Source organism: Pan troglodytes, chromosome Y (genome assembly GCF_028858775.2).
Source record: "Pan troglodytes isolate AG18354 chromosome Y, NHGRI_mPanTro3-v2.0_pri, whole genome shotgun sequence".
Lineage (NCBI taxonomy): Eukaryota > Metazoa > Chordata > Mammalia > Primates > Hominidae > Pan > Pan troglodytes.
Window position 1 is genome coordinate 26581735 of NC_072422.2, and position 144179 is coordinate 26725913.

The window sequence follows — 144179 nt, forward strand, 5'->3', positions numbered from 1 at the left end:
AACACAGGAAGTATGACCTGCACAGGGGAGAAACAGAAAGTGTCCTGCATAGAAGAGGAACAGGAAGTGTGTTCTGCACAAAGGCAGAACAGGAAGTGTGTCCTGCACAAAAAAGAAACAACATATAAGCTGAACATGGCAGAAACAGGAAGCGTGTCCTGCACACAGGAGGTACAAAAATGTGTGCTCCATAGGGAGATACTGGACTGGAAGTTTATGTTGCACAGAGGAGGAACAGATGAAGACTAAAAACATTATCTAAGCGAAAACAGCCAGTCACAGAAGACATTTATTTGAAATGTTCAGAATAGGCATATATTTACAGACAGAAAGTAGATTGGGGTTGCCTAAGCATGGAAGGGGAAAAGAGGTTGAGAGGGCCTGCTGTAATGAGTATGGAGTTTTTTCTCCTGGGGTACAAATGTATTCTAAAATTAGAAACTGATGATGCTTGTACAGCCCTGTAAATTACTGAAAAATAAAATTAAATTAAACTGCAGCCTTTAAATGAATTAATTGTCTGATATGTGAATTATATCTCAATAAAACTCCTTTAAACAATGCCCAGTGGTCAATCTTTTTTCATCTCAGCATTATCACAACTAGTTCCAGTGTCGAAACCATCTTACTAATTAATCTATTCACATCTGTGTCCTCAAAGAATACAAGTTTGTCTGGATGCCATAGTTCCTGCCTGTAATTCCAGCACAATGAGAGGCTCAAGTGCTGGCCTCAAGTGGGAGGCCAGAACTTGGAGACCAGCTTAAGCAACATAGTGAGACCTTGTCTGTACACAATATTAGCTGGGTGTGGTGGTGCACACCTGTAGTCCCAGCTACTCAGGAGGCTGATGCGGGAGGACTTCTTGAGCCCAGGTGTTAGAGGCTGCAGCGAGCTATGAATTCACCACGACACTCTAGCCTGGGCTAAGCCAGAGACCCTATCTCAAAAAAAAAAGTTAGGGAGTCGGGGCAAGTTCCTTGAGGACTGTACCTGTCCTGTTCATGGATGTTTTCCTAGTGCTGACATGATAGCTGGTCTATAGAAGATGATCAGTAAACATAAATTCAACAAATGAACAAATCAACCACCAGCACAAAAATATATATCCCCAGAAGAAGACTGCTTCTTTTAGTAGCAGCAGAAAATACTTGAAATTACCTGAAAATTAAGGAACAACGTACTGTTCTATGCAATGGAAAAATAAATACCTCTAGTATTAAAAATAAAAAGTACTCCCTATCAAGTTTTTCCAGCAATTTAGTACAAAAAAGGAAACAAACCAAACAAACCCTCCAAATAAATAACATAGCACCTTGTAGTACAGGGGTCTCACTATGTCTACTATTGCTGTATGTGACTTAATAAGGCCAAAGCTCAATTCCTTTGTTAAAGACATTTCATGTGGCCAAGCAGGATCAGATAAACTACCCTTTACAAATTACCTAGGTACCCACTGCACTCTCGGCCAAAGAGAACAGTCAGAGCCTGACTTGCATTCTCATGCTGAGTCAAACCAAACAGCTTCAAAGCTATGTGCTGACCACAGCAGCAGAAAGCCCTTCTTAGTCCCTGAATGGGGACACAGGACAACAGGAAGCTGTTGCACCTGGCTGGCTCACCTGGAACAGCTCAACAGGGCCAGGAGGCATTCAACACCAGCCTTCCTATGACAGCAGTCCTCCTTGGCATTCATGTGAACTGGTATGGTGTGACTTCTCCAGTTGCCCCCTACCCTGCCTCTTCTCTCTCCCTACCCATGTAGGGTGGGTCCCATTTACAGCTTATGCTTCCTTCTTTATACTTCAACATTTATGTGAACAGTCTAATCATTCATGTGGTGCTTAAGGGGGTGTGCACTGGTAGCCAGAGTTGGTGGCATGTGTCTGTAGTCCCAGCTATTCAGGAGGCTGTGGCAGGAGGATTTCTTGAGTGACTGTACTGTGTGCTATGATCTTATGATCATCCCTGTGAATTGCCACTGCACTCCAGCCTGGGCAACATAGCAAGACCTCATCTCTTAAAAACATTTTTTAAAGGGGGGTATGCACTGGAGTTGGAATACTTGCCTGAAAATACTTGGTTATCATCTCTCTAAATCTTTGCTTTCTTTGTCTGGAAAATGGGCAGGAAAACATTATCCTTCTTGAGATGGCTCATGTGATGTAGATTAAATGAAATCCTGACTATGGATAGTGCAGTAAGGTACTTCACAATACACCTGGCACATGTCACCTGCTCAGTACAAGGAACTTGGATACTAACAAGGTTGATCAATTCTGAATTCTTATTTCCCAACTACTTCCAGATCTTCATCCAGTTATTCTGCAGCACTGAACATGTAACTCACTATCCTGAGTCAGTGAGGACCTTATAATGTCCACTGTCCTCTTCCTTTGGCACTGAACCAGACCTTTCAATCTGCCCTTTACCCTGTTACCCTATTTTCCTCTTTGCTTTAAACTGCCTCCTTCTATATGGATCCTATTGCTGTCCCTATCTCATGTGTTCTGATGCTGGCCTCACAGTGTCCCCAAAAGACATAGCATCTTCCCTCACCAGGCAAGTTCTCAAGTCAGATGATTTGCCAGAGCAATTTCCTAATCCATGAGACTCCTACCCTGTTAAGTAAGCCTGAAAAGAGGGAAGGCAGACACAAATGGGGACATCTAGGCAGGATGTGTGTGTTCTCTGGTGCTCAAAGATCTTCAGAGACACAGGCTGGTGGGGACATCTTCTACTTTCTCCACTGTCTGCCACCCCGAGTTGCTGCGTGGCATAGGGCTGAGGAGCTGTCAAGATTCACAACTGCACCATGAAGATCAAAGGAGAACTGTGGGAGACAAGTGAAGCACTGAAGTCCATCACTGAAAATTTCTCTCAGGTTCATCCAAGCACAGAGACCAACTAAGTGCACCTCTGCCTACGAGATGTTTATGGAAATCAGCACTCAAAATTCTTGTCTGTCTTGGGTACAGAAGGGAAACCATGTCAGCATCTAAAGACAGTACAGGGTCTAACCAATATATCCCTGTTATCAGGTTATCAGCCTCAGAACAGCCTGCTCTAGCACAGGAAGCCACAAATCAGGCAGCGAGAAGATATTTTGTTCTTTTTTTTCAGACAGAATCTCGCTTTGTTGCCCTGGTTGGAGGGCAGTGGCGTGAACTAAGCTCACTGCAACCTTTGCCTCCAGGGTCCAAACAATTCTCCTGCCTCAGCCTCCCGAGCTACTGGGTCTACAGGCATGCACCACCATGGCTGGCTGATTTTTCTATTTTTAATGGAGGTGGGAGATCACCATGTTGGCCAAGCTGGATTCGAACTCTTGACCTCAAGTGATCTGCCTGCCTAGTCCTTGCAAAGTGCTTGGATTATAGGCATGAACCACCCACTGCACTGGACCAGACACAGTTTTTTTTCAAATGACAACAAAATCTCTTAATTTGGAAATCAAAAACAGCACTAACTGTTAGGGCAGTTACTAACATAGTAACTAACATGGGCCAGTGTGTTTGTCACCTTTTTTCTTTAAACATTGGGTTAGCAGCACAGGCTTCAGGTGATTTTCAAGTTCACTCAGGCTATGCCTTTGAGTGCTGAAGAGGTACTATAATGCCTCCTGATAACAGGGTGGGATGAAACAACAGATGGCATCACATGAGTGCTGCTGTTAGGGCAATCTTGCCAACAGCTCCAGCAGACAGAGATCCCCTGTAACAGGCAGACACCCTCTTCCTGGCCCTCTCATACCTGTGTCAACCATCTGGGGTGGAGGGCAATGTGAAAGAAGTGCACCCGGCTAGGCGCAGTGGCTCACGCCTGTAATCCCAGCACTTTGGGAGGCCGAGGCGGGCCCATCACGAGGTCAGGAATCGAGAACATCCTGGCTAACGCGGTGAAACCCCGTCTCTACTAAAAATAAAAAAAAATTACCCGGGTGTGGTGGCGGGCCCCTGCAGTCCCAGCTACCAGGGAGGCTGAGGCAGGAGAATGGCGTGAACCCGGGAGGCGGAGCTTGCAGTGAGCCGAGATTGCCCCACAGCACTCCAGCCTGTGTGACAGAGCGAGACTCTGTCTCAAACAAAAATAAAAAAATAAAGAAAAGAAAGAAGTGCAACCACACGACTGCAGCATCTAAGGTAGTGTCATCTAGCTATTCCCCGGCTTCTCAAACACAGAGTTTACACTCCAGATTTTGTGTATATGTCTTTTTAATAATTTTCTAGAACTGAAATTAAAATAAAAAATTTAAAAATTTCTTTCCTGGACTGGCACGATGGCTCACATCTGTAATCCCAGCACTTAGGGAGGCCGAGGCAGGCAGATCACGAGGTCAGGAGATCAAGACCATCCTGGTTAACATGGTGAAACCCCGTCTCTACTAAAAATACAAAAAAAAAATTAGCTGGGCGTGGTGGCGGGCGCCTGTAGTCTCAGCTACTCGGGACGCTGAGGCAGGAAAATGGCGTGAACCCAGGAGGAGGAGCTTGCAGTGAGCTGAGATCGCGCCACTGCACTCTAGCCTGAGTGACAGAGCGAGAACCCATCTAAAAAAAAAAAAAAGAAATCATTTCTGTTACTCTATTGGGCAGGTTGCACTTTCGGTTCATCTTCTGCTCAGGACACACTTCCTCTTCCTCCCCTGTCCAGCACACACTTTCTGTTCCTCCTCTGTACAGGACACACTTCCTGTTTCTCCCCTGTTAAAGACACACTTCCTGTGTATCCCCTGGTCATAACACTCTGTTTCTCTCCTGAGCAGCACACACTTTTTGTTCCTCCTGTGTGCTAGATACACTTCCTGTGTCTCCACTGTGTAGTACACACTTCCTCCATCTCCCCAGTGCAAGACACACTTCCTTTTTCTCCCCTGTGAGAGATATACTTCCTCTTTCACCTCCGTGCAGCACACACTTTCTATTCTTCCACTTTACAGGATACACTTCCGGTGTTTCCTGTTCCCGACACTCCTCCTGTTTCTCCATGGTGAAGCACACACTTTCTGTTCCATGCCTGTGCAGGACACACTTTCTCCTGTTACTCCTCTGGGCAGGATGAACTTTCTGTTCCTCTTCTGTGCAGGAAATGCTTCCTGTTCCTCCCCTGTGTAGCACACACTTTCTATTCCTCCTCTGTGCAAAACACACTTCCTGTTTCTCTCATGTTAAAGACACACTTCCTTTTTCTCCCTTAGGCAGGACACACTTTCTGTGTTGTCCTATGAGTAATACACTTCCTATTTCTCCCCTGTGCAGCACACACATTCTGTACCTCCCCTGAGCTGGACACACTTCCTTTGTCCTTGTGTAGAACACAATTCCTTTGTCTCTCCTGTAATGAACACATTTCCTCTTTCTCCCCTGGTGCAGCACACACTTTGTTCCTCCTCTGTGCAGGACACACTTCCTATTATTCTCCTGAGACAGACATGCTTCCTGCTTCTCCACTAGGCCCTACACATTTCCTGTTTCTCTCCTGTGCCCCACATGCTTCCTGAATGTCTCCTGTTCTTGACACTTCCTGTTTCTCTTCTGTGCAGTGCACACTTTCTGTTTCCCTCTCTGTGGAGGACACACTTTGTTACTCTCCTGAAACCAACACACTTCCTATGCTTCCTCAGGCCCTGACACACTTCCTGTTTCTTCCATGTACTTGGCACGCTTCCTGTTTCTTTGTTGAACAGGTCACACTTTCTCTTCTTCCCCTGTTAAGGATACACTTTCTGTCTCTCCCATATGCCTGACACATTTCCTTTTTCTCCCCTATGCAGGACACACTTTCTGTGTCACCCTGTAACACACTTCAGTTTCTTCACTGTGCAGCACACACTTTCTGTTCTTCCTCTGTGCAGGACACACTTCCTGTTACTCTCTTCAGACAGACACACTTCCTGTTTCTCCCCTGTGCCCCACACACTTCCTAGTGTCCAATGTTCTTGATACTCTTCCTGTTTCTTCTCTGTGCAGCACACACTTTCTGTTCCTCCTCTGGCCAGGTCACACTTCCTGTCACTCTCCTGAGACAGACACACTTCCTGTTCCTCCTCTGCAGGACATACTTTTTGTTCTTCCTCTGTGCAGAACACGCTTCATGTTTTACCCCTGTTAAGGACACATTTCCTGTTTATTTTTACTTTAACTTTTTTTTTAACTTTATTTAACTTTATTTAAATTATTTAATTTTTTAAACTTTATTTAACTTTATTTTACTTCCTGGACATTTTAACTTTTTAAGATTTTATATTTTCTTCATTTTAATTTTGTATATTTCACTATCTTTGGGGCTAGCTTAAAATGTTTCTCATCTGTAAAAGACCATCACCATTTATAAAATACTAGCACCATTTATAAATAAACATGCTTTTCCTGTAGAACTAACATATGATATTTGTCACACTCCAAGTTTCTATAAATATTTAGCATGATTTGTGGACTTTATTCTATTCCATAACACCATCTTATTTGTGGCAATACTGAAGTACAGGAATTATCATAGATTTTTTTGTAGGTTTTTACTACTCCTTTTCAGATTTTTTGACTTTGTTCCAGTGGTGTTTTGTTTTGTTTGTTGTTGTTTGTTTTTTTGCCATGTAAATTTAAACTATTTCTGCCTTATAGGGCAGAAATCAGAAACTGCATTAGAAACTTATACATAGCTCACTATAATTTAAAAAAATTATTTTTTAAAATCAATATCTGAATTTGGGGTAGGTTGATATTTTATAAAAGCAAGACTTAACTAACTTTGACCATTAATGATAGTAGAGTTATCATAGAACCAATGACCATAGAATTTTCCTCTGCTAATTAAGTCCTATTTATGTGCATCTATAAAGTTCAATATTATTTCCAGTTACCTGGATGGTCAATGAAGTAGAACATTCATATCTATCTTCTGAGAATCACCTGACACATTTCTTATCAGTACAATTGTATTCAACAGACATTTATTAAAGATCTGTAATTTTCTTAACACCGTGCTAGGTAGCACTTGAATAAATGTTTCTCATAAAAATATGATGTCATACAATGCTGTATAATATAGAAATAAACTTTGAATGGAGAATTTTGTAAACAGGTTTTGAAAGAGGAAGATATAAGATGGGCCAAGATACATGGGTAAAGCTGCAGTAAAATGTGTGTCATTTTTTGTTCAATATTTGTTTATTTGGGGACATTAACATTAGTCTTTCTTTACATTTCTAAGTATACAATCATATACATATTTGTTACTATTTATACCTGTTTGACACTCCTGTTCCTATGAAATTAGCATGACCCATGGGCCACATCCAGCCATCTAAAGCCTCTTTTTGTAAATAAAGTTTAATTGGTACACAGCTATGCCCATTCATTTATACATGGCTTATTGCCGTTTTCACGGAAGGAAAGAGTTGAGCACTTGTGTCAGAGACTAAACCATTAAAACCTAAATTCTTCAGTATCTGTTCTTTTTTTTTTAATGAAAACTAGTGGTGTAAATCTCTGCATTAGATTAACAAGTTTGGGAGCTAGAAACTGCAGTGACTTCTTGGAGTGTAGGTTGTAGCCAGAGGTCACGATTGATTTCAATGAATTCAGTAACATAACCTCATGTTCTCTTGCTTTTGATTACTTACAGTGTCTGATTTACATCTAGTTGAATCTTTACCTCTATAGCTCAGAAAAAATCTTAAGTCATTACCAAATACATACCTTCATATATTTGCAAATTGGAAAAGAACAAAACAAAATGTCAATCCTTTTTGGAGTTTGAGTCATAGCTGTATTTTTCCAAGAAAAACTCCTTGTATTTATATTAAATCATGCACCATAATTTTTTTGAGTACAGAATCTATCTTAATTTAGCCTTTAATTGCCTGCTAACCAAAATGTTCCTTTTTTCCCAGCTCTTTTCCCTGCATACAGTACCATAAAAGACATGTCTCGGTTTGTAATTCAGCTCCAGTTATGTAATTCATAATCACTCTATGATGATAGACAAATTGAATAGTCTTAAAAAGATACATTGTTTTTATGTAAAGAATGGGTACAGAAATATCCCCCACCTCACAGGGTTGTTTCAAGAATTAAGAGCCCAAACGGTTATGAACTTGGAATCCAGAACATAGAGAAAAGTTGAAAGGACTGTCTGTCTCACTTTCTCAGCAAACTTTCCCAACAGCTGAGAAGGGAGGAACCTTAACCTTATTCAATAAACAACAGGTAAGTGGTTTCTCTAAGTACACTTATGTGTGGTCATTCACTTGTAAATTAAGGACTATTCTTTTGTCTTCCTTTTACCAAATTTGTTTTCAAGGAGTTAAATGGCTATTTCTATTTCAATATCTGAAATCCATTTGTAAGGTATATTACTGAATCCACTAGAGAAAGCTACATAGGATGACTGAGTTAAATAAACAAGGGTTTGAAAACTAATCATGTTTCTGCTGAAGGACAGCAGAAGGGTAATAACCTTTCAAGCAGAAGGTCTGTAACAGATTGTTGTGCAACCAATTAGTCATCATTTCGCTGGCCTCAGAGGTGAAAGCAATGTTTTCCCCACTTATTTAAGCATTGGTTGGTAACGGATAGAAACCAGAATCCAATTAAAATGACTCAGAGATGAAGTACATCAAAGCTATTCTGCCTTCTTGACTAATTCTTCACTTTTATCTTGTCCTTGGGTGAGTTCCATAAGGTATAAATTTTCCTTGGCTTCATAAGCAAACTCCAGAATCAAACGAATTTAGAGCAATAGCACTACATGATGTATGAAACAAACTAAATCACTTTGGTTAAAGTATAATGTCTCCATAACAACATTAACTAGTTCACTCAGAAACTCACCACAAAATACTGAACAATAAAGTGCAAAAGTAATCATTGCTTCTGTATTTTACTATAGACAAGCCAGTGATTCCATAAGATAAATTGATTGCAGGATAGGTAAAATAAATTTAAAGATAGAAAATATTCTTATCTTTCTTAGTGCATGGAAAATATTATGTAAAATGCATCTAAACAGGATGACCCTTAAAATCTGGTAAGTACAATGTTTATTTTGTTCTTCTTAGGGAAAAAAAACACATCAAAAAAATCTGTATTATTGACCACTTAGAATAAACTGAAAGCAGATATTTAATTGATTTTTAAAAATAAATTTTGCGGTTTCAATTCTTTAAATATTTTTAAATGACTGTAATGCATAATGTAATTGAAGAACAAAATGTGTAAAATCTTAGGCCCTGTGATATAAACTTACTGAGTCAGGGATTTATCTCGTTCATTTTTGTGTTTCCTACAACATATGCAACCAGCCCACTACCCTATGAAGCATTTACCTTACTAATGAAGTTAAAAAAATTCAAACAGAGAGAGCAAATTAATTTTTAAACGCGAAGAGTAAATTATTTTTAAAAATGCACAGTTTAACCGTGTAATATTTTAAATGATGCAAAAACCATTTTGATTTATACTAATTTAAAGACAGGGTTTTTCAACATTCAGTCTGCTATACTGGTCTGGAAGTGAACATATATATTTATATGCATGTTTGTATTTATATCCAAATTTAAACTTTATATATAATATTTCATGAGCATCCATACACAATCATGTACAAGTATCTTCCTATAACAGTAGTAAATGATGATCCATGAAGATTTATCCCAAAATTATGACAATATGTAACAAAGAAGGGAGACTGCTTAGCTCTATTTATACCCAAATTTAAACTTAATATATAATATATACATAAGCATCCATACTCAATCATGTACAAGTTATTTCCTATAACAGTAGTAAATGATGATCCATGAAGTTTTATCCAAAAATTAACAACAACAATATTTAACAAAGAAGGGAGACTTTGCTTAGCTGTTCAGATTGCAGGAAAAGGGTGGAACAAGACATTTAGGAAAGAGAAAATCTTATTTGTTTGTAGAGAGCCATAGTAAATTCATGTCACTCCACACTATGCATCTTACCAATGAAACCAAGCTCTCCTAGACCATTCCTCTCTACTGGAGGGTTCCCTCCTCTCAGTGCCAGTGATGGTAATAATTTCTATATTCATTTACTTCATATTATACCACATCATTTTTGAAGTGCTTTCATTTGCACTAAAAAATACAATTTCTAAAACAATAAGGGATGTCAAGTGACCTCTTTCCAAACATTAATTGTTGGACAAGAGAATCATATGCAATACATGAATACTTCATAGTCCCACTGGATTAGATTTATAATCTTGCTCCACTTGCATTACTAGAAGTGGTGATCTTCTTTTACTGTCACTAAGTCTGAAAAAATCTATTTTATTTTTTAAAATACAATTTCAATTTTTATTTTGGGTTCAGCTGATACATATACAGTTTTGTTACATGTGTATATTGCATGATGTTGAAGTTGGGGTATGAACTATCCTTTTACCCAGGTACTGAGCATAGTACCCAACAGGTAGATTTTTAACCCTTGCTTCCCTTCCCCCTTCTGCCAAGTAGTCCCCAGTGTCTGTTGTTCCCATCTTTGTGTTCACGGGTACTCAATATTTAGTTCCCAATTATAAGTGAGAATGTGTGATATTTGGTTTTCCATTATGGTATAGTTTGCTTTGAATAATGGATTCCAACTCCATCCTTCTTCCTGTAAAGGGCATGATCTTTTTTATGGCTGTGTAGTATTTCATGGTATCTATGTATCACATTTTTAAAAATCCAATTGATTGTTGATGGGCATCTAGGTTGATTTCATGTCTTTGTCATTGTGAATAATGCTGCGATAAACAGACAAGCGCTGCTGTCTTTTGGTAGAATTACTTATTTTCATTTGGGTATATGCCCAGCAATAGAATTGCTCAGTCAAATGGTAAGTGTTTTAAGCTCTTTGAGAAATCTTCAAACTGCTTTCCACAGTGGCTGAGCTAATTTCCTATCAACAAAGTAGGAATATTCCTCTTCCTCCACAAACTCACCAACACCTGTTATTATTTTACTTTTTTAAACAAATATTTTCTTAAATTGATTTCTTTTTTAGAGATACAGCACAGTGAACCATCTAGCAAACTGGGAAGAAAATTTTCAATGAAAAACAGAAGAAGCAGTGTGGAGGCGAGGCATGGTCTCCATCCATGTAATCTCAACACTTTAGGAGACTGAGGCAGGAGGATGGCTTAAGCCCAGGAGTTTTAGACCAGCCTGGACAATGTAATGACATCCTATCTCTACAAAGAATACAAAAGAAATAGTTGGGCATGGTTGTTCATGCCTACGATTCCAGCTGTGTGGGAGGCTTTGGCAGTAGGATCACTTGAGCCCAGGAGTTCAGACCTGAGTGAGCTATGATAACACCACTGCACTCTAGCCTGGGTGACAGAGCTAGGAAAATGGGGGCATGGGGGAAGAAGCCTGAAAAAAAAAAGCATCTTTGACTTTCTGTAAAATGGCACCACTGTTTGATTGAACCAGGACAGAAACAAGTACTGGGTAGACTTTGTTCTGTATTAGTCACTGATGTCCGAAGGGGGTTAAGAGGAAGACACTCTAGTTTGTTATCTTCCTTGTAACCAGTTGATTTAATCGCTGCTCCTCTTTCTTTGAAGGAAACATCCATGGTGAGAAAAACTCCTACAGGAATAATTGATTGCATTGTATCACTGCCTTTGGCAAGTGAGTTGAAAGAAAATTTGGATTTAAATATTTAGAATGAGATATCATTATGTACAAATAAGTAAAATTACAAACCAATGCACAGAAACAACTAGAAGAAGACAGAATAAGAATTTATTAAATATTTGGAAGAAGATAGCACCCCAAATTGTTAAGTTGTAGAAGTCACAAAAACTAAAATCTAAACAAAGAAAGTTTAAAAAACATAACCAACATCGAAAGTCAGTGTACATTACAAAGCAGAACTTTTAGTCAGATTCAAAATTTGTCTATTAAACTGGTAAGCATTACAAAGTGGTGGAATTTTTTTGAAGATAACTGAAAGTAAACCATTACATACATGCACATTCGAATTTTAAGTGATTACCAGTTTTGTGGAAGGGAATTTACACATATGCATCTAAAATTTTTACACATATTCATATCTTTGCTCCAAATATTTGACTGCATAGAAACACTACAGCAGTATGAAAAACAAAACAACAAAAACCACTTGCAAAACCTCTGTTACATTTTATTTTTAATGGAATTTTTAAAAAATCTTAAATCTCAGGCTTCCAGCTATTGTCCAATTTATTGTATACCCACAGAATATTCCACAATTTACATAATTGATATGACATAGGACTTTCCCACTGATTTATAGAATCCCCAATATTTCTTTCTCGATTTAGCAACTGTATGATCCGTGTTTGTGACTGTAACAGCTTCCTAAATTATTAAAGCACACATTCAGAAGTAGATCAATTTTCTGGTGTGAGTTGAATCAAGAGGGTATCTGCAAGTGATCTCTTAAATTGCAGGAACAGACACAGAAAGGGTGGTAATAGAAGTCTCACATCACAAATCAGCTCTGAACACCTCAAAGAGTGGCTGCCTGGAGCCTGGGGTTGCAAAGATATCCCAGGCTACATCAGGACTTTGCTAAGGAAAAAGACACCAACAATAATTGATGTCAAGAACAGGAATAGTAAGAAGCAGGGATAGTTAAGCCATCCCTTGCCCAGGGAGGATCAATCAATTTCTATAAGACTGTCTTTAAAATCCAGATCAATTGTGCTTCCTTTATCTGCTCTGCTCTCCTCCTTTGGTACTTCTTTTTCCTTTTGGTTTTTAACTTTTATTTTAGGTTCAGGGGTACATATTTAGGTTTGTCATAAAAGTAAATTGTGTGTCATGTGGGTTTGATGTAAAGATTATTTTGTCACCCAGGTAATAGTACCTCCTCCCACCCTCCACTCTCATATATGTCCGGGTATCTGTTGTTCCTTTCTTTGTGTTTACATCTTCTCAATATTTAGCTCCCACTTGTAAATTAGAACATGTGGTATTTGGTTTTCTGTTTCTGTGTTAATTCTCTTAGGATAATGGCCTTAAGCTCCATCCATGTTGCCGCAAGGGACATTATCTTGTTCTTTTTTATGACTGTATAGTATTCCATGATATACAAGTACCACATTTCCTTTGTCCAGTCTACCATTTATGGCCATGTAGGTTTATTCCCTGTTTTTACGATTGTGAATAGTGCTGCAATGAGCATACATGTGCATGTGTCGTTATGTTAGAATCAACTATATTCCTTTGGGAATATACCCAATAATGGGATTTCTGGGTCAAATGATACTTCTGTTTTAATTTATTTGAGGAATCACCACACTGCTTTCCACAGTGGCTGAACTAATTTGCATTCTCACAAGCTGTGTATAAATGTTCCCTTTTCTCCACAGCCTTGCCAGCATCTGTTGCATTTTGACTTTTTAATAACAGTCATTTTGATCGGTGGAGATGGTATTTCACTGTAGTTTTGATTTGCACTTCTCTAATGATTAGTGATATTGAGCATTTTTTATAATGCTTGTTGGTCATGTGTATGTCATCTTTAGAAAGGTGTCATAGCAGTTTATTTCTTCCACCTTTAAATGATGAATCTTTTTTGGAACACCATAGTACAGTTTTCTCTTTGCTCAGCAATCCACAGGGAAGTATGATGACAGAGGAGAGACAGGCATTATTCTGCCATATTATCTTAAAGTAAGCTAATACATGCAAGTCCTAATATGATGGATTGTGTGCTATATGCCAGATGCTGTCGTGTTTGGATCACATTGTGCCATACAAACTTCATTTTGGAGACTAACAAGCTGAGTGGTTTAGAAAAATTAAACAACACACCCAAGTTCACTCAACAATTACAGGTAAGAAAAATATAAATTTGCTTAACCACATGGTAGGATCTCTTTTTTGGAGATCATTGTACCACTGCCACACATAAAGGGTTCAAACAGTGAAAAACCTGACTATCATGGAGATACATGAAGAATTTATGTCAGATATTTACCCAACACATTAACAAGGCATATTAGTCAGGGTTTTCCAGAGAAACAGAACCAATAGGATCTACATCTACATGAAAGAGAGTTTATTAGTAAGAATTGGCTCACATGATCACAAGGTGTGGTTCCGCAATAGGCTGTCTGCAAGCTGGGGAAGAGAGAAGCCGGTAATGGCTCAGTCCATGTCCAAAAGCCTCAAAAGTCAGGAAGCTGAACATGGAGTCAGATGTTTGAGGAAAGGAAGCATCTAGGATGGGAGAAAGATGAAAGACAAAAGACCCAGAAAATCAGCTTCTCCTACCTTCTTTTGCCTGCTTTCTCAAGCCACACTTGCAGCCAGTTGGAGAGTGTACACCCACATTGAGGGTAGGTCTTCCTCTCCCAGTCCACTGACTCAAATGTTAATCTCCTCTGGCAACATCCTCACAGACACACTCAGGAATAATACTTTCCATCCTTCAATCCAATCAAATCGACATTTAATATTGACCATCACACAAGGCACATACCAAAATGACCCAGTTGACTTAAATGAGCCTTTGAGATACAGATATTTACATAAAATGAGGGAAAACATGCAGAAATCATTTGGGTAAATTACATCCAAAGCTAGTTAAAGTTTTAAGGAGCAATACAACTATAATCTTTAAGGTCATTTTATTTTCCTACCTGTCGCTAACCATTTGCAACTTATTAGACTTCTACAAGTTAACGCGAGACTTCTCATAGTGTAATAATTAGTGTAATAATCAAATGGTCAAAGACAATTACCTTCATTTTTAATAATTAAAAACAAAATTGGTTGCCCCATTAAGTTAATGTTCCTACACAGCACTGAAGAGATGCAGTCATTCTTTGGACCTGTTTCCATGTTAGGATTTTTTTTTTTCTGTGTACCTATATCTTTATGATATTGATTCACGAGAGGGTGAAAGTAAATTTTGGTGTACTTTAAAAGTCAGGATCCTTACAGATTTATCTTTACTGTCAGAATATTGAGAATCTCATAGTTTTTTGATACACTTTGTTGGAAGACAACAGACCAGCCACATAGGAATACCTAATTTAGGGGTTTTGGGGTGGATATTTGGAATATTCTTGACTGAGTGGTTGGAATGAAATTATACTCAAATGAACAATGTGAATTTAACACTCCAAAAATCCAAATATACTGTAAAGTACAACTTAAGTATCCACTTACCCTATTTTGGGAAGATGTCCTTTTTTGAAATCTATGACCTACTGGAAGCTAAACCTGTTAGACTGATATCACTTCATTACACACCCTTTTAACATTAAGTTCAAGGTAAGTTTCATACATTCATAAGTTGAATCATGACAGTCATCATTTTGTTTGTGATTCCTGGTAGCATCTGGAGATGACATATGTACTCTAACTACATGTCCCAACATGCAGAAAATGACCATTAGATATAATTATTTTGTTTCATATGGCCTCAAAAAAACCTGTTAAAACAAAACACATCAAGCATTAAAGCTTACCAAAAATACTATTTCTTTTTTTTTAATTTTTTTTATTTTTTTTTATTTTTATTTTTTATTATACTTTAAGTTTTAGGGTACATGTGCACATTGTGCAGGTTAGTTACATATGTATACATGTGCCATGCTGGTGCGCTGCACCCACTAACTCGTCATCTAGCATTAGGTATATCTCCCAATGCTATCCATCCCCCCTCCCCCCTCCCCACCACAGTCCCCAGAGTATGGTACTCCCCTTCCTGTGTCCATGTGATCTCATTGTTCAATTCCCACCTATGAGTGAGAATATGCGGTGTTTGGTTTTTTGTTCTTGCGATAGTTTACTGAGAATGATGCTTTCCAATTTCATCCATGTCCCTACAAAGGATATGAACTCATCATTTTTTATGGCTGCATAGTATTCCATGGTGTATATGTGCCACATTTTCTTAATCCAGTCTATCATTGTTGGACATTTGGGTTGGTTCCAAGTCTTTGCTATTGTGAATAATGCCGCAATAAACATACGTGTGCATGTGTCTTTATAGCAGCATGATTTATAGTCATTTGGGTATATACCCAGTAATGGGATGGCTGGGTCAAATGGTATTTCTAGTTCTAGATCCCTGAGGAATCGCCACACTGACTTCCACAATGGTTGAACTAGTTTACAGTCCCACCAACAGTGTAAAAGTGTTCCTATTTCTCCACATCCTCTCCAGCACCTGTTGTTTCCTGACTTTTGAATGATTGCCATTCTAACTGGTGTGAGATGATATCTCATAGTGGTTTTGATTTGCATTTCTCTGATGGCCAGTGATGATGAGCATTTTTTCATGTGTTTTTTGGCTGCATAAATGTCTTCTTTTGAGAAGTGCCTGTTCATGTCCTTCGCCCACTTTTTGATGGGGTTGTTTGTTTTTTTCTTGTAAATTTGTTTGAGTTCACTGTAGATTCTGGATATTAGCCCTTTGTCAGATGAGTAGGTTGCGAAAATTTTCTCCCATGTTGTAGGTTGCCTATTCACTCTGATGGTAGTTTCTTTTGCTGTGCAGAAGCTCTTTAGTTTAAATAGATCCCATTTGTCAATTTTGGCTTTTGTTGCCATTGCTTTTGGTGTTTTGGACATGAAGTCCTTGCCCACGCCTATGTCCTGAATGGTAATGCCTAGGTTTTCTTCTAGGGTTTTTATGGTTTTAGGTCTAACGTTTAAATCTTTAATCCATCTTGAATTTATTTTTGTATAAGGTGTAAGGAAGGGATCCAGTTTCAGCTTTCTACATATGGCTAGCCAGTTTTCCCAACACCATTTATTAAATAGGGAATCCTTTCCCCATTGCTTGTTTTTCTCAGGTTTGTCAAAGATCAGATAGTTGTAGGTAAGCGGCGTTATTTCTGAGGGCTCTGTTCTGTTCCATTGATCTATATTTGTGTTTTGGTACCAGTACCATGCTGTTTTGGTTACTGTAGCCTTGTAGTATAGTTTGAAGTCAGGTAGTGTGATGCCTCCAGCTTTGTTCTTTTGGCGATGCGGGCTCTCTTTTGGTTCCATATGAACTTTAAAGTAGTTTTTTCCAATTCTGTGAAGAAAGTCATTGGTAGCTTGATGGGGATGGCATTGAATCTGTAAATTACCTTGGGCAGTATGGCCATTTTCACGATATTGATTTTTCCTACCCATGAGCAAGGAATGTTCTTCCATTTGTTTGTATCCTCTTTTATTTCCTTGAGCAGTGGTTTGTAGTTCTCCTTGAAGAGGTGCTTCACATCCCTTGTAAGTTGGATTCCTAGGTATTTTATTCTCTTTGAAGCAATTGTGAATGGGAGTTCACTCATGATTTGGCTCTCTGTTTGTCTGTTGTTGGTGTATAAGAATGCTTGTGATTTTTGTACATTGATTTTGTATCCTGAGACTTTGCTGAAGTTGCTTATCAGCTTAAGGAGATTTTGGGCTGAGACAATGGGGTTTTCTAGATAAACAATCATGTCGTCTGCAAACAGGGACAATTTGACTTCCTCTTTTCCTAATTGAATACCCTTTATTTCCTTCTCCTGCCTGATTGCCCTGGCCAGAACTTCCAACACTATGTTGAATAGGAGCGGTGAGAGAGGGCATCCCTGTCTTGTGCCAGTTTTCAAAGGGAATGCTCCCAGTTTTTGCCCATTCAGTATGATATTGGCTGTGGGTTTGTCATAGATAGCTCTTATTATTTTGAAATATGTCCCATCAATACCTAATTTATTGAGAGTTTTTAGCATGAAGGTTGTTGAATTTTGTCAAAGGCTTTTTCTGCATCTATTGAGATAATCATGTGGTTTTTGTCTTTGGCTCTGTTTATATGCTGGATTACATTTATTGATTTGCGTATGTTGAACCAGCCTTGCATCCCAGGGATGGAGCCCACTTGATCATGGTGGATAAGCTTTTTGATGTGCTGCTGGATTCGGTTTGCCAGTATTTTATTGAGGATTTTTGCATCAATGTTCATCAAGGATATTGGTCTAAAATTCTCTTTTTTTGTTGTGTCTCTGCCAGGCTTTGGTATCAGAATGATGCTGGCCTCATAAAATGAGTTAGGGAGGATTCCCTCTTTTTCTATTGATTGGAATAGTTTCAGAAGGAATGGTACCAGTTCCTCCTTGTACCTCTGGTAGAATTCGGCTGTGAATCCATCTGGTCCTGGACTCTTTTTGGTTGGTAAACTATTGATTATTGCCACAATTTCAGCTCCTGTTATTGGTCTATTCAGAGATTCAACTTCTTCCTGGTTTAGTCTTGGGAGAGTGTATGTGTCGAGGAATGTATCCATTTCTTCTAGATTTTCTAGTTTATTTGCGTAGAGGTGTTTGTAGTATTCTCTGATGGTAGTTTGTATTTCTGTGGGATCGGTGGTGATATCCCCTTTATCATTTTTTATTGCGTCTATTTGATTCTTCTCTCTTTTTTTCTTTTTTAGTCTTGCTAGCGGTCTATCAATTTTGTTGATCCTTTCAAAAAACCAGCTCCTGGATTCATTAATTTTTTGAAAGGTTTTTTGTGTCTCTATTTCCTTCAGTTCTGCTCTGATTTTAGTTATTTCTTGCCTTCTGCTAGCTTTTGAATGTGTTTGCTCTTGCTTTTCTAGCTCTTTTAATTGTGATGTTAGGGTGTCAATTTTGGATCTTTCCTGCTTTCTCTTGTGGGCATTTAGTGCTATAAATTTCCCTCTGCACACTGCTTTGAATGCGTCCCAGAGATTCTGGTATGTTGTGTCTTTGTTCTCGTTGGTTTCAAAGAACATCTTTATTTCTGCCTTCATTTCGTTATGTACCCAGCAGTCATTCAGGAGCAGGTTGTTCAGTTTCCATGTAGTTGAGCGGCTTTGAGTGAGATTCTTAATCCTGAGTTCTAGTTTGATTGCACTGTGGTCTGAGAGATAGTTTGCTATAATTTCTGTTCTTTCACATTTGCTGAGGAGAGCTTTACTTCCAACTATGTGGTCAATTTTGGAATAGGTGTGGTGTGGTGCTGAAAAAAATGTATATTCTGTTGATTTGGGGTGGAGAGTTCTGTAGATGTCTATTAGGTCCGCTTGGTGCAGAGCTGAGTTCAATTCCTGGGTATCCTTGTTGACTTTCTGTCTCGTTGATCTGTCTAATGTTGACAGTGGGGTGTTAAAGTCTCCCATTATTAATGTGTGGGAGTCTAAGTCTCTTTGTAGGTCACTCAGGACTTGCTTTATGAATCTGGGTGCTCCTGTATTGGGTGCATAAATATTTAGGATAGTTAGCTCCTCTTGTTGAATTGATCCCTTTACCATTATGTAATGGCCTTCTTTGTCTCTTTTGATCTTTGTTGGTTTAAAGTCTGTTTTATCAGAGACTAGGATTGCAACCCCTGCCTTTTTTTGTTTTCCATTTGCTTGGTAGATCTTCCTCCATCCTTTTATTTTGAGCCTATGTGTGTCTCTGCACGTGAGATGGGTTTCCTGAATACAGCACACTGATGGGTCTTGACTCTTTATCCAACTTGCCAGTCTGTGTCTTTTAATTGGAGAATTTAGTCCATTTACATTTAAAGTTAATATTGTTATGTGTGAATTTGATCCTGTCATTATGATGTTAGCTGTTGATTTTGCTCGTTAGTTGATGCAGTTTCTTCCTAGTCTTGATGGTCTTTACATTTTGGCATGATTTTGCAGCGGCTGGTACCGGTTGTTCCTTTCCATGTTTAGCGCTTCCTTCAGGAGCTCTTTTAGGGCAGGCCTGGTGGTGACAAAATCGGTCAGCATTTGCTTGTCTGTAAAGTATTTTATTTCTCCTTCACTTATGAAGCTTAGTTTGGCTGGATATGAAATTCTGGGTTGAAAATTCTTTTCTTTAAGAATGTTGAATATTGGCCCCCACTCTCTTCTGGCTTGTAGGGTTTCTGCCGAGAGATCCGCTGTTAGTCTGATGGGCTTCCCTTTGAGGGTAACCCGACCTTTCTGTCTGGCTGCCCTTAACATTTTTTCCTTCATTTCAACTTTGGTGAATCTGACAATTATGTGTCTTGGAGTTGCTCTTCTCGAGGAGTATCTTTGTGGCGTTCTCTGTATTTCCTGAATCTGAACGTTGGCCTGCCTTGCTAGATTGGGGAAGTTCTCCTGGATAATATCCTGCAGAGTGTTTTCCAACTTGGTTTCATTCTCCGCATCACTTTCAGGTACACCAATCAGACGTAGATTTGGTCTTTTCACATAGTCCCATATTTCTTGGAGGCTTTGCTCATTTCTTTTTATTCTTTTTTCTCTAGACTTCCCTTCTCGCTTCGTTTCATTCATTTCATCTTCCATTGCTGATACCCTTTCTTCCAGTTGATCGCATCGGCTCCTGAGGCTTCTGCATTCTTCACGTAGTTCTCGAGCCTTGGTTTTCAGCTCCATCAGCTCCTTTAAGCACTTCTCTGTATTGGTTATTCTAGTTATACATTCTTCTAAATTTTTTTCAAAGTTTTCAACTTCTTTGCCTTTGGTTTGAATGTCCTCCCGTAGCTCAGAGTAATTTGATCGTCTGAAGCCTTCTTCTCTCAGCTCGTCAAAATCATTCTCCATCCAGCTTTGTTCCGTTGCTGGTGAGGAACTGCGTTCCTTTGGAGGAGGAGAGGCGCTCTGCATTTTAGAGTTTCCTGTTTTTCTGTTCTGTTTTTTCCCCATCTTTGTGGTTTTATCTACTTTTGGTCTTTGATGATGGTGATGTACAGATGGGTTTTCGGTGTGGATGTCCTTTCTGTTTGTTAGTTTTCCTTCTAACAGACAGGACCCTCAGCTGCAGGTCTGTTGGAATACCCTGCCGTGTGAGGTGTCAGTGTGCCCCTGCTGGGGGGTGCCTCCCAGTTAGGCTGCTCGGGGGTCAGGGATCAGGGACCCACTTGAGGAGGCAGTCTGCCCGTTCTCAGATCTCCAGCTGCGTGCTGGGAGAACCACTGCTCCCTTCAAAGCTGTCAGACAGGGACATTTAAGTCTGCAGAGGTTACTGCTGTCTTTTTGTTTGTCTGTGCCCTGCCCCCAGAGGTGGAGCCTACAGAGGCAGGCAGGCCTCCTTGAGCTGTGGTGGGCTCCACCCAGTTCCAGCTTCCCGGCTGCTTTGTTTACCTAATCAAGCCTGGGCAATGGCGGGCGCCCCTCCCCCAGCCTCGCTGCCGCCTTGCAGTTTGATCTCAGACTGCTGTGCTAGCAATCAGCGAGATTCCGAGGGCATAGGACCCTCCGAGCCAGGTGTGGGATATAGTCTCGTGGTGCGCCGTTTTTTAAGCCGGTCTGAAACGCGCAATATTCGGGTGGGAGTGACCTGAGTTTTCCAGGTGCGTCCGTCACCCCTTTCTTTGACTCGGAAAGGGAACTCCCTGACCCCTTGCGCTTCCCAGGTGAGGCAATGCCTCGCCCTGCTTCGGCTCGCGCACGGTGCGCGCACCCACTGGCCTGCGCCCACTGTCTGGCACTCCCTAGTGAGATGAACCCGGTACCTCAGATGGAAATGCAGAAATCACCGTCTTCTGCGTCGCTCACGCTGGGAGCTGTAGACCGGAGCTGTTCCTATTCGGCCATCTTGGCTCCTCCCCTCAATAATATTTCTTAAAATAACTGTTTGGAAGATGGAGCAATAGTGCAGATAATAGAAACAGCTGATTAAAAACGAGGTCAATCACGAAATAGTTTTATCATTATTCATCGAATTCTTATTCACTATTGAAAAGAGAGACATCAGCCTGAGCAACATAGTGAGACCCCTTCTTTATACACACAAAAATTATCCAGGTGTGAGACCCCTTCTTTACATAAACAAAAATTAGCCAGGTGTGGTGCCAAGCACCTGTAGCCCTAGCTACTCATGAGGCTGAGGCTGGAGGATCACTTGAGCCCAGGAATTTGAGGCTACAGTGAGCTGTGATTGCACTGCTGCACTCCAGCCTGGGCAACAGAGCAAGATGCTGTCTCTTTCGAGAAAAAAAAAAAAGGGACACCAATTTGTTGTAGTTTGTAATACAAATTGTTAATTTAATTCTTCATTAAAATTTTAATATAACATATAAAATTTGTAATAAGTATTAAAATTATCCATGTATCACATAAAACAGAAGGACTTACATTACTTTGGAACTGTGGGGGCCTCAGAATTCTATCAAAGTTCTATTGATGTTTAACAGCCCTATGAAACTAAGAGACCATCTTTATGCTTTTGTAGTTTATCAATTACAGCCATGAAAATTACATACTAATTTCTTCCCTCTACCCCTCAATATCTGGTTGTAGGACTGGGATTACATTGGTTAATATCTATAGTAGGCCACGGTGTTGAGCAACTTTCCAGAATCATTCTGCTGAATCCTCATCTTATAAATCAATTGGTGTACTCTCCCCATTTTACAGATGGAAGAGTGAGGCATAAAATATTAAGTAATGTCTCAGAACTACATGGACTGTTCATAGTGGGAGAGACACATGCAGGCAGTCTGACTCGAAAAAATGACAAATAACTAAACAAAACGAGACTCAAGGAGCTTTGAAGCTGATAGGGCAGACAGGGATTTGAAATGGAGCAAGAGGTTGAAATTAAAAGGAAATTAGTGGGAGGTATCTGAAATGCAAGTTGCTGTGGATGAGGAAAAGAGAGTGAGCAAACAGAGTGAATTGCTCTAGTTTGGCTAAGCAGGCATCAAAAGGATGAATGGGAGCCACCAGGCATAGCAAAGGCCTAGGAGATGTGCAAGGAATGTCAGAGAACCCAAAAGAAAGCAGGTGAAAAAGGAAAGTAGCTGCAGAGAAACAAAGATCCCTGTAGTCATCATTGGGCTTCTCATGTTCTATTCAAGCTAGGGCTGTCTTTCTTAGAATAAGTTTAAGATGGAAGCAGTTGGTGGCAATTTGCATTTGAATAAGTGCCATGGGGTCCCAGAGTGGAGTTTGCATTACAGATAGCAACAGACATGCAAAGATTGTTTCAGAAAACAATGCCTGGATGCAAGAGACACACCATGAAGTGAACCCTAGGAATGAGTCAATGTACATTGTTTTCAAGGATTAAATACTGTCCATTTTTAACCTCAGGCATTGAGACTGTATTTCTCCTGGACTTAAACTCTAAAAGTAGGTGCAGGGAAACAAAAATGTGGCAAGATATTTTTTAAATGATAGACCTTCCTTGCAGAAACATGTGTTTACCAAGTGGTAGTAAATATCCTGCTTCGTCATGTCAAAGGGTGAGTCCTCTGTGGAGTGTCTATTGCTCATAAAGCTGTTTGTGCCTCAGCACTGGCCAGAGGCAGACTCAAGTTTCTGTGATAGGTGTCTATGGGGTGGACATTGATGTTGGCACGATAGCATTAGAGGAGATGAAACTTTGAATGGAACTGAACACCCACGTGTGAGCACATACTTTCATCACCTGAAAGACATGAAACTCCAGTAAACAAAGAAAGGTTGTAAGGCTATACAAAAAATTCCCAAACACCTTTATATTGACTTTCGAGGTAAGCAAGACAAAACAAAACAAAGCACCATCTTTCATATTTGATACTCTTCTAGATATAAGAACTGAAGCTGCAACTGCAAGGTTTCAGACACAAAACAGACTGAGACTTTCCCTGAGGCTGTTCTTTTTTTTCCTTTTTAAGCATATAATATCTATGCCAAATATTTTTATTCTCATAGTTTTTGTGTCTTATTCTGCGTATGCATCTGATCTTCCGTCTTGGTAGTAACTGGTTGGGGAAACCATTTATTTTTAGTTTATTCTCAACCACTTTTTGAAGTCGATCTACTCTAGATATAACACCTTCTGTAAGTCCTTACCAATAGAGACATTAGTTTGAGTTTTAGTTCCTTTTATCTTTGGAAATTGTCCCAGATTTCAACTTTCTTTTGGCCTCCCATCTAGACCTGCTTATGATCAAGAAACAGACTCCTCTGCACCTCTAGGGATGTGGAGGCTGACACTGGAGGTAAAGAGACTTTTTCTTCCTCTTCTTCCATCTCAAATTGTCCTGCCCGCTTGTTACCTCAGCCCTCACCTTCTAACAAGAAGAATGCCATTCAATCAGCTCTCTCTGAGGACCCCCTGAAAACTTAGGCTCAGAGAGACATCTTTGCTCTGCAGTATGTTTTGGCAGGTCCTGATTTTGTGCTCTCTAGACAGTACGTATAGAGAAAGAACAAAGCTGACAGATAAGCCTCAATCCAGCATCAACCCAGAAGCTGTTTTATTCAGTAAACCCAATTGTCACTTGCCTTCCCAGGAAATGCCATGCCTTTCAAACATCACCTACTTTATGTCAGTAAATGATACTCCAATTCAACTGTCTTCAATTAAAACACTTCTGTGTTTTATTTTCTTTTCTTCTATTTTTTTTAGGTATGTGGTCATGGAACATTCATGAATTCATGAACATTTTAAACCTTTACTAATTCAAATTTTCCATAAAGGCTTAACCTATTTCATGTAGATGAAGTGTTGTACAGGCAGAAAAATCTAGTCAGTATTGTATATCTAGGGGAAAATCTTAGGTGAACTCCCTCAAGGAACCTGGAAATACCCATTTCATATGGTAACACATAAGGCTGCTTTTGAAAGGAAGTCAGTATGCCCAAATGGCATAAACCCTTGAGTGTAACTGAAAATCTCTACCACACTTCGGAAGAAAAAGTATCAATTTATTATAAAGTAAAAGTAACTACATGACAGTCTTCCCCATAAATTATCAACAAAAATTATATCACTGATTTTGTTCTGACTTGTTCTTATTTAATTATTTATGTATTGATATATTTTTTAATTTTAGGTTCAGAGGTACCTGTGCAGGTGTGTTACAATTATGATGATGAGGTTTAGTCTTCTGTTGATCCTGTCACCCAAATAGTGAACATGGTACCCCATAGAAAATGTTTCAGTCCTTGCCCTGCTTCCAGCAGGAAATTTTTCAGTCCCTAGTGTTTGTTGTTCTTATATTTGTGTTCCCATGTACCCACTGTTCATCTCCCTCATAAATGAGAACATGCAGTATTTGGTTTTCTTTTTCTGGGTTCATTACCTGCATGTTTTCTTGATTTCTTTTCTCTTGAAAATATTTTATCACCTAAAATTCAATGGTACCCATTTACAGACTTTGCATGAAGTTGCTGAAGCTGAAAATGCAAACAAATGAATTAGTATTTTTCTTTTCTGAGAAAAGGAAGCAGCCAGAGGTTATTAACCTAGCAGTTGTCATAAAAAGTAAACTTTACTCTTCTGTCATTTGTTGTTATGGTAAAGTTGAGTTTCTAAGTCTTTTGCTAAAAGAAATCAAAGAGCTTCCCATAATATTTAGGGGTTTGTTTAAATCATTATCATTCAAGGCATATTTACCTATAAATTGTTTTAATACATGTTTATATTAGAAAGCTACATTTGCTAAAATGTTCACTCTGAAAAATTTTCACTATTCATCTAAATATTGACACAATATGTTTCTTTAAGTTGGAGATTGCTCACTTGCCTTGTGGTAATTTACTATTGACTATGATGTCACAGATCTGAAAATAATTGGTCAAAGAAGAATAAAATTCTTTGTAAATTTTCTAGGAATTAGGAAAATAAATACAATTTCAAGTAAAACAAATCATTGATTCTGAGAGATTACAGCACGCCGCACAGTCTTTTTTTATATGACTGAAAACTAATCAACCACCATTATTTTAAAATTGGAGAAACTCATTCACAATAGTAGAGACATGTAATTTATCTAGCTGCCCGTCAACAGTGGACTGGGTAAAGAAAATGTGGTACATATACACCATGAGATACTATGCAGCCATAAAAAAAGAAAAAAATCATGACTTTGCAGCAACACAAATGGAGCTGGAGGCCATTATCTAAGCAAATTAATGCAGAAACAGAAAGTTAAATACTGCATGTTCTCACTTAAAAGTGGGAGCTAAACATTAAGTAATCGTTAACATAAAGATGGAGACAATAGAAACTGCAGGGTGGGGGCCAAGGGCTGAAAAACTACTGGCCACTATGCTTAGTGCCTGAGTATGGGAATCAATTGTTCCCAAAACCTCAGCATCATGTGATACATCCATGTAACAAACCCGGGGGCAATACATATACCCCCTGAATCTAAAACAACAGTTGAACAAAATTGGAAAAACTAATGCCAAGAGTTTTAATATTAACCTGTTCTATAAACGAGTTACTTATGCAACCACCTATCAAAATCCTATTATGTCTTCTCTTCAGTCATATGTCATCACCTCCTGTATATTTGTGTATTAATTACATAACTAAAAACTGACCAAATATGTTGTTTTAAATTATGTACCTTTTGTTCTCTGTATACATCTTCAACATAAAAATATAACAGGGTTTGTTCTCTGAGCACATTTATAACATAATGTTTTGCCAAGATAAAAGCCAATCAGATTTAAATCTCTTTGATCTTTTCCATGAAAATCAATTTTAGTGGCCCATATGATTCCATTGCCAATAATATTAGGAAGTAAGCTACACGTCTCCACCTTCCTGAGGTTTCTCCAAAAGTCCCAGATGGTTGGATTCACAGGTTTCAAGTTCTGTCAGGAATCCTGGACTCCAGTTACTGCGGGGGATGCTTCAGACACATTTTAGATGAAGTTTTCACTCAATGTGGAAGGATATATGTTGAAGGTCAAAACAACTTAGCATTTTTCTGAATCAGAGGGAAGAAGATTTCTAAACTCTGATGAAAGCTTTCTCCATTCCTGCCTTGAGTCTCTCTTCTCAGATACTTATAGTAAGTTTCCTAACTCCACTCAGCTTTCCACCCCTTCCCTCCCTCCCTTCCTTCTTTTTGAGACAGAGTTTTGCTTTTGTTGCCCAGACTGGAGTGCAGTGGTGTGATCTCGGCTCCTGGCAAACACTGTTTCCTGGGTTCAAGCCATTCTGCTGCCTCAGTCTCCAAAGTAGCTGTAATGACAGGCATGCAGCACCATGCTCAGCTAATTTTGTATTTTTAGTAGAGACAGGGTTTCTACCTGTTGGTCAGGCTGGTCTTGAACTCCCGGACTCAGGTGATCCACTGGCTTTGGCCTCCAAAAGTGCTGGGATTATAGATGTGAGTCACTGTGCCTGGCCTCCATTCAGGTTTCTTAGTTAATTAAAACCCAAATTCCATCCTGGCATTCTTCTGAACGTTGGCATGCTCATTTAAGTTCAGGCTCAGAAATAATGACTGGAATAATCTCATCTGGGAGAAGGGAAATGGGAATTCTAGAATATCAGCTAGTGTTGAATTGAATTGATAAACCAGTGGTGTCTCCTTATAGTATCTAATTATACATTTTTATGATGAAATAGTTTTACTTGTGAAAACACAAATTCCCTAATGAGGAAGCGATAACGCTTCTCCTTTGAAACAGTAACTATGCTTGTTGGGTTGGTTATAAATGCCCTTTTTCCAAGCACCATCAAAGTAGAAATTACACTGAACCCACTATATTTTCAGTTATATAACTGAGGCATAATCAACTGCATGGGTGTTTAAAATCTGTACTTTGATAACATTTTGACAGATCTGTACATTGAACCTTCAGCACTATTAAGAAAATAAGCATATCTGTTAATTCCCCATATTCTTTCATGTTCCCTTAAAATTTTTCCCTCCACTACAGATTTTACTTTCTAGAATTTTACATAAATGCTATGGTGTCTTATACATTCTTTTTTATTTTATAGTGTTACTCAATAAAATTATTTTGAAGTTAATCAGTGTTGTTTTATGTATTGGTAGTTTTTATTCTTTTTAATTTCTGGATTGTATTTCACTGTATGTATACAGTAGAGTTTGTTTATCCATTCAACTCTTGATGGGGTTTCAGGTTGTCCCCAGGTTTTTGCTAATAAAAATAAAGCTGTTATTTATACTTGTATACATGACTTTGATTGGGTAAGTGCTTGTATATATTTTGGATAAATAACCATGATCAGAATGTCTGAGTTATAAAACACGTACATTATGAACTTTTAAAGCAGCAATCCCCAACCTTTTTGGCACCAGGGACCGGTTTTGTGGAAGACAATTTTTCCATGGACCAGGATGGGGAAAGGAGGGTGATGGCTTCAGAATGATTCAGTCACATTACATTGATCGTGCACTGTATTTCTATTATTATTACATAGTAATAGACAATGAAATAACTATACAACTCACTATAATGTAAAATCAGTGGGGTTGGGGAACAGCTTGGTTTTATACATTTTAGGGAGACATGAGACATCAATCAATGTATGTAAGAAGTACATTGGTCCTGTCTAGAAAGACAGAGAGAACTCAAAGCAGAGAGGGGGCTTCTGGGTCACCGGTAAGTGAGACAAAACTGGTTGCATTGTTTTGACACTTCCTGGGCCTCTCCTGTGCATGACACACTTCCTGCTTCTTGTCTGTGAAGGACACACTTCCTGACTCTCCCCTGTGCAGGACACACTTTCTTTCCCTGGGTGTGCAGTATACACTTCCTGTTTCTCTTCTGTGCATGACACACTTTCTGTTTCTCCCCTATGCAAGACACACTTCCTGTGCTTCCCCTGGGAATGACACCCTTCCTGTCTCTCCTCTGTGTAGCACACACTTTCTGTTCCTTTACTGTACCTGACAAACTTCTTGTTTCCCCAGTGTGCAGGACAAACTTCCTGTGTCTCCCCTGTGGGGAACATACTTCCTCTCTCTTTCCTGTGTAGCATACATTTTTTTGTCCCTCCTCTGTGAGTGACACATTTTCTGTTACTTCCATGTGCATGACACACTTCCTGTTTCCCTATGGAGTGCACTTTGACACACTTCCTGTGTCTCCCCTGTGCATGACACACTTCCTGTTTCTTCCCTGTGGAGGACAGACCCCCTGCTTCACCCCTGTGCAGGACATACATTCCATTCCTTTTCTGTGTAAGACACGCTACCTGTTTCTCCTCTGTGTATGATACACTTCCTGTTTCTTTCCTGTGCAATACACACTTCCTGTGCCACTGTTGTGAATTACACCCTTCCTGTTTCTCCTCTGTTTAGCACACACTATTTATCCTCTGTGCATGACATATTTCCTGTTTCTCTTCTGTGCATAACAAACTTCCTGTTACTTTTTTGTTTAAGACACACTTCCTGTGCCTACCCTGTGAATGACACCCTTCCTGTTTCTCCTCCATGTAGCATACACTTTCTATTCCTTCTCTGTGCATGACACACTTCCTGTTTCTTCACTCTGCAGGATACACTTGTGTCTTCCCTGTGAGGAATCCCCTTCCACTTTATTTCCTGTGTAGAACATACTTTTCATTCCTCCTCTGTGCATGACACATTTTCAGTTATTCCCATGTGCATGACACACTTCCTGTTTCTTTCCTATGGAAGACTCACTTCTTGTTTCTCCCCTGTGCAGGACACATTTTCTTTTGCTCCCCTATGTAGAACACACTTCATGTTTTTCCCCTGTGCAGGACACACTTTCTGTTTCTCCTTTGTGCCTGATGCACTTTTTGTTTCTCTGCTGTGCAATACACACTTTTTGTGTTTCTCCTGTGAATGACATGCTTCTAGTTTCTTCCCTGTGTAGCAGACACTTTCCATTCCTCCTGTTTATGATCCATTTTCTGTTACTCCCAGATGCATGACATACTTCCTATTTTTCCTCTGTGCATGATACACTTCCTGTGCAAGACACATTTTCTGTTCCCCCTGTGCAAGACAGACTTCCTGTGCCTTCCCTGTGAATGACATTGTTCTTGTTTCTCCTCTGTGTAGCACATACTTTCTTTCCTTCTATATGCATGACATACTTTCTGTTTCTCCACTGTGCAGGACACATTTCCTGTGTCTCCCTTGAGGGGGACCCATTTTTCCTTTCTTCCCTGTGTAGCACTCACTTTCCATTCCCTGTCTGTACATGACCCATTTTGTGTTACTCCCATGTGCATGACACATTTCCAGTTTTTTTTCCCTGTGGAAGACACACTTCCTGTTTTTCCCCTGTGCAGGGCATGCTTTCTGTTTTAAATCTACATATAACACACTTCCTATATCTCCCGTGTGGGGGACACATTTTTCTTTCCTGTGTAGCACACACCTTCTGTTCCTTCTCTGTACATGACACATTTTCTGTTACTTCCTGACATGCCCATGACGACACGCTTCCTGTGTCTTACTTATGCAAAATACACCTCATGTTTTTCTTCTGTGCAGGACTTACTTTCTATTTCTTCCCTGTGAAAGACACACTTCCTTCCTATGCCTCTCCTTTGAATGACAATCTTCCTGTCTCTCCTCTGTGTTGCAAACACTTTCCATCCCTCTCCTGTGCATGACATACTTCCTGTTTCTCCACAGTGCAGGACACAGTTCCTGTTTCTCTCCTGTGCATGACACACTTCCAGTGTCTCCCCTGTTGGGGATTCACTTTTTCTTTCCATTGCAGCACACATTTTCCATTTCTCCTCTGTACCTGATATATTTTCTGTTACTCACATATGTAAGACACACTTCCTGTGTCTTCCATGTGCAGGACACACTTCCTGTGTTTTCTTTATGCAGGACACACTTCCTGTGTCTTCTTAGTGCAGGACACACTTCCTGTGCCTCCCCTGTGAATAACAGCTTTCCTGTGTCTCCTCAATGTAGCACATACTTCATTCCTCCTCTGTGCAGGATACACTTCCTCTGTTTCTCCTCTGCAGGACACATTTTCTGTTTCTCCCGTATGCAAGACACACTTCCTGTCCCTCCCCTGTGAATAACACCTTTCCTATTTATCCTGAGTGTAGTACACACTTTGCATTCCTCTGTGATGACACATTTTCTGTTACTCCCATGTGCATGACACACTTTCGGTTTCTTCTCTATGCAGCACCCACTTTCTGTTCATTTTCTGTGCATTACCCCCTTCTTATTTCTCCAATGTACAGGACACAGTTCCTTTTCCTTTGATGTGTAGGACACACTTCTTGTTTCATCCTTGCACGGGACACACTTCCTGTTTTTCCTTTTGCAGGACCCACTTCCTTTGTCTCTCCTGTGCAGCACACTTTTCCTTCCTCCTCTGTGCATGACACACTACCTGTTTCTCCAATGTGCAGAACACACTTCCTGTGTCTTCTTTGTGCAGGACATACTTTTTGTTTCTCTGAGACACTTCATATTTCTCTGCTGTGAAGGACACACTTCCTGTGTCTCTCTTGTGCAGGACACACTTCCTCTTTCCTGCGTAGCAAAGACTTTCTGTTCCTCCTCTATTCATGACACATTTTCTGTTATTCCTGTGTGCATGACACATTTTCTGTTTTTTCCTTGTGGAAGAAACAGAGTTTCTTCTGTGTAATATATGCTTTCCATGCTTCTGCTGTGTAGGACACACTTCCTGTTTCTCCCCTGTGCACCACACCCTTCTTGGTTTTTCCCTGTGCAGGACACACTTTCTACTCCTCCTCTGTGCATGGCACACTTTCTGTTTCTCCACTGTGCAGGACACACTTCCTTTGTCTCTCCCGTGCATAGCACCCGTCCTGTTTCTCTGTGTGTAGCACATACTTTCCATTCTTCCTCTGTGCATGACACATTTTCTGTTAGTCCCATCTGCATGACTCACTTCCTCTTTCTCCCTTGTGAATGACATTATTTCTGTTTTTCTCTCAGTGTAGCACATACTTTTTGTTTCTCCTCTGTACATGACACACTTCCTGTTTCTCCCTGTAGAGGGTACACTCCATGCTTCTCCCCTGTGTAGCACACACTTTCCATTCCTCCTCTGTGCATGACACGTTTTCTATTACTCTCATTGTGTCCGGAATTGGTGGGTTATTGGTCTCACTGACTTCAAGAACGAAGCCGCGGATCCTCGCGGTGAGTGTTACAGCTCTTAAGGTGGCGCATCTGGAGTCTGTCCCTTCTGATGTTCAGATGTGTTCGGAGTTTCTTCCTTCTGGTGGGTTCGTGGTCTCGCTGACTCAGGAGTGAAGCTGCAGACCTTCGCGGTGAGTGTTACAGCCCTTAAGGCAGAGCGTCTGGAGTTGTTCGTTCCTCCGGGTGGGCTCGTTGTCTCGGTGGGCTCAGAAGTGAAGCTGCAAATCTTCACAGTGAGTGTTACAGCTCATAACAGCAGCGGGGACCCAAAGAGTGAGCAGTAGCAAGACTAATTGCAAAGAGGGAAAGAACAAAGCTTCCACAGTGTGGAAGGGGACCCCAGGGGTTGCCACTGCTGGCTCCGGCAGCCTGCTTTTATTCTCTTATCTGGCCCTACCCACATCCTGCTGATTGGTAGAGCCGAGTGGCCTGTTTTGACAGGGCGCTGATTGGCGCGTTTACAATACCTGAGCTAGATACAAAGGTTCTCCACGTCCCCATCAGATTAGTTAGATACAGTTTTGACACACAGGTTCTCCAAGGCCCCACCAGAGCAGCTAGATACAGAGTGTCAATTGGTGCACTCACAAACCTTGAGCTATGCACAGGGTGCTGATTGGTGTGTTTAAAATCCCTGAGCTAGACATAAAGGTCCTCCAAGGCCCCACCAGACTCAGGAGCCCAGCTGGCTTCACCTAGTGGATCCCGCACCAGGGCTGCAGGTGGAGCTGCCTGCTAGTCCCGCGCCGTGCGCTCGCATTCTCAGCCCTTGGGTGGTCGATGGGACTGGGCGCCGTGGAGCAGGGGGTGGTGCTCGTTGGGGAGGCTCCGGCTGCACAGGAACCCACGGAGTGGGTGGGAGGCTCAGGAATGGCGGGCTGCAAGTCCCGAGCCCTGCCGGGCGGGAAGGCAGCTAAGGCTCTGTGAGAAATCTAGCGCAGCGCTGGTGGGCTGGCACCCACCTGCCACTGGGACCCAGTACACCCTCCGCAGCTGCTGGCCCGGGTGCTAAGTCCCTTATTGCCCGGGGCCAGCAGGGCTGGCCGACTGCTCCGAGTGCGGGCCCGCCAAGCCCACGCCCACCCGGAACTCCAGCTGGCCCGCAAGCGCTGCAGGCAGCCCCGGTTCCCGCTCGCGCCTCTCCCTCCACACCTTCCTGCAAGCTGAGGGAGTGGGCTCCAGCCTTGGCCAGCCCAGAAAGGGGCTCCCACAGTGCAGTGGTGGGTTGAAAGGCTCCTCAAGTGCCGCCAAAGTGGGAGCCCAGGCAGAGGAGGTGCCCAGAGCAAGCGAGGGTTCTGAGGACTGCCAGCACGCTGTCACCTCTCATCATGTGCATGACACACTTTCTGTGTCTTTTCTCTGAAAGACACACTTCTTGTTTCTTCTGTCTGCATGATATACTTTCTATTTCTCTCCTGTGCAGGACACACTTCCTGTGTCTCCCCTGTGCAGGACACACTTTATTTCTTCTTTGTGCAGGAAACACTTCTTGTTACCCTCCTGAGACAGATACACTTCCTGTTTGTCTTCTGTGCAGCATACACTTCCTGTGTCTCCTTTGTGTAGGACACACTTTCTGTTCCTCTCCTGTGCAGGCCACACTTTCTGTTCTTCTGTTGTTCAGGCCATACTGCAGGCCACGCTTTCTGTTCCTCCTCTTTGCAGGACACACTTCCTGTGTGGCCCCTGTGCTTGACACATTTCCTGTGTCTCCCATGTGCAGGACACACATATTTCTATACCTCCCCTTTGCATGACATACTTCCTGTTTCTCCCCTGTGCAGCGCATAGCTTCTGTTCCTCTCTTGTGTGTGACACACCTCCTGTATGCCCTGTACAGGACACAGTTCCTGTTTCTCCTTTGTGCTGAACCTAATTTGTAGGTTTTTTTAATCCCTCACCCGCTCCCACTATTTCCCCCAAGTCCCCAAAGTCCATTCTATCATTCTAATGCCTTTGCCTCCTCAAAGCTTAGCTCCTGCTTATATGTGAGAATATATGATGTTTGGTCTTCCTTTCCTGAGCTACTTAGAATAGTCTCCCGTTCTATCCAGGTTGCTGCAAATGCCATTAATTTAGTGCTTTTTATGGCTGAGTAGTATTTCACTGTATTTATTTCACTGTATGTATGTGTGTGAATATATAAGTGTGTGTGTATATATATACACACCCACTTATACACCACAGAGTGTGTATACACACAGAGACACACACAGACACACACCAGAGTCCACTCATTGATTGGTGGGCATTTGGGTTGGTTCCATATTTTTGCAATAAAAACTGCAATTACTTTTGTACAAAACACAGTACTATTCTATAGGCTGAGTACTCTTCTAAGCATTTGAGATACAATATCACACAAAACAAATAAAACTCATCTTTTATGAAACTGATATTCTAGTAGGATAAGAATAGTAATGAACAAATGGATATATCTTTCGTCAGGTAACGGTAATAACTGGAAAGAAGAACCGTAATATTGAGAATAGCAACTCGCGGAGATTGTTTTTGTAGAAACTGGTTTAGGAATACCTCTCTGAAAATATTATATTTTGAAGGAAGTGAGAAAGCATATAAAGTTGATAGCTGCTGGGAAAAGCAAACAAGAATGAAGGAAAAAAATGGCAAGAAAAACCTAATATAGCACTGGGATAGTGATGTTTGAGGATATGGGTGCAGAAGAGTGGTTGGAACACAGAAAATGGAGGTGACAAAAAGAAATTGGAGAGAATGGGAGGAGAGGTGGGTGAGGATTTCATAGGCCTTCTAAGGACTTGCTTTTACTCCATTGAGATGGGAATCTTTGGAGAGTTTTGAGAAAATTAGAGATGTTCTTTTACTCAGTTTTTAAAAAATCAACTACAGACTGAAGGAGGACACGGGATAACAGAAAGAAGACCGATATGAGGTTATCAAAACTGGCAGTGAAAAAGAGAATGAGGTATGAAAAAGGACAACATTGTGGCACGGGAAAGTATTTGTTCTGGATGTATTTTGTAAGGCTAGTACATAGAGGAAGTTGGTAGGTTTAAGTGTGGGCTGATCACAAAAGGGCAACAGAAATATTTTAAGATTCTTAGCCCCATCCTGGCCAGCATGGTGAAATGCTGTCTGTACTAAAAATACAAAAATTAGCTAGATGTGGTGATGCATGTTGTAGTCTCTGCTACTCGGGAGGCTGAGGCAGGAGAATCACTGGAACCTGGGGGGTGGAGGCTACAGTGAGCTGAGATTGCGCCATTGCACTGCAGCCTGGGTGACAGATCGTGACTTCATCTAAAAAAAAAATTAGGCTATGCAACTGTAAGAGAACTGTTAGAGTAATGGTATAACTTTTTTGTGTAAGTGGGAAATATTTCGGGGACAAACTCAGGTGGGAGGTGGTGCTCAAGACAGTATTTTTAACAAGTTAATCCAGAGATGTTCAATCAGGGATCAATGCCATGAAGCTATGCCTCCTATTCCAGCAAAACAGCTCAGCTGATTCCCACTATGCACCTGCTGATATTAACACAGTCAGGAACAAATAACAAAATCAATTTTATAAGCGGATGCTTCCAATGTCTTAAAAACATCAAGGACCTAGGAACTAATAGAATGACAGATGTGAAGTATCTTATCCAGAAAACTATATTGTTTAGAGAAATTTTAAAAGACCTTGATAAAATGAGCACAAAAATACAGTTAAGAGCCAGGTGAGGTGATTTATGTGTCAACCCAGCACTTTAGGAGGCTAAAATGGGACAATTGTTGAGTCCAAGGGTTTGAGATCAGAGTAGGCAACACAGGAAGACTCTGTCTCTATAAAAATTTTTTAAAATGTTTGGCCAGGATGGTTGTGGATGTCTATCATCCCAGCTACTTGGAAGGATGAATGAGGGGTAGGATCGCTTGAGCCCAGGAGGCTGAGGCTGCAATGAACTATAATTGTGGCACTGCAATCTAGCCTGGGTGACAGGGTAAATCGCCTTCTCAAATAAAATAAAATAAAAATGCAATATGCTAGAAAAAAATAAGTTCTATTGTTCTGTAGCACAGTAGGGGGATGAAAGTTATCAAGAATTTACAGTATATTTCAAAATAGCTAGATTTAAAATATACTAAGCAAAACAAAATAATAAGTGTTTGAGGTGATGGTTACCTCGATTACCCTGTTTGGATCATTGCACATTGTATATCTGTATCAAAATATTATATGCACTCCCAAAATATACACAACTATTATGTATCAATAATAAATAAATAAATAATTGCCACAATAAATGGAAAGAAAGATATTTAAAACATCTGGAGATGTCAATAATGCATCTTGTTGTGATTGCAAATTCGTGGTGGGATATAAAATTTTGGAGTTTTCTTCCAAAATTCTGGGAGAAGAAAAAAAGTCATTGGTCCAGATGTAAATGTAGGCATTATCAAGAAATGAAAGCTATTTAACCCTGTAGAACAGGATGATATCAAATACAGAGTTAATGTACAAAATATAAGCTCACTCTAAAACTGAGCTCTGGAACTCTCAAAATTTTAGAGTTTAAGGGAAATACAGAAAAATATCAAAAATACAGAGAAAGAAGTTGCCATTGATCTAAAAGGAAGTCCAAGAAATGGCATCATGTCAGAGAAAAAGTAAGGAAATTATCACCTACTTCAAATGAAGCTGGTAGAACTAGTATGTTGAAATTATACAAATGACTGCTGGAAATGTCACCAAAGAGGCACTAGTGGCCTAGGCTATAGTAGTGTCTGCACAACAATAAGGAAAATCTTATTGGAGTAGCTTCTCAAAGAATATCAGGAAATGAATTAAAGATGGTGAGTATAACTGGAGACACTTGGCATTACTGAAGTAAGGATCTGAGTTTTGCCAAGTCTAGATGGTTTGTGTGTGTGTTTGTTTTAAGGTAGCTTATATTTCAGTGTGTTTTGAATTGATGGAATGATCAACTTAAAGATTTATGAAGGAATGGCCAGGCACAATGGCTCATGCCTGTATTCCTAACACTTTGGGAAGCAGAGGTAGGAAGATTGGCTAAGGCCATGATTTCAAAACCAGACCGGACAACTTGGTGAGATTCCATCTCTACAAAAATAAAAATAAACAAATTAGCTGGGCATAGTGGTGCTCACCTATAGTATCAGCTTCTTGGAAGGCTTAGGAATGAGGATGGTTGGAGCCTAAGAGTTTGAGGCTGCAGTGAACTGTGATTGCCCCACTGCACTCCAGCCCAGGTGACACAGTGAGACCCTGTCTCTGAAACAAAACAAGTATTGATGATAGAAAAGGTTATCCATGGAGAAAAGAGAAAGGATATAATAGATGAATCATCCTTGTGTAGATGAGAGGATATAAGCACGAGTGTCCAAGTGGAGTGGATATTTCAGAAAGGAACAACAGGAAAAATACATTCCTAGACAAAGGCTGGGAAAATCACATAATTTTCTGAAACTTCCTTCTCCTTTTCTGTGATGGTCACACTCTCCAGCATAAACCTTAAAGATGCATGCAAGATTTCTACCCAGGGAATCTAACTCAAGTCCCAGGGTTCAGAATTATAAAAGAAGGCTACTCAAATAGGTATATATTCTTAGATGACTAGCCATGGTGCTGAGCCCAAAAACCACAAAAGGCTCACATCATGAATCATCATATTTACAGCAAATAAGGTTGACAGACCAGTTCATCTTGACCCACTGCTTGGGTATACAGAACAACATATTTTCCTAGTGGCATAGACAATTTTTTTTGTCAGTTTTTCTGAGCTAAGGGATGCCCAAATAGTGAGAAACACATTATTTCTGTATATGTTAGTGATGGTGTTTCCAGAGGAGATTAACATTTGAGTCAGTAGACTGAATAAAGAAGATTGCTCTCACCAATGTACGTTGGCATTATCCAATCCATTGAAGGCCTGAACTGAATAAAAGAATTAAAATTAAAGGTTAAGTAAGAGCAAATTTACTCTCTCTTCTGTATGTGGGACATCTGTCTTCTGAGCTCAGTCATTTCATTTAGACTGTAACTACACCACAAGCATTCTTGGGCTTGCAAATTGCAGAAGGCAGATTGTGGGATGTCTCAGCCTCTATAGTAATGTAAGTCAATTCCCCATAATAAATATCTTTCTATATATCACTGTATATATCTTATATGTTTTTGTTTCTCTAGAGACCCCTGACTAATACACAAAATACATATCTGAATGTTTCACTAGTGTTGTTCTCACAGTTTGATCAAGGGTCATTGTCAAGGCTGCAGAGATAAGCTAGAATTAAGTAAAATAGACCTACCACATTAACTATTTCCTCAAGAAGAATACCTATAGATGTGATACCACAGGTGATATGGTTTGTTTCTGTGTCCCCACCCCAATCTCATGTTCAATTGTAGTTCCCAACTTTGGAGGTGGGGCCTGGTGGGAGGAGATTGGATATAAGGGTAATTTTTAGTGGTTTAGGACAATCCTCCTAGTGGTGTCTCATAAGTAAGTTCTCACAAGACCTGGTTGTTTGAAAGGGTCAAACTTTTCTCTGTCTCTCCTGCCAACCATGTGAAGACATGCTTACTTCCCCTTTGCCTTCCACCATGACTGTAAGTTTCCTGAGGCCTCCCCCAGAAGCAAAAGCCTGTACAGTCCACAGAACCACAAGCTGATTAAACCTATTTTCTTTATAAATTACCCAGTCTCAGCTATAGTGTGAGAATGGACAAATACAATGAGCAAATTCCCTCTAATATGCTTTTTTTTTTTTCTTAGAGAAACCCAAAACAAGGTCATTAGCCAAGTTTGAAGAGCACAAACAGGCTTTAGAAGTTTAAGCAGAAAGGACAAAATGCAAAGTTGGCTTGCATGGAATTGGGAGACTAAATTAAGAAAGATAATATAGTAGGACTTCTGGGCAGTACCACAGTCTACCTTAGGGGTCATTGTCATAACTTAAGGTTACCACCATTTGCCATGCTGCTTTTCTCCAGCACCTCCAGGGGCAAGTTAGGAAAAGCTAGTTCTACCAACTTTAGGACTTTCTGTTTGGTAGCCTAAAAAGTTGAGGAGCAAACAGTCCAGGGATAATGGACAAGGAAATCCAAATACATTAGGAGAAAAGAGAAGACATGCTCCACTCATACATTTTGGAGTCAATTCAAGAGTCTTACATATCATAGCACTTTATAATTTATAAAGCCATCACATACGCAATCAGTCATTTTATATTCATAATAACTGAAAGAGCTATGTATGACATATTTTTTATTTTCACCTTTCAGATGAGAGATCTTGGACATCTTGGTTTGCCCATGGTGACAAACAGGGTAAGAGCTAACCCTGGGATTCTAATGTGGTCTTGATTACAACATCATGCTCGTGAATTAAATTATATTTTCTGACTGAAAAATGAAGAAAGAGATTAGTAAGAATCAATTTTGGAATCCATGTGGACAATCCATTGGCATAACCTTTAAATCCTGACATTTAACTCCTGTGAGAACATGTAAATATATTCACAGTAAATCCTACAAGCATTAAGCATTATATTTAGAGTTTCTATTCAGGAATCAATATCCAACATGTTGTTTGAGGTTCAACCACACTTAATGGATGGAAGTTGTATGTGAAAAGAATTTTAACTCTATACAGGGATTCACTATTTCTGTTCAACTGGAAGGTCAATAAATCAGCAGATGGAACACTGTATTTTCCTGTATTCAGCACATTCCATCAACCGGTAACTTTTGTTTCCATGTTTTTGAAATGGTTAGATGTGCATGATCAGATGGAATTACTTGTAAATCTGGGTAGCTGATTTTGTTCTGTGACTTCTTAGAACGGTACTGCAGGCAGAATGGATTAATCGTAACAGCCAATGTCTTTGGAGGGTATTTCTCTTTACAGGCTTTCTGCCACCCTCTCTGCTTATATTACCTAATTGTGCCTCATAATGGATGCACTGTGATCCTGTTAACAGGTAAGGAAAGGGAGGCATTGGGGTTGTGAACTTACTGTGATCATGTAGCCAGTAAAAAGAATCCACACATCAGTAAAGTCATGGAAATTTTTATTCTGGTGTAAGCAGGGTAGGAACAGTTCAAAATCTTGTTCAAAATGCTGGGAAAAGAAGTTTGATGACCTGCTGTTTCCTAATCAATATACATTAACCCCTATACTCCTCCCTGCCTCAGTTATTTGCCAAAGTTTCATGAAACAGAATATTTTGGGTACTAGGTACGGATGTCTGAAATATTCATTCAATCCAGAGTTACAGAATATCCCTGACTGTGACCTTAAAGTCTGAATTTGCATTTCCAAACAATTTCCTGAGACAAGAGTACAAGGAGAAGAATTGTATAAATAGTGATATTTAATGTGACTGATGATGTTTTAACTTACTGCAGTTGATTTTTGGAGCACCTCTCCCTCAGATGCAGTGGTAGATGAATATTTATTATTGCTGATCTTTGACTGTAGTCATTAAAAGGTAAACACAATTAAAACCAAAATGCTTCTGAAGCTGGAAGCTAAATCAGACAGAGTCAAGTTCCAGTATTAAGTAGATGCTCCCTGATGTCCATTCTACTCCTTGGAGGGAAGAGATCAACACAATAAAGCACTCATAATCCTGAAATATTATTTATTGGAAAGGATAACATCAGTTCACTAAGATCAGGAGACAAAGTGAGGAGGATGCTGGTCATTTAAATGAATTTTTTTTTCAACTGGTTTATTCAAGGCTTGTGTGCCATGGCTGGTCTAATATTTGCAGCATCAAGGTCTCAAGAAACAAAACAAGTAATCAGTTTTTATTGTACTTTTTCAGCTGGTTGGCAACAGATTAAACAAATTAATTGTAGAGGTCTTTGTTTTAAAGCTAGTTAGCAGATAGGATTGATATTCCACCAAAATAAACTTGCTTTGGGTTATTGCATCTCAGGTTATTGTGCCTTATAGAGGTTAAAAGGTAGAACCACAAGCTCAGATGGCTTTCTTGGTCAGGAAGACAACTCAAATATGTGAACCTGTTTAGGATGAAACAACCAGGAGCTTTGGGAACCAAAATGGAGCTCATTCTGAAGATACTAAAAATTAAAGTGTCTATCACAAATGAATGCACAAAGAAGAAACATGACACTGGTCTTCAAATCACACCTCTAATCCAGGTGTGGCATTCTGTTCTGGGCTTAATTGTTCTGCTATAGGAGTAGAACTCATGGTGTAACTTATAGGCAAATCGTTATTCACATCTCATCGTTCTTAATGGTAGTGAAGTTTGAACAAATTAGATTACAACTCTGACCTTCAATTGCTGATCAAGAAAATGGGCTTTGGGAGGCCGAGGCAGGTGGATCACGAGGTCAGGAGATTGAGACCATCCTGGCTAACATGGGGAAACCCCGTCTCTACTAAAAATACAAAAAAATTAGCCGGGCCAGGTAGCGGGCGCCTGTAGTCCCAGCTACTTGGGAGGCTGAGGCAGGAGAATGGCGTGAACCTGGGAGGCGGAGCTTGCAGTGAGCTGAGATGGCGCCTCTGCACTCCAGCCTGGGCGAGAGCCAGACTCCGCCTCAAAAAAAAAAAAAAAAGAAAGAAAAGAAAATGTGCTCAGTCTTACTGAACAAATAACAGATGTTGGCATGGATGTGGTGAAAAGTGGACACTTTTATACTACTGGCAGGAATGTAAACTAGTACAACCACTGTGGAAAACAGTACAGAGATTCCTTAAAGAACTAGAAGAACTACTGTATTAGTCAGGGTTCCCTAGAGGGATAGGAGTAATAGGATAGATATAAATATTAAAGGGAGTTTATTAAGGAGTATTGAATCACATAATCACAAGGTGAAATCCCACAATAAGCCATCTGAAAGCGGAGGAGCAAAGAAGCCATTCTGAATCCCAAACATCTCAAAAGTAGGGAAGCCAACAGTGCAGCCTTCGGTCTGTGGCCAAGGCCCTGAGAGCCCCTGGCAAACCACTGGTGTAAGTTAAAAAGTCCAAAAGCTTGTAGCCTGATGTTTGAGGCCATGAAGCATCCAGCATGGGAGAAAGATGGAGGCCAGAAAACTCAGCCAGTCTAGTTCTTCCACCTTCATCTGCCTGCTTTTATCCTAGCTGCACTGGCAGCTGACTAGATGGTGGCTACCAAGAATAATGGTGATCTGCCTCTGCCAGTCCACCAATTCAAATGTTAATCTCCTTTCTCAATATCCTCACAGACACACTCGGGAACAATACCTTGCATTCTTCAATCCAATCAAGTTGAACTCAATATTAACCATCACAACTACCATTTGATTCACCAATCCCACTAGTGGATATCTACCCAAAGAAAAGTTAAGTCAGTGTCTATATAAAAAAGACACTTGCACAAGCATGTTTACAACAGTAAAATTTTCAATTGCTAAAATAAGTATCTAGACTAAATGCCCATCAACCAACAAGTGAATAAAGAAAATGTAATATATATATATACACTAACATACTATTGAGCCATAAAAAGGAAAAAAATAATGGCATTCACAGCAACCTGGTTGGGGTTGGAGACCATTATTCTAAGCAAAGTAACTCAGAAATAAAAAAGCTAATATTACATGTTCTCTCTTATAAGTGGGAGCTAAGCTATGAGGACACAAAGGCATAAGGATGGTATAAGGGACTGTGGGGACTTGGGGGGAAGGGGGGAAGTGGGGGTGAGAGTAAAAGACCACACATTGGGTAAAGTGTACACTACTTGGTGGATGGGTGCAGCAAAAATCTTGGAAATCACCACTGAAGAACTTTTCTATGCAGCAAATATCACCTTTTCCTTCAAAACTTTTGAAATTTTTTTTTTTAAATCAAAGGATTAGCAGAGGAGTCAATTCACTGTGTTACCTAATAATATATTGTTATTGCCTGTTACCTGTAATCTGGAATAAAGTAAGATAGTTGAAAAAATAAATAATATGATCTGTAAACCCCCCAAAATCCCCCACAATTACTAGTATTCATCAATAAATGATTGTCATCCCTTCCAGCCTTGAAGAGACTGCATCTCAGGCTCCTGGCTATTCAGTGAGATGATACACCTATTTCTCACTAATGAAATACACACAAACAATTCTATGTGGAGTTATCCAGTTTTCCTTCCTTTCCTGTATACACTAAGGAGGCCACCTGTTCCAGATTGTTGAGCTACAAATTAGGAACAGAGCCATCTTCATGGGAAATAACTTCTCTGAACAGTTGTCAAGAGTTAGAAACAAACCCTTGCTATCTTAAGGGACTCTGAATTAGTATATGATTTTCTTACTGCAGTCATCACCTTGTCTATTCTATATAACAAAATACCAATCTGTCATCATATTTTTTTTCATGTTTTCAAGTGAGGTTCCTTTCCAGAGAGTAAAGGGAGTTATAGGTGAAGGCAAACAAGGAATATCATGGTGGCACACATCATTGAAGGTAAATAAGAGTAGCCATAAGAACAGGAACGGGGCAACAAATAGCAATGCAATGGTAAAAATCTAACCAAAAACAGTAAGTTTCAGTCCTAGCAGAACTGAAGACTGTCAGCATGAGGAACAGAAATGAAAAAGTGATAAATGGTAATTAGAGGATGTAAATCTTTAAAACTGATGTCAGAGTTATGAGTAATGAGAATGTGGAGAGTATGGGCATGCATTCCAGAGTCGGGAAAAATAAAAAATATACAAGAGAAGACATAAAGAAATGGAAATATGAATGCACTGGAAAGATTGTCTATGCTTTTTGGTTGTGAGTAATGAGAAGGTTGAGAATATAGGAATGCATGTCAGAGTTAGCAACAAGGAAAACCATGCAAGAGATCAAGAAACTGAAATAACCAAGGTATTGAAAAGACCATTTATGTGTGTGGTTTTCAATCCTGGCTATGCATTATGCTCAGTTGGGGAACTTCTGAAAGCAGAGTCCAAGTCACAGAATCTGAAACTCTGAGGACAGAGGCTTTATTATTTTGTAGGCTTTATAATTTTCAAATCTCCTCCAAGATGTCAATATGTACCTGAGGTTGAAACTCCATTAATTTTAAAATATTCACTTACTAAAACAAAAGTAGTGTCTGTGAATCCCATGGTAAAATTTTCAGCAAACAATGGATTCCTCCATGGCTGTCCCTTAGGAGGGAGGGGGAAAGTGACATAGCCAACATGACCAATAATATGAGCTCCAAAGCTGGCCTTTTTAAAAGAGGAGATTCTGCAGGAAGCTGTCATCAGGCAAAAGGAGATCGTGCCGCCTCTAGCCCTGGGGATGAGAAAACTGAAAAAGAGAACTGTCTCTATTGAAAGGTGCTGCCAATGAATTGCTACTTCCCAAGGAAGGGCCAAGCTTTCAATAAGAAAAATAAAGCAAAGGAAATGTTCCAAAAGTGTTTAGCGTAAAAATAATTTTGCTAAAATGGGTGCAGCACACCAACATGGCACATGTATACATATGTAACAAACCTGCACATTGTGAACATGTACCCTAAAACTTAAAGTATAATAAAAAATTATGAATACCAGAGGCAAGTGGAGGCTTCCAGAAATTAGAACTTAGGGAGATAAGGGAATGTGTGTTAGGTAAGGGAATCCCATGAGGTCTGAGATAATTTTAATTTTTTTAATTAATAAAATGTATGACAACATAATTTATCATTGGCTCTAGAGAAGGCACCCCAGATGGAAGTTGAGGAGAAAGCCATCTGCAATTGCAAATAAAACAGCAACCCAGGCCATGTGTGGTGGCTCAAGCCTGTAATCCCAGCACATTGGGAGGCCAAGGCAGGTGGATTACGGGGTCAAGAGATCAAGACTATCCTTGCTAATGTGGTGAAAACCCCTCTCTAAAAAATACAAAAAATTAGCCAGGCATAGTGGTGGATGCCCATAGTCCCAACTACTCGGGAGGCTGAGAAGGGAGAATGGTGTGAATCCAGGAGGCAGAGCTTTCAGTGAGCCGAGATCATGCCACTGCACTCCAGCCTGGGTGACAGAGTGAGACTCTGTCTCAAAAAAAAAAAAAAAAAAAATCCCGCAACCCAGATAGTCCTTCCTTCATGCACTGGACAGACCTTCCCTGACAGAAGGGTCTACTCAAACTAAAACAATAAACATAATATGTAGCAGCTACTAACAAATTACATTGGGAAACACTCCAGAATGTATCTTCAAATTCTTGGGACTCAGGAAGCTGACGTTTGTGACTCTTACAGAAAAAAATCAATGAAAGAAAATGATTGAATCAATATAGTGCAAGACTTGGATTCTACAGACATTCGCTGACCCATTAATAAGAAGAAAAAAAATCAAAGCTCTCTAAGGATTTGTGCTTGTTTTTGGTAATGCTATGTAAGACATTGGAACATGTAAGTGGGACCAAGAGCGAGAGAGGGAATCCCAGGGGCAGGTCATAATTTTGGATCTGAACATAGAGGTACCAGTAGATTGCCAAGGTGGATGTAGAAAAGAGATATAATGAAAAGAGGAGTAGGACTCTATAGCAAAGTCATGTAATTATCCTTTTTTTCTTTTTGCTCTGATATTTTCTTTCATACTTTTCCTCATTGTAATATGTTTTGAGCAGAATGGAATTAATGTGATTAATTCACTCCTGGTCATCTTTAGAGATGTCTTTATCAACTCTTCAAATTCTACACTTTAACTAACTTAAAGAGTACTTTTATAGACTTGGAAGGCTTAAAGCTAACTAAGTTAAGGGAGAGAGAGGGAATGTTGGGATAATGCCTGTGTATATTAATATCAATAAAAATCTTTAGGTTTCTTCACTGGGAAGCCAACAATTAAAGTAATAGGCTTTCTACCCATTTATTTCCTTTGGTGTGGGAGTTAGCACAAGAGATTCAGGCTCATTTTATTCTAATTATTCTCCTTGCAGACCTTATAGTGAACCAACCAAATGGTTTTTGCTAGCAAGATAATCCTTATCTATGGTCTGTTTCAGCATGATGTACCTAGTTGTTTAGGAACCTTTTATGGCAAAGAAACATGGCATCTATGGATTTATGTGAAATAGCTCCCTGGACACATTTAACTAAGCTGTGCAATTGAGTAAAGAAAAATATATATTTTCTGACCCCAAATTTTTATTTTTTGATGGTAAAGGGGTCATTGGTCTTTGTTAGAAACCTCATCCATCAACCTGGCTAGAAACATACAATGTGCAAAGAGGAAACTTGAGTAGTGGTGATGGAGGAAAAGAAACTCCCTTCTTTACTGTGTTGCAAAATGACTCATTCCTGTGACATTCTCATTAAAGCCTGGCCCGGTTGACTCCAGAGGGTATGATTTGACAACTCAATGCTTTGCATCATGTAGTTTACTAAATTGGTGGTATATTTAAATCAGGTACTGAATCTGTTTTTTCAAATCAATGTGTGAAGCATGGTGTAAGTGAGTATGCGTTCTACAAAGGACATCGAGGAAACTGTTGAGGTGTTTATTATCAGAGCCCTGTAATGTTGACTGTTGCCCACTGGGGGCAGCCAAGACTAGGCACAAATGGCTGAACAATGGGTGATGCAAGGACCAAGATATTGGGGGATTCAGGCCAATGACAGTGGCTAAGTTTCCCTCCAACCGTCAATTCCCAAGTCAGGTATACACTTGACCAGCAATGTGGGTGACAGTATGCAAGTGTTGCCACAGAGGAGTTAATGAAAAAGAAAGGATAACTACATCTTAACCTGACAATATAATAACAGGGTCTGGGATTTGATTTCCAAAACTGACTTTTTTCTTGGGATCTAGGTTTCCCATAGGTAGGTAGATAGGTAGTGGGTTTATATAGGTAGGTGGATAGGTAGGTAAGTAGGTTAGTAGGTTGAAAGGTATATAGATAGGTTTTTAGGTCATATTTAATAGTTAGCAAACACAGTACTTAGACAGGTAGACATGTACGTAGGTGGATTGTTTGGTAAGTAGGTAGATAAATAGGTAGTTTAGTAGGTAGCTTGGTAGGTAGGTAGGTTAGTAGGTAGAAAGATAAATAAATAGGTGCTTAGGTCATATTTAGTAGGTAGTAAACAGGTATACTGGTAGGTGGGGTAGATAAGTGGATAGTTAGGTAAGTATATTCATAACTAGTAGATACTTAAGTAGATAAGTATACATTGATAGGTAGCTAATTAGCTAGGTAGATAGGTAGTTTAGTAGGTATAAAGGTATATAGATAAGTACTTAGGTCATATTTCATAGGCAGATAGGTAGGTAGGGTAGATAGGTATATAGATAAGTAGATAAGTATGTAGGTATAAGTTGGTATGTAGCTAGCTAACCAGCTATATAGATAGGTAGCTTAGTAGATAGAAAGGCTATATAGTTAGGTACTTAGGTCATATTTAGTATGTAGTAGACAGGCAGGTAGGTAGGTACGTATGTGGGAATATAGGTAGCTTGGTTAGTAAGTAGGTGAGAAGGTAGGTAGCTAAGTAAGTATGTAGATATGTAGATAGGTAGACAGCTAGGTATGCTATTAGGTAAGAAGATATATAATATCTGTAATAAAGAGGTATTTAGGTCATATTTAGTAAGTGGTAGACAGGTAAATAGAGAGGTACAAAGGTAGGTAGATGGGTAGGTAGCTAAATAGATGGGCAGATATGTAGGTAGGTAGGTAAATAGAAAGAAATATAGATAGGTACATAGGTACTTAGGCCATATTTAGTAGGTAGTAGACAAACAGATAGGTGGATAGGTAGGTAGTTAAGTAGATAAGTTTGTAAGTATATAGGTAGGTAGCCAGCTAGGAAACTAGCTACATAGGTAGGTAGAGATTGTGCTACATGCATAATTTACAATCTGCCAAATAAGAGATGAGTCTCATCTTACATGAGGCAATATAAAAAGTGATAGAAGAAAAAAGATTTTTATTGTAACTTTATTCTCCTGTACAAGACAAGGTACAGCATTTGGACCTCACCTCAATTCTGTTTACCTCTGACAAAGGATAGAGTCAGTCAAACCCTGTGGTGGCTATGACAATCATGCCAGTTTGCTTATGACAGAGTGAGTTCCTGGATGCAGGACTTTCAGAGGTAGAACAAGAAAGTTCCTGACCAAACTTGGATGAGTTGGTCATCATAGAAATATCTGAACAAACATAGGCCCTGCAGAAAGCATCATTCACACAGAGAGAAGAGGAAAACAAAAGAATGAGCTGGGACCCCACAGCCAAGCTCCATGGGACCAGCAAGGAAAATGCCTCAAACAAGAAGTGTTCTCATTTCTTTTAATCTGTTCCCTGTGCAAAAAAAGATGGCGGATGTTGAATGTCCAGAAAGGCCCCTATGCTTTATATAACTGGAGCTGGTTTAATAATGGCATGTAATTGAACATGGGCTCAATATGTGCATCTTAGTGGAAGTACTGAATTTTACGCCGCTTTCTAGCTTCACTGTAATTTAACAAATAAGCTAATTCTTCAAGAAACGAATTTTCCCAGGAATTCTGTCATTATCCTGTTTTGTCCTTTAGAACAACACTTTTAGTTTTTGGGAAAAAATATTTGAAACTTTTGATTCAGGGTGAGTTAGAAAATAGGCATTCTCTGTTTATTCTGTGGTGCTTATCTGGTGGTGTTTGAATCTTATATAGGATCTGACCAAGGTATTCCAACAACCTCATGTTACACGATTCATTTAACTTTTACATGGATATATTGAAATGAGAATTGTTGACACCAATGCTTTGATGAATAAGAAAAATGAAGTTTGGATGAGAAAATTCCCCAGTATCAGACAGTGATCAAGACGAGGTATAGAATCCAGTCTTGGAATCTAAGTTACTCCACCTATTCATAGGACTCTGACCCACACAAGTTATTCCAATGTCAGTCAAGTTACAATAAGGTTATCCCTCATTAGGGTTGGTTCTAAAGCCAATGATGCTGTCCTTCTAAGAAGAAAGGAAACATGGGGATAGAGGCAAACGATAAAGAAAAAGTCCATGTGAAGATGCAGCCAGCAATAGGAGTTATTCAGCTGCAAATCCAGGAACACCAGGAACTAGTGGCAATCAGTGAAAGCTAGAAAAGAAAAAAAAAAAAAGGAAGGAAGGGGAAAGGAAGCAGGAAAAAAGGAAGGAAGGTAAAAGAAAAAAGAAAAAATGTCATGAACAACATCTAAGACATAATTATTTAATCATGCTCTTACATACAAGTTTTTAAAAATTTTTTCCATAAGTTACTGGGGTACAGGTGGTTTTTGGTTACATGAGTAAGTTCTTTAGTAGTGATCTGTGAGATTTTGATGCTCACATCTCACAAGCGATATACACTACACGATATTTGCAGTCTATTATCCCTTGCCCCCTCCCACTCTTCCCCACAAATCCCCAAAGCCCACTGGATCATTCTTATACCTTTGTGTCCTCATAGTTTAGCTCCCACATACCAGTGAGAACATACGATGTTTGGTTTTCCATTTCTGAGTCACGTTACTTAAAAATAATAGTCTCCAATCTCATCCAGGTCACTGCAAATGGTGTTAATTCATTCCTTTTTATGCTACATAGTATTCCACTATATATATGTAGTGTGTATATATATAGTGTGTGTATATATACATTCCACTATATATATAGTGTGTATATATATAGTGTGTGTATATATATATTCCAGTATATTTATAGTATATATATATTCCACTATATATAGTATATATATATATTCCACTATATATAGTATGTATATATATATTCCACTATATATATATAGAGAGAGAGAGAGAGAGGGATGAATTAACACCATTTGCAGTGACCTGGATGAGATTGGAGACTATTATTTATTTATATTTATATATATATATATATATATGGATAAAGAAACTGGAATATATATATTCCACTATATATATATATATATATATATATATTCCACTATATATATATATTCCACTATATATATATTCCACTATATATATATTCCACTATATATATATTCCACTATATATATATATTCCACTATATATATATTCCACTATATATATATATTCCACTATATATATATTCCACTATATATATATATTCCACTGTATATATATATATATATTCCACAGTGGAATATATATATATAGTGGAATATATATAGAGAGAGATATATATATAGTGGAATATATATATTCCAGTTTTTTAATCCACTTGTTGATTGATGGGCATTTGGGTTGGATACACAACTTTGCTATTGTTAATTATGCAACTATAATAGTGTGTGTGCAAGTATCTTTTTTGAATAATGACTTGTTTTCCTCTAGGAAGATACCCAATAGCGGGACTGCTGTATCAAAGGGTGGCCCACTCTCACCACTTCTCTTCAACATAGTACTGGAAGTCCCAGCCAGCACAATTAGACAAGAGAAAGAAATAAAGGGCATCCAAATCTGTAAAGAGTAAGTCAAGCTGTCACTGTTTGCTAAGGATATGATCATTTACCTTGAAAACCCTGAGGACCCCTTTAGAAAGCTTCTGTAACTGATAAAATAATTCAACAAAGTTTCCGGATACAAGATTAATGTACACAAATCAGTAGCTCTTCTATATACCAACAGTGACAAAGCAAATAATCAAATCAAGAACTCAACCCTGTTTACAGTAGCTGCAAAAAAATAAAATAAAATACTTAGGAATATACCTAACCAAGCAGTCGAAAGACCTCTATAAGGAAAACTACAAAATACTGCTGAAAGAAATCATAGATGACACAAACAAATGGAAACACATCCCAGGCTCATGGATGGGTAAAATCAATGTTGTGAAAATGACCTTACTGCCAAAAGCAATCTACAAATTTATTGCAGTCCCCACATACAATTTAAAGAATATAAATCTCAAACAAGAAGTCATGAAAGTTCCTTATAGGGTTCAGCTTGTGTCCATTTTCAGTCTCCAAAAGAAAAAACAAATTGCCTTAAATCAGGAAAAGAATAAAGGATGAAAATGGTGAAAAATTTAAATCAGAGGTAAAACAAGAATTTATTCCTTTTATACAAATTGCCTTCCAACTTTACCAAAGTTGTTGTTTTGGCTTGGAACATTCATGTGGTTTACAACAGAAAGAGACTAAGTCTTAAAGGATTTCATCTCTCTTTGGTGTTTAGTTCCTTATGGGAATTTCCTACTATTTTTATTCTGCATATTGTCCTGTTTAATGATTGTGTTCATTCGCTTCTGGCTTTGAATAAAGCTCTATTCATTTCTATTTCCTTCATTTCCCTGATTCCAGAAATACTAGTCTTCATATAAAGAAGAAGACAATTAAATGACTCCTAGCGTAGGGGACATGACAAAGGATTTGCATAATTGTGTGCACGTGGTTCTCAATTGTTGATCTTGCTCTTACCCACTATGTTATAACTCAAACCGACATACTGTGTGGAAAGCTGTAAAATTTCCTATTATGAGAAAATGAAGGCTTAAATCAACATACACTTTTTCCATGATGAATCTATTATTTAAATCAAAATGTATTGAACATTATTCTTAAAGTATCTCATTCAACTCATTTTAAACAAATTTTATTATCAGGTTATTCCATGCAAAGAAATGAACTTCGAGGATATTACAGTTGAGTGATTTCTACAAAAAGAGATTTTCTCCATGTATTTTTGTTTGTTTTTGGGTTTTCTTGAAATTCTATTAAAACTGGTAAGTTCTAAAGTGATTTTTTTTTGCTCACAATTTATTTTCCAAATTAGGTTTGCATAGATGTCATTAAGAAATTTTGAGGGAAATTTGAGGTAGAAGTTTATGATTTTTTTAAAGATTTTTCCAGTCTTACTCAAATTTCAAGAGAATGTTAACAACATTATATTTATAGATATTTTTCTCTCACATGATAGAAATAAAACAGCCAGAGAAGTCTGAGTTATATGAGGTATGCAAAACTTATCAGGCCCAGGGAGACAAGAGTGTGTGAGATTTCAGCCACACTCACTGCCTGGCAAACCCATGACTGGGGGCAATTGTTTGAATGCATTTTATTTCTAATTAGCAGCCTCACCTATTAGCTTCATGTCTCTGGAATTTGTAATATAAAGAACAATTTATAGCCAATCAATATTTTATGTTATTTTCATGTAAATTATTGGTAAACAATTTAGGAACTGCCTCCTTTGTTCCTTTAAAAACTCACTTGTTCCTGCTGTTAATCCGAGCATATGTTCTGGGCACATTGAATCTATGGTTCTGGTTATAATCTTCAAACTTGGACCAAAAAAACTCTCCACTTATAATGCATGTGTCTTATGTTTCCCCTCCCCCTCCTTAGGCCAGCATATCTGCACAGCTAACATCTGTCTAGGGGATGAGGAACACTAATAAAGTCCATTATTGGGACACACACACAGACGCATACACACACACAACAAAAGTCACACATTTAAAAAGGATTAAATAGTATATTCAAAATAATCGTAACTGCTCATACTTGTAATAGCCACACAATTCGCTGGGTTTCTCTAGGATGCAGGATTAGCCATTAACAGGATTTCCGGTGCTGTTTTCATAGCATTTGAAAGCTTTCCTCATTCCCTTGCCGACCTCATCAAAAGAATCCAGGCTGGACGTTGTGGCTCACACCTATAATCCCAACACTATGGGAGGCAAAGGTGGCTGGACTACTTGAGGCCAGAAGTTCAGGACCAGCCTGGCCAACATAGCAAAACCCTGTCTTTACCAAAAATAAAAAATTATCTGGGCTTTGTGGCACATGCCTGAAGCCACAGCTGCTTAGGAGGCTAAGCCATGAGAATTGCTTGAACCTGGGAAGCAGAGGTTGTGGTGAGCTAAGATCACACTGCTATACTCCAGCCTGGGTTGAGAAAGACCCTGTTTCAAAACAAAAACAAAAATTCCAAAGGTGGGGTACACATCAGTGCAAAATAACTTTGATGCTGAAGGAAGCCACAGCTCTTGAAAGATTCACACATATTACTTTCACAATTCTGACTCCAATGGTGGACTGTAAATCTTGTTAAATGAGGTGGGCCGGGCACATTGGCTCACATGTGTAATCCCAGGATTTGGGGAGGCCAAGGAGGGCAGATCAAGAGGTCAAGAGTTCGAGACCAGCCTGGCAAAAATGGTAAAACCCCATCTCTACTAAAGATTTAAAAAATTAGCTGGGTGTGGTAGCACACACCTGTAGTAATCCCAGCAACTTGGGAGGCTGAGGCAGGAGAATCCCTTGAACCTGGGAAGTGGAAGTTGGAGTGAGCCGAGAGAGAGATCGCACCATTGCACTCCAGCCTGGGTGACAAGACGAGACTTTGTGTCAACAACAACAACAACAACAACAACAACAAAACAACTAAATGAAGTGGTCATGCTTTCATACTTTGAGTCTCTGCATAACAGAGAGCTAATGTAATATGCAGAAAAAAACCCATTAAGGTTTCACCAGATTACAAACAGTTGAGCTTCAGTTAATCATAGCTATCCAATGAATCAGATTCTTCTTAAATAAGGTGAATGCCATATCACATTACGCTCAAATAAAGGAGATGGCCAGCTTTGGCCAATCAGATGATTTTTCTACTTTGCTTCTGTGCTTGGTCTAAAAAACCTCTCTTGTTACACAGCTTGGCACTGCTTTCTGAACCTCCTCTGCTTCCAAGTGCTGCCCACTCTTGAATCACTCTGCTCAGATAAACTCTGCTAAATTTTTCTAAAGTTTTTATTATTATTATTATTTTAATAGTGTAACCAAAGTTCACATAATCAAAATGTTGATTTTTTTCATCATGGCTAATAAAGCCTTGTTTATGTAGAGGAGACACAATACAGTGTCTGTTTAGATGTGATGCATTTCAGAAGCTACCTTGAGAAAGATTGCTTTCTCAACATATATGCTGCCCATATATGTTCCTGTGAGTTACAACAAAACATTCCATCTAGGAAGAAAAACAACACACTTGGCTTCTTAACTGGGGTGCCTCATGATTTTGTTTTTTTAAAAAAAGTAATTTCTAAAGGAAAACAAAATTTCCAGGTGGAAAAGTAATGTTTTGGGTCATTAAAAAAAGTATCTTTGCTGTTTTGCATTGTTTCAGGCAATATAAGAGAGAACACGTTGTGCTAGCAAAGAGGCAGAGGTGGGTATGTCTTAAAGGTTCTTTTATTTATAAGATGCAGGACCACACTGCAGAATTCCACTTTTATTTTCCTGGTTGACTCAAATCTGGGTTATTAATGTTAAATTATCCACATGTTCATATATTATTAATTTAATTGATAAACTTAATTTTATGTAGAAGAAATATATTGTAGAAGTTACCAATTATTAATTAATGATCTGTCATTTTTAATACTTATATTTTTGTGTCCTGTGGCTTTCTAAGGCCACTCCAAGTCCATTGAGAGCAATGCCTTCACCTGCACTAAATAAATGAGCAGAACAATGGTTAATGGAGTTCTTTTGACAGGGCTTTTCTTTAATCACTAATGTCTTCTCATTTTGGAAGGATAAAATAGCCTCTCTTTGTTATTAAGTTTAGAGTCCCTATTTTTGCCCTAAACTGTATTCGTCTTCGAGATTTCAATATGGATCATGATTATATGTATTCGTTGATATTCAATATACTTCACATATTCAATTTTCTTCACATTTCCAATGCAATTTCATAATAAGACCTTCTACGGGGATTCATTTTTCAACCCCTCTATGTAAATATTCAAAAACACACTCTTGGTCCTAATCCCTAGAATCATAAAATCATGCCCTGTAGATTCATACTTCATTGTAGTGAAGATAGTGAGTGATCTGAAATAAATTACACCTGGGACTACAGGCATGCACCACCACATCTGCATTTAGGCCAAGGTAGGAAGATCAATTGAGGCCAGTAGTTCAAATCCAGACTGGGAAACATAGTCAGACTCCATTTCTTAAAAATAAAAATAGATTAAAGTAAATAGATTTTTAAAATTATATTTACTATTTGACAAAAAATATATATTGTGTTCATCAAGATATTTTGATATTTGTATACATTGTGGGGTGGCTAAATCAAGCTAATTAAGTTATTTACTACCTCTTAGCTGTGTGTTTTTGTGTAGCTTGAATAACAGATTTTGAGCAATTAACAGGACAACTGGGCATTTTTTTTTTTAATCTGTGCTGGCTGCTGGTCACTCATGTTATATTTCCAAAGCACTAATAATGCTGTATCAGGGCCCTCAAGCTCCACAATGGGAGGTTGGGATTTTTAAGATGGTGAGTAAAGTGATCTTCAGTCACTTCTTTCAACCTTGTGTCCAGCTCATACACAGATGACAGCAATCATAAACCAAGGACTCAATCCCTGAATTTACAAGAGAAAAACAACAATGTCTATGGAAAAAGTGATTCAATTGCTTTTATGCCCCAAATAAGTGTGGGGGATGGGGTTGTTTATGTTGGATGCATGCACAGCAAAGGGAAATGTATTGGTTCATTCTCACAGTACTATAAAGGACTACCTGAGACTGGGTAATTTTTTCTTTTTTTTCTTTTTTTTTGGGGACAGAGTCTCGCTGTGTCGCCTAGGCTGGAGGGCAGTGGCATGATCTCAGGTCACTGCAACTTCTGCCTCCTGAGTTCAAGCCATTATCCTGTCTCAGCCTCCAGAGACTGGGCAATTTATAAAGAAAAGAGCTTTAGTTGACTCACAGTTCCTTGGGCTTAACAGGAAGCATGACTAGGAGGCCTCAGGAAACTTACAATAATGGTGGAAGGCTAATGGGAAGCAAGCATGTTCTTCACATGGAGGCAGGAGACAGAGAGCCAAGGGGGAAATGCCACACACTTTTAAACCATCAGGTCTCATAAGAAATCACTCATTATCATGAGAACAGCAAGAGGAAAGTCCGCCCCCATGACTATCACCTCCCACCGGGTACCTCCCTTAACACTGGGAATTACAATTTGACATGAGATTGGATGGGGACACAGAGCCAAATCATATCAGCAATGAATTGAGGATCAAGTGAACATACTTTTGGCAAAGACACCTGCAGAGCAGTAAGACAATTCTCCAAGCAAGCCACCAGTCTTTGATTATACCGTCTTTGAACTCAAATGTTTTTGTCACTGACTATCATAGTAGCTGAAAGATTGTGCCAGAAAACAGATTGGTGATTGTCAGGGCTGGAGGGAGAGTGTGTGGGAAGTGACTACTTAATGGGTACTGAGTTTTTCTGTGATGATAAAAATATTCCGAAGTTAGATAGTGGTGATGGCTGCACAACTGAACATAGAAAAAGACATTAAACTCTATGCTTTGAAAAGGTGAATGTTATGGTCTATGAGTTGTATTTTTAAGAAAGCCTCTAAACTTTAAATATTTAAATCTGTTATTTCTAACATATTAAATTGTTAAAATGCTTGATGCTGAAAATTATGTAGTTAAATTCTAGAAACCAAGAATCTCATCATTTTTAAATTAAAATTTAATTAATTAGTGAACTTTTTATTCTTTAAAAATTTTGATATCAAAGGAAGTTTTTTTCAGAGTGGAAGTATCTGATCAAGGAATCACATATGGAAGTTTGGAACAGTCTCCAGAAATGGTAATTTTGACACTAAATCTTCCCCTAAAAGGAAATCCAAATAGAAATTTGAAGTTGGCAAATCATGAGCCTGCATCTAAGATTAAGAATATTTTCCCTTAATAAAACAATTTATACATGCATTTTAAAAAACAGCTTCAGCTCACCTCACATTGCCGGAAGATATTGCAGAAGCAAGTACTATAAATTTCCCTGTAGGATAAGTTCCTTAAGACGAAAAGAAATAAAATCATATGTGTTCTGTTGTATAGAATGATTGTATTTAGAATCATGCATAATACTCATGAAAATTCTAAACTTCAGTTCACTTTTTAAATTCCTACTTCATAGTATAGGGTGAATGAAAACTAAGGTGATTCATCCATTAATGTTCCAAAACACCACTATGAGTAAGGTGTTGTGAATTGGCCTTTTCCCCAAATTGATGTTCAGTGCCCGTTATATTTAATTTCACTTAGTTCTTTATGCCACCTTGTCAACTAATATCTTAACATTTTAAAGACAATAGTAGTAGAGAAATAGTTCTCCCTCCCTCCCTCCTCTCTTTCTCTCTTTCTCTCTCTCTCTGTGTCTTTCCTTCTGACTCTTCTTCTCTCTCTTCTCATATGGTATCCTCCTTAGCAAACAAACTAGGAATTTGCAACCATACATACTTATTCCCATACTAGGCGGTGAAGGGGGAAAACAGAAAAAGGTTACAGACCTTCAAAATCTCCCATTATTTTAAAAGTGTAGGCCCAGTGGGCTGTCTCATGCCTTTAATGCCAGTACTTTGGGAAGCCAAGGAAGGAGGACCACTTGAGCCCAGGAGCTCAAGACCAGCCTGGGCAACATAGTAGAGTCCTTCTTTGCAAAAAAAAATAATAATAATAAAATAAAAAAAATAAATAAATAGCTGGATGTGGTGGTGCCCACCTGTACTTCCAGCAGCTTGGGAGACTCCAAGGAGAGGATCGCTTGAGCTAGGGTTAGAGGCTGCAGTGAGCTTTGAATGCACCACTGCCTTCCAGCCTGGGTGACAGAGTGAGATCATATGTCCAATAAATAAATAAATAAATAATAAGCAAAGAGGTTTTTAAACTGATACTATCATCTAGTCCCCATTTTTACAAATAAGAACATTGAAATCTAGGGCAATTAAATGCTGCACTGTTGGTGGTTCTCTTCAAAATTTTATTCCAGCCACAGGCTTTTCTTTTAACAGTGGAAAATAAGTGTAATCAAATTAAATTATTAAAGAGCATATACCACATCTTCCTCTTTCATTGACCTTTTCCCTGTCTATGTGACACATTTTTTTTCCTGCACCGTGAGGGCTTGGCAAATGTTGACTGATGGAATGTCAGGAGCTGGGAGCTCAAGTACTCAGTGGCAGACAGTGATCAACTATGTTCACAACAGGAACATAGCTCAGATTCTCTGGGCTGTCTATTACAGGGCATTGTTCAGGGGAACTGCATAAGCACAGTGGAAATAAGATGACTTGCCAGTTTTCCAGGACCCATGCCACAGGGAAGAGGCTCTCCACCTCTGTATCTGTAATGTGGGCAGTGCCATGGTCAGCCGATACATACTGATGAAGGCCATGTGGATGCTAGGGATCTACTCCTTGCAATGGAACCTGGACTTTGACAATGTTGACATACATAGTGCTTTTGCTAACATAAGGCTCCACATTGCAGACCCCTAATGAATAAGAAATTATCTCTGTGAAACCATCATTAACAAAATGTAAACAGATGTATCCAAAGTCTAGGAGGCTCACTTGCAGAGATCTAAGAGGTCACCTGCCTACAGCTGTTGTTGTTTTCTTGTTTTTTTTTTAATGAAAACTTTTATTTTAGGTTGGTGTACAGATTATTTCATCACCCAGGAGCACAGTACCTGATAGGTAGTTTTTTAATCTTCACCCTCATCCCACCCTCCAACCTCAAGTAGGCCCTGGTGTCTATGGTTCCCCTCTTTCTGTTCATGTGTTCTCAATGTTTAGCTCCTACTTCTCAGTGAGAACATGTGCATTCGGCTTTCTGGTCCTGTGTTAGTTCACAGAGGATAATGGCCTCCACCTCCATCCACATTGCTGCAAAGATACGATCTTATTCATTTTATGGCTGCACAGTATTCCATAGTGTCTATGTACTACATTTTCTTTATTCAGCCTACCACTAATGTGCATGTAGGTTGATTCCATGTCTTGGCTATTGTGAATAGTGCTGAGATAAAGATATGCATGTATGTGCCTTTATGGCACAATGATTTCTATTCCTGGCCTGGTGCAGGGGCTCATGCCTGTAATCCCAGCAGTTTGGTAGGCAGAGGCGGGTGGATCACTTGAGGTCAGGTGCTCAAGACCAGCCTGACCAACACAGTGAAACCCCATCTCTATTAAAAATACAAATATTAGCTAGGCATGCTGGCAAGAGCCTGTAATCCCAGGTACTTGGGAAGCTGAGGCAGGAGAATCACTTGAACATGGGAGGTGGAGGTTGCAGTGAGCCAAGATCAGACCATTGCATTCCAGCCTGGAGAAGAGAGACTCTGCCTCCGAAAAAAAAAAAAAAAAAAAAAAAAGCAAGGATTTCCATTCCTTTGGCTATGTACCCAATAATGGGATTGCTGGGTCAAATGGTAGTTCTATTTTAAGTTCTTTGAGAAATCACTTTGCACTACACAAAGTACTGCCCTGTGGCAGAGATCAACCCTAAGGAACAGAACATATATTTTTAAACAGATTCCATGTCCTCTTTTCATTTGTCCACAGGATGCTCCCAAGTACTGATAATATACCACACCTAAAAGAAAATCTTTTTTTTTTTTCTTGAGACAGAGTCTCGCTCTGTCACCCAGGCTGGAGTGCAGTGGAATGATCTCAGCTCACTGCAACCTCAACCTCCTGGGTTCAAGCTAATCTCCTGCCTCAGCCTCCTGAGCAGCTGATACTACAGGTACATGCCACCACACCCAGCTAATTTTTGTATTTTTGGTAGAGATGAGACTTCACCATATTGGCTAGGCTTGTCTCAAAATCTTGACCTTATGATCCACCCGCCTCAGCCCACTGAAGTGCTGGGATTATAGGCATAAGCCGCCATGCCTTAATAAAATCTTAATAAATTTATAAAGGAAACCTTAATAAATTTATAAAAGCTAATATGATCCAGGCAGCATTTTATCACTAATTTATAGTTGATTGATCAATTCACAATGACATCAAAATAAAAAGAAATGTTTGAGACAATCAACTACCACTAATAAGAAACTCTGTCTGGTGGAAATATTGGATGTAAGAGGAAATCAAAATTGCAATAAACATTAATTAGAAAATAGTTCATTACTAAACTACTAGAAAACATGGCATTACTAAAGTTATGGGATGTTTCCAATGCCTTACTCAGAGGGCAAATGTGTAATCTTAAATGTTAATGTTTCCACTATTAATAATAGAGAATAAACATAATTGGATCAAGCAAATAACTGTCTTTGCCTTGCTTACTGGTAACATTTCACCCAGTGTTACACCCCTGCACTCACTACTTGAAAACCCTATCAGTCTTTCCAAAAAAAAAAAAATGAAGTACTTACACACACTAATATGTAGATAAACTTTGAAGAAGTTACGCTGAGTGAAAGAAGAATACACGGTGTATGGTTCTATTTACAAGAAATGTCCAGAAGAGGCAAATTCATGGAGTCAAAAAGTAGACTCATGGTTTTCAGGGACTTGAGTGGGTGAGAGAAAGAGGAGGGAATTTTTTTTTTTTTTTTTTTTTTTGAGGCAGAGACTTGCTCTATCACGCAGGCTGGAGTGCAGTGGTGTGATTAGTCCTCACTGCAGCCTCCACCTCCCTGGGCTCAGATGATCTTCCCACCTCAGCCTCCTGAGTAGCTGGGACTACAGGTGCATACTGCCATGCCCAGCTAATTTGTGTGTGTGTGTGTGTGTGTGTGTGTGTGTGTGTGTATATATATATATATATTTTTTTTTTTTTTGTAGAAACAGGGTCACACTATGTTACCCAGGCTAGTCTCAAACTTCTGGACTCAAGCCATTCACCCACCTTGGCCTCTCAAAGTGCCAGGATTATAGGCATGAGTCATTGCACCCAGCCCAGCAACTTTTAATGGATATGAGCCTTCTTTGTGCAATTATAAAAATATTCTGCAGTTGGATAGTGCTGAGATTGCACAATTATGAATGTACTAAAAGCCACTAAATTGTGCACTTTAAAAGGGTGACTATTATGGTATATAATTTTATTTCACACACAGAGAAATAGTTTCACATCAGGTGTGGTTGCCATTAGAATTTTCTGCCATATGTAGGAACATGGATAGAGCTAGAAGACATTATCTTAAGTGAAACAGCTCAGAAACAAAAAGTCAAATACTGCATATTCTCACTCATAAGTGGGAGGTAAATAATGTGTACACATGGATGTAGAGAATGGAAAAACAGACACTAGAGGCTCAGAAAACTGAAAGGGTGTGTTAGGGTTAAGGGATGAGAAATTATTTCTTGTGTACAATGTACATTATTAACATGATGGGTAAACTAAAAGACAAGATTTTACCACCAAGCAATATATCAACGTAACACAAGTGCACTTGGACCCCTTAAATTTATACAAATACGTAAAAAAAGAGTTTACATATCCAACTTAAAAATAAGAAGTATATGCTGCCATAATTAATATACCCAATAGAAGGGGAAATAAGTTCTATTTAGCAATATATGAGGGATTTTCTCTGAAAATCATCTTTGGTATAGAGACAGCATTGCAGACATCTATTAAAAACTTCCTATGAACCTGGATATTCCTTCATACTGGGCTATAAATATATATTTTTTTAAATCTACTAAAAAAAAGTTGAGCTAAATGGCTGAGATTCTATCCTGAGAAAGTCATACTTACAAGGTTGGCCCAAGACTGCTATTTAAGAATTTGGACTTAGGGAACTTCCCGCTACCCTAATTGGTAAGCATGTTTCATGATGTCTAAACTACACCCCAAAAATGTAATCTGGGGAAAGAAAATGCTTTCCTTGCAGATGGCTGAAATTTTGGTAAATGTCTTTGTGAAGATCCCCCCATTAAAAACCCTGGGTACCGAGTCTCCCAGAAGCTTCCTTGGTAGAGAGCATTTCTTTTCTTCACATTTTTTTTTTTTTTTTTTTTTTTTGTGAGACAGAGTCTCACTCTGTTGCCCAGTCTGGAGTGCAGTGTTGCAATTTTGGCTCACTGCAACCTCCACTTCCCTGGTTCAAGCAATTCCCCTGCCTCAGCCTCCTGAGTAGCTGGGATTACAGGTGCACACCAACATGCCCAGCTAAATTTTTTTTGTATTTGTAGTAGAGACAGAATTTCACCATGTTGACCAGACTGGCCTTGACTCCTGAGCTCAGGCAATTGGCCCATCTCGGCCTCCCAAAGTACTGGGATTACAAGCATGAGCCACAGCACCCGGCCTGTAGAGAGCATTGCAAATGTGTTGTCAAAACTAATCACTGGAGGAATGAATCACATCCTCTGTGACTCCAATGAGAGACGATTTCCTTGGAAGCTTGCAACTGGTTTCCTGTGGAGTTCACCTCATGTGCTTCTGCCTTTTGCCAATTTCTCTTGCTATAGTTTCGCTTATATAAATCATAGCTTAAAGTATGATTATCTGCTAAGTCCTTCGAGTTATCCTGGTAGATCATCAAATCTGGAGGTGGTCTTGGAGATACGTGAGCACACCAACCTTCTCATAAGTTGGGCTCATAAAACCATCTTAAAAGGCGTAATGAAGTTTGTGAACACAGGAGGGAGGCACTATCACAAAATGATACTAGTTCTTATCTTACCTGTAGACTTTGCCTTCTCTCTTCTTGGAGGTTATGCACTGTCATTGCTAAAAATATTTTGCACAAAGAGCATTTTAGTAGAAAAAATAGAAATGTTGGCTGGGTGCTGTGGCTCATTCCTCTAATCTCAGGACTTTGGGAGGCTGAGGTGGGAGGATTGCTTGAGCCCAGGAGTTTGATACCAGCCTAGGCAATATAGTAAGACCCTGTCTCTACAAATAATTTTTTAAAATAGCTGGGCACAGTGGTATGTGCCTGTGATTCCAACAACTCGGGAGGCTGAGGTGGAAGAATCACTTGAGCCCAGGAGTTTTAGACCATCCTGGACAACATAGCAAGACCCTATCTCTACAAATAATAATAATAAAATAGCTGGGTGTGGTGATGTGTGCCTGTGGTTCTGACTACTCAGGACGCTGAGATGGGAAGATCACCTGAGCCCAGGAAGTTGAGGTGGGAGAGAGTTATGATCACATTTTACTCTAGCCTGGGTGACAGAGCAAGATCTTGTCTCAAAAAGAAAAAAAAAAGGGAAACGAACAGAAATATTAAAAGACAGTGTGACATTCATCTCATATAAACAAAACGATGAGGGAAAAGTGTTTTTGTTTTTAATTTTATGGACTTTCCTTGTTACTTCTTTAGTAGTAAAAGCCACACTCCATGACCTGTCAACCAGTATATGTGCCTTATTTTATCATAAAATATCTGATATATCTGCTATTTTCAAAATAAATTTTCATATTCTGTGTGTGAAAACATTCCATGAAATCTCACCAGGGCTGCATATATTGGAGGATACAAGAAAGTTGGGGTTAGGCTCAGCTTTTTCTGGCTTCTTTCCAAGAAAGGTAAATGACAAGTCAGCCACAAAATATATGAAGAGTCAGGCTGATTTGTAAGAGGACATGGACTCCCCACACAGTGTCATAGTGGCAGTGATCCCAGCTGTGATAAGCCTGTGTGGTATTTTGTAATACACTTCTGAAAGGATGATTTTTTTCTTCAAATAAAAATTAGCCTTTACTAATGAAAGGTGACAACGTGCTAGCAGCCCTCACTTGCTCTTTTGCCTCCTCGGCCTTGGTGTCCACTCTGGCCACTCTAGAGGAGCCCTTCAGCCTGCCGATGCACTATGAGGGCCCCTCTCTGGGGCTGGCTGAGGCCGAAGTCAGCTCCCTGTGCTAGCGAGGAAGTGTGAAGAGAGAGGCACCGGCTTGGCCAGGGCTGCAAGCAGTGATCGCAGGCCAGCAGGTTCCAGGTGAGCGCTGGCTCAGCAAGACGGCGCTAGGGGCAGCCAGTCGGCGCTTGCTGGGCTTGATTGGAGGCTGAATCTGGAGGGTGGACTGCCTTTTCCTCTTGGCGAGATCCTTGGCCATGAGAGCAGATCTCCCATCTCTTTCTCACTTTCCCTCTTTTGCTTTTAAGGAGCTCCCTCTGCGCTGCCAGAATGCCAGGGGGAAGTGCCACAAAGCAGCCAGTGCCAGCAGTGAGAGGTGAATCCCCTGGGCTTCTGGGTTGGGTGGGGACTTGGAGAAATTTTCTGTCTAGCTAAAGGATTGTAAATGCACCAATCAGCAATCTGTGTCTAGTTAAAGGTTTGTAAATGCACCAATCAGCACTCTGTGTCTAGCTAATCTGGTGGGGACTTGGAGAACTTTTCTGTCTAGCCGGAGGATTGTAAACACACCAATCAGCACTCTGTGTCTAGCTAAAGGTTTCTAAACACACCAATCAGCACTCTGTCAAAACGGACGGATCAGCTCTCTGTAAAATGGACCAATCAGCTCTCGGTAAAATAGATCAATCAGCTCTCTGTAAAATGGACCAATCAGCACGATGTGGGTGGGGCCAGATAAGGGAATAAAAGCAGGTCATCTGAGCCAGCCGCACAACTTCTTGGGTCCTGTTCCACGTTGTGGCAGCTTTGTTCTTTTGCCCTGTTCTTTAGGTCTTCACAATAAATCTTGTGGCTGCTCACTCTTTGGGTCTCCATGGCCTTTATGAGCTGTAAGGCTAGCCATGAAGGTCTGCAGCTTCACTCCTGAAGCCAGCGAGACCACAAACTGGCCGGGAGGGAAGAACAACTCTGGAATGGGGAGGAATGAACAACTCTGGACACGACGCTGTTAAGAGCTGTAACACTCATCATGAAGGTCTGCAGCTTCACTCCTGAAGTCAGAGAGACCACGAACCCACCAGAAGGAAGAAACTCTGGGCACATCTGAAGGAACAGACTCTGAACACACCATCTTTAAGAACTGTAACACTCACTGCAAGGGTCCGGGGCTTCATTCTTGAAGTCAGGGAGACCAAGAACTCACCAATTCTGGACACACTAACTTCAAAGTCGCAATTACGTGGTACCCAGTCTCTTCTGATTGATTTCAATAGATTAATGATATGCCCTTAGAAATTCTGCATTCAATAATCAAAGTGAACTTCCGGTATGTATTCAAAGGAAAATAAATCGTCATATCAAAAAGAAAACTACACTTGCATGTTTGTTGCAGAACTAGTCACAATAGCAAAGAAATGAAATCAACCTAAGTGCCCATCAATAGAGGGCTGGATAAAGATACTGTGGTACATGTGCACTGTGGAAAAATAATCAGCCATACAAAAGAAGGAAATCATCTCTTTTGCAACATAGATGAAACTAGAAGCCATTATTCTAGGTAAAATAACTCAGAAACAGAAAGTCAAATACTACATATTTTCACTTATATGTGGAGATAAACAATGAGTACACATGGACGTAAACAGTGGAATAATAGACAATTGAGGAATACTAAAATGGGAAAAGTGGAAGGGGAGTGATGATTTTACATTATCTATTGGTTAAAACTGCCGAGACTTCACCGCTCTGCAATATATGCATGTTAAGAAATCTGTAATTGTACCTGCTAAATATATAAAATAGTAAGAATAATAATGAAAAATGGATGAGAGAAAACTGCTGAATCATTACCAATCTCTTCATTCTGATTTGTTTGGTATATATTCATGGAGGACCTATCATAAGCCAAGAATTGCATCCTGCACTAGGAAGAAAGAAAACAAAGCTGAGTGAGACCATGGAATATTGTACAGCCATAAAAAAGAATGAGATTATGTTGTTTTCGGTAATATAGATGGAGCTGGAGGCCATTGTCTTTCTCAAACTAATGTAGAAACAGAAAACAAAACAAACCAAATACCACATGTCCTCACTTAAAAGTAGAAACTAGGCTAGGTGTGGTGGCTCATGCCTGTAGTCATAGCACTTTGGAGGCCAAGGGGGACAGATCATGAGGTCAGGAGACCAGCCTGACCTACGTGGTGAAGCCTCGTCTCTACTAAAAATACAAAAATTAGCCAGTGTGGTGACACGTGCCTGTAATCCATGCTACTCAGAAGGCTGAGGCAGGACAATTGCATTAACCCGGGAGGTGGAGGTTGAGGTGAACCGATGTCATGCCACTGCACTCCAGCCTGGGTGACAAAGTGAGACTCCATCTCAAAAAAAAAAAAAAAAAAAGAAAAAATTTTTAAAAATGTGAAAACTAAATGACGAGAACACATGGACCCAAAGAAGGGAACAACAGACACTGGGACCCACAAGAGGGTGGAGAATGGGAGGAGGGAGAAGAGCAGAAAATACATCAATTGAGTACTACAATTAATGCTTAGGTGATAAAATAATCTGTGCAACAAATCCTCATCACACAATTTTACCTATGTAATAAATGTTCTATATTAGTCTGCCTTCACACTGCTATAAAGATACAACCTGAGACTGCATAATTTATGAAGAAAAGTTTAATTGACTCACAGTTCTGCATGGCTGGGGAGGCCTCAGAAAAGTTATGATCATGGCATGAGGGGAAGAGGCATGCCTTACCTGGTGGCAGGTGAAAGAGTGTGAAGAGTGAGGGGTGAAAAGCCTCTTATGAAACCATCATATCTCGTGGGAACTCACTCACTATCATGAGAACAGCATGGGGGAAAACACCAGCATGATCAAATCACCTCTACCTCGTCTCTCCCTTGACACGTGGGAATTGTGGGAATTATGGGAATTATAATTCAAGATGAGATATTGGTGGGGACACAGAGCCTAACCATACCACCCCCATTTGTACCCCTGAACTTAATATAAAAGTTAAAAGTTGATTTCACAGAAGTAAAAACTAGACCAGAGGATACTACAGCCTGGGAAGGGTGGTTGGAAGAGGGAGATAGGGAGAGATTAAAGTTCACGAAATTACTGCCAGATAGGAGGAATACATTCTGGTTGTCTATACTACTGTAGGATGTCCACAGTTAACAATAATGTTTCCAAGCACAGGCTTCTTAGGAGTAACAGTAACAAAAACAATCTTGCACAAAGAGTGTTTCTACCCATCAGGGACTCCACAACCAAAGATTTTATTAGGGGCTGGTCACATAGGCACCCTCTGCTTACCACCTTCCGAAATGCTGGACTCCCAGAAGAAAAGCAGATTTGCACCATAAATTGCATTGTTTGCACCATCTAGTCACAGCACAAATAAAAACAAATAAACAAAATATATATCAGTTAGGGAATGTACTGGATTGAATAGTGTTCCTCTGAAACTCATGTTCATCTAAAATCTCAGAATATGACCTTTTTCCAAAATAATGTCTTCAGAGATGTAATTAGCGGACAAGTCCATATGAAAATGGAGGTAGAGATTGGAGTGATGCTCCCATAAGCTAAAGAATGCCCAGGACAGTCAGCAACCACCAACAACTGAAAGAAATAAGCATGGACCATCCCCTAAAGACTTCAGTGGCAGCGGAGCCCTACTGCCAATTTGATTTCAGACTTTTGTGTCAAAAATGGTGAGATAATAAATATGTTGTTTCAAGCCAGCCTGTTTGAAGCGATGTGCATGACAACCCTAAGAAGCTCATCTAGGAAACTACCAACTAGTGTAGGAATGTTTTACAAGCTGTGTTCCCAGTCACCAGCCAAGGGCTGACCTTGCAAGCATGATCTTTTAAAGATAATTGTTTCAGGCTTGCGGTGCGCACACTTTTCTGCACACCCCTCAGCTAATGGAAGCTGAAGATAGCTCAATGAAAGAGGTGATGTGAGCTAAGTCATCAGATAAGGAAATAGGTTTGGAAAGATAATTAAGTCATTCCCAAAAAACAAACCAGTGTCTTAGCTTATTTGTGCTGCTGTAACAGAATACCACAAACTGAGTAATTTACAAGCAGAAATTTACTGGCTCACAGTTCTGGAGGCTGGGAAGTTCAAGACTGAGGATCCAGTAGGTTTGTGATTCTGATTCCAAGATGGCACCTTGAATGCTGCATTATCTGTTGGGGAGAAATGCTTTCTCCTCATGTAGCAGAAAGTTAAAGGGTAAAGAGAGACTTTCACCTTCAAACTTGAGCCCTTATATAAAAGGCTTCCTCCCTCGCATTCGTGAGAACTTTATGCTCATTATTTTATTAACTGTTATAGGCGCAAACTTTTAATACTAGCCTATTAAGGATTAGGTTTTCACAAATGAATTTTGGAGGGGATGCAAAATCTCAAACCATGGCAACCAGTATGCACAAAAGAGATAGAAGACACTGGATGAGTTAAAGCTGAAAGGCGATCTCTCATGGGTTTGTCACATCCTCTATTTTATTTATTCGTTCAAATACTTTGGAGTTTACCATAGGCTAATCATGGTCTCAGAAACTGTAAATACTATAGAGAAGCAGCCCCAAATGTTTTTGGAAGCAGGGATGGGTATGTTGGAAGACACTTTTTCCAGGAACCGTGGTGGGATGGAGGTGGGGGGAGGGGGGTGGGGGTGGTTTGGAATGATTCAATGGCTTTACATTTAATGTGCACTTTATTTCTATTATTATTTCACTGTAATAGGCAATGAAATAATTATATAACTCACTGTGATGCAGAATCTGTGGGAGCCATAAGCTTGTTTTCCTGCAACTAGACAGTCCTACCTCGGGTGATGGGAGACATCATTAGATTCTCATAAGGAACGTGCAGCCTAGATTCCTCACTTGTGCAGTTCACAATTAGGGTTCACCCTCCCATGAGAATCCAATACTGATGCTGATGTGCAGGATGTGGAGCTCAGGCAGTAATGCACTGTGAGTGATGGTGAGCAGCTCCAAATACAGATAAAATTTCACTTGCTCCCCTGCTGCTCACCTGCTGTGCAGCTTTGTTCCTAACAGGCCATGGGCTGATACTGGTCTATGGCCTGCGGACTGGGGAACCCTGCTGTAGAGAAACAAAAGAAATAGGGTGCCTGCCTTCATGGGGCTCGATGTGGGGGAACCATCAAACAAACATCAATAAATATTTCATTACAATCATCATGGTTAGAGTAAAAAGGCAGAAAAAGAAGGTGCTGAGAGAGCAGGGGGTAAGATGTTCAATTTAGGTAGCCTGGCATTGGAGTTTAGAGAAGGTCTCTGCCAAGGGACAGACATAGCCAGCCTGAGATGTGTAGACTGAAGAGAGTTTTTGACACAGCAGATCATGACAAGTAATCTGTCTGCTGGACAGAAAACAAGTTACAAAAGAGCCGGTAGGCAAGTGGGGTGTCCATTGTGCTCCAACCAACTTAACTGGTCACCATCTGTTGAGGACTGAATCCTGCTTCCTACAGCAAGGTTTTCGCCTCCTCTTAACAAGCTATATTCTGCTTGGACGTCACCTGTGAACTTCTTTCCCCAGGTGAACTGCAAGAACTCATAGGTCCTCTTAACCTTCCCATCTCTCCAGAAGAACATCTGTGACCCCAGTCTGAGTTAGGAGTGTCACTGTGAATTCAATTGCATTGGTGCTCACTGTATCATAGACAGGTGCATTGTGCAAGAAGAACTGCAGAGCATCTCACCATTATTACACTGGATTGCCTCTTTACAAACCAAAACAGTTGGAGAGGAAAGACTTTATTCTCACTCATTCCTTAGTGGGCAGTTAGATGCCTGACCCAGAGAGCAGTCTCTAAACTGTAGTTTGTACAATGACACTGAACGAGAAGGAGAGGACCTTTGAGTCAAGCAGAAACAGGGCTGTTTGCATCTATGGGGAAACCTGTCACGCACAAAGGCACCCACATGTATGGTTAACAGATGTTAAAGTTCCCTGGTTTCCATCTCATGCACAATTTGGTTTTCTGTGGGAAGGCAAGTGTACATTTGATCTTCTGAGTGTTGCAATTTAAGTCTCCTTTGACTTAACCTGGAGGTGATTCCCTTCTCCAGTTTTCTGGGTAAAGAAAAATACTTAATTAACAGGCTCTTAAAATAGCATAAAACCAATGAGAAGGAAATGATACACCAATTTAAGTAAGGGAAAAATATAACAGGGATGAAGATGTGGGACAAACTGAGAAAGAGGAGAGATATTTCATCATTGAGGTGGGGTCAACTTTATGATAGAAAATGCTGAGATTGTGGAGGATGATCAAAGTCATGACCACATGAAAGGGCTGGCCATCCTTCTAGGGAAACTCTAGAAGGTATTTGAGACATGACCGAAGCCCTCTGTGAATGTTGTTGAAATGGAAGCAGCTCAGAGATATGGGAATACCAGAGGCCCTGCTGGATGGATGTTCTCACCTGCAAAAGATTAGTTATTGCTAGAATTGTTTTCATTTCTGTAAATCAGTATACTCAAAGTATTGTGTATTGAGTTATGAGGCCAGCTTGCATCTAAGGTGATCATTGTTGAGAATTAAGTATATCAAGCAGCATTTAAAAATGTATAGAAAGAATTTAATTTAAAAAAAACCCTCTTGTTGTTCATTCTCTGTCAATGAAGCAATCTTTTTTGTACAAATTTATGAGCTACATGTGGCATTTGTTACATGCATAGATTGCATAGTGGTCAAAACAGGACTTTTAGGATATGTATCATCTAATCAACCTACATTGTAAATATTAACTAATGTCTCATCATTCACTCCTCCCTCCCACCCACTCACCCATTTGCATCTCTATTGTTTATTATTCTACTCTCTGTGTCCATGTGTACACATTATTTAGCACCCACTTCTGAGTGAGAATATGTGGTATTTGACTTTCTGTGCCTGGTTTCTTTCACTAAAGACAGTTACCTTCAGTTTCATCCATGTGCTGCAAAAGACATAATTTCATGTTTTTCATGGCTAATAGTATTCTGTGGTGTATATGTACTGCATTTTCTTTTTCCAGCCTACTATTGATGGACATTTACATTGATTCCTTATCTTTGCTATTGTGAATAAAACTGCCATAAATATGTGATTGTATCTTTTTGCTATAATGGTTTATTTTCCCTGAGTACTTAACGAGTAGTGAAATTGCTGGATTGAATGGAAGTTCTAATTTTAGCTATTAGAGAAATCTTCACATTTGTTTCCCTAAAGGTTGTACTAACTAACAGTAACTCAACAAACAGTATCTAAGCATTCCTTTTTCTCTGTATCCTCATCAACATCTTTTTTTGGGGGGTGTGGGTCTTTTTAATAGTAGCCATTCTGGGTGGGATAAGATAAAACTTCATTGTGGTTTTAATTTGTATTTCCCTGATGATTACTAAGATTGGGCAGAAATAATCTTGTTATTAAAAGTAGAACCTCCATTTTGGTTTTTGAAATTAGCATTTTTATAGGGTCAGTGTAGCACATCCAATGTGTGTGATGTAGCCAAAATTAGAAATGAAAAAGAGAGATAATAACAAGTGTTGGAAAGGATACAGAAACAAAAATGGAACCTCCTACACTGCTGATGGGAACCTTCCTACACTACTGATGGGAACCTTCCTACACTACTGATGGAAGCCTTCCCACACTACCGATGGGAACCTTCCCACACTGCTGATAGAATCTTCCTACACTATTATGGGAACCTTCCTACACTACTGATAGAATCTTTCCACCCTACTGATGGAACTTCCTATACTACTGATGGAACCTTCCCAAACTGGGATGAAACCTTCACACTACTGCAGGAAGCTTCCTATACTACTGTTGGGAAACTTCCTACACTACGATGGAACTTTCCCATACTACTACAGAAGCCTTCCTACACTACTGATGCAACCTTCCCACACTTCCGATGGAATCTTCTTACACTACTACAGAAACCTTCCTACACTAATGATGGAACCTCCCTACACTATTGATGGAATTTTCCCACACTACTACCAAAAGACACAGCCATTTTGGGAAAAAGTCTGGCAGTTTTTCAAAATGTTAAATATAGAGTGATCCTTTGAAGTCCCCATGTATTCTACTCATATGTATATACCCAAAATAAATAAACATATAGAACCACACAATAACTGGCATACAAATGTGCATAGTAGCACAACATGGAAACCACACACATACCCATCAATGAATGCATACATAAACATTGATATGTTCATCTATCCAAAGAAGTGGTCAATCCATACAAAGGAGTAATATTTGGCCGTAAAAAGAAATAAAATGCGAACACAGACTACAACACTGTTATATGTTGAAAATACAATGCTCAGTGAAAGAAACCAGACAGGGAGAGCCACGTGTAATATGATGCCATTTATATAACATGGCAAGACTAAGCAAATCTATAGACAGAATATAGATTAGTGGTTGTCACGGATTGGGGAGAGAGGTAATGGGGAGTGGGTGTTTAACAAATATGAGGTTTCCCTTCTGGGGTGATAAAAATGTTCTGGCATTAGAGGTGATGGTTGGACAACTCTGAATATTCAAAGAAACACTGAATTGGACACATTACAAGAGGAAGCTTTAGGGCATGTGAGCAATATCTCACTATAACTCAGTAAATCAATTATAAGGCAGAGTGCTCTTATAAAAAAAAAACTAGGTCTAAAACAGCTACAAACATGGTAACTACTTAAGCCATTAATTTCCTCATGTAATAATGTAAAACTACAAATGTTTGTTTTTAGAAATCTGAACCATAATCTGTAATGTAGCAATTCTGTTTCTTTTCCTTACTGTTCTGCTACACAGAGACCATGATAAAGCTGAAGGGAATGATCAATTAATCAAACTGATATGGATTGAGAAGAAAAATTTGTGTTTATATTAGCATTTCCCTTACTGACCAGCTAATGTGATTTCGACACCACCCCATTTACCCTTCAAGGCTCCTCATAATTATAAAAGCCTATAAAAGCAAATTGACTGATAAATAAATTTCAGTAAATTAATGAAAAAAGAAATTACAGAGTCGATACACAGGTGGCATTGGTTTTAATTACATTTGTAGCCAGTAAGTATTCATATAATCAGAGGACAATACAGAGACCTTGAAAAATCAGATGATGACATTAAGAAACATCCTTAGAAGTGTTTGCAGATCACAAGTCTCATACTTGACCTCCTTCCTCATACATTATGAAGAATTCACAAATGTCCACCAGTTCTCTTTGAAATAAGACACTTTATTCACTTAACAGTTGCCATTTCTAAAGAGATAATAGAAATTTGAAAGTCAACAGCCAAATTAAACAATGGCACAAGAAAATTATCAGACACATAGAAGGGGATATAATATTGTAGGAAAAGGGACCTGGATGTTTCAGTGGGGTGCAGGGGTGGAGAGATAGATGGGCAGATGAATAAAACTGGATGGCTAGAAAAATAGACAGAATGACATAATGACAGAACAGTAGAATGATAGATGGCTAGAAAGAGATGTAGTTTAGGTATTGTCTCATGGATTTATGGAGGCTGAGAAGTCCCACGTTGTTTTGTCTACAAGCTGGAGACCCAGGAAAGCTAATGGTATCATTGAAGAAGTTCTGAAATCTGGAGAGCCAATGGTGTAGATTCCAGCCCAAGTCTGAAGACCTGAGAAACAGGAGCACCAAGGCAGAAGATTGATGTCCCATCTCAGCAGTGAGGAAGAAAGGGGGAGAGTCAACCTTCCTCCACTTTTTTTTTTAAATCTCTTCTGGCTTTCAGGGGATTGAATGATTCCTGCCTACATTGTGGAGGGTTCATCTGCTTTAATATGTGGATTCAAATGCTAATCTCTTCCAGAAACACCATTACAGACATACTAAAAAATAATGCATAATCAGGGATCTTGGCATTCCATGGCCCAGTCAAATTGACACGTAAAGTTCTTCATTAAAGGAGCATTCCTGATATCTCAACATGTAGATGCAGGCATGTCTTTGAAACAAAATTATTTTTACTTTAGATTTAGGGGTTACATGTTCAGGTTTGTTACATAGATATATGGCATAATGCTGGGGTTTGGGCTTCTAGTGAACCCATCACCCAAACAATGAACATTGCACCCAATAGATAATTTTTTAGTGGTTAATCCTCCTCCATCCCCCTTTTTTGGAGTCCCCAGTGGTTTTGTTTTTGTTTTTTTTTCTATGTTTCTTCTTTTTGTTTTAAGAGACAAAGTTTCACTCTATTGCTGTGCGGGTCCTCCTGGGTTGACCTTTGTTCTCAACCACAATACCCCTTAAACATTCCTTTCCCTTAGGTTAGTCTGGGGGAATATGGAATCATCTTGTTACTAGATTTTCCAAGCAGAAATGTTCTGAGACTGCTCAAATATAACAGCCAACAATTTTGACCACTTTGAATCTACTTATTGTTTTTTTGATGCCATAAATCCATTTGGAAGTTTGGTCATGCCAACACCATTAGGAAAATTTGGACCATAGGAGGGCATAGAAAGATCACCATGGATTTGTATTTTATTTTATTTTTTTTAGGATGCACAGCCTCAACTCATTAATATCAGCTCTGATCTTTTCCAAAAGATGGTGGTGATGAATGAGTTAAAATGCAGACCCTTTTTATTTGAAAGAATGGAAATAAAATATGTAGCTTACTGTCTGTAAAAGAACATGAGCGATTGAAGTAATGCAAAAAATCTAGAAGACAAAGCTTACGAATTCTTAAATAAAATCTGAACATATTTGTATATTGAGAGCTTAGTTAAGTAGCTATGAAATAGTTCATGAATCTATGAGTTAATGAAAGAAAATTCATTTTTTCTAAATGGTGGAAGTGCTTGGTTGGAGAACTAAGTAGTTGAGTGAACACGATACACAAACTTACTGGGATATCTGCACTACTGCTATTTGCTGCTTGCTGCAGGTGCCCCAGGGGATGCAGAACATGGTTACAAGAGAAAAGGAGTTGGAGACTGTGAATTGCCTTCAGAGTAAGATAAAAAGGAAAGAAAAAAGTGCAGACAAGTAGGAGGGAGGTTGGTCTAGGGCTTTCCTCAGGCTGAGTGATTTGAACTCTCTGAATGTAAATGAAGATAACAGCATAAATTATCATCTATGTATTGAAAACCAATGGAAATAACAACAATTATGTAGATACTAGCAATATATAGATGATAATACAGATACCTGGATACCACCATGCCCTATCTGTACTCCTTGGTCCAACACAAACAAAGCTTACCCAACCCCTTTTTCCTTAGAAAAGACAGCACCCATGGAAAATAGAGTCCCCAACTTGTGTCTGCATTTCACCAATACAAACACATTCTGTTCTTTATAAACCGAGTGTATTAGCCCTTTCTTGAATTACTATGAAGAAATGCCAGGCTGGGCATGGTGTCTCACACCTGTAATCCCACCACTTTGGGAGGCTGAGGTGGGAAGGTCATGAGGTCAGGAATTTGAGACCAGCCTGACCAACATTGTGAAACACTTTCTCTAATAAAAATACAAAAATTAGCCAGTATATTGGTGTGCTTCTGTAATCTCAGCTAATTAGGAGGCTGAGGCAGGAGAATCACTTGAACCTGGAAGGTGGAGTTCACTGTCAGCTGAGATTATGTCACTGCACTCCAGCCTGGATGATAGAGTAAGACTCTGGAAGGAAGGAAGGAAGGAAGGAAGGAAGGAAGGAAGGAAGGAAGGAAGGAAGGAAGGAAGGAAGGAAGGAAGGAAGGAAAGGAGGGAGGGAGGGAAGGAGGAAGGAAGGAAAGAAAGAAAGAAGAAAGAAAGAAAGAGAGAGGGAGGGAGGGAGGGAGAGAGGGAGGGAGACAGAGGGAAGGAGATAGAGGGAAGGAGGGAGGAAAATAAAGAGAAGACTTTAGACTGAATAAGTTGTAAAGAAAAGGGGTTTAATTAGCTCACAGTTCTGCAGGCCATACAGGAAGGATGGTGTCAACCTCTGCTCCTGGGGAGGACTCAAGAATCTTGTAATTATGGTGCAAGGGGAAAGGGGAGTAGGCCCTTCGCATGGCAGAAGTTAGAGCAAGTGTGTGTGTGTGTGTGTGTGTGTTGGGGTCGTGCCACACACTTTTAAACAATCAAATCTTTTAAGAACTCACTATCATGAGGACAGCACCAAGAAGATGGTGCTAATCCTAATGAGAAATCCGCCCTTATGATCCAATCTTCTACCACCAGGCCCAACCACCAATGTTGGAGATTACAAATTATCATTTGGGCAGGGACACAGTCCAAATTATATCACTCATGTTCTTCTGCATGAGAGCAAGACTCACTGTAGATTGTATAAAGTGCGGCAATGTATTCCTGTTTAAGTTCACAAAAGCATCTGGGAGAGAAGGCTCATTTCACCAGAGCACACTCAGAAAGACTGCCTCAAGCAAATCTCTCAAGAGGCTCAATGTAAATGGTCAGCTTCATTCCAAGAGATTCTTTCCCAGTGAAGGATGAGTTTGTTGGGGTATTAAATTTAAAAGGTGGACCCAGGGATAAAAGCGGAAAGAGGTATCATGTGAGATTGTGTCTTGGCTAGGGGTATAAACACAGCTTTTAGCCATGGAGAAACATGAAGTTTTGTGGGTAGAAATAATCAGACCTTTATACTAAATCTGAAAATTATTCGATTTCCCCTGCCTCATCAGCCTCAACAGCATGAGAACAAACATCTTTAGATACAATCCTGATGATCACATATGTCTATTGCCCACCCACCATCCACTTACCAAATGTACCCCCCATCTCTTCCCATGTTCCACTGTATCAGAATCTAATGAATATTAATGTTGTATTGTTACAATAGAGTAAGCTAGAGAAAAAATGTTATTAAGAAAATCCTAAGGAAGAGAAAATATATTCACTATTCCTTAATTGGAATTGGTTCATTATAAAGTTCTTTATCCTCATCATCTTCAGGATGAGTAAGCTGAGGAACAGGAGAAAGAGGATAGGTTGAACTGTCTTGCTGTCTCAGGACTGGCAGAGGCAAAATAAAATTCACAAAATCACACTTTTATTGCTTAAAGGTCAACCACATCTGCCTACCAATACACTTGGTAGAAAAAGTTAATCTTTCTCTTGGCTTTTCTCACTTATGATCTAGAGATGGGAAGAACTTTATTTTTCTCTTATAGGTTCCCATTTAGTTTGTCCAGTGGTAGGGCAGAAACATCCTTCTTTTTTCTAGGTTATCAGGAAAACCCTTTTGAAGGGTTTTCTTCCAAAACTTTTTTTAAACAGCTATTTTTCAATATTGTTTTATTTCTAATATATTTAGGGGCTACAAGTGCAGGCTTTTTACATGCATATAATGTGCAGTGGTGAAGTCTGGGCTTTCAGTGAACGCATCATCCAAATAGTGAACATTGTACCCAATAGGTCATTTTTCAACCCTTTCTCCCTCTCACCCTCTCCTCTTTTGGAGTCCCCAATGTCCATTTTTTCCTTCTATATGTCCATATGTCCTTCTATATGTCCATTAGCTCCCACTGTAAGTGAGAGCATGTGGTATTTGATTTTTTGCTTCTGAGTTAATTCACTTAGAATAATAGTCTTCAGGTCTACCCATGTTGCTGCAGAAGGCATAATTTCATCCTTTTCTACAGCTGAGTAATATTCCATAGTGTATGTGCACCACAGTTTCTTTATCCAATGTCCTGTTGATGGACACATAGGTTGATTCCACATCTTTGCAATTGTGGATAGTGCTGTGATAAACATATTAAGTGCAGCTGTCTTCTTGATAGAATGATTTCTTTCCCTTTGGATACATGTATCTAGTAGTGGGATTGCTGGATCTAACACAGGTTCTACTTTTTGTTCTTTGAGAAATAGTCATACTGTTTCCTAGAAAGGTTCTAACCCTTTGATATGGTTTGGCTGTGTCCCCACCCAAATCTCAAATTGTAGCTCCCGGAATTCCCATGTGTCATGGGAGGGACCACAAGAGAGGTAATCGAATCACTAGCATGGGTCTTTCCAATGCTGTTCTTGCAATAGTGAGTATGTCTAATGGGTTCTGATGATTTTATAAAGGGTAGTTCCCCTGCATACACTCTCTTGCCTGCTGCAATGTAAGATGTGATTTTGTTTCTCCTTCACCTTCTGCCATGACTGTGAGGCTTCCCTAGCCATGTGGAACTGTGAGTCCATTGAGTCTCTTTCTTTTATTTATTTTCATTTTATTTTAATTGTTTATTCCATTGAGACGAAGTCTTATTCTCTTGCCCAGGCTGGAGTAGGGTGGCACAATCTTGGCTCCCTGCAACGTTTGCCTCCCTGGTTCAAGCAATTCTCCTGCCTCAGCCTCCTGAGTAGCTGAGATTACAGGCAAGTGCCACCACACCTAGCTAATTTTTCTATTTTTAGTAGAGATGGGGTTTCACCATATTGGTCAGGCGGGTCTTGAACTCCTGACCTCGTGATCCACCCACCTCGGCCTCCCAAAGTGCTGGGATTACAGATGTGAACCACTTCACTCGGCCTAAACTTCTTTCCTTTATATATTATGCAGTCTTGGGTATGACTTTATTAGTGTAAGAACAGACTAATACACCCATGATTGAATATCTGAACAATTCTCTCTAGCTGGCTGGATTCAGTATTCTCCTCTCTCTTCCTTGTGTGCAGATCCCCAGTCCTACTTTTGTCCGCATTCATCAGTTGCTTTACACACCCAGGAAGATGAATAGTTAAGAAAATCTGACATTGTGAAGACTGGGATTCAAGAAAAAAAGTCCACTTACCATTGCCCTTCAGCCTGACTGTTACTGTCTGCTTGCCCTCATCTCTCATATTCCTCTCTACAACCATCCATTCAAACTCCACAGAAATGTCTTACTAGCCTCTCCCTGGAACAGCTCCCATTTTAGGACTAATCACACTGCAACCTGTTATTCCAATCACATCAGGCATCTTTTTACAATGTAGAATCCATTTCACAATTCCAGCTTAAGCTAGAGGTTCATCATGTCTAGAAAACTCTCCTATGGTGACATGATGTATGTCTGTTTTCCTTGAACTTCTCCCCTCTGCCTTCCTCAAGTGTTTCTTCTCCATTTATCTAACCCTACTTGCTGTTGTTTTGTTATTGGGTCTGTTGATTTTTCTCCCTTTATCTATCTTAACTTGCTGGTGTTTTTTATGTTATAAGGTCCATTGGTTTCCTCACTTTACATTGTTCCCTGAGCTGTCACAGCATGCACACTTTTTTTCACTTACCAGCTCTGCACCTCTTTTGTATCTATATCATAGATGCACCTCCACTAGTTTCATTCTCACACTTCCAACCTCATACTGATGGTGCCTTCCTGGATGTGCACAGACACTTGAAGTCGGCAAGGCTACAAAACACTCAGCATGTCTCTGCCTAAGTGGCTGGTACAACTGCATGCATTTCCTCTTTCCATGTGATGTACCAACCACTCATGCTAGAATAAAAAAATCATCAACCTTATCTTATTTTGCTGTTAAGACTGGAGTTCTCAAACTCTGAGCAATGGGCAGGTACTAGTCTGTGGCTTGTTAGAAACCAGGTTACACAGCAGGAAGTGAGTGACAGGCAAATGAGTGAAACTTCATCTGTATTTACAACCTCTCCCAATCACTTGTGTCACCACCAGAGCTCTGCCTCCTGTCAGATCACCAGTGGCATTAGATTATCATAGGAATTTTAACCCTATTGTGAACTGGACATGCAAAGGTTCTAAGTTGTGTGCTTCTTATGAGAATCTAATGCCTGATGATCTGTCGCTATCTTCCATCACTCCATATAGGACCATCTAGTTCTAGGAAAACAAGCCCTGGGATCCCACTGATTCTACATGATGCTGAGTTTGAGTTGTAAAATTATTTCATTATATATTACAGTGTAATAATAATAGCAAAAAAAGTGCACAATTAAATGTCATGCATTTGAATCATTTCAAAACCATCCTCCCCACTGCTGGCCTGTGGAAAAATTGTCTTCCACTAAACCAGTCCCTGGTGCTAAAAAGGTTGGAAACTGCTGCCTTAAGCTTTACCTCCCACATTCATCACCTCCCCAGATAAATGGCCACATTCTGATTATTGAAACTTCCAAACATTTCCTGAAAATCTCACAACTCTCCTATAGATTACTTGTTTGGTTCACACCTTTGTCTTCTCCTAGTTTGCCTGTTCCAAAGTTGTCTACATGGGTCTTTCCCCTAAGGTTAATGATGTCAAACCTACCCTCCATTCAGAAGATACTCCTGAAAACATGCAAGTTAGCTCCTTCTAACTCTTCAATGGCTGCCTGTCACCTGCAGGATATCATCAAAACTAATTAACACACTAGTCCAAGCTGTGCGAGCCTCATTTCTCCATACTCTCTACCTCTTAACTTTGTGCTCTGACCGCATTCCACTCCAAGGGTGGTCCATGAATGGATAGCATTAGTCTAAGCTGGGAGATTGTTAGAAATGCAGAATCAAAGACACGACCCTAGAAATAAAGAATTGAAACCTGCACTAAGCAGAATCCCAGGGGATTGAAATACTTGAAGCATGGTAGAAAAGTGCTGCTCTAACACAGAATTTCCAAACCTAAATTCTATGACACACTCTTCCAGTAAATACTCATCAATTCATTAAGCAATCAGTACACTTACATTTATTTATTTATTTTTTACAAAAAGAGTCCGTTTCTAACGTAGTTTGAGACAGGGTCTCTCTCTGTCACCCAGAATGCAGAGTGCAATCATGGCTCACTGTAGCATTGACCTCCTGAGTAGCTGGGATTATGGGCACCCACCACCACATCTGGCTAATTTTTTTTTTCTTTTATAGTTAGTAGAGATGGAGTTTCACCATGTTGGCCACGCTGATCTCGAACTCCTGACCTCAGGTGACCCATCTGCCTTGGGCTCCCAAACAGTTGGGATTACAGGCATGAGCCTCCATGCCCAGCCTGTTCTCACACTCTTAATTGTGTTAAATTTAGTTTTTCTATTTGCTTCCTTTTTGTTTTTTATAAATTTTTCCATTGATTCTTTTCTTCTTTCTCTCAGAGAGATTAGCTATTTATATAACTTTGATTTTGTATCCAACAGAACCAACCCCTCAACTAAGCAGGAAGTTATTATATTTAAGAATTATTTTTTCTTATCTATTTAATAATATTTTGTTTTCTTTTAAACAAGTTGAGTATAATTGATTCATGTTAATTTGTTTATTATTAAAGGTGTTTACCTTTGGGGATGTCTCTTCAGCTTTATTCATACTATAGTTTTAGACATGCAATATTTTATATGTTTTATCCAGATGGTTTAGGATAAAAGTGTTGATTTCTCAGCTTAAAATTCATTTGCTGGTTTAAAAATAAACAAATTCATGTGGTCCACAATTTTTCTATATTGATAGTTCTTTTATATTTTGTCACAGAAATCAGTTTAAATAATTGTTGTTTGAAATATGGACTGTCTTTATGTACAGTCCATATTACATATGGCTCATTTTTATAAAGAATTTTGGTATGTATGTCATGAAAGATATGGCCTGATGGGATGGGAAGGGATAATGTTGTAGTAAGATTTAGGTATTAGGATTATATTAATGACATTAAAAAAGTTACATACATTTTCCTTATTCTGTAATTCTGTAACATTGAGTTTGTATAGATTTAGCATTCTTTCCATCATAAATATTTGGTGGAATTTACTAGGAAAACAATCAGTATCTGAAGTTTCATTTATGGGAAATGTTGAAACCCATCTTCAATTTTTGAGACCCAAATTAGTATTGAAACCCATAATTAATATTTTTTTTTCTTTCTTTACTAGATATAGTGCCCAAATTTTCTGTGGCTTCTTGTGTTGGTTTCACAATGTTATACTTTTCTAAGAATGTTTCTATTTCCTCTAAGTCATCAGATGTATAGTCATACATAGTCATAAATTTGGTTGGTTATAATACTGTCTTATTTTCCTTTCAGTGTCCATGATCTGTAGTTCTCCTTTTGATTTTTTACTTTGGTAATCTGCGCTTTCTGTCAGTCTCAGTCATTTTTTAACAATTATAAACATCTCTTTAAATTTCTTTCCAATTTTTGTTTTCAATTTTATTGAATGGCGTTTTAATCATTACCTGCCCCAGTATAAAACTAAAAATAATAAACATGGACACGATATCCCGCTGTTTTATGACAAGTCCGAAGTACATGTTTGCAGAAAATTCTTCAAGATTCATGACATCAAGCCTTGACCCCAAGTATATTAGTCATCGGCATTGATGGGTCCAAACCTCCTAGAAAATGGTATGTGTAAATGATGCATTTTGGCAATTTTAGATCACGAGGATGGGGATGCAGACAAATTATTTCAGATGATGGGGATTTATGTAAGATATGCGCAGGGAAGTTAAAAATGGCCAAACTTAAGTAGAACTCTCAGCAGTTGCCACAGTGCAAGGACACCTAGAATTTCAGGACAGCAGGGTTTCTGGGAGGCAGTACTATTCATTATTGACTCTGCTTTGTTGTAGGGAGTTAGCCAGGTGGATGCAGACTCATGACATGATTTGGCGACCCCAGCGGGGGCTGGATTTTCCCGATGGAGTGTGAAGAATGCAAGCAGCCAAGCAAGGCAGAAATTGCTGGGCTCCCTTAGAAGTGAGGGGGATCCCTGCAGTGGCTGAACTGCTCAGCAGCAGGTGAAGAAAAAATTATGGGTGACCCCTTCATTCAATAGACAACTAGGGCTGGTTAATAGAATACTTAAAATAGTGCTTTCAACAGGAGAAAAAAGTTTATACTATTTTGAGGGATGTGTGTATTTAAAATGAGTTTTTGGACTTACCACTCTGTCATTTATGTTTTGGGGATAACAAGAAAAGTCTTCAAAAAGTTTTAAAAATGCCTAAAAACACACATATGAATTTATATTAATAAATATTGAAATAAACAATATATTTTTAAATAAATAATGGTAAATAAGTAAAGAAATATGCAAATATTGATTAAATTAATATTTTATTGTGATTTATACTTAAATACATAAATTTCTATGTGAATTTACACATACGTACGTACAAATATAAATAGATATAGATGAATATAGATCGACAGATAAGATATAATGTTGCAAACACATAAAGTCTTAATTTTATCCCATCTAAAGAGATTTTTTTTTTTTGCCGAAATAAAATCAGTTACCTAAAATAGTGCTTCCTGCATGACTATTAAAAATGTAAAAAAAAAACAGATGTTGATGAGGTTGTTGAGAAAACAGAATGCTTGTGTATCTGGAGTTGGTTCCTGCTGGTGGGTTCGTGGTCTTGCTGAATCCAAGAATGAAGCCATGAACTTCTGAGGTGAATGTTACGGCTCTTAAAGATGGCAAGGATGCAAAGAGTGAGTGGTAGAAAAGTTTACTGTAAAAAGTGAAAGAACAAAGCTACCACACCATGGAATGGGAACTGAGTGGGTTGAGGCTGCTGGCTTGTGTGGCCAGCTTTTATTCCCTTATTTGACCCCACCCATGTTCTGTTTCTGTCCTATCAGAATGCCTTTTTTTCAATCCTTCCTGTGATTGGCTACTTTTATGATTCTGCTGATTGGTGTGTTTTACAGAGCACTGATAGGTCCATTTTACTGAGGGCTGATTGGTGCATTTTACAATCCTTTTGCTAGCTACAGACTGCTGATTGGTGTGTTTTTACAGAGTGCTGATTGGTGAATTTTACAGTTGCTTTGCTAGCTACAGAGAGCTGATTGCTGCATTTTTACAGAGTGTGAATTGGTGCATTTTGCAACCTTCTTGTAAGACAGAAAAGTTCTCCAAGTCCCCACTCGACCCAGAAAGTCCAGCTGGCTTCTCCTCTCACTTGTACACTGCTGATGTGGGTGTAAATTAGTTCAGCTGCCATGGAAAGCAGCTTTGCAATTTCTCAAAGAACTTATAATGGCCATTTGACCCAGCTATCCCATAATTGGATATATATACAAAGGAAGATAAGTCCTTCTATCAAACTACACATGCACTCACATGTTCATCACAGTACTATTCACAATAGCAAAGACATAGAATCAACCTAAATACCCATCACCGGTAGACTGAATAAAGAAAACATAGTGCCTATACTCAATGGACAGTCCTAAGAAGAATGAGATCCTGTTTTTGCAGGAACACGAATGCATATGGAGGCTATCATCCTTAGCAAACTAATGCAAGAACAGAAATCCAAAACCTGCATGTTCTCACCACGGCATTCCAGCCTGACTACAGAGTGCAAGACTCAAACTCAAAGAACAACAACAGCAACAACCACAGCAATTTAAAAAAAAAAAAAAAAAAAAAAAAACTACTATTCGATATGATGCTTATCACCCGGGTGACAAAATAATCTGTACACCAAACTCCCATGACACACAATTTATGTAGCAAACCTGAATACTGCGTCCCAACAAGCAATGTGAGAATGACTTGTAAAACCTTTCTAAATTTCCCCTAGTGAGGAAAATTACGCCCAGTTCAGATCCACTGGTCAGAAAATGACTTTATTTGTGGTATTATGTTATGATGAAAAATGTGTCTACAACATGGAAAAATGAACCATGTGCTCCACCCTGTGAGATTACATCTGACTTTAATAATGCCACCAAAATGAAAATTTAAAGATCCCTCTCTGCAAAGACCTCAGAAAGCACAGACCAGTACCTTGCAGCATTATTTTAACGGATATAACAACTCTTACTGAGCAATAAATACAAGCCAGATTTCCTTCCTTGTGGTTTTTACTGTGGGGATAGAAATTCAAAATAAATCTTAATGTAAGTTTACATGTCAACATTTCAGTAAGTCATCAAATTCTTCAAACCTAGTATTTTAAAGTCTCACCGCTGCTCAAATCCAGTTGAATCTGGGCATCCTTCTGGCATGAAGCATCCTTCTGTCATTGAACAATGTAGTCCAATTAGAGAAACTCCAAATTTGTATTTTTCCATCTTTGAAGCAGTTGTGACCAGGAACAAAGGTGTTACTTAGACACCTAAAACACCATTTTACTTTTTTCCCAGGGTAAAAATAGACACGGAAAGTAAAGTAAAAAGAAATACAACTTTAAATAACTAATAAGAAATATACTTTTTATAATCTAAATTTAACTATTGGCAGCTGCTTATACACATAAAGGACAATATTCTCAAATAATTTCTACCAGTCAATTTTTTAATGTACCAAGATAAGCTGCTTTTTAAGATTTATTTTTATTTTTTTATATTTTTTATTATTATATTTTAAGTTTTAGGGTACATGTGCACATGTGCAGGTTAGTTACATATGTATATATGTGCCATGCTGGTGTGCTGCACCCACTAACTCGTCATCTAGCATTAGGTATATCTCCCAATGCTGTCCCTCCCCGTTCCCCTCACCCCACAACAGGCCCCAGAGGGTGATGTTCCCCTTCCTGTGTCCATGTGTTCTCATTGTTCAATTCCCACCTATGAGTGAGAATATGCGGTGTTTAGTTTTTTGTTCTTGCCATAGTTTACTGAGAATGATGATTTCCAATTTCATCCACGTCCCTACAAAGGACATGAACCCATCATTTTTTATGGCTGCATAGTATTCCATGGTGTATATATGCCACATTTTCTTAATCCAATCTATCATTGTTGGACATTTGGGTTGGTTCTAAGTCTTTGCTATTGTGAATAATGTCACAATAAACATATGTGTGCATGTGTCTTTATAGCAGCATGATTTATAGTCCTTTGGGTATATACCTAGTAATGGGATGGCTGAGTCAAATGGTATTTCTAGTTCTAGATCCCTGAGGAATCGCCACACTGACTTCCACAATGGTTGAACTAGTTTACAGTCCCACCAACAGTGTAAAAGTGTTCCTACTTCTCCACATCCTCTCCAGCACCTGTTGTTTCCTGACTTTTTAATGATTGCCATTCTAACTGGTGTGAGACGGTATTTCATTGTGGTTTTGATTTGCATTTCTCTGATGGCCAGTGATGGTAAGCATTTTTTCATGTGTCTTTGGCTGCATAAATGTCATCTTTTGAGAATTGTCTGTTCATTTCCTTTGCCCACTTTTTGATGGGGTTGTTTGTTTTTTCCTTGTAAATTTGTTTGAGTTCGTTGTAGATTCTGGATATTAGCCCTTTGTCTGATGAGTAGGTTGTGAAAATTTTCTCCCATTCTGTAGGTTGCCTGTTCACTCTGATGGTAGTTTGTTTTGCTGTGCAGAAGCTCTTTAGTTTAATTAGATCCCATTTGTCAATTTTGGCTTTTGTTGCCATTGCTTTTGGTATTTTAGACATGAAGTCCTTCCCCATGCCTATGTTCTGAATGGTAAAGCCTAGGTTTTCTTCTAGGGTTTTTATGGTTTTAGGTCTAACATTTAAATCTTTAATCCATCTTGAATTGATTTTTGTATAAGGTGTAAGGAAGGGATCCAGTTTCAGCTTTCTACATATGGCTAGGAAGTTTTCCTAGCACCATTTATTAAATAGGGAATCCTTTCCCCATTGCTTGTTTTTCTCAGGTTTGTCAAAGATCAGATAGTTGTAGATATGCGGTGTTATTTCTGAGGGCTCTATTCTGTTCCATTGATCTATATCTCTGTTTTGGTACCAGTACCATGCTGTTTTGGTTCCTGTAGCCTTGTAGTATAGTTTGAAGTCAGGTAGTGTGATGCCTCCAGCTTTGTTCTTTTGGCTTAGGATTGACTTGGCAATGTGGGCTCTTTTTTGGTTCCACGTGAACTTTAAAATAGTTTTTTTCCAATTCTGTGAAGAAAGTCATTGGTAGCTTGATGGGGATGGCATTGAATCTGTAAATTACCTTGGGCAGTATGGCCATTTTCACGACATTGATTCTTCCTACCCATGAGCATGGAATGTTCTTCCATTTATTTGTATCCTCTTTTATTTCCTTGAACAGTGGTTTGTAGTTCTCCTTGAAGAGGCCATTCATATCCCTTGTAAGTTGGATTCCTAGTTGTTTTATTCTCTTTGTAGCAACTGTGAATGGGAGTTCACTCATGATTTGGCTCTCTGTTTGTCTATTGTTGGTGTATAAGAATGCTTGTGATTTTTGTACATTGATTTTGTATCCTGAGATGTTGCTGAAGTTGCTTATCAGTTTAAGGAGATTTTGGGCTGAGACAATGGGGTTTTCTAGATATACAATCATGTCATCTGCAAACAGGGACAATTTGACTTCCTCTTTTCCTAATTGAATACCCTTTATTTCCTTCTCCTGCCTAATTGCCCTGGCCAGAACTTCCAACACTATGTTGAATAGGAGTGGTGAGAGAGGGCATCCCTCTCTTATGCCAGCTTTCAAAGAGAATGCTTCCAGTTTTTGCCCATTCAGTATGATATTGACTGTGGGTTTGTCATAGATAGCTATTATTTTGAAATTCATTCCATCAATACCTAATTTATTGAGAGTGTTTAGCATGAAGGGTTGTTGAATTTTGTCAAAGGCCTTTTCTGCATCTATTGAGATAATCATGTGGTTTTTGTCTTTGGTTCTATTTATATGCTGGATTACATTTATTGATTTGCATATATTGAACCAGCCTTGCATCCCAGGGATGAAGCCCGCTTGATCATGGTGGATTTAAGCTTTTTGATTTGCTGCTGGATTCAGTTTGCCTGTATTTTATTGAGGATTTTTGCATCAATGTGCATCAAGGATATTGGTCTAAAATTCTCTTTTTTGGTTGTGTCTCTGCCCGGCTTTGGTATCAGGATGATGCTGGCCTCATAAAATGAGTTAGGGAGGATTCTCTCTTTTTCTATTGATTGGAATAGTTTCAGAAGGAATGGTACCAATTCCTCCTTGTACCTCTGGTAGAATTTGGCTGTGAAACCATCTGGTCCTGGACTCTTTTTGGTTGGTTAGCTATCGATTATTGCCACAATTTCAGATCCTGTTATTGGTCATTTCAGAGATTCAACTTCTTCCTGGTTTAGTCTTGGGAGAGTTTATGTGTCGATGAATTTACCATTTCTTCTAGATTTTCTCGTTTATTTGTGTAGAGGTGTTTGCAATATTCTCTGATGGTAGTTTGTATTTCTGTGGGATTGGTGGTGATATCCTCTTTATCATTTTTTATTGTGTCTATTTGATTCTTCTCTCTTTTTTTCTTTATTAGTCTTGCTAGCGGTCTATCAATTTTGTTGATCCTTTCAGAAAACCAGCTCCTGGATTCAATCATTTTTTGAAGGGATTTTTGTGTCTCTATTTCCTTCAGTTCTGCTCTGATTTTAGTTATTTCTTGCCTTCTGCTAGCTTTTGAATGTGTTTGCTCTTGCTTTTCTAGTTCTTTTAATTGTGATGTTAGGGTGTCAATTTTGGATCTTTCCTGCTTTCTCTTGTGGGCATTTTAGTGCTATAAATTTCCCTCTACACACTGCTTTGAATGCATCCCAGAGATTCTGCTATGTTGTGTCATAGTTCTCACTGGTTCCAAAGAACATCTTTATTTCTGCCTTCATTTTGTTATGAACCCAGTAGTCATTCAGGAGGAGGTTGTTCAGTTTCCATGTAGTTGAGTGGTTTTGAGTGAGATTCGTAATCCTGAGTTCTAGTTTGATTGCACTGTAGTCTGAGAGATAGTTTGTTATAATTTCTGTTCTTTTACATTTGCTGAGGAGAGCTTTACTTCCAAGTATGTGGTCAATTTTGGAATAGGTGTGATGCGGTGCTGAAAAAAAAAAGGTATATTCTGTTGATTTGGGGTGGAGAGTTCTGTAGATGTCTATTAGGTCTGCTTGGTACAGAGCTGAGTTCAATTCCTGGGTATCCTTGTTAACTTTCTGTCTCATTGATCTGTCTAATGTTGACAGTGGGGTGTTAAAGTCTCCCATTATTAATGTGTGGGAGTGTAAGTCTCTTTGTAGGTCACTCAGGACTTGCTTTATGAATCTGGGTGCTCCTCTATTGGGTGCATATATATTTAAGATAGTTAGCTCTTCTTGTTGAATTGATACCTTTACCATTATGTAATGACCTTCTTTGTCTCTTTTGATCTTTGTTGGTTTAAAGTCTGTTTTATCAGAGACTAGGATTGCCACCCGTGCCTTTTTTTTGTTTTGTTTTCCATTTGCTTGGTAGATCTTCCTCCATCCTTTTATTTTGAGCCTACGTGTGTCTCTGCACGTGAGATGGGTTTCCTGAATACAGCACACTGATGGGTCTTGACTCTTTATCCAATTTGCCAGTCTGTGTCTTTTATTTGGAGGATTTAGTCCCTTTACATTTAAAGTTAATATTGTTATGTGTGAATTTGGTCCTGTCATCATGAGGTTAGCTGGTTATTTTGCTCGTTAGTTGATGCAGTTTCTTCCTAGTCTTGATGGTCTTACATTTTGGCATGATTTTGCAGAGGCTGGTGCTGGTTGTTCCTTTCCATGTTTAGCGCTTCCTTCAGAAGCTCTTTTAGGTCAGGCCTGGTGGTGACAAAATCTCTCAGCATTTGCTTGTCTGTAAAGTATTTTATGTCTCCTTCACTTATGAAGCTTAGTTTGGCTGGATATGATATTCAGGTTTGAAAATTCTTTTCTTTAAGAATGTTGAATTTTGGACCCCACTCTCTTCTGGCTTGTAGAGTTTCTGCCAAGAGATCCGCTGTTAGTCTGATGGGCTTCCCTTTGAGGGTAACCCGACCTTTCTCTCTGGCTGCCCTTAACATTTTTTCCTTCATTTCAGCTTTGGTGAATCTGACAATTATGTGTCTTGAAGTTGCTCTTCTCGAGGAGTATCTTTGTGCTGTTCTGTGTATTTCCTGAGTCTGAATGTTGGCCTGCCTTGCTAGATTGGGGAAGTTCTCCTGGATAATATCCTGCAGAGTGTTTTCCAATTTGGTTCCATTCTGCCTGTCACTTTCAGGTACACCAATCAGACGTAGATTTGGTCTTTTCACATAGTCCCAAATTTCTTGGAGGCTTTACTTGTTTCTTTTTATTCTTTTTTCTCTAAACTTCCCTTCTCACTTATTTCAGTCATTTCATCTTCCATCGCTGATACCCTTTCTTCCAGTTGATCACATCGGCTCCTGAGGCTTCTGCATTCCTCACGCAGTCCTCGAGCCTTGGTTTTCAGCTCCATCAGCTCCTTTAAGCACTTCTCTGTATTGATTATTCTAGTTATACATTCTTCTAAATTTTTTTCAAAGTTTTCCACTTCCTTGCCTTCGGTTTGAATGTCCTCCCGAAGCTCGGAGTAATTTCATCATCTGAAGCCTTCTTCTCTCAGCTCGTCAAAGTCATTCTCCGTCCAGCTTTGTTCCGTTGCTGGTGAGGAACTGCATTCCTTTGGAGGAGGAGGGGCGCTCTGCTTTTTAGAGTTTCTAGTTTTTCTGTTTTGTTTTTTCCCCATCTTTGTGGTTTTATCTACTTTTGGTCTTTGATGATGGTGATGTACAGATGGGTTTTTGGTGTGGATGTGCTTTCTGTTTGTTAGTTTTCCTTCTAACAGACAGGACCCTCAGCTGCAGGTCTGTTGGAGTACCCAGCCCTGTGAGGTGTCAGTCTGCCCCTGCTGGGGGGTGCCTCCCAGTTAGGCTGTTTGGGGGTCCGGGGTCAGGGACCCACTTGAGGAGGCAGTCTGCTGGTTCTCAAATCTCCAGCTGCGTGCTGGGAGAACCACTGCCTTCCTCAAAGCTGTCAGACACGGACATTTAAGTCCGCAGAGGTTACTGCTGTCTTTTTGTTTGTCTGTGCCCTGCCCCCAGATGTGGAACCTACAGAGGCAGGGAGGCCTCCTTGAGCTGTGGTGGGTTCCACCCAGTTTGAGCTTCCTGACTGCTTTGTTTACCTAAGCAAGCCTGGGCAATGGCAGGCGCCCCTCCCCCAGCCTCACTGCTGCCTTGCAGTTCGATCTCACCACTGTGCTAGCAATCAGCAAGACTCGGTGGGCGTAGGACCGTCCCAGCCAGGTGTGAGATATAATCTCCTTGTGGGCTATTTTTTAAGCCCATTGGAAAAGTGCAGTATTCAGGTGGGTGTGACCCGATTTTCCAGGTGCTGTCCATCACCTCTTTCTTTGACTAGGAAAGGGAACTCCCTGACTCCTTGCACTTCCTGAGTGAGGCAATGCCTCACCCTGCTTTGGCTCGCTCATGGTGTGCGCACCCACTGACCTGCGCCCACTGTCTGGCACTCCCTAGTGAGATGAACCCGGTACCTCAGATGGAAATGCAGAAATCACCCGTTTTCTGCTTCGCTCACGCTGGGAGCTGTAGACCTGAGCTGTTCCTATTAGGCCATCTTGGCTCCTCCGCCCGACAGTAAGATTTCAAGCTGCTTTTTTCTAATGCCACCTAGGGCTCCATCAAATAACACATTTTTTTTCCAGTTGAATTGCGAAAATGTTAGCTTTTTAGGGGGACAAAAATAACTGCCAAAATCCTGTTGTGCTGTGTGTGTATCTGTTTGTGTGTGTGTGTGCATGTTTTCACACTGATGTCTTCCAATGGGTTATTGTTTCTCTTGAGTTTTTTTAGATTTTTGTGGGTAAATGGTAGGTGTACATATTTATGTGGTACATGTGATGTTTTGAGCCTTATTTCACAAATTCCTGAAGCTTGCTAGATGAGCTGGTTATATGATGTAGATATAGGTTATGGTTATAAGCAAATAACTGAAGTTTAATCAGTCTCCTCCCACCAAGTGACATATGCAACTGACATTCCTCATGACACATCTGAACACTAGTGGATTTGCTTTATAGTAGGAACAAGGTACATTCACGGGATAAATGTGGCCAAGTTTTATCTGCTGCCAGGGCTTTCAAATAGGTTGACCTGACAATGGGTCACCTCTGGGACTGACAATTAGGAAGAGTTGGTACCTAAAATGCAAGACGCACTTAAATTTCAGATTCACAATTTTTTTAATATCTGGGATATACTCATACCTTTAAAAATGTGCTCATTGTTTATCTGAAATTCACATTTTAACAGGGAACTGTTGTTTTGTTATTGTTTATTGTTTTGTTTCTAAATAATCAGACAAAGTGCTTAGAATGGAGTTTATCACCTGTGACTGGCTTCAATGTCCCTGGAGGTCTGAAGTTTGCGGATCATCGGAAGTGACAGCCAAGTGATTCCTTTGAATGAAGGGAAGATATATTAATCGTTATCTACAAAACTGGAAGGCAAGTGGCTGCTTATCCTTTTAGGGCTGGCCATCCTTAAACATCATCCTTAAACAGAGGACCAACATAGAACTACATAAAGCATCATTTACTTACCTCTGTTTTAGGAGTAACATCTTAATGATTCTATTCACTGAACCAGGCTTCATAAAATTTTACCACATCTGTTACAATAATCTGTCAAATTCTGAAAGTGGCTCCAAAACTAAAAGATCAGCAACAGTAGCATTTTTGTCTCCCAAAATGACTTAGGTTTAAGTCTCTGTTGAGTCAAGGTGTCCCCATCACTGACTTGACCTAAGGCCAATATGAATATGTTGATATATTAACACTAACTTGTACTAAAAGCAAACCTGGAGATTCCTGAATAGTGGATTCTACTGCATTTGTGCTTTTCTAGAATATGAGGAAGAAAATATATAGGATGCTTTAGCAGTGTGGTTTCAGTCCCTTCAAGTTTTGTGTTTTATGACACTTGCCGTGTAATGTTCTACTTTTACAATAAAGCCCCCATTTAGGTTAGAAGCAAAATATAACAGCTCATATTCATTGTGCAACAGATTTGTCAGATTATCTACCAAAACAAATCTCATTATTCCTCCATAGTATGTTAAGTTACACATGACTTGTATGAGAAATATGTATGTACTAATTTCCAGAGCAAGAAGTTTGTATTAGGTTGGCACAAAAGTAATTGTGGTTTTTGCCACTACTTTCAATGGCATTACTTTTAATTGCAAAAACCACAAAAGTAATTGTGCAAAAGTAATTGTGGTTTTTGCCACTACTTTCAATGTCATTACTTTTAATGGCAAAAACCGCAGTAACTTTTGCACCTGCCTAATATTTGAATATTTTTCAAACAATTTTAATTCCAGATTACTCTTCCAAAGTTGCATTTTTACATACTTATAGCAAATTATTTTAATTTAGAAGGAATACTACCTTGGGAAATATCTTTAGAAATCTGACTTATTTTATGACTTTCAACATACATCATAATTTGAACTAATATAAGACAAAAATCTCATCATTTCATTTTGGAGCTTCTAAAGATTAATGGAGAAGCTAGGGAATTTGTTTTATAATAATTACTAAAACTACATTTTCCCTTACTTTACAAAAGCACATCATGATAATATTGATGATTCAACCTGTCGGAACCAGATCTTCTTATGGATGCATTCATAGTAGGAAATATCAATTTTTCTGATTTCAGAGAAGAAAAATAAGTGGCAAAACCTATTTTTACAGTGTAGCATTTTGTTTTTAGCACATGTTCATATTTTTTCCAATGTATCTTCCTGAAGAACTGTTTTGTTTTCTTTCATTATTACAAAACTCAATACAGTAGATAAAGCAAATCTGATAAATATATACCATGGAATACTGTACAGCCATGAGAAAGAATAAAATCATGTCCTTTGCAGCAACCTAGATGCAGGTGGAGGCCAGTATTCTAAGAAAATTAACACAGGAGCCGAAAAACAAATACTCTGTGTTCACCCTTTTAAGTAGGAGTTAATCATCACATATTCATGGACAAAAAGATGGCATGAATAGACACTGGGAACTACTAGAAAGCAGAAGGAGAACGGGTGGCAAGTGTTACAAACAAACTATTGGATATTATACTTACTAACTCGGTGGGATCAATTGAACCCCAAACCTCAGCATCATGCAGTATACCCATGTAACAAACTTGCACACATTCCCCCCAAATCCAAATAAAAGTCAAAATTATTAAATCAGTAAATAAGACTGTATTTTATAAATGTCTCTTCTCTAAATCCCAATATCTTAACCATGTGGAGTTTTCTTCCATACAAACCACACACACACAGCAATACCCAATGTTCATCTTCCTTTGATTCTTCTCTTATCCAGTTCCTTTTCTACTGTCTCCTTTTATCCCTTCCTCCCAGAAGTAGAAAAAACCTTTGCCTCATGTTCACTGAGGGAACTTCACTCTTCTTCAAAACTTGGTATCAAATGTCACCTTGATTGTTGCTTACTTACTTACAAGTGTTTATTAAGCCAAATAACTTTCAAACAATGCCCGTCTTTTCTCCATGCAAGAATCCAGTTACCAGACGCATTCCAGGACAGAGGTGTCCTCTGCCCCTAGTTAGTGGCTCAAGTGTGTACCCAATGCTGGAAACAGAGTGGGCAGGTGTCCAATGAATGTTGACTGTGTGCTGTGTTGACTATGTGCTCATTGGGCAGGTGTCCAATGAGTGTTGACTATGTGCTGTGGACCACATAATAAAAGTGGAAAAAAGCAATTTTTTTCTTTTCTAAATAAAAATGAAGATAGTTTTGCCCCAGTCAACACTGAGAAGTACAGATTGATGACTTAGTGCTGTTATTCTCCCCTTTGTTTCTTTTTCTCCTCCTTTCACATATTTACTTATAACAATCTTTAAAAATATTAAAATATGAATACACTAATACAAGAAGAGTTATTAGAATTTTTAAGCAAAATTAAGTTTGTCAAAGCCTGAAAAATAATACAGTAAAGGAAAAATTAGCCTTCAGAAAGCAACTGATCATATAGAATTATCAAATTATTGAAATTTATCAATATGTGGTTAATAGATGTGATTTGGTAAGCACAGGGGAGGAATTGCTCCATTCTTGCTTTTCATTCATTTCTATCCTAAATTTATGAGGCAGAATTTTTAAAAATTGCTTATATCTATTGATTAAAAGTTAAAAATACAAACACATAGATCCTTTCTCTTTCTGATTTTTCTGATCATCCAAACCCAGTTGCTTATTTGTATGTTATATTAGATGGTTAAAGTAATGCATATGTTAATGGAATTGCTAAGCGTCAAGGTAAATTAGTTTGCTTGTAATTCCATCCAAACTAGACCCCAAAAATAGTGTGTCCTAAAGGAAAGCATATCGATGTGGGTTGGATGTGGAAATCAGAGGAGGCAGATGTTGAGGAAGCATTTTTGAATGACAGAAAGAATTTAAATAAAGGTGAGGAAGGGGCAAAGTCATTACAGCTAGTGGGTAGTCATTACAGCTAGCCATTATTTGCTAGAGAGAGTAGAGTGGTTTCACATCAGAGATGAATAAGCCTGATGAAACAATGTGTTACAAAGGAGAGATAAAATGCTGGGACTAGAGCATAGCATGAACTAGTACAGATATATATAGGAGAGCCCAGATACAGGAAACTTACAGTACATTTCCCTTCACTTCAAGACTGCTTCCCAATTACTCATCACTCACAGTGTTGCTTATCTTTTTATGTATGTGACATCTTGTTTACTTCTTTTCTTTGTTTTACCCCTCAAGATGGAGTCTCTGACTGTCATCAGGCTGGAATACAGTGGTGCGATCTTGGCTCACTGCAACCTCAGCCTCCTGGGTTCAAGTGATTCTCCTGCCTCAGCCTCCCAAATAGCTGGGACTACAGGCATGCACCATCACACCTAGCTAATTTTCTTTATTTTTAGTAGAGACAGGGTTTCACCATGTTGGCCAACATGGTCTCAATCTCTTGTCCTTGTGATCCATGCACCTTGGCCTCCCAAAGTGATGGAATTGCAGGCATAAGCCACAGAGCCCAGCAGACATTTTGCTTTCTTAAAAAGATTTTAGACTTGTGCATGGGGTGTTTAAAGTTGCTAAAAATCTTAGCGCAGAATACTTCCTAAAAGCTTGTTAAAATTTTAAATAAATAAACATAGATAAAAGCATCATCTCATTTTTATCATTATCATTACCAACATTGTCACCATCACCATCATCATTATCATCCCATTGCCATTGTTATTATCATCATCATAATTATCATTACCATTACCATCACCATCACCACCATCATCACCATCCCCATCATTACTATCATCATGACCAGCACCACCATCACGATCATCAACATTATCATTATCGTTATTACCATCATCACTGCCATTATTATCATTACCATAACCATAATTGATATCACCACCACCATCATCACCATCACCATTAACATCATAGTCACTACCATGAGCATGACCATCATTACCATCATCACCATCACTATCGTCATTATAACCGTCATCATCACCATCATCACCATCACTGTCACCATCACCATCACCATCATCACCATCTTCACTATCACAGATACAGACAATTTATTTTGTAGAAGGAAAACAGGAGAAAAGCTAAGAATCATGTGATTCACCAGGAGAAAAGTATAAGCTTCTGCTTAAGATAGAGACCCTCTATTTTAGTCTCCATTGAGCAATTAGCATTTATTGAGTTCTTTCTATGTTCAGAGTTTCAGGGAATGGAGATAGACACATTTTTCTTTTCTGAGACAGAGTCTCACTCTATCACCCAGGCTGGAGTGCAGTGGTGTGATCTTGACTCATTGAAACCTCTACCTCCTTGGTTCAAGCAATTCACCTGCCTTGGCCTCCTGAGTAGATAGGACTACAGGTGTGTGCCACCACACCCAGCTAATTTTTGTATTTTTAGTAAAGACAGGGTTTCACCATGTTGGTCAGGCTGGACTTGAAGTCCTGACTTCATGATCTACCCACCTCGGCCTCCCAAAGTGCTGGGATTACAGGCATGAGCCACTGCACCTGGCCAGTAGACCCAATTTAAAAAAAAAAACACACACACAGATACGTGTACTTAGTTTGTATATCCATTGCAACTTTTATGCATCTACTTTATGCATTAGTCTCTGAGTAAAAACTACTTGACATTTACATCAGCTGTAAAACTTGCCAGAAATGTGAAATGATACCTTTTAATTTTGTGAGTCTGCTGGCTGTTGTGTTAGGAGTTATTACCCATTGCCAGTGCAGTCTGTGAATGCACCTTTTAATTTTGTGAGTCTGTTGGCTGTTGTGTTAGGAGTTATTACTCATTGCCAGTGCAGTCTGGTCTCACTGCTCAAAATGGCTCTTCACACCACGTAATTAGATTAGGACCAGCAGGCTGGAAGATAAAGGCCACTCTCTTCCTCAGGCAAAAGAGTACACTTTATTTTTACCAAATGAAGATTTCCCAGCAGAAATAATCTGGTGGAAAAACTACTACAGACAAGAAATTTATCAAGCCCGTAACATATAATTAGAATTTTCAGCCATTTCCCACAAGAAGATTTCTAAAGGGTCATTGAGAAATTTGCCATACACCATCCTCCTCAAGACGTGGGTTAATTTAGCAAATATCAGCGTTTAACACCATCTGAGTTTGGTGGATGAGGGAAGGTGAAAAATATTCAATTAACAATAAATGGGGAGAATGTGGGCACTTGATTGTTTTGAATTTGTGATACTACCTAAAAATATACAGGTTGAATAATGTTGAGTACTCTCCTAATGCAGAATGCCTTGTCTTCCCGCAAGAACTGAGATCCTGAGATATTTGTAAAAGTAGAGAGAAAGAAACAAGTATAGCAAGCTGCATGTGATGTTTACACAGCAGGTGGGCTTTCCAGACAAAATATTGCAAGGGACATACATATGCTAAATAATTACTCATGTTTTCCTGATATTCAAAATTAACTGGCTCTGTTTATTTGCCAAACCTGGCAACTGAATCCCCACTGGGTCATTTCTACTCTCTACTTCTATGAGTTTGACTTTTTCAGATTCCACATATAAGTGAGATCATGTGGTATTGGTCTCTCTGTGCCTGGCTTGTTTCACCTGGCATGATGTCTTCCAGCTTTATCAATGCCTTTACATATGACAAAATTTTCTTCTATTTGAAGGCTGAATAAAATCCTATTGTGTATATATGCATCATTGTTCTACTCTCCTTTTACCACCTAGAGGACATCCTAACTTGGATGCCTTCCTTCCTGACTTTTAATTTTAATCTTGAGACATTTTTCCTTGGCAAGGTTCAGAGTGAGGGGTGCTATTTGCTTCCAGTGTGTAGAGGGCAGGAAGGGAGATAAACATCCCACAGTGCATGAGACAGTATAATGCCACGACAAAGAATGATCCAGGACAAATGAATGGGACAGTATAATGTCAAAACAAAGAATGATTCACCAAATTATCAAGATTGCTGCTGTTTGAACCCAGATCTCCAGACTTTATCATCCCATAACAGTATTTGAAATAAAGAATTGAAGCATCTTTTTCCCATTTTAGGTAATACAACCAAACAGCTTCATGCCAACATAATTTTCCCCCAAGCACTCCAAATATCTTTCTAGAAAAGCAATAATTAGCAGTACAACTGTATACAGTACCCAGTTTTTGGAAAATCAGCCTACTCATATAAAGTTAATAAAGCAATATGAGGAAAATGCCCTTGTCTTAAAATATTCAAAGATTGTTTGGAAAAAATATGCAAACAACACACATTTTCCTAAGAACATGGAGTTCAATGAAGACAGGCTAAATGAAAGACATAGTTGTCCAATAGTTAGGGCCAATTAAATAATGCAGAAATGTCTTACACTGAAGAAATATTGCTCATACAAATTATGACCACATATTGACCTTGTCTAATCTTACTACTTGGAGGTCAATTGTTCTACAGGGATGTTTGTTTTGCTTTTTGTTTTTGAGACAAGGTCTCTGTTACCCACGCTGGAGTGCAGTGGTGTGATCTTGACTCATTGCAGCCTCCGCCTCCTGGGCTTAAGCCATCCTCTCACCTCAGCCTCCCAAGTAGCTGGAATTACAGGCACACACCAGCACACCCAGCTAATTTTTTGGAATTTTGTAGAGATGAGGTTTTGCCATGTTGCCCAGGATGGTCTCAAACTCATGAGCTCAAGTGATCTGCCTGCCTTGGCCTCCCAAAGTTCTGGGATTACAGGCATGAGACACCACACCCAGCCCAGAATGTCAAGATTCTGTTTCAAGTTCATTTTCATGATAGGAAATAACAGGTAATATTTTCCAGTTATCTTCCTCAAGTACAAGTACTTTCACAAGAAATTGGCAAATCCAGGTCTCTTCACTCAAGATGATGAAAACCGCTAGAGAAAACATTTAAAAAATTACATGAAGGCATGAATTTGGGTGATGGTATAAAACAAAACTAAACTATAAAACAAAACTAAACTATAAAACAAAACTAGCAGAATGTTTTTAAAAGTTTTTGTGCTGTATGAGGAATATTAGAAAGTGCAAAGTTCAATATTTTCCCTAACCTTCAGATGTGGGAGCTTGGATCAATGTTGAAAAATAATTTTCACCACAATGAAAATGTTGGTTCAAATAAATGTCTATACACTTGCCATTTGAATGTTTGTGGCTTTCTAATTAAATAAATTGGTTGTTTAAAGATTTAAAAAATTACATGAAGGAAGGAAAAGTGTATATTATTCTGAAACCTCAAGTTACCTTTTCAGAGCTTCTTTTTGTTTTGAGACAGAGTCTGGTTCTGTCACCCAGGCTGGAGAGCAGTGGCACTATCTCGGCACACTGCAACCTCCACTTCCCAGATTCAAGTAATTCTCCTGCCTCAGTCTCCCAAGTAGCGGGGATTACAGGTGCCTGTCACCATGCCCAGCTTATTTTTTTTTTTTTTTTTTAGTAGAGGTGAGTTTTTGCCCTGTTGGCCAGGCTAGTCTCAAACACCTGAACTCAGGTGATCCACCTGCCTTGGCATCTCAAAATGCTGGGATTACAGGCATGAGCCACTGCACCTGGCCTAGAGCTTTTAAAAGTATTATTTTATTTTGTTTTTAATTGGCAATAATTGTATATATTTATAGGTTGCAATGGGAGGCCTTAATATCCATATATATTTATATATCATGATTAAATTAAGCTAATTAACATCTTCACCTCTTCAAAAACCTATCATTTGGTGAGAACATTTAAGATCTACTGTTTTAGTAATTTTGACATATACATTATGCTATAATTAACTATAGTCACCATGCTGTGCAATAGATCTATCAAACTTATTCTTGTCATCTAATTTGTAATTTGTATGCTTTGACCAATATCTCCCCAAGGCTTCCACCCCAGTACTTGGTAACTACCATTCTATTCTCTACTTCTATGAGTTTGATTTTTTCAAATTTCACATTATAAGTTAGATTTTGTGGTATTTGTCTCTCTATGGATGGCTTATTTCACTTAATGTTCTCCAGTTTCATTCATGCTGTTGCAGATGACACTGGTTCTTTCTATTTTAAAGCCGAATGAAATCCCACTGTATATCTACACAACAGGTAAAAAAATAAAAATAAAAAAACAACACCTCATTTTCTACCACCTAAAGGACATCCTAACTTGGATGTCTTCTTCCTCTTTAACTGACCTGACGAAGTGCATCATCTAACCCTCTTTGCCATTATGCCACAGGTGATTATTGCCACCCTGGTGTACATTGTCTCAATTCATGTCTTTGCTATCCCTTTCCTAGTCAAAAGCTCACAAGATTTTTTTCTGGACCCTGCTGTCTTCCCTCATCTGAGACCCTATGCGTCAGCAGATCCTGTCAATTCCACTTGGTAAATACCATGTGAACACATCTGTTTCTTATCATGCCTACCCATGACACTCATACACTCTAACCACTACTATATCTACATTACTACAATAAGAAGGTTGCAAAGATCAGAGGAAGCCTGATTGATGCTAAAAAGAGCATCCACTTTCTTCTCATTGGTGCCATCTTCCTTCCCATCCAAACCAGTCAACATTATGTACCCGGAGTTGTCCTTCTAAGACAGAGCATGAATCACACTACTCCCAGGCTAAAAATGTCCACATTGCTTTCCATGTGAATTATTTTCATGTGAATCAGGTCTTCTGGAATACTACAAAGCCTTCTGCCTACTGCTCCCATGACATAATTCTTCCTCGTACTTTTTCCCATCCCTCTAGCATGCTAAATATCAGCCATATAGGACATTATTTTGCTCGTAAAACATGTTGAGATTGCCCTCATAGAGGAACATGTCTTAATGTTTATTAACAGCTTGACTATTTCCTTGGTACTCAACTTCTACTCAAGGCTACACCCAACCTTTTCTGCATGCTGTTCAGCCATCTTTCATTTCTGCAAACCTTATTTGACTCACCAGACTTGATCAGGTATGATCTCTCATCAGCACACTTAATATAGTGTAAGGATTGAATCTCTCATTCTTCCTCGGATCTGCATAATTTGTGAGAGCTGAGATGGTTCCTCTCTTAATAACACGTATCGCCTGCTTACCTTCAAGTATATGTGAAGACTAAATGAATGCATCTCTCAGCATTTGGTAAGAGTTGAGTTGTTAATGTTACAAGTGTTTCAAATCTTGTAAATAACACAGAATAAATAAATCCAAAACTAATTTTGCCTGTGTTGTCCCATGGGGAAGGCAGAACTATATCATCATAATGGCAGACTTTTCCCATTTCCAACACAGCTCTGAGATTGTTCCATTGGAAATATTTGCTGTATTTTCCCTTTTGGTATATTCTTCACTTTGTCAGAAAGAATGTAGAATCAATAAAAGCAAAATGCAAAACAAAACAAAACAAAACAAAAATGTTATACTATTCTTCTGACTCAAGTGAGTGAGAATATGGCATATGGAAGAAATATCCTTGGATTTGTTGCTAACATGAGATAAGACTATGAAGGAGGAATGAACTATATCAGACAAAGTTCACTGGATTTTACTCTGAATATGAAGGCAATGAATGAGATTCTTCTAGCATATAGCCGACATACATCTTCAAAAACCTCACATAAAATTTTTACAAAAAAATTAACTCTTCAATTATGCAATTAATCAATCTATCACCAAGTATATGCCCATCAAACTACCATTGACTTTCCTCACAGATTTAGAAAAAACTACTCTAAATTTTATGTGGAACCAAATAAGGGACTATGTGAAAAGACCAAATCTATGTCTGATTGGTGTACCTGAAAGTGATGGGGAGAATGGAACCAAGTTGGAAAACACTCTGCAGGATATTACCCAGGAGAATTTCCCCAATCTAGCAAGTCAGGCCAACATTCAGATTCAGGAAATACAGAGATTGTGACAGAGATACTCCTCGAGAAGAGCAACTCCAAGACACGTAATTTTCAGATTCACCAAAGTTGAAATGAAGGAAAAAATGTTAAGGGCAACCAGAGAGAAAGGTTGGGTTGCCCATAAAGGGAAGCCCATCAGACTAACAGCTCATCTCTTGGCAAAAACTCTACAAGCCAGAAGAGTGGGGTCCAATATTCAACATTCTTAAAGAAAAGAATTTTCAACCCAGAATTTCATATCCAGCCAAACTAAGCTTCCTAAGTGAAGGAGAAATAAAATACTTTACAGAAAAGCAAATACTGAGAGATTTTTGTCACCACCAGGCCTGCTCTAAAAGAGCTCCCGAAGGAAGCAGTAAACATGGAAAGGAACAACAGTACCAGCCGTTGCAAAATCATGCCAAAATGTAAACACCATTGAGACTAGGAAGAAACAGCATCAAATAATGAGCAAAATAACCAGCTAACATCATAATGACAGGATCAAATTCACACATGACAATATTAACTTTAAATGTAAGTAGACTAAATGCTCCAATTAAAAGACACAGACTAGCAAATTGGATAAAGAGTCAAGACCCATCAGTGTGCTGTATTCGGGAAACCCATCTCACATGCAGAGACACACATAGGCTCAAAATGAAGGGATGGAGGAAGATCTACCAAGCAAATGGAAAACAAAAAAAAGGCAGGGGTTGCAGTCCTAGTCTGTGATAAAACAGACTTTAAACCAACAAAGATCAAAAGAGAAAAAGAAGGCCACCATATAATGGTAAAGGTATCAATTAAACAAGAAGAGCTAACTACACTGAATATATATGCACCCAATACAGGAGCACCCAGATTCATAAAACAAGTCCTGAGTGACCTACAAAGAGACTTAGACTCCCACACAATAATAATGGGAGACTTTAACACCCCACTGTCAACATTAGACAGATCAATGAGACAGAAAGTTAACAAGGATACCCAGGAATTGAACTCAACTCTGCACCAAGCAGACCTAATAGATATCTACAGAACTCTCCACCCCAAGTCAACAGAATATACATTTTTTTTTCAGCACCACACCACACCTATTCCAAAATTGACCACATACTTGGAAGTAAAGCACTCCTCAGCAAATGTAAAAGAACAGAAATTATAACAAACTATCTCTCAGACCACAGTGCAATCAAATTATAACTCAGGATTAAGAAACTCACTCAAAACCACTCAGCTACATGGAAACCAAACAACCTGCTCCTGAATGACTACTGGGTACATAACAAAATGAAGGCAGAAATACAGTTGTTCCTTGGAACCAATGAGAACAAAGACACAACATACCAGAATCTCTGAGACACATTCAAAGCAGTTTGTAGAGGGAAATTTGTAACACTAAATGCCCACAAGAGAAAGCAGGAAAGATCCAAAATTGACACCCTAATATCGCAATTAAAAGAACTAGAGAAGCAAGAGCAAACACATTCAAAAGTTAGCAGAAGGCAAGAAATAACTAAAATCTGAGCAGAACTAAAGGAAATAGAGACACAAAAATCCCTTCAAAAAATTAGTGAATCCAGGAGCTGGTTTTTTGAAATGATCAACAAAATTGATAGACTGCCAGCAAGACTAATAAATAAAAAAAGAGAGAAGAATAAAATAGATGCAATAAAAAATGAAAAAGGGGATATCACCACTGATCCCACAGAAATACAAACTACCACCAGAGAATAATGCAAACACCTCTATGGAAATAAATTAGAAAATCCAGAAGAAATGGTAAAATCCACAACACATACACTCTCCCAAGACTAAACCAGGAAGAAGTTGAATCTCTGAATGGACTAATAACAGGATCTGAAATTGTGGCAATAATCGATAGCTTACCAACCAAAAAGAGTCCAGGACCAGATGGATTCACAGCTGAATTCTACCAGAGGAACAAAGAGGCACTGGTGCCATTCCTTCCGCAACTATTCCAATCAATAGAATAAGAGGGAATCCTCCCTAACTCATTTTATGAGGCCAGCATCATCCTGATACCAAAGCCTGGCAGAGACACAACCAAAACAGAGAATTTTAGACCAATATCCTTGATGAACATGGATGCAAAAATCCTCAATAAAATACTGGCAAACTGAATTCAGCAGCACATCAAAAAGCTTATCCACCATGATCAAGTGGGCTTCATCCCTGGCATGCAAGGCTGGTTCAATATATGCAAATCAATAAATGTAATCCAACATATAAACAGAACCAAACACAAAAACCACATGATTATCTCAATAGATGCAAAAAAGGCCTTTGATAAAATTCAACAACCATTCATGCCAAAAACTCTCAATTAATTAGGTATTGATGGGATGTATCTCAAAATAATAAGAGCTATCTATGACAAACCTACAGTCAATATCATACTGAATGGACAAAAACTGGAAGCATTCCCTTTGAAAACTGGCATAAGACAGGAATGCCCTCTGTCACCACTCCTATTCAACATAGTGTTGGAAGTTCTGGCCAGGACAATTAGGCAGGAGAAGGAAATAAAGGGAATTCAATTAGGAAAAGTGGAAGTCAAATTGTCCCTGTTTGAAGATGACATGATGCTATATCTAGAAAACCCCATTGTCTCAGCCCAAAATCTCCTTAAGCTGATAAGCAACTTCAAGAATGTCTCAGGATACAAAATCAATGTACAAAAATCACAAGCATTTTATACACCAATAACAGACAAACAGAGAGCCAAATCATGAGTGAACTCCCATTCATAATTGCTTCAAAGAGAACAAAATACTTAGGAATCCAACTTACAAGGGACGTGAAGGACCTCTTCAAGGAGAACTAAAAACCATTGCTCAAAGAAATAAACGAGCATACAAACAAATGGGAGAACATTCCATGCTCAGGAGAAGGAAGAGTCAATATCCTGAAAATGGCCATACTGCCCAAGGTAATTTATAGATTCAATGCCATCCCCATCAAGCTACCAATGATTTTGTTCACAGAATTGGAAAAACTACTTTAAAGTTCATATGGAACCAAAGAAGAGCCCACATCGCCAAGTCAATCCGAAGCCAAAAGAACAAAGCTGGTGGCATCACCTGACTTCAAACTATACTACAAGGCTACAGGAACCAAAACAGCATGGTACTGCTACCAAAACAGAGATATAGATCAATGGAACAGAACAGAGCCCTCAGAAATAATGCAGCATATCTACTACTATCTGATCTTTGACAAACCTGAGAAAAACCAGCAGTGGGGAAAGGATTCCCTATTTAATAAACGGTGCTTGGAAAACTGGCTAGCCATATGTAGAAAGCTGAAACTTAATCCCTTCCTTACACCTTATACAAAAATTAATTCAAGATGGATTAAAGATTTAAATGTTAGATCTAAAACCATAAAAACCCTAGAAGAAAACCTTGGCATTACCATTGAGGACAGAGGCATGGGGAAGGGCTTCATGTCTAAAACACCAAAAGCAATGGCAACAAAAGCCAAAATTGACAAATGGGATCTAAATAAACTAAAGAGCTTCTGCACAGCAAAAGAAACTACCAACAGAGTGAAAGGCAACCTGCAAAATGGGAGACAATTTTTGCAACCTACTCATCTGACAAAGGGCTAATATATCCAGAATCTACAATATACTCCAACAAATTTACAAGGAAAAAACAAATAACCCCATCAAAAAGTGGGCAAAGGATGTGAACAGACACTTCTTAAAAGAAGACATTTATGCAGCCAAAAGACACATGAAAGAATGCTCATCATCACTGGTCATCAGAGAAATGCAAATCAAAACCACCATGAGATACTATCTCCCACCAGTTAGAATGTCGATCATTAAAAAGTCAGGAAACAACAAGTGCTGGAGAGGCTGTGGAGAAACAGGAACACTTTTACACTGTTGGAGGGACCATAAACTAGTTCAACCATTGTGGAAGTCAGTGTGGCGATTCCTCAGGGATCTAGAACTAGAAATACCATTTGACCCAGCCATCCCATTACTGGGTATATACCCAAAGGACTATAAATCATGCTGCTATAAAGACACATGCACACATATGTTTATTGTGGCACTATTCACAATAGCTAAGACTTGGAAGCAGCCCAAATGTCCAAAATGATAGACTGGATTAAGAAAATGTGGCACATACACACCATGGAATACTATGCAGCCATAAAAAATGATGAGTTCATGTCCTTTGTAGGGACATGGATGAAATTGGAAATCATCATTCTTAGAAAACTATCACAAGGACAAAAAACTGAACACCACATGTTCTCATTCACAGATGGGAATTGAACAAGGAGAACATATGGACACAGGAAGGAGAACATCACACTCTGGGGACTGTTGTGGTGTGGGGGGATTGGGGAATGATAGCATTAGGAGACATACCTTATGCTAAATGACAAGTTAATGGGTGCAGCACACCAGCATGGCACATATATACATATGTAACTAACCTGCACATTGTGCACATGTACCCTAAAACTTGAAGTATAATAATAATAAGAAGAAGAAGAAGAAGAAGAAAACACAATACTAAGCAGAAAGAACAAACCTGAAGGCATCATGCTACCTGACTTCAAACTATACTACAAGGCTACAGTAAGCAAAACAACATGGTACTGGTACCAAAACAGATATACAGATCAGTGGAACAGAACTGAAACTTCAGAAATAACACCACATATCTACAACCATCATACCTCCATAAAACCTGACAAAAACAAGCAATGGGGAAGATTCCCTATTTAATAAATTGTGCTGTGAAAACTGGCTAGCCATACGCAGAAAACAGAAACCAGACCCCTTCCTTCCACCTTATACAAAAATTAACTCAAGATGGATTAAAGACTTAAAGGTAAAATCCAAAACCATGAAAAACCCTAGAAGCAAGCATAGGCAATACCATTCACGACATAGGCATGAAAAAATACCTCATAACTAAAACACCAAAAGCAATGGCAACAAAAGCCAAAATTGACAAATGGGATATAATCAAACTAAAGAGCTTCTGCACAGCAAAATAAACTATCATCAGAATTAACAGACATCGACTTATTTAATAAGATTGACTTTGGCACATTGTCTTGTCACTACTCTGGAAGTATACTTCATTGTGTTCTTTGCAAAAATCTCGAATTATGTGACTTCTAACATAACTTACAAGTTATGTAGAGCTTACCATCAGGAAGCACATAACACAGTCAGGAATTCTCACCTCTGGCCAGGTGACATTTTGGACCCAATGATTGTTTGCTAGGGGGACTGTACTGTGCAGTGTAGGATTTTTATCATCACCCCTGGTCTCTACAAACTGGACATGAGTAGGGCCCACTCTCTCAACTGTGACAGCCAATGACGGCTGATACAAGATGATTTAGATAAATTCAACTAAAAAATTATATCCCTTCCATATACCAGACAATATACTAAGCACTGAAAATAAGGCAAATGTGTAAGTAAATGAATGAATAAACAGAAAAATAAATAATGTCCCTCCAACATCTCTTGCAGTTTTAGAGTGGTGATATGCACGTTCATGTTCAATAAATGTGTGCAGACATGGAAATGCTGAAAGTATAGGGAGAGTACAGATAGAAAAAATAAAATAAAGAGGTATACAGGGATGAATGAAGAGATAATGTATAAGAAAATAACTTTCCAGAGATGGTACTAGCTATTTAGGTTTTTGAGGGATGAATAGGAGTTCACTCAGTCATATGGAGGGGCATATAAGTGTAAGTAAGTTATCCATGAATGAGCTGTCAGTAAAACAAAATACAGTACTGAGAATAATAAGTTTGAAACATGAAAAGTTTGGAAAGCAACAGGACACATTATCATGTAGTGCAACATTATGCAAAGCAGAAATCTCATAAGATTCAGAAAATGTGGAAAATAGTAAAAACAGGAAGGCCACACATTTATCAGGGCAGGAAAACCTGACCAAGACCTTTACATGCAAATGGGAAAAGAAAGGATTTTACGGTTTTGCTCTGCTTGATTTCATGAGAATGAGGGAAGCATTGATTAACCACGGTCTATTTAAGGGGAAAAAAATGTTATTTCAGCACCCATTAATGCAACTAAGAAAATGCAAACAAGTTAGATGATCCTTTGTCTTCCTAAAACTGATCCCCTCACAGCAGGTCTTAGTATTTGCACCATGGGCAACTCACTGCACAATCACATGGGACTAACTGTTAAATAGATCCATCCTTGTTCCTACCAGTCTGATAGAACTAGTCTTGCTCCACATGAGGACATAGAATCTCCAAGTAGAATGGTTCATCCAATTTATTCTTACATGCTGCAAAGCCTGAAAATGTCTAGTCTGGTCTAATTTTCATAGTAACCTGCAATTTAAATAGGTAGAATTGCAAATAAAATCTGTTACTCTGTGTGGAAAGTGAGTATAAAAATAAAATGAGGAATATATGTCATTGGAGCATTTCCTAAACATGAAAACAAAGCAGATTTCAAATTTTAAAAATGAAGAGACATGGGCCGGGTGTGGTGGCTCAAGCCTGTAATCCCAGAACTTTGGGAGGCCAAGGTGGGCATATCATGAAGTCAGGAGATAGAGATCATCCTGGCTAACGTGGTGGAACCCTGTCTCTACTAAAAATACAAAAGAATTAGCCAGGCCTGGTTGTGGGCCCCTGTAGTCCCAGCTACTTGGGAGTCTGAGGCAGGAGAATGGCTTGAACCCAGGAGGTGGAGCTTGCAGTGAGCCAATATCATGCCACTGCATTCCAGCCTTGGTGTGACAGAGCAAGACTCCCTCTCAAAAAACAAACAAAAAAAAAAGACATTGCTTATGTGGAGAAAACCCCAGAGTGAAGGTGAATAAATTAATTTAAAAATTACTTTTTTTGAGAAGGACTCTTGTTGTGTTCCTCAAGCTGGAGTGTAGTGGCATGATCTCGGCTCACGGCAATATCTACCTTTTGGTTTCAAGTAATTATCCAGCTTCAGTCTCCCAGGTAGCTGAGACAGGTGTGTGCCACTGTGGCCTGGCAAATTTTTGTATTTTTAGTGGAATCAGAGTTTCACCATGTTAGCCAGGCTGGTCTCAAACTCCTGACCTCAAATGGTCTGCCTGCCTGGGCCTGCTGAAATCTTGGGATTACAGGCATGACCCACTGCACTTTGTCATATAAAATATTGAAATCAAGATGGTATCAATTGTCAAAACTTTTTCTTCTGTATTCTTATTTGGAGGGGTAAAATAGAGAAGAGTTACATGGATATTGGAGGTTTGATATGTGATATGTACAATTAAAGAAAACATTGGGCAATTTGTATTTCTATGGTAACTTTTCTTTCCCTGAGCCTATTAAAAATACCATGAATAGACCAGGCGTGGTGGCTCACACCTGTAATCCCAGCACTTTGGGAGGCCAATGTATGTGGATCACCTGAGGTCAGGAGTTTGAGACCAGGCTGGCCAACATGGTGAAACCCTGTCTCTACCAAAAATACAAAAATTAGCTGGGTGTAGTGGCAGGAACCTGTAATCTCAGCCACTTGGGAGGCTGAGAGAAGAGAATCACTTGAACTTGGGAGGCAGAGGTTGCAGTGAGCCGAGACCCGCTGTTGCCACTGCAGCCTGGGCAAAAAGAGTGAAACTCCATCTCAAAAAAAATTATAGTAATACCTTGAATAATTGCAGGGGGCTTTCATCCTGATTTTTCTTCTTCTTGAGGAGAAGCAGATTATAAACCCACTAAAAAACTATGTGAGGCTAAAATGCTGTTAAGAGGCATATCTCCTTGGTGAATTAAACAGGGTTACATTCAGAGACAGAAATTAATTGCTTGTGCCAAACTCGAAGTAACAAGGGAAGACATAGGAAGAAAGCAGCTGAATAGCTTGGAGAAAGAGAAACTCTGGCTAGGAAATGGCATTTTATTCAAGAGTAAGTCAAGAGGCTGTGTACCAATAGAGTTTTATAGACCACATAAAATTGAGGCTGAAAATAGACTTTTTGTGCTACTAGAAGCTGGGTTCTCCATGCAAATCCTCTTCATAGAGATGCTGTGCTATTGCTACTACAAATTCATACCTGCACTATTTTTAAGAGAACTATTTATTTGCTTCTTCCTTACCTGGAGATCCCTGGGAGTTGATACTCCTGGACACACCCTGAGTCAACTACTAGCCACGCCTGACCAATGTGCTCTGCTTCATTTGTTTTAGTTGAGAAATGTCCTCTGGGACCACTTAGGCTCTACAGTTCCCTATGGGATCAAACTGAGGGCTCCTGGTCTTCTCTACCTACTTGTCTTTGCCTTCTATGAGTTTCTCCAGGGAGCATTTTCTCAGCACCTCACCACACAAGAATACTTGACCCAGGACCTGTTGCTTAAGAACTAAACTTTAGACATGTGCTATTTGCACAATATTTAAGACACAAGGATGCTTTAAATCATGGGTCCCCAGCCCCTGGGCCATGGACCACTACTGGTCTAGGGCCTGTGATTGGTGGTTTAACAAGCAAAGCTAGATCTGTATTTACAATCCCTCCTCATTGCTCACATCACTGTCTGAACTCTGCCTCCTGTCAGATCAGCAGCAGCAGTAGATTCTCATATGAGCAAGAACTCCATAGTCAACTGTGCATGCAAGGGATATAAGTTGCAACTTCTTTACGAAAATCTAATGCCTGATGATCTTTCACTGTATCCTGTCACCTCTAGATGGGACCACCTAGTTTCAGGAAAATAAGCTTAGGGTTCCCACCAATTCCATTATGGTGAAGTGTCTTATTTCATTATATATTTTATGTATATATATAATTTCATTATATATTACAATATAATAATCATAGATATACAGTGCACAATAAATGTAATGTGCTTGAATCATCCAGAAATCACCCACTCCAAAACCTGTCACCACTGTCCATGGAAAAATTGTCTTCCACTAAACTGGTCCTGGTGCCAAAAAACTTGGGGACCACTGCTTTAAATCTTAGTTACGTGTAACATTTGAAGAAATACCAAGTACTTTAAACAGTCATTTTCTCACAAATAAACAGATGGTGAGTAGTATAATATAGTATTATTAAAATTTGCTAATAAGTCAAAATCAGAGTTTTTGCTTAAAGTAATAGAACATTTTCTCTTTTTCTTGACTTTTAGGTTTGGGGGTACATGTGAAGGTTTTTACATCAGTAACACACATCACAGGATTTTGTTGTACAGATTATTTCATCATCCCAGTATCAAGCCCCATGCCCAACAGTTCTTTCCTGCTCCTCTCCCTCCTCCCATCCTTCTCCCCAAGTAGATCCCAATGTATGTTGTTTCTTTCTTTGTAGAACACTTTCAGTGTCAACAGATTTACTGCATTCAGCAAAGAACTGCTCTACTGACTAAAGAGATGTTCAGTGCATATCCTTTATCAAGCCTATGTTCAAGCTCAAGGTGGGTTGTGTATACAAATAGAACTGTGATCTGCCTAGAATAGGTAGGTATAGGATTGCTTGAACAAAACTTCAGTGATCTGCAACACTTCAGACATCTTACAGTTCATGATTCATTTTTACTAACTTCAAGACTGACATTTAACCGCATGAGAAGATACACCTAAAATGCCTTTCTAGTAAGCAGACTATGTGAGAAGAAATGAGACCTATGACAAGAATGTCTACTGGTTTGGGCTCTGGTTTCTTAAACTTCGATCCACACTGGACTGATGTGCAAAGTTGTGAAAGGAGAAAGAATGCCACAGATCAGTGAAGACCAACTAAATAAATTCCTAGCTGGGTTACATACAAGAGAAGTAGGCTTGGAGATGGAGTCTGACTTACATTATTTCTGACATATCCATCAGTTTCCTAGACAATATGGATGCTTGGGTCTGTGAAATGCAAATTTCAAGTTTCTGGACTATAAAGAATAGGAAGTCCGGACTTAGGCATTGCAAGTGAAAGAATTCTGGGTGCTTCAGAGAGATACAAACGTGAGCTCACCAGGAAACAAAGATAGAGGACGTACTATGATGGTCACTCATGGAACCTGGAGCTAGGGTTTAGCTAAAGCTGAAATGAAGACCAGAATTGGAAGAAACAAAGAGATCTAAAGAATGCAAATTTTCGGAATGTCACTTGAAATTTTCGCTTACTGGAAAAAAGAAAATACAATATTTGTTTGCTATAAAAAATTAATGACAGTAAACTGGATAATTTTTTTAAAAACTTTTAAGTTCAAGGACACATGTGCAGGTTTGTTGCATAGGTAAACTTACATCATGGTAGTTTGTTGTACAGATTATTTCATCATTCAGGTATTCAGCCTAATATCCATTAATTATTTTTCCTGAGCCTCTCCCTCCTCCTACCTCCAGTCTCCAAAAGGCCTCCTTATGTGTTGTTCCCTTCTGGGTGTCCATGTATTCTCGCCTTTTAGTTTCCACTTATGAATGAGAATATGTGGTATTTGGTTTTCTGTTCCCACATTAGTTTGCTAAGTATAGTGGTCCATCCATGATCCCACAAAGGGTATACTCTCATTCTTTTTTATGATTACATGATATTCCATCTTGTATATATTGTTGTTCTTGTTTTTTGTTTGTTTGTTTGTTTGTTTTTGAGACAAAGTCTTGCTGTGTTGCCAGGCTCCAGAGCAGTGGCACCATCTCGGCTCACTGCAACCTCCACCACCCAGATTCAAGTGATTCTACTGCCTCAACCTCCAGAGTAGCTGGGAATACAGGTGCATGTCACCATGCCCGGCTAATTTTTTGTATTGTTAGTAGAGGTAGGGTTTCACCACGTTAGCCAGGATGGTCTCAATCTCCTGACCTTGTGATCTGCCTGCCTCAGCCTCCCAAAGTGCTGGGATTACTGGTGTGAGCCACCATGCCCAGTCATCACATTTTCTTTATCCAGTCTATCACTCATGGGCACTTAGATTAATTCAATTTCCCTCCTATTTTGAATAGTGTTGCAGTAAACATCCAGAATAATTTATATTCCTTTGGGTATATACCCAGTAATGGGATTTCTGGGTTGAATGGTATTTTGATGTTTACATATTTGAGGAACTGCCACACTATCTTTCACAAAGACTGAACTAATTTACACTCCCACCAACAGTGTATAAGCATATCTTTTTCTCCGTAATCTCACCAGTATTTTTTATTTTTTGACATTTTATTAGTAGCCATTCTGACTGTTAGATGGCATCTCTTAAAAGATGTTTTAGTAAATCTAAAATGAATTTAATTAGAAGTATTTTTCTTAACAGTCAAAGAGATAAACAAAATTAGTCATCTGAAATCTAAAATCCCTAAACAATGTCTCATTATTTTTCACAGTGTCTGAGCATATGACACAGCCAGTTATATGGTGTCTGTTGTCCACATTCTCTCTCACACACACAGAAAGAGAAAGATGGAAGAATTAAATCATTGTTCTGGCTATGAAAAAATCTGACTAGAAAAGTATGATAAATAGACTAAAAATAATTTTAAAAATGCCAAAGATATTTTCAATGAAGTCCCTAGACAATTTTCCATAGGATGCAACAACTTTCTAGTGATGTTGGACATTTGATTCAAAATTTAAATCATTGAAAATGTATTGGTAGATAAAATGGTGGAAAGGGTCCATAGATAATGATGAGGCCAAATGTTCAATTTTAGAGTAGTAGAGATTTTAGAAGAGGCTACAAAAGTCATAGCCAGGCAAACACCATTACAAAAAAAATAAAGACTTAAATTCCGGGACCAGTAATTAGAATTGTGAGAGAATACCCAGAGAAAAAGAAAACAGTTCTCTTCAGAGAGAAAGCCATTACAATGAGAAAGCAGGTAGAAAGAGATGCCTCTTGCATTTTTAAGGAAAGGGAGAGTTTAACAACAGAAAGTAGCAGGAGTGTTTAACGACAGAATGAGGGATATTAATGAAACAACAAAGTAACCAGGTGAGAATGTTCTCAACCTTCCTGAGTAAATGGATTAATTGGTGAATTGGAGGGTTGGTAGTAATTGTAGTAATTACCAGAGGACCCTAGGTTATGTGAAAACTTAGAAAAAACACAGATTCCAAGTTTATATATATATAAAATATATGTTTGTGTGTGTGTGTGTGTGTGTGTATGTATATATATGTGTGTATATATGTGTGTGTGTGTGTGTGTGTGTGTGTATATATATATATATACTTTAAGTTCTGGAATACATGGGCAGAACGTGCGGGTTTGTTGCACAGGTATACAGGTATTATGGTAGTTTGCTGCTCCCATCAACCCTCATCATCTACATTAGGTATTTCTCCCAGGGCTAACCCTCTCAAACCCCTCCAACCCCCCACCCCTGTATGTGATGTTCCCCTCCCTGTGTCCATGTGTTCTCATTGATCAGCTCCTACTTATGAGTCAGAACATGCAATGTTTGATTTTCTGTTCTTGTGTTAGTTTGCTGAGAATGATGGTTTCCAACTTCATCCTTGCTACTGCAAAGAACATGAACTCATCCATTTTTGTGGCTGCATAGTATTCCACAGCATATACATGCCACATTTTCTTTATCCATTCTATCATTGATGAACATTTGGGTTGGTTCCAAGACTTTGATATTGTGAAACATGCAGCAATAAACATATGTGTGCATGTTTCTTTATAGTTGGTTGATTTATAATCCTTTGAGTATATACCCAGTAATGGAATTGCTGGGCCCATTGGTATTTCTGGTTCTAGATCCTTGAGGAATCATCACACTGTTTTCCACAATGGGTGAACTAATTTACACTCACATAAACTGTATAAAAATATTCCTATTTCTCCACATCCTCTTCAGCATCTGTTGTTTCCTGACTTTTTAGTGATTGTCATTCTAACTGGAGTGAGATGGTATCTCATTGTGGTTTTAATTTGCATCTCTCTAATGACCAGTGATGAGATTTTTTTCAAATGTTTATTGGGTGCTTAAATGTCTTCTTTTGAGAAGTGTCTGTTCATATCCTTCACCAACTTTTTGATCTCATTGTTTTTTTCCGTGTAAATTTGTTTAAGTTCTTTGTAGATTCTGGATATTAGCCCTCTGTCAAATTATCCCTTTGCAAAAATCTTCTCCCATTCTGTAGGTTGCCTGTCCACTCTGATGATAGTTTATTTTTTTGCTGTGCAGAAGCTCGTTAGCTTGATTAGATCCCATTTCTCAGTTTTGGCTTTTGTTGACATTGCTTTTGGTGTTTTTGTCATGAAGATTTTACCCATGCTTATGTTCTGAATGGTTATTGCCTAGGTTTTCTTCTAGGGTTTTTATAGTTTTAGGCTCACATTTAAGTCTTTAATCCATCTTGAGTTAATTTTTGTATAAGGTTTAAGGAATGGGTCCAGTTTCAGTTTTCTGCCTAAGGCTAGCCAGTTCTCCCAACACTATTTGTTAAACAGGGAATTTTTTACCATTGCTTGGTTTTGTCAGGTTTGTCAAAGATCTGATTGTTATAGATGTGTGGCATTATTTCTGAGGCCTCTATTCTGTTTCATTGGTCTATATATCTGTTTTGGTACTAGTGCCATTCTGTTTTGGTTACTGTGGCCTTTTAGGGTAGTGTTAAGTCAGGTAGCATGATGCCTCCAGCTTTTTCTTTCTGCTTAGGATTTTCTTGGCTATATGAGCTCTTTTTTGGTTCCATACAAAATTTAAACTAGTTTTTTAAATATATAATTCTGTAGAGAAAGTCAATGGCAGCTTGATGGGGAGAGCACTGAACCTATAAATTACTTTGGGCAGTATGGCCACTTTCACAGTGTTGATTCTTCTTATCCATGAGCATGGAATGCTTTTCCATTTGTTTTTGTTCTCTCTTATATCCTTGAGCAAGTGGTTTGTAATTCTCTTTGGAAGGGTCCTTCACTTCTCTTGTAAGTTGTTTTCCTAGGTATTTTATTCTCTCAGTAGCAATTGTGAATGGGAGTTCACTCATGATGTGGCTCTCTGTTTGTCTGTTATTGGTGCATAGGACTGCTTGTGATTTTTGCACATGGATTTTGTATCCTAAGACTTTGCTGAAATTGCATATCATCTTAAGGAGATTTGGGGCTGACACAATGGTTTTTTCTAAATATATCATTATGTCATCTTCATACAGAGATAATTTGATTTACTCTCTTCCTATTTGAATACACTTTATTTCTTTCTCTTGCCTGATTGCTCTGGCTAAAACTTCCAATACTGTAGGGGCCAGCCCCACAGGTTGGTGGGTTTCTCCCTATGTGTGGAGATGAGAGAGCATAGAAATAAAGACACAAGACAAAGAGATAAAAGAAAAGACAGCTGGGCCTGGGGGAACATTACCACCAAGGCGCAGAGACCGGTAGGGGCCTTGAATGCCAGACTGCACTGGTATTTGTTGGATACAAGAAAAAGGGGCAGGATAAGGAGTGTGAGCCATCTCCAATGATAGGTAAGGCTACATGGGTCATGTGTCCACAGAACAAAGTGCTCTTCCCTGCCTGGCAGCTGTGGCAGAGAGAGAGAGGAGAAAGAGAGAAACAGCTTATATTGTTACTTCTGCTTATCAGAGACTTTTAGTACTTTCACTAATTTGCTACTGCTAACTAAATGGCAGAGCCAGGAGTACAAGATGGAACATGAAGGTGGACAAGGAGCATGACCACTGAAGCACAGCATCACAGGGAGATGGTTAGGCTTCCAGATACCTGTGGGTAGGCCTGACTAATGTCAGGCACTCCACAAGAGGTGGAGGGGTAGAGTGTTCTCCAAATTCCCCCTGGGAAAGGGAGACTCCCTTTCCTGGTCTGCTAAGTAGAGGGTGTTTTTCCTTGACACTAACGCTACTGCTAGACCGCAGTCCGCTTGGCAATGGGTGTCTTCCCAGATGCTCGCATTACCACTAGACCAAGGAGCCCTCTGGTGGCCCTGTCTGGGCACAACAGAAGGCTCGCACTCTTGTCTTCGGTCACTTCTCACTATGTCTCCTTAGCTCCTATCTCTATATGGCCTGGCTTTTCCTAGGTTATGATTATAGAGAGGGGATTATTATAATATTGGAATAAAGAGTAACTGCTACTAATGATTGATATTCATATATAATCATATCTAAGATCTATATCTGGTATAACTATTCTTATTTTATATTTTATTATACTAGATGAGCTCATGTCCTCTGTCTCTTGCCTCAGCACCTGGGTGGCTTGCCACCCACATCTCCCCTCTTTTTATTAACTAAGATCGCCATCACCATCATTGCTTGTCATTGACTTCAGACTTGGTTTCGGGCTCCTTGGAGGCATCTGCAGACCAAAAGGAGACAACATAAGCATACAATAATAAGAATGCCAGTAACAACAATGATCCTCTAAGGGGTTTGATCCATTTGAAGGGATTAAAATCAGATAATTGTTTAGTTATGCCTTCAAAAATGTGTGAGCCAGGAAGAGAGGATAAATGAGCTTGTGATGCCTCAAAAATTTGCTCTTTAAGTTTTGAAATATCCAAGGTTAAGTTATCATCCCAGGCTTTTAAATGTCTTGAGAACTTTTTCCAGCTTTGTTGATCTTTATTATAAGCATAAGGCATTATGCAATAATCAGAAGTATTCTAATCACACTGTAATTGCATACAATGTTCCAAGTTCATAACTCTAACTCCCAGCCAGATTACACTTTGGCAGAGATCATTAATTTGATGAGCTAATTTTTGATCAATTTGAGCCTGAGAATTCCAAAGTCTAGAGGAGTTTTTTTGCCATGCTTCAACGTATTAAGCAGATTGAACAGAATTTTGGATGGCGATTCCAGCAGCGGCTGCTGTTGCAGTAACAGCAATTAGTCCTGCAATGACTGCAATAAGAGTAAAAATAAATCTCTTGTTCTTTTGAGGGTACCTTTAAGAACTTTGCTGACTATGTGAATAGACAGGGAAGACTCTGAAGGATGATGTAAAGAAACTGGTATCCATACCCCCTCCCTAGCCCTTACCAAGAGAATACTTGTAGTGGGATTAAAAGTAGCATCAATGCATGTGAACAGCTTACAGTTACCACATTCTACAGTTTGTGTGTTGGGAATGATAATTATTTTCCAACCAACAGCATGTAAGGGGGTTTGATGCAGCTCCTGATGGGTATCTCCCATTCAGATACGACGGTGATGTTGAATGTGGGTGTTTTGGTATTAGTGTGAAGGAGTTGAGAGGTAGTGTCCCATATTCTTATTCCTGTCATAACTGCAGCTAATTTTCATAGTTGAGGATGTTTTGGGGTAAGAAAGGGATGAATCATTTTTGGTCTAGGAGGAGCAGTGTCTGCGTACATCCATTTAAATGGGTAAGGAGGCATCCATTGTCTCAGCCTGTATATAATCTAACAAATAATTAAATTCCAAGCATGAGGTATTTTTGCCAGAGCAATCTTGACACTAATGCCCTTTTGGAGCCCAATGAATAACAATACCCATGGCTAGACTTTGGAGCACAATGGCCTTGGGAGCATTACAATTATTCCATAAAATTGAAGTCACTATAAAGGTCCCTTTGTAGGTTTCTTTAGGCAGTCTGGCAGTCCTTTTGTTTTATTAATTTTGGTAGTGACAGGAACTCTCCATTCCTCATGAGGGGCAAGTTTGACAGTGAGAAGTTGAAAATAATTGGTCCTGAACACATTATGTACTTAATAAGAATCATTTGTAAAGGATGGTATGGTCCACATCCAATTCTGGTGAGAATAAGCTAAACAGCCAGGCAACACCCCAATGCATAGTGGTGGATATTTATAGCCAATTGACAGATTAAAGTGCATACCTTCTTCTTCTGGTTGAGCTGGGAACCAATCATCATTAGAGACTGACATGAATGCACTATTATTAGTGTAAACTTCTACTGGGGAGTCCATCCAGGAGACAGACCAAATTAGAGGGGGAAAAGGAACATATTCCCTGTAAGTATAATTATGAATTGCCCTAACCGATGGTATACTTAACGCTGCACTGACTACCATAAAGGTAGCCAGAATCATATTACTGGTCGTTTTTGGAGTGACTTTTTCTTTTAAGAAATTTTCTGTTTGATGAGATGAAACCTTTATTTGACCCCATGTTGGTGGAGTTGAACGAGCAGTGTTGTATGTCACACGGCAAGATCTTGTCTCAATGTGGAGGTCATGAAGTTTATGTGTCAGGCGGTGAAAGTTGCTCTTTGGTTTCAGACAGGTCTTTGTCTTTGGTTTGTGGGAGCATTTCATCTTTGGAGTTATGGTGCAATTTTAATTGTCAGGAGGGGACCCACACAGGCTGTAGTCCTTTTTTTGGGGAAACGCAAGCGAAACGCCTACCCCAAGTTATGACCATGCCTAATTCCCATGTGTTAGTTTTTGCATCCTTCCACCGTACACACATTGATTTTTGTGGATCAAATTTATTTCCAGTGAAATGTTGTTCTGCCACTGTAAAAGGTAGATTTCTTGTTAGACTTAAGAAATGTAGTGTAAAAAGAACCGTATTTAATTGGGCATGAGGAGAAGCACCGTCTCCCTTTGATTTAGTATCCAGTTTTCAAAGTTGATCTTTGAGTGTTTTATTGGCTTATTCAACCAAGGCCTGTCCTTGAGAATTATAGGGGATGCCAGTTGTATGAATAATTGCCCATGTTTGAGTGAACTTTTTAAAAGCAGCACTAGTGTAGCAGGGCCTGTTATCAGTTTTTAGTTTCTCAGGACAACCCATAACCAAGAAACAGGAAAGCGTATGCCATTTAACATGAGCTGTTCTTCCTCCTGTTTGACAAGTGACCCAAATAAAATGAGAAAAGGTACCAATAGTTACATGTATAAAAGAAAGCTTGCCAAAAGCAGGATAATGAGTCATGTCCATTTGCCAGAGAGCATTCTGTGAAAGTCCTGTAGGCTTGACTCCTGAAGAAAGTGGCTGTAAAATTCATACCTGACAGGTAGGATAGTGACATACAATGGTTTTAGCTTGTTTCCATGTAAGGGGGAACTTTTTTCAGAGTCCCACAGCATTGGCATTAGGTAAAGCATGAAAATTTTCTGCATCTATAAAAATGGGAGTAACTAATATATCAGCTCTGGCATTTGCTGCTGAGAGGGGTCTGGGGAGGGGTGTGTAGGCCCAAATGTGAGTAATGTAGAAAGGAGAAGACCTTGCTCTGAGCACAGACTGAAACCTTTGAAAAAGAAAGAATAGATTATCATCAGGCAAAAATTTGATTAAGGCAGTTTCAATTTTGAGAGCAACATGTATGACATATCCTGAGTCAGAGACAATGTTAACTGGTTCAGGAAAATCTTCAAGGACAGCCATAACAGCAAGCAGCTCAGCTCTTTGTGCTGAGATAGTTCCTGTGGTAAGAACACGTCCTCTTGGCCCTGTATATGCTGTTTGGCCATTACAGGAAGCATCAGTGAAAACAGTGATAGCTTCAGCTAATGAGGTATTTCTAGTAATGTTAGATAAAATCCAAGAAGTGAGTTTAAGGAACTGAAATAATTTTACATTAGGATAGTTATTATCAATTATACCAGGAAACCTGCCAAATATACTTGCAAGCGATGCAAGTTGCAAAAGTTTGTTGAACTTGTAATTTGGTGAGAGGAACAATATATTTTTTTGGGGCGGGTGCTTAATAACCTTGACTTTTAGCTGCATTCCTAAATAGTGATAAGGAGAAGAGGTCTGGATTTTTTCTGGGGCAATAACCAAACAGGCTACTGCAACTGCTTGTTGTACTGTAGAAAAACAAGATATTAACATAGAGTATGAAGGTACCATGAGATTAGCCGTCTGCTGAGCAAGATTAAAAACAGGCTGTGGGTGATTTTCTGCTGCTGGGGTGGCATGTACTGGAGGTTGTAAAATTACAGGAAATTGCCAGGCTTTGGGACCCCCATATTCTCTTGCCTGTGCTATAGCCCTCACAAGTGGAGTGTCATTTTGAGGAATGTATGTAACTTGTTGCTTGTGAGCCACAAGGGTAGATGAGATTACCTGCTGAGCAGGTCTTTCATGGGCCTGAAATTCAGGCTGCCATCGCAACTGTGGACCAGGCTTCAAGGGAGCCTGTGACTCTAGCCGGGTCTGAGTAGGAGGAAAGGAACCAGGCTTTAAGGGAGCCTGTGACTCTAGCCGAGTCCAATTAGGAGGAAGAAACCAGGCTTCAAGGGAGGCTGTGACTCTAACCGCATCCATTTAGGAGGAAAAGAACCAGGCTTCAAGGGAGCCTGTGACTCTAACAGAGCCTGATTAGGAGGAGAGGAACCAGGCCTCAAGGGAGCCTGTGACTGTAGCCGAGTCCGGTTACTTAGTAGTGACTTGTCCCATGGTGTCCCTGGAATACTCTGAATGCTCAAGCTTACCACCAAGCTTATTGACCGCAATCCTCAAAAATCTCTGGTCAAAATCCTCCATTGAATCCGACACTCTGTGTGCAACTTCACACAGTGAGGGAGAGCCCTACATCGGATCACCAGATGTAGGGTCCAGCCCCACAGGGTTGCTGGGTTTCTCCCTGTGTGTGGAAATGAGACAGCATAGAAATAAAGACACAAGAGATAAAAAAGAGATAAAAGAAAAGACAGCTGGGCCAGGGGGACCACTACCATCAGGAAGCGGAGACTGGTAGTGGCCCCGAATGCCGCTGATATTTATTGGGTATAAGAGAAAGGGGCAGGATAAGGAGTCTGAGCCATCTCCAATGATGGGTAAGGCCACATGGATCACTTGTCCACTGGACAGGGGGCCCTTTCCTGCCTGGCAGCCAAGGCAGAGAGAGGGAGGAGAAAGAGAGAAACAGCTTACATTATTATTTCTGCTTACCAGAGACTTTTAGTACTTTCACTAATTTGCTGCCGCTAACTAAACGGCAGAGCCAGGTGTACAAGAAGGAACATGAAGGCAGACTAGAGCATGACCACTGAAGCACAGCATCACAGGGAGACTGTTAGGCCTCTGGATAACTGCAAGTGGGCCTGACAAGTCAGGCCCTCCACAAGAGGTAGAGGAGTAGAGTCTTCTCTAAACTCCCCCTGGGAAAAGGAGACTCCCTTTGCCGGTCTGCTAAGTAGCGGGTGTTTTTCCTTGACACTTAAGTCTACCACTAGACCATGGTCCACTTGGCAATGTGCATCTTCCCAGACGCTGGAGTTACCACTAGAACAAGGAGCCCTAGGGTGGCCCTGGCTGGGCATAACAGAAGGCTCACCCTCTTATCTTCTGGTCACTTCTCACTATGTCTCCTCAACTCCTATCTCTGTATGGCCTGGCTTTTCCTGGGTTATGATTATAGAGTGAGGATTATTATAATATTGGAATAAAGAGTAATTGTTACCCACTATTGATTAATGATATTCATATATAATCATATCTAAGATCTATATCTGGTATAACTATTCTTATTTTATATTTTATTATACTGGAAGAGCTCATGTCCTCGGTCTCTTGTCTCAGCACCTGGGTGGCTTGCCTACCACACAATACTATGTTGAACAGGAGTGGTGACAGATGGCATACTTGTTTTGTGCCGGTTTTCCAAGGGAATGCTTCCAGTTTGTACCCATTAAGTATGATTTTGGCTGTGGGATGGTCATATATAGCTCTAATTATTTTGAGTTATGTTCCATGAATGCCTAGTTTATTGAGAGTTTTTAGCATGAAGGGATGCTGAATTTTGTCAAAGGCCTTTTCTGCATCTGTTAACGTAATCATGAGGTTTTTGTCGTCGGTTCTGTTTATGTGATGGATTACATTTATTGATTTATAGGTGTTGAACCAGACTTGCATCCCAGATATGAAGCTGACTTGATTGTTGTGGACAAGCTTTTTGGTGTGCTGCTGGAGTCACTTTGCCAGTATTTTACTGAAGATTTTCTTATCAATATTCATCAGGGATATTGGCCTGACAGTTTTTCTGTTGTGCCTCTGCCAGGTTTTGGTATCAGGATGATGCTGGCCTCATAAAATGAGTTAGGGAGGATTCCTTCTCTTTCTATTGTTTGGAATAGTTTCAGAAGGTATGTTACCAGCTCCTCTTTGTACCTCTGGTAGAATTCAGCTGTGAATCCATATAATCCTGGCCTTTTTTTTTTTTTGTTGGTAGGCTATTAATTTCTGCCTCAATTTCAGAACTTGTTATTGGTCTATTCAGGGATTTGGCTTCTTTCTGGTTTAGTCTTGGGAGGCTGTGCATATCCAAGAATTTATCCATTTTGTCTAGGTTTTCTAGTTTATTTACCTAAGTAGAGGTGAGAGGTGTTTATAGTATTCTCTTATCATAGTTTGTATTTCTGTGGGAATGGTGGTGTTTTCCCATTTATCATTTTTTAATGCATCTATTTGAATCTTCTCCTTTTCTTTTTTATTAGCTTGGCTAGTGGTCTATCCTTTTTTTTTTTTTTAATCTTTATAAAAAACAGCTTCTGGATTCACTGATTTTTTGAAGGGGTTTTTGTGACTCTAACTCCTTCCGTTCTGCTGAATCTTAGTTATTTCTTATCTTCTGCTAGCTTTTGAATTGCTTTGTTCTTGCTTCTCTAGTTCCTTTTTTAAAATTACATTCGTAAATGTATTACATTAAAATTTCTCTTCAAGTATTTCAAAGGCATGACCTAAAACTGAAAGCTTCATTTAGTCTAGGGTGTAAATTTTAGATCTTTCCTCCTTTCTCTTGTGGGCATTTAGTGCAATAAATTTTTCTCTACACACTTCTTTAAATGTGTCCCAGAGATTCTGGTACATTGAGTCTTTGTTCTCATTGGTGTCAAAGAATATCTTTATTTCTGCCTGCCTTTTATGTCTACCCAGCAGTCACTCAGGAGCAGGTTGTTAAGTTTCCATGTAGTTGTGCAGTTTTGAGTTTCTTAATCCTGAGTTCTAAATTGGTTGCTCTGTGGTATGAGAGCCTGTTATGATTTCTATTGTTTTGCAATTGCTCAGGACTGTTTTACTTCTAATTTTGTGGTCAATTTTAGAATAAGTGCAATGTGGTTCAGAGAATAATGTACCTTATGTTGATTTAGGGGAGAGAGTTCTGGAGATGTCTACTAGGTCTGCTCAGTTCACAGATGAGTTCAAGTCCTGAATCTCATTGTTAATTTTTTGTCTTGTTGATCTGTCTAATACTGACAGTGGGGTGTTAAAGTCTCCCACTACTATTGTGTGGGAGTGTAGTCTCTTTGAAGGGCTCTAAGAACCTGCTTTATAAATCTGGGTGCCCCTGAATTGGGTGCATATTTATTTATTATAGCTCTTCTTGTTGAATTGATTCATTTACCATTATGTAATGCCCTTCTTTGTCTCTTTTGATTGTTGTTGGTTTAAAGTCTGTTTTAACAGAGGATGGGATAGCAACCCGTGATTTTTTACTTTCCATTTACTTGATAAATATTCCTCTCTACTTTTATTTTGAGGCTATGTGCCTGTTTGCATGTGAGAAGGGTCTCTTAAATACAGCACACTGATGGATCTTTACTCTTTAGCCAATTTTCCTGTCTGTCTTTTAATTGGGGCATTTAGCCTGTTCATATTTAATATTGTTATGTGTGAATTTGATCTTTTTATTATGATGTTAGGTGGTTACTTTGCCACTTAGTTGATGCAGTTTATTCATAGTGACAATGACCTTTACAGTTTGGTATGTTTTTGCACTGGCTGTTACCGGTTGTTCCTTTCCATGTTTAGTGCTTCCTTCACGAGCTCTTGTAAGAATGTTAAATATTGGCCCCTACTCTTTTCTGTCTCATAGGGTTTCTCCTGAGAGATTTGCTGTTAGTCTGATGGGCTTCCCTTTGGGAGTAACCCGACCTTTCTCTCTGGCTGCCCTTAACATTTTTTCCTTCATTTCAACCTTGGTGAATCTGACAATTATGTGTCTTGGGGTTGCTCCTCTCAAGGATTATCTTTGTGGTGTTCTCTGTATTTCCTGAATTCGAATGTTGGCCTGCGTTGCTTGGTTGGGGAAGTTCTCCTGGATAATATCCTGAAGAGTGTTTTCCAACTTGGTTCCATTCTCCCCGTTACTTTCAGGTAGACCCATCAAATGTAGGTTTAGTCTTTTCACGTAGCCCCATATTTCTTGGAGGCTTTGTTGGTTTCTTTTCAGTCTTTTTTCTCTAATCTTGTCTTCCCATTTTATTTCATTCAGTTGATCTTTAATCTCTTATATCCTTTCTTCTGCTTGATCAATTTGATTACTGATAATTATGTATACTTCATGAAGTTCTCATTCTGTGTTTTTCAGCTCCATCAGGTCATTTATTTTCTCCTCTAAACTGGTTATTCTAGTTAGCAATTTGTCTAACCTCTTTTCAATGTTCCTAGCTTCCTTACATTGGGTTAGAACATGCTCCTTTAGCTTGGAGGAATTTGTTATTACCCACCTTCTGAACACTACTCTGTCAATTCATCAAACTCCCTCCCCATCCAGTTTTGTTCCCTTGCTGGTGAGCAGTCGTGATCCTTTGGAGGATAAGAGCCATTCTGCTTTTGGAAATTTCAGGCTTTTTGCACTGTTTTCTCCCAATCTTCCTGGATTTATTTATCTTTGGCCTTTGAAGTCAATGACCTTCTGATTGGGTCTCTGAGTGGATGTCCTTTGTTGGTGTTGATACTATTCATTTCTGTTTGTTAGTTTTCCTTCTAACAGTCAGGCCCCTCTGCTGCAGGTCTACTGGAGCTTGCTGGAGGTCCACTCCATACCATGTTTGCTCTGGTATCACTTGCAGAGCCTGGGGAACAGCAAAGATTGCTGCCTGTTCTTCCCCCTGGAAGTGTCATCCCAGAGGGGCACCCACCAGATGACAGCTAGAGCTCTCCTGTATGAGGTGTCTGTTGGCACCTACTGAGAGGTGTCTCCCTCTCAGGAGACATGGGGATCAGGGACCCACTTGAGGAGGCAGACTGTTCCTTATCAGTTAGTGAACGATGTCTGGAAGATCCCCTAATGTGTTCAGAATGGCCAGGCAGGGATGTTTAAGTCTGCTGAAGCTGTGCCCACAACTTCCCCTTTCCCCAGGTCCTCTGTCCCAGGGATGTGTTTTATCTATAAGCCTCTGACTAAGGTTGCTGCCTTTTTTCCAGAGATCCCTGTCCCAATGGGAGGGAATCTAGAAAGGCAGTCTGGTTCCAGTGGCCTTGCCTAGCCTCTGTGGGCTGTGCCCAATTTGAAATTGCCTGCAGCTTTGTTTACATTGTGAGGGTGAAGCTGTCTACCCAAGGTTCAGCAAAGGCAGATGCCGCTCCCCACTCCCAAGCTTGAGCATCCCAAGTTGAACTCAGACTGGTGTGCTGGTGCAAGAATGTCAAGCCAGTGCAGCTTAGCTTGCTGGGCTCCATGGGGCTGTGACCCGCTGAGCCAGACCATTTGGCTCCCTGGCTTCAGCCCCCTTTCCAGGGGAGTGAACAGTTCTTTTCCACTGGCATCCCAGGTGCCAGTGGAGTATGAAAACAAACTCCTGTGGATTGTTTGTTATCTACCCAAACAGCTTCCTAGTTTTATGCCGCAAACCCAGGCCTCTAGAGGAATAGGCACTGAAGGGATTCTCCTGATCTGCAGCTTGTGAAGATGGTGGGAAATGCGCAGTATCTGGGCAGAAGTGCACAGTACCGTCCCTAATTGCTTCCCTTGGCTAGGAGAGGGAGTTCGCCAACCTCTTGAACTTCCCAGGTGAGGCGATGCCCCACCCTGCTTCAGTTCACTCTCCTTGGGCTGTACACACTGTCCAACAAGTCCCAGTGAGAGGAACCAGGTACCACAGTTGGAAATGCAGAAATCACCAGCCTTCTGTGTTAATCTCACTGGGAAGTGCAGATCAGAGCTGTTCCTATTTGGCCATTTTGCCAGGAATCCTTGAATCTTAGGTTTTACAATAGTGATGCTATTCTTAGGAGTAACCAGAAAGGATTAGAATATTGTGGCTTCTGGCTTCATGAGTCCTAAAACATAATTTCTAATTTTGGGCTTAACTTATTCATCCTACAAAGGAAGTCTTGTCTCCAGGCGAGATGGTACTTTGCTTTGGGAAAGGGCTGCTATCTTTGTCACAGTTAAACTATAAACTAAGTTCCTTCCAAAGTTAGTTCAGATGCCTGGGAATGAACAAGGACAGCTTGGCTTTTACAAGTAAGATGGAGTCCATTACAGTAGATCCCTTTCGCTGTCATAATTTTCTCACTGTTACAATTTTTCCAAAAGCAGTTTTAAGAGCACTCAAAGGAAAACACAGCCTCAAATGTCTATATTATCTAAAAGAAATGAGAGAAGCAAAGGAACTAAGTATTTATTTGAATAAAGAACAAAATAAGATAAAATTGAATAGAAAAATGATAATAAAGATTGAAGATGAAATTAATGGAATGGAAAATAAAAATCATACCTACCACCCAAGATAATTTCTTAAAATTTTGCAATGAAATAAAACAGATAAAGTCTCTGTGAGTCTGATGGATTGTGAAGAAACAAATAGCAAGATTACATTATTAAAAAAGGGGGGGCTTACATCAGACAAAGGGGAATTTAAAGAAATGGATACTAATGATAAAAAAATTACATGAAAATCTATGACACTTAATTTGCAAACAGAAGCAGCAGAAGATTTTGTGGGAAATAAAAATTACTAAGTTTGATGGAACAAAATTGAGAAAACAAAGTTGGCTGGTTTTCATGGAAATAAATGTCAAGCCCATTAGAGATCTACCATTGAAATATGCAACAGAAATAGGCCTTTTTACAGCTGAATTGCAACTCATATTCAAATAAAAAACCATAAATCTTGATATTAAACTCTTTCATTCCACAGAAATAATACGGAGCCCACTAATTTATTTGATGAGGATGTTACCAGAAAGAGTTCCTGATCCAGATTCCAGGAAGGGGTTTTTGGACTTCACACAAGAAAGAAATCAGAGCGAGTCTGTATAGTAAAGTGAAGGCAAGCTTATTAAGAAAGTAAAGGAATAAAGAATGGCTACTCCAGTCCAGGCTTGGTGGCTCACACCTGTAACCCCAGCACTTTGGGAGGCCGAGGTGGGCAGATAACGAGGTCAAGAGATCGAGACCATCCTGGCTAACACGGTGAAAACCCATCTCTACTAAATATACAAAAAATTAGCCAGGCGTGGTTGCAGGCTCCCGTAGTCCCAGCTACTTGGGTGGCTGAGGCAGGAGAATGGCATGAACCCAGGAGTTGGAGCTTGCAGTGAGCCGAGATTGTGCCACTGCACTCCAGCCTGGGCAACAGAGCGAGACTCCCAATCAAAAAAAAAAAAAAAAAAAAAAAAAAAGAATGGTTACTCCATAGGTAGAGCAGTGGCATGGGCTACTGACTGAATATACTTACAGTTACTCCTTGATTATATGCTAAACAAGGGGTGGTTTATTCATTAGTTTTCTAGAAAAGGTGTGGGCAATTCTTGAAACTAAGTGTTCTTCCCCTTTATAGACCTTAGAGGGTAATGATAATTAATGGACATTGTCATGGCATTTGCAAACTCTCACGGCAATAGTGGGCATGTCTTTAAGTCTTTAAGTAGCTAATGCATTATAATTAGCATATGACCAGTAAGGATGACCAGAAGTCATTTGTGTTGCCATCTTAGATTTGGCCAGTTTTGGCCAGCTTCTTTTACGTATCCTGTTTTATCTGGTCTTTTGATTTGTGATACTGGTTCTGCCTACTTCCTCTTTTATACTGTGACTTAGGATGCCAGATCTCCAGGGAATGCAGCCCAGCATGTTTCAGCCTCATTTAACACAGCCCCTATTCAAGATGGAATTGCTTTTGTTCAAATGCCTCTGATAAGTACACTATAGAAATATGATGAATACAAGCCATAGGTTCCAGCTAGCTTTGCATCTAGCAGCATGAATTTTAGCATCTTCATTGGTTAACAAGAAAGGGGATGCATTAGGCTTTAGTTATTCATCTTTATGAATTTTATTCTGAATGTGCACACAAGATGTTCTGGTTCAGAGATAGATTTTTTTATTAAAAACCACAAAACCACACAGTACATAAGAAGAGTGTTCTCAATCTCTGTGCTAGTCTTTATCCTGGGGAAATACAATAAGAACCAGGTCAATTGTCTTAAGCAAGCAACCTAACACACTTCTTAGGTTGAGAGATTAAAAAAATTTTTAAACTGTTTATAAAAGAAAAGGAAGGAGATGTCCCTTTGCTGCTGAAGGGATCACCTCCTTTCTCCAGCCCTTTGAAATATAAAATAAAACTTCTCCAGAAGCTGAAGGAGCCTGTGTTTTTTATCACCTAGAGATGCTGCCAGCATCTGGGTGTTTTCCTCCTTGAAATCTAAATACCTACTTGGGTACTTGGGTACTTGCCCCAGTCTGACAAGTTTCTAGGCACTTAACTTAAGAACAAGTGAGAGCTGTTAGCATTTGGCTTTGGGGAAATAAGAAGTTTTATTACGATTTCCAATAAGAGAAATTAACTAGATACATGGCTGCTTATCCAGTTCTCACAGTATGAGGAGATGCTTCAAACGGAAATGAAAGCAAACATTTTTCTAAGAAAGGCTAAGGCATCTCACAGAAGCACTGAGACATCCAGGGAGGTTTTACCACTCTGCAGATTGAGAGGTAAACTAGCCATCTTATGACTGTTTTTTGATTTTTTGTTTTAGAGACAGGTTCTTACTCTGTTGCCCAGGCTACAGTGCAGTGGTTTGATCATGGAGTGTAGACTTCTATTTTTATTTCTTAAAATGGAGTCTAGCTCCATTTCCCAGTCTGCAGTGCAGTGGCATGATTTCAGCTCACTGCAACCTTTACCTCTTGGGATCAAGCAATTCTCCTGCTTCAGAGGCCTGAGTAGCTGGGATTACAGGCTACTTGCTGGGTGAGATTACCCACCACCAAGCCTGACTAATTTTTGTATTTTTAGTAGAGATGTGGTTTTACCATGTTGGCCAGGCTGGTCTGGAAATCTTGGCCTCAAGAAATCTTCCTGCCTCAGCCTCCCTAATTGTTGGGATTACAGGTGTGAGCCACCACACCCAGCCCATGGACTGTACCCTTGACCTTCTGAGCTCAAGCAAACCTCTTACCTCAGCCGCCCAAGTAACAGGGGACAACCTGTATGCACCATCATTCCTGGCTATTTTTTCTTTTTCTTTTTCTTGTCTTTCTTTTTTTTTTTTTTTTTTTGGTAGAGACAATGTTTTCCTATATTGCTTAGGCTAGATGACTACTTTTTAGAATAAAATGAGTTAATATATGAAATACGGTACTTTCTACATAAAGCATATATTCATTTTTGATACAAAAATAATGATTTTAGTGTAGGTAAATATAATTCAATCTTCCTAATGATATTGGTGCCTTTGAAACTTGTTTAAAATCTAGTAACATAGCATGGAATGACATTCTATGTGGTTAAGAAGAGTAGCTGCAAAAATTACAATGCATTAGAAAAATGCACTGTGTTAGAAAATCTGTCAATATAATCCATTAATTCAACCAATGAAAGACAAGTGTGTGAGTCCATCAATAGGCACTGAAGAATTATAACTGAATCTAAAATAGTAAGAAGAAAAGGATAAGACATTTTAAAAAGGATAAGACATTTTAACAAACACACAAATAAGAAAAGCATCTCAGCTATGTGCATGGCTTGTGCCTATAATCCCAGCTCTTTGGGAGACTCAGTTTGGAGGATTGCTTGAGACCAGGTATTTGGGAGCAGCCTGGGCGACATGGCAAAATTCCACCTTTACAAAAATTAATCAAAATTAGCTGAGTGTGGTGGCACATGCCTATAGCTCCACATAGTAAAGAGGCTGAGATAGGAGGATTGCTTGAGCCCAGGATGTTGAGTCTGCTGTGAGCTGGGATCACACCACTGTACTCCGAAATGGGCACCAAAGCAAGAACCAGTCTCAAATGAAACAAACAAAAAAAAAGTGCTTTTCTAAAATGAATATCAACTGCAGCCTAAAACACAAAAAGCAAATTCAAGAAAAGTAATTTCAAGAAAAATCAGAGGGCATATGGGAATGCCTTTTATTTCTGTTATTATCCAATGACTTCTGGAAGATTGTGGTAAATGCAGTGAAATGAGTAAATGAACATTGTGATAACTATTGGAAAAGAACATAAAATTAGAGCACTTTTGCTGATAGCATAAATGTTTACCTGAGAAAATCTATTAAAGCCTGTTAGAAAAATAGACTAATTTGGTAACATTGCTGAATACAAAGTAAATAAATAAAAATTATCAGGTTTTTTTACATGCTGCAATAAGAACCTAGAAAGAAATATGGGAACATTCTGTTGATAATTCAGTAATTTTTTTAAAAACTTAGCAGTGCATATAATAAAAATGACCCTGGGAAGAAATATATTAAATTAAACTAGGACACAGAATACCCAAACAAATAGAAGTATATGTTTTATTCTCAAATGCTTAAATTATATATCATGAAAATGCCACCTCTACCAAAATTGATGTATGAATCAGTTGTCATAAAAATATGGATTTTTTTCTTTTTTTTTTGAGATGGAGTCTCGTTCTGTCACCCAGGCTGGAGTGCAGTGGTGTCATCTTGGCTCACTGCTAGCTCCACCTCCCAGATTCATGCCATTCTCCTGCCTCAGACTCCCAAGTAGCTGGTACTGACAGTTGCCTGCCACCAATCCTGGCTACTTTTTTGTTTTTGTTTTTGTTTTTGTTTTTTTAGTTGAGACAGGGTTTCACTGTATTAGCCAGGATGGTCTTGATCTCCTGACCTTGTGATCCACCCACATCCAAAGTACTGGGATTACAGGCATGAGCCACCATGCCCGGCCAATATATGTTGCAGGAAGTCAGGGACCCCGAATGGAGGGACCAGCTGGAGCCGCAGCAGAGGAAAATAAATTGTGAAGATTATGTGGACATTTATCAGTTCCTAAATAACACTTTCATAATTTCTTATGCCTGTCTTTACTTTAGTCTCTTAATCCTGTCATCTTTATAAGCTGAGGATGTACCTCACCTCAAGACCACTGTGATAATTGTGTTAGCTGTACAAATTGATTGTAAAACATGTGTGTTTGAACAATATGAAATCAGTGCACCTTGAAAAAGAACAGAATAACAGTGATTTTTAGGGAACATGGGAAGACAACCATAAGGTCTGACTGCCTGTGGAGTCTGGCAAAAAAGCCATATTTTTCTTTTTGTGGAGAGCCTGTAAACAGACATGCAAGGGAAGGTATTGGTAAATTCTTTTCCTAGCAAGGAATATTAATATTAATACCCTGGGGAAGGAATGCATTCCTGCGGGGAGGTCTATAAACAGCTGTTCTGGGAATGTCTGTCTTATGCAGTTGAGATAAGGACTGAGATATGCCCTGGTTTCCTGCAGTACCATCAGGCTTACCAGGGTGGAGAAAAACTCTGCCTTGGTAAATTTGTGGTCAGACTGGTTCTCTGCTCTCATACCCTGTTTTCTGTTGTTTAAGATGTTTATCAAGACAATAAGTGCACTGCTGAACACAGACCCTTATCAGTGGCTCTGCTTTTTCCCTTTGTCCTGTTCCCTCAGAAGCATGTGATCTTTGTTAGACCCTTATTAGTAGTTCTGCTTTTTGCCCTTTGAAGCATGTGATGTGTGTACCTACTCCCTGTTCTTACACCCCCTCACTTTTTAAACCCTTAATACAAACCTGCTGGTCTGAGACCCAGGTGGGCATCATGGTCCTAACAATATGTGATGTCACCCCTGGTGGCCCAGCTGTAAAATTCCTCTTTGTATTGTCTCTCATTATTTTTCAGCCAGCCAACACTTATGGAAAATAGAAAGAACCTACATTGACGTATTAGGGGCAGGTTCCCCCAATAAAAATATGTATCTTAGCAAGGTGTTTTATCTTTTGCATTGAGAAAATGATCTTATAGTTCATATAGGATCATATATTATAAAAATACAGTGAGAAAATCAATGAGAGACATAATACATGATATAGATCATTTGCCACCACATACAGGACATGCTATAATGGTACTGTAATCAGATCAATGATATTATCTTAGGAATATGCTATAGAAAGTGATACAAGCTGCTACATTTTATAAAATCAACTTCTTTCTTTCCTGCCCTAGGTGTAGGGACTGGAAGCTAGTTTTCAACATCACTGGTGTTGAGTCAACTCAGTTGTCTCTGTTTGCCTACATTTTTCTATCCTATTTAAAGCAAATTCTCTAACTTATTTTCCTGGCTAGACCATGACAATATTTTCTACCAAGCATTGTTAAAACTAAAGTGAAATAGTGCCAATAAAAAATGCTGATGCTGAGCATCCTGTCAATGTGAGTTGGTTCAATTGGGTTATAAAAATAAAAGAACATGTAAAATTATATTTTAAGTTATAGGGATAGTAATATAAAGTAGGAAATTAAGGAAAAGCAGCCAAGTATGGTGGCTCATGCTTGTAAGCCTGTCACTTTCGTTGGCCAGATCACTTGAATTCGAGACCAGCCTGGCCAATATGGTGAAACCCTGTCTCTACTAAAAATACAAAAATTTGCCAGATATGTTGGTGCATGCCTGTAATCCCAACTACTTGGGAGGCTGAGGCAGGAGAATCACTTGAATTCAGGAAGTGGAGGCTGCAGTGAGCTGAGATTGTGACACTGCTCTCTAGCATGGATGAAAGAGTGAGACTTTGTCTCAAAAAAAAAAAAAAAAAGAAGAAGAAGAACCCTGTGGAGGTAATACAAAAGATATATTTCTGAATGAGGGTACAGAATTGGACAAAAGTTAAACAGCTCAAGGAGATGAATAACTGCTCTACCTACAAGAAAATGCTATATGTTTTTTAAATAAGCCATTGATGTCTGTTTTACTTGCTTTTTAAAATAATCGGGTAGATTCTCTAAGACTTTATTAGAATAAAATGGGAAAAGTCAAATTTATTTTACTTTTGAAAAATAGACAACTGATAAAATCACAGCACCTGTGCCATTTTATCAAGAAAGTAGAGTGTTTTGTTATACCTTTCCTTTTCAAAAACTACATTTTCTTTTTAAATTAAATTCAATCATTAATATATACAACATATCACTGCTACATTTAGAGCATTAGAAATCCTCAATATACCACAATACGAAAGAAATAAATTGTCTGTGATAATAATAACAACTGTGGCTTAGCTTCACACCATTGTGTTAGCTATAAAATTGGAAAACTATATGTAATACTATTGAGATAAACATTGTAAGAACTCAATAAATAATGTCATCAGGGTGTGTTTGATTTTATTATTTTGATTCCCAAAATAAGTTATATCTCCTGATAGCATAAATGCTGCATCAGTGAAAAGCATGCATCATTTTATTTTTTACATTTTTTATCTTTTGAGATGACATGGTGGATCTCACTCTGTCACCAAGGCTGGGTGCAGTGGCACAATCATGTCTCACTGCAGCCTCAACCTCCTGGTACCAAGCAATCCTCCCATATTAGCCTGCTGAGTAGCTGGGAACACAGGTATCAGCCACCATGCCCAACTAATTTATTTTTTACTTTTTATTTGTGAAACTAGGGTCTCCCTGTGTTGCCCAGGCTGGTCTCAAAATCTCAGGCTCCAGCAATCCTCTTGTCTCAGACTCCCAATGTGCTGGCATTATAGGCCTGAGCTGTCAGGGCACCATACACCATTTTAAATATCAGGAAATAATTAGTCACTTTAGGAATTATATATAGATAATAATAATTTAGCTCTTAGAAAATGATAGATCAGTTATGATGGCTCACACCTGAAATCCTAGCAATTTTGGAGGCCATGGTGGGCAGATCATCTTAGATCAGGAGTTCGAGACCAGCCTGGCCAACATGGTGAAACCCCATCTCTACTAAAAGTACAAAAAATTAGCTGGGTGTAGTGGTACACGCCTGTAATCCCAGCTACTTGGGAGGCTAAGGCAGCAGGATCCCTTGAACCCAGGAGGCAGAGGTTGCAGTGAGCTGAGATCATGCCACTGCACTCCAGCCTGGTTGACACAGTGAGACTGCACCTCAAAAAAAAAAAAAAGAAAAGAAAAGAAAAGAAAAAGAAAAAGAAAAGTAAAGTAAAGTAAAGAACAAATGTTTAAACACTGCATCAGTGTACAGGATAAAGCCAAAATATTTAAGTATTATTTACTTTAACAAATCCATACAGTTTTTGTTAGCTTGTTTATACCAAACATTGCATCTTAAAATAACACAAACATCAAAACACAATCTGGAACACTTTTGAAAATATAGTCATATTTTATTACCAGGGACAAATGTACAAATCCAATACAGCATGTCTCATCCTGATAAAAACCTGTACTCTGGTTTATAAGAACATAAGCCTAGATAGAAGTGTTAACTTATTCTGCCATAGCTCAACTTTTTATTATTCTTACTTTTTATCTAACAGCATACTTAAAATAAACTAATTATTATAAAATAAAATTTAGTGATATTCTGTTGTTTCCAATTGTTTATTTTATGCTTTCCATTGCATATCACATTTAAATTCAAAATTGAGCTTTTGAGATTTTACCTATTCCTTGATTTTACTTTTTGGGTGTATACAAGCAACTCTCATTGCCTGTGTTCTCCAGATTCATCTCTTTTCTTTTCTTTCTTTTTTTTTTTTTTTTTTTTTTTTTTGAGACGGAGTCTCGCTCTGTCGTCCAGGCTGGAGTGCAGTGGCATGATCTCAGCTCACTGCAATCTCCGCCTCCTGGGTTCATGCCATTCTCCTGCCTCAGCCTCCTGAGTAGCTGGGATTACAGACACCTGCCACCATGCCCGGCTAATTTTTTGTATTTTTAGTAAAGACAGGTTTCACCGTGTTAGCCAGGGTGGTCTCGATCTCCTGATCTTGTGATCCGCCCACCTCGGCCTCCCAAAGTGCTGGACCCGACCCTCATCTCTTCTTTTGAGACAGGAACTGGCTTTGTTGTCCAGATTGCAGTGCAGTGGCATGATTTTGGCTGATTGTAGCCTAACCTCCTGGGCTTAAGCGATCCTCCCACCTCTGCTTCCCAAGTAGCTGGGATCACAGGCTCATGTCACCATGCCTAGCTCATTTTCATATTTTTTATAGAAATGGGGTTTTGCCATGTGTTCAGGCTGGTCTTGAACTCCTGAGCTCAAGTGATTCACCTGTTTTGGCCACCCAAACTGCTGAAATTACAGGCAGGAGCCACTACATCTGACCTCACCTCATCCTGTCTTTTAAGGCAGCCACTCCAGGACCTGACAGCTAATCTGTTGCCTGGCCATGAGCACAGCTACAAAGTTGAGCTAGTTACTGGTAGAATACTGTAGAGTCTACAGCTAAAGGAAGAGAGATAAATGGCTTAGAAGTGCATTGAATATAATCTAAACGTAGAGTTTTAGGGACAGAGTGTGACTGGAGGGAAAGAATGATGTTCTTTGTTAGCTGAAACAACTTGATCAATGAATCACATTCAAGAAAGGAAGAAAGGCAGGAAAAAAGAAAGGAAGGATGGAGGGAGGGAAAAATGAGATTTATTTTAGCCAGTAAGAGTGATAACTGCCTGGAGAAAACCCAAATGCAAGAAACCTTGCACAAATGGTTCTGAGGTTGGTACGTCACAACACTGTTTTATGCATTTTAGAGAAGCAGAAGTTATAGGCAAAATCATTAATTAATACATGGAAGGTATACAATTGTTTAGCCCCCAAAAGGCAGGACATCTTGCAGCAGAGGCTTAGCAGTCATAGGTAGATTCAGAGATGCTTTCACTTGCACTTAGGCAAAAGAGTAAAGCTTTGTCTAAAAACTTGGAGTCAGTAGAAAAAAATGTTTAAGACAAGGAAGTTTGTTAACCAATACACTGGGTCAGAGAAACCTGTAGGGGTGTGTGACTTAACCTTCCCCTAGCATGGAGTTAGGTCATTTTCATAATTTGGTGTCTTATTGCCTCAAAGCATCTATTATGTCAGTCTTATTTCAATGTTAATGCCAGCCAGTTTTTGTGTCTAAACCACAAAGGGGATGGGATACAAAGTGTGGTGTGTCTGACCTCCCTTTCTAGGCCCCCTTGGCCAAGAGGCATCTGTTCAGTCAGTTGTGCATATATGATTTTATTTTTGATTTACAGAAAGTATTAGTAGAGTTACCACAGGATGGATACAACAAAGACATATGACACAGTAAGAAAAGATCTTGAAACACAAGAGGAAGACTAAATGAATGAGAAGTAACCACATTTGTTGCACCAACACTGCAAAATGTTTGAATGAACTGAATTGGGATTTCTGGACATGTATGAGTGTAAGCAGGTTCTGCATTAAAAGGTCAGTGGAGCAAGTCTTTAGGAAACAGGTAAAACCCCTTGTATTTCAGAACTCATAAAGGCACCGTAGTCTCCCTGCATTTCAAATATATCTTGATTGACTTATTTTTCTCTATGTGTAGTTTCCTCTTAAGCTATACAGTAAGTGTTCTGATAATAAAGTAAATAGGAATCCATCTTACCACCGTCTTGTACCTGGTCAGTGATCTAAAAAGGAACCATGTTATTGGACATAAATTTATCTACAGCCAACTCCAAACTGTGGTGAGTAGTTAGATTGACCACCAAGCCCCATTTCAGTTTCATAATATTTTGCATATAATGCTTCCACTGTTCAGCCAACTTCTCTTTTGGCCTTTCTTTAAAAAAAAAAAAAAAAGTCCAAGTATAGTTGAATGTCTCTTGCCTGTAATCCCAGCACTTTGGAAGGCCAAGGCAGGGGGATCACTTCAGCGCAGGAGTTTGGTATCAATGTAGGCAATGTGGTGAAACCCCTGTCTCTACTCAAAATGATAAAAGTAGCTACTAGACATGATGGTGTACACCAGGAGACCCAGCTTTTTAGGGGCTGAGGTAGGAGAATTGCTTGAGCCCAGGAAGCTGAGGCCGCAGTGAGTCAATATCATGCCACTGCACTCCAGACTGGGTGACAGAGTGGAGTCTCAAAAAAACTAATAAAAATAAATAATAAAGAATAAAATAAATTTTAAAATGAATGCTATGAAAAATACAACAGAGTCCGAGTAATAACACTCTATAGTAAATTTCAAAGAGCTAAATCACCATTAGCATTTACATTAAAATGTTACGTAGAGACTACCAGCCTTCTTAAATTCACTCGTATTCAGGACTACCCTCTTTTAAAATTAAAACAGCACAAATATTCCAAGCCGTTAATTTCCTCATCATCCACAAGTCTTTAAATAATTTCAGGATGTGGACCGGGCATGGTGGCTCACACCTGTAATCCCAGCACATTGGGAGGATGACGGGGGTGGACTGCCTGAGGTCAGGAGATTGGGACCAGCCTGGCCAACATGATGAAACTGTCTCTACTAAAATGCAAAAAATTGGCTTGATGTGGTGCCGTGCACCTGTAGTTCCATCTCCTTGAGAAGCTGAGGCAGGAAAATCCCTTGGACCCAAGAGGCAGAGGTTGCAGTGAGTTGAGATTGTACCACTACACTCCAGCCTGGTTGACAGAGCCAGATTCCATCTGAAATAATAATTATTATTATTGTTATTGCGGTTATTATTATTATTCTTATTATTTCAGAATGTGGAACTTACAGCATTAAGTTGGTGGAAGTCCATGCAGATGATAGGTTGTTGATGTCTTCAAGAGGTTTATAAATAGGGGAGACAGAGTTTAACAGTTGATCCATTATAAATAGCAATTGTAAACATGCACTGTGCCACAGAATAAAGGAGGAGCATTTACTAGAGATTTGCTCACATATATTTTAGAGTAGAGACCTACATAGGGTCTCTATATCATAAGGGCTGATTTCCATTCTGCTAGTTTGTGTGCATGTGTCTCCATCAGGGTGTACGCATGTTTGGAGACAAATTCTCTTTGCACTTGACAGAAAAAAATAATGTTCTTTCAGGACACAAAGTCATAAAGAGAATTCTACCATTTTGTCTCCTCAGCATTTGCTCACAGCTGAAACATTGCCTCTGCAGGTGGACAAGCATCAGTGAGTTGATTTTCCCTAAATGCGGGTGAACTATAGCTTAAAGTGTCAATGGGTTAACATTTTGTTTTTACTCTTGCTGTTCCCTTTTGCCCTACCTTTTTTTTTTTTTTTTTTAGATGGAGTTTTGCTCTGTCACCCAGGCTGGAGTGCTGTGGCATGATGTCGGCTCACTGCAGCCTCAGCCTCCTGGGTTTAAGTGATTCTCCTGCCTCAGCCTCCTGAGCAGCTGGGACTACAGGCACATACCGTTTCCCCAGCTATTTTGTTTCTTGTACTTTTAATAAATGCAAGGTTTACTCATATTGGCCAGGCTAGTCCGGAACTCCTGACCTCAGGTGATCCACCTGCTTCCGTTTCCCAAAGAGCTGGGATTACAGGCATGAGCCACAGTGGCTGGACTCTTTCTTTTCTGAACTTCAACTCTGCTACTTACATTCATCCCTCAAAAATGCATTGAATATATAACTGTTCCAGAGGCATAGACTCAATGTTGCTAAATTAAAAATGTAGTCTCGGTGCAGTCACTCAAACCTGTAACCCTAACACTATGGGAGGCAGAGGTAGGAGTATTGTGTGAGCCCTATTTGAGACTATCCTGGGGCAACACAAAAAGAACCCATCTCTCTCTCTGTCTCTCTCTCTCTCTCTATATATATATATGTCTAGAGAGAGATATATATGTCTAGATATATATCTAGATACACACACACATATATATAAAACTATGTATATATAACTATATATACTCAACTATATATAACTATATACAACTATATATAACTCTCCATATATAACTATATATAACTCTCTCTATATAACTATATATAACTATATATATAACTATATATATAACTATACATAACTATATATAACTATATATATATAACTGTATATACTTAACTATATATATGTGTGTGTGTGTATATATATAAATATATATATATATACACACACATACACACACACAATTAGGCAGGTGTTGTGGTGGTGTGTGCATGTAGTCCCAGCTACTTGGGAGGCTGAGGCAGGAGGATCGCTTGAGCACAGGTGGTTGAGGCTTCAGTAAGCTATGATCACACCACTGCACTCCAGTCTGGGTGACAGAGAAAGATTCTGTCTTAACCCCTCACCCCATACGTACACACACACACACACACACACACACACACACACACACACGTATACATAAAGGAAGCTGTCCTCACTTGCAATAACCCACAGTCTAATCAGAAGACAAACATGACTGCAGTGTAAAGAGCTTGCAGAAGGTTCAATACTGGTGAGGTGGCTAAAAATAGTATTTACTCATGCTTACGGATTATGAGTTCTGATATAGTAGTATGCCGATATGTGGGAGTGTTAAGTATAAGAATCATATTCTGTGTGTCACAAAATATTGGCTTTTTCCCAGCCTGTGAAACATGATGAGACCCTATCTCTACAAAAATCTAAGAAAAAAAACAAACAAACAATTAGCTGCTGTGGTGGCACATTCCTGTGGTCCCAGCTACTTGGGAGACTGAGGAGGAGGGTTCTTTGAGCCCAAGAGTTTGAGATCATCCTGGACAACATCATGAGACCCTGTCTCTACTAAAAATACAAAAAAATAGCTTTGCATGGTGGTACATGTCTGTGGTCCCAGCTACTCAGGAGGCTGAGGCAGCAGGATGGCTTGAGCCTGGGAGGCAGAGGCTGCAGTGAGGTGTGATCATCGCACTGCACTCCAACCTGGGTGACAGAGCAAGACCCTGTCTCAAAAAATAAAATTAATAAATTGGTTCCTTCGTCAAAGTTGAAGAAAGCTGAGAAGGAAAAATATATAAGTTCCCATTAACTGTCAATTTGTTTTGGAGTAGACCTTGCCGAAAACTTCATATCTCCAAGAGAGATTCTGGCTAAGTGTGGGCCTAGATTTATGCTAGCCAGCGTTCTTAATTGTAACCGTCTAAAGCAGTTGATTAAGCAGAAAGAGGTCTGTGAAAATATATTGCATAGATGCCAAAATTGTTAGGAAGGGCTAGAGGAACAGGCTATGGGAAAATCTTCGAGGAACAATGCCTAAAATAAAGCTTATGAACTGGTCTGACGGAGATGTTGCCAATTCTGCAGCTGGTTCACAGGCAATTTGGGGAGTGTTTGTCATCTGCAAAGCCACATCATGACACAACTCTTTAAGTCAAGGTTGTGACCTGCTGCTAGCATAGCCTGATCCTGTCTGAAACAGATAGTGTGAGGCTACTCTGGGGGAGGTAAGGTGAGGGTAAGATCTGTGTTCTCATCACTTCCATTCCAAATTCCAAACTGTCATCCTCTCAGAGCCTTCTTATCCCATCTGTAGTGCTGTCAGGCCATTACAGGAAAAGCATTTTTCTAAATTAATGCAATGAGTTGGACATAGAATTTGAGGAATCAACAGTCATTTAAATTGTCTGGCAGTGACATTAAAGTTTGTAAAGAGATACAAGAAAAAATAACTTTAAAATACAACTATTTAACCTAACATAGGCAAAATTTAACATGAAAAAATATAATCATTATTAATGAAATAGTTTATTTTTTCATATTAATTCTTTGAAACACAGGTTGTATTTTCCATTTAGAGCATATCACAGATAGACCTGTGGCATTGCCTGTGCTGAATAGCCCAATACGGTTGGTGGATACCATACTAGATACAATACTCTCAGAGAATATAGCCTGCTGTCCTTGAAAATGTGTAAATGATCCCTCATGACCTCCTCCTATCTACCTCTTCAACCTCATATGTTATGTATTCTCACCACATGCTATGAGCCACTGGTATTGAGTGGTAAAGTGAATTGTTGGAACTTACCAGCTATTGAAACCACCTTTGCAAAATTACAACAGTAAGAGAAATCTAACACACCTGACTCCATCTTGCTTCTAACCTCTTAGCTCTCCTTAGTCATTCTTGGGCATAGGCCAAGGTAACTTTAGTAATTCAGTTTATAGTTTAAGCTTAAAGTGAGGATGATAAAAGCCTCTCAAAATCTATCCATTCCTTTTTGGGGGACTGAAACTAACTTTGTGAAACCACTGAAAGTTGAGGAGTTGAGACTACCCTGAGCAACATGGTGAGATCTTATCTCTACAAAAAATTTTACAAAAACTAGCCAGGCATGTTGGCTTGTGCCTAGGGTCCCAGCAACACAGGAGGCTAAGGTGGGAGGGTTGCTTCATGCCAATGATGCCAAGAGTTCTAGGCTGCAATGAGTAATGTTTGTGCACTGTGTTGCAGCCTAGGCAACAGAGAGAGACACTGACTCAAAAAAAAAAAAAAAAAAAAAAAAAAAAGAATTATGGCATCATGGCTTAGGAGTCATGTAACCAGAGATCAAAAGGTAATCTTTCAAACTGCTACCATAGATAACAGCACTATTTAAAAATGTAAGATTAGTGTTTGAGAAAATTTTTCAGACCCTGCATTCTGATGGAGCAGCTAGTACCACCTAGACTGGTAACCAATGCCAAGAAACCGGCACAACTAATCTTGTGAGCTCAACCCAGGAACTGACTCACAGCTAGAAGACATTTTCTACAATATATGATTTCATCCCTGACCCAACCAATCAGCATCTGTATTCCCTAGCCCCATGCCCACCAAACTATCCTTAAAAAACCCTAGTCTCTGAACTTTCAGAGAAACTGATTAGAATAATAAACTTCCATCTTCTGCTTGGCTAGTCCTGCATTAATTAAACTATTTCCCTACTGCAATACTGCTGTCTCAGTGAATTGGTTTTATCTGTGCAGTGGGTGAGAAGAATCCATAGGGTGACTGTTCTCTCTTTTTTTTTTAACAGCATTTCACTCTGTCACTCAGGCTGACTGCAGTGGTGCGATTAAAGCTCATGACATCCTTGAACTCCCAGGCTCAAAAAATAAGGCAATCCTCCTGCCTCAGTCTCCTAAAAAGCTGGGACTACAGATATACACCCACATGCCCAAGTAATTTTTTTTTTTTTAGACACAGGATCTCACTACGTTGCCCAGGCTGGTCTCAAACTCTTGTCTTCAAGCAGTCATGCTGCCTTGCCTCCCAAAGTGCTGGGATTACAGGCAAGAGCCACTATGCCCACCCCAGAAATACATATTTCTGACAGACTTTTCCCCTTTCTTGAGGTACCTGTTCCTATATACACACACGGGATAGTTTTTTTTTAAATTATTATTATACTTTAAGTTCTGTGGTACATGTGCAGAACATGCAGTTTTGTTACATGAGTATACACTTGCCATGGTGGTTTTTGTGCACCCATTAGGTATTTCTCCTAATGCTATCCCTCCTCTAGCTCCCCATCCCCTGACAGGCCCCGGTGTGTGATGTTCCCCTCCCTGTGTCCATGTGTTCTCGTTATTCAATTCCCGCTAATGAGTGAGAACATGCAGTGATTGGTTTTCTGTTCTTGTGACAGTTTGCTGAGAATGATGATTTCTAGCTTTATTCATGTTCCTGCAAAGGACATGAGTTCATCCTTTTTATGGCTGCATAGTATTCCATGGCATATATGCCATATTTTATTTATCCAGTTTATCATTGATAAACATTTGGGTTGGTTCCAAGTCTTTGCTATTGTGAACAGTGCTGCAATAAACATGTGTGTGCATGTGTCTTTATAGTACAATGATTTATAATCCTTTGGGTATACACTCAATAATGGGATTCCTAGGTCAAATGGTGTCTGTAGTTCTAGATCCTTGAGGAATTGCCACACTGTTTTCCTCAATGGTTGAGCTAATTTACACTCCCACCAACAGTGAAAAGGATTCCTATTTCTCCACACCCTCTGCAGCATCTGTTGTTTCCTGACTTTTCAATCATCACCATTCTAACTGGTGTGAGATGATATCTCATTGTGGCTTTGATTTGCATTTCTCTAAGAAATGCATTTCTCTAAGAAATGCAAATTATCTGAAAATAGACCCAGGTATAAAGACAACTTGATCGTAGTGGATAGCTTTTTGCTGTGCTGCTGGATTTGCTTTGCCAGTATTTTATTAAGGATTTTCATATTGATGTTCATCAGGGATATTGGCCTGACATTTTCTTTTTTTGTTTTGTCCCTGCCAGGCTTTGGAATCAGGATGATGCTGGCCTCATAAAATGAGGTAGGGAGGATTCCCTCTTTTTCTATTGTTTAGAATAGTTTCAGAAGGGATGGTACAAGCTCCTCTTTGTACCTCTGGTAGAATTTGGCTGTGAATCCATCTGGTCCTGGAATTTTTATGGTTCATAGGCTATTAATTGCTGCCTCAATTTCAGAACTTGTTATTAGTCTATTCCAGGGTTTGATTTCTTCCTGATTTAGACTTGGGAGCATGTATGTTTCCAGAAATTTATCTATTACTTCTAGATTTTCTAGTTTATTTGTGTAGAGGTGTTTATAGTATTATCTGATGGTAGTTCGTATTTCTGTGGGATCAGTGGTGATATCCCCTACATCATTTTTTTATGGTATTCATTTGATTGTTCTATCTTTTCTTTCTTTTTTTTTTTTTCTTTAGTCTGGCTAGCTGTCTATTTTGCTGATCTTTTCAAAAAAACAGCCCCTGGATTCATTGATTTTTTAAAGAGTTTTTTTTCTCTATCTCATTCCATTCTGCTCTGTTCTTAGTTAT